This window comes from Tachypleus tridentatus, chromosome 2 (assembly GCF_004210375.1).
Source record: "Tachypleus tridentatus isolate NWPU-2018 chromosome 2, ASM421037v1, whole genome shotgun sequence".
Taxonomy (NCBI): domain Eukaryota; kingdom Metazoa; phylum Arthropoda; class Merostomata; order Xiphosura; family Limulidae; genus Tachypleus; species Tachypleus tridentatus.
Window position 1 is genome coordinate 25,636,021 of NC_134826.1, and position 144,179 is coordinate 25,780,199.

General features: G+C 34.3%; 1 protein-coding gene and 1 long non-coding RNA gene across 3 annotated transcripts; one reads left to right on the forward strand and one right to left on the reverse strand.

Annotated features, from left to right (window-relative positions):
- Positions 1-6,043: 6,043 nt before the first annotated feature.
- On the forward strand, positions 6,044-90,171 carry LOC143239733 (uncharacterized). 2 transcript variants are annotated; one of them, XM_076481159.1, is made up of 6 exons: positions 6,044-6,279; positions 20,533-20,646; positions 51,680-53,187; positions 81,205-81,361; positions 82,735-82,848; positions 86,898-90,171. In XM_076481159.1, exons 3-6 carry the CDS (start codon positions 51,747-51,749, stop codon positions 87,079-87,081), a joined length of 1,896 nt encoding a protein of 631 aa, XP_076337274.1. In that variant the 5' UTR covers positions 6,044-6,279; positions 20,533-20,646; positions 51,680-51,746; the 3' UTR covers positions 87,082-90,171. The 2 variants fall into 2 exon arrangements, with proteins under 2 accessions (XP_076337274.1, XP_076337275.1); XM_076481160.1 differs by lacking the exon at positions 20,533-20,646.
- Positions 90,172-94,738: 4,567 nt separating this feature from the next.
- LOC143235339 (uncharacterized) lies at positions 94,739-110,151 on the reverse strand. The gene is made up of 3 exons (XR_013019090.1): positions 110,052-110,151; positions 108,975-109,068; positions 94,739-94,869 (listed from the first exon to the last, which is right to left on the reverse strand). It is a non-coding gene; the product is annotated as an uncharacterized LOC143235339 (long non-coding RNA).
- Positions 110,152-144,179: the final 34,028 nt, after the last annotated feature.

The following is a 144,179-nucleotide window of genomic DNA, read 5'->3' on the forward strand; positions in this document are numbered from 1 at the left end:
TTTAGTTATTTGGTTTGAACGAGAGTCTCTAGCTTTGAATAAGTCTAAAGGTCAAATAGGTTTAAACTTAATTTTGGGCTTATTTCAGCTGAACACGAGTTTAGTTTTATTTTACCTCTTGTTAGAGGTTATTGTTTGTTCATGGTAGGAGGTTTTAGTTTAACTTAGAGGATGCACTAAACTTGAATAATCTCCATTTTTGTTTTACCACTTCCACATACATAACTGGACGTTTTTGTTATTGTGTGATGTTATTTGTATACTTGTGTTTCAGTTGGTGTTGGCCCGGCATGGCCAGGTGGTTAAGGACTGGTAATACGGGGGTCGAGCCTTCGAAATCCCAACACACCAGACATGTTCGCCCTTTCAGCCGTGAAGACGTTATAATGTGACAGTCAATCCCACTAGTCGTGGGTAAAGGAGTAGTCGAAGAATTGGCGGTAAGGTGGTGATGATTAGCTGTCTTCCCTCTAGTCTTACACTACTAAATTAGGTACGGCTAGCGCAGATAGCACTAGTATCTTTGCGCGAAATTCAAACCAAACCAAACCAGTTAGTGTTAAATATTTGTTCTTCGTGATCCTGGTTGTATACTGGAAAGATCAATACATTCCATAGTCTTGTATTCTCCAAATCTACAGTTAGCTGATCTAACAGACTGACTCCTCTCAGTGGGCTCAGCAGATAGCCAGAAGAGCCTTTGCTATAAGAAAACACACACACAATCTAACTGACTGCTCCGCGGGAACATCCGTTTCAACACTGGTAACATCAGTAGGGATATATTTTAATATAATTTTAGTTTTGATATATGTACTACACGGAATGAAAAAAACCTATCCATGACCATATCACATACAGGGACATGATAAAGAAACTTGGTTAAATGCAGATGGGCTCGGCATGGCCAAACGTGTTAAGGCGTGCGACTCGTCATCTGAGGGTCGCGGGTTCGCATCCCCGTCGCGCCAAACATGCTCGCCCTTTCAGCCGTGGGGGCGTCATAATGTGACGGTCAATCCCACTATTCGTTGGTAAAAGAGTAGTCCAAGAGTTGGCGGTGGGTCGTGATGACTAGCTGCCTTCCCTCTAGTCTTACACTGCTAAATGAGGGACGGCTAGCACAGATAGCCCTCGAGTAGCTTTGTGCGAAATTCAAAAACAAACAAACATAAATGCAGATGGCATATTTAAAGAAAGGCTTAACGAACTGTCATGATCTTTTATAATTATAACCTCAAACAATGGCAGTAACTCATAACTCAGTGACTGTTGTGTTTTGGGAACATTAATTCCTGACACTATAAGTAGTTTAATATAACAGTAATGTACATTTACATCCATGAAACTGCTCATATATTCTAAAAAAATGATTTGTTATAAGTTTTTTATGCTGCGATTAAAATAAATTTTAGTTAATGTTGTCATTTTCTTTTTATTATATTAATTTTATGAACATAAGGCACTGAAAGGGTAATTATCATTATATGATAATGCATTAACTATGATGAAGCAAATGAAAATATACTGCCTGAGCCGTTGAGAATGGCCAAACTTCGAAATTAATATTATAATATAGCACGATAAATGATACGGTAACAGATATTTGTCATCTTTGGACATAATTCCTCATATCAACACACTGTTGAGGTAATTGAGGTAAGGCTCTAAACGTCCACCTCACTTCGTTATTCAGAATGGATATTCGCTACTTGCTTTTCTTTTATACATGTTGAATAAAATAAACCACTATTAATTGGTTTTTCCTTGTATTAATAATAAATAAAAGATTATCGGTTCTCGAAGATCAACAGGATACGAAATACGTTTCGTTCTTTGTGGTAGCCTTAAGTGTTCGCTCAGGAATATAACATTTGTTAACCAGATATGTCTGGTAAGTGTTAATTCATGATACTTAAACTGAATTATATTTGAAATAGTTGTTTAACATGGATAATTGATTTATTATTTTTGAGATACATAGTTATTGTTAATTGTTAATATATTACCGGTAAATATTGATTTATAACTGATAACAATTTATATACATGACTGGTGATTGTTGGTGTATGACCAGTAAATGTTAACAAACTGGTTGGTTGTTAGGATACATTTGTCAGTTATTAGTATATTACCGGTACATTTTTGTTTATAACTGATAATAATTTATATATATGACTGGTGCTGACTGTTGGTGTATAACCAGTAAATGTTGAAAAGACTTCTGGGTGTTAGGATACGAGTGTTAATTGTTTGTAGCAACAACATAAACTATCTAGTTGAAACTTCCTATTGATAATTACCAAATAAAGGCATTTAATATAATCTCATAAGTTTAATATCATATTAATATCATATTATCTCCATTTTTATCTAATCTCATAAGCCCTTGTTGAATCTGTGAATTCTAGTAAGAAAAGCTGTTGTGTGTATCTTCTGAAGAAAATATCTGAGAAAATTCTGTATTTTTAATCATAACTTTATATTAGAAAATCGTCACCAGCAAATAACACAGTGTCTTTCAACCAGGCATTGAATTTTTGCAATTTCACAAGAATGGTTTTGTCCACCGAAACGTTTCGAAAGGCATGTTTCTAAGAGACTATAATGAAAACTAAACTACATGGTAGTAAAACATTCATGCCCTATTGATTAGGTACACTCTTTAGTTGTTGACTTACCATTGAACAAGTTACCCACACAAGAGAAAGACGTTTGTAAGAGGACAATCGAAGAAGCTTGCTTGGAGCGCAAACACCTCAAAGAACAATTTGCTTAGAATCACGTTTTAACCTTGTGATAAAAGCGTCAGAAGTAGTAATGAAGCATAAGCGTGGCCTCGATTTTTTTTTTTACAGATAAAAAAATATCGATGAGTTATAAATAAGAATATTCTGGCCCTATTTGTGAAAACGTTTAGTGTTTTGGCTGATAATTCATTAAATATTTTGATGAACCAAGATTGTAATATTCTTTTATATTCAGAGTAAAGCACTGATCTTTCATACATGCTGAACTATAAAGACGAGTGCGGAAAGACACAAGTCACGTATTCTTATTTATATTAATTCTATTTGTTGATCATTAGATACTTCGTAAAACATATGAGACATAAATAAAGATTAATTAAATGATCTAACTGACTACTTTAACTTCGCTTCAGTTATAGACTCTGACGTAAGAGTGTCATGTCCAAAGCACGCCCAACCTTCTTGACGCCTTCCATAGTCCTTATCTTGCACGAAGACGACGGTTTCCTTGCGTCCTTTTTAATTTAAAGCAAGAACACACAGATAATCGATCCCAGTATGTGTTCATATTTCACAAAGAATACTTGAATGGAGTCAAAGAGATTCTATTTAGCTATGAGCCAGAATATAAAGCACAAAAGCAGTTGTTATAATCAGTAAAGGAGGTAGGGAAAATATTACCATTTTTTTAAGTTGCTATTTAATTTTCAGTACTTTAATTCAGATCATGAATTAAATCTTCTGGTATAAATAAGATTAAACTTCTAAACAGTTGAATTGTGCTTAATTGAGGATACTTGAATAAAATCAGTAAAAATAACTTTATATGAGTGTATGATTATTTTGGGCGGAAAGAGCTGTTACTTACCCTTCTCAAACTTGACTTCTTTCAGTGGTGTTACACTGTCTATTAAATTAAATGTGATTTTAAATATCTAAATAATCCAATGCTGAAATGTTAAAAACGACCCTAAAATAGTATGTGCTCGATATTTACAAAATATATATCAATGAAACCAGAGAGATGACATTTGATTATGGGCCAGAATGTAAAACACAAAATAGTTGTCGCAATCAGTTAAAGAGATGAGGAAGAAAAAGTTGGGATCTTTTATGTTGTAATTCAATTTTCATGACTTTAGTACACATCTTGAATGTAACGCTGTGGTGAAAGTAACCAAGTCTAAGTATCTAAATAGTTAATGTTACGTTTAAGTTAGAAAAGAAATTCAGAAAAAATAATTTATGAACAAGTATAGATCCAGTCATCACACCTTAGATCTTGGAATCTCTAGGGTTAAGAATAATGATATATGTTGATCTGTCATTCTTACTGAAACAGAAAAAAGTGGAACATCGTAAATGTATCTATACTAATTGTCATGATTTTTAAGGAAATTATTATGAAATAGCGTTACTTTTTATAACACTGAAGATACATATTATGGTGAACTATGAGTACGATAGCATGTTTCTAGGAAGAATTAGGGCTGACGGTATCTTTTACAATAAAATTACATTTTCACATATTAACTTTCGATATAACATTTTGTTTTAGTTGCTGCGAGATATGTCATATTCGTGTTTGATAAACGTTTCCAACACAGAAACTCATGAAAACAATATAACATATTAAACTCATGAGAATTTTGAGTCCTTTTTAATCAAATAACTTAGTTTGCTATATACATCATAATTATATGTTTGTTCATTTTTTTTAATTTTGCGCGAAGCTACACGAGAGCTATATGCGATAGCCGTTCCTAATTTAGCAATGTAAGACTAGAGGGAATGCAGCTAGTTATCACCACCCACCGCCAACTCTTGGGCTACTCTTTTACCAACGAATAGCGGGATTGACCGTCACATTATAACGCTCCGCGACTGAAAGGGCGAACATGTTTGGTGCGAGCGGGATTCGAACCCATGATCTTCGGATTACGAGTCGAACGACTTAACACGCTTGCCCATGCCGAGCCTTTAGATTTTAGTATTGCAGTATCTATAGTTTTGTAGACAGTAAGAAATATTTAAGATATCATGAACCGTTTTATTTCACTCAAATCAATATATAGATATTTGATGAAATAGTAGATCGCAGCCAACTTTACAAATTTTTAATATTTTTATTTTACTTTGGTTGGATGTAGCTGAAAGGAACGCTTCAATTTCAAACTGTTAACGGACATGTCTATATTGGAATATTCATTCACTTGGAATTTCAACAAATTGACATCAAAGGAGAAGATCACTTTAACTATCGTTGTGGCTTTCTGATGATAACATGTTTTACTCGAATAGACGGTAGTAATGTTTTAAGTAATTCCTTTCTAACTGATACAAGTTTTCGTCATAATCAGTAGAAGAGGTGATTATTAATCAGACTGATGTACTTGTCAGAAACATTCGCTGAAATGTAGATGTTATAATACCAAATTTCTCCGTTCACCCATTAGTTCAAACTTTATCATGGGTCCGCAGACGCTTTAAGTCGGGAGAGAACTCGAAACGTCCACGAGTCAAGTCCGACGTTTCATAAAAAATATTTAAAAAGATATGATTTATAAGATTATTTTTGTAAAATTAATTTGACCATAACCTGAAAGATTTAATTTTGGAATACAGCTTTTCGTGTTTACGAAACCTTGTTTTCAAAACAAAGACATCAATGGGTTAAAGAGTTAACAAACTAATTTTAAAGTAAAATGAGCTTTCATATTATAAAAATATGAAACCTATTGTATTAATACTTTACTGACGAATATCAGAAACGCCAAATATGCTCGCCCTTTCATCTGCGGGGGCGTTATAATGTGACAGTCAATATCACTATTCGTTGGTAAAAGAGTAGCCCAAGAGTTGGCGGTGGATGGTGATGACTAGCTGCCTTCCCTTTTTTAATAACCCATTAACCCTTTTTTTAATTATGAAAGTAAATATTTAAATGCTAATATGAATATTTTGTTTCAGTTATTTCTCAATTTTATAAAACATTAAAATATAACTACTGAGGCACTAAGGGACTAAAGATATTATTTATTCTCCGTAAATTGTTAAAATTTCATGAGATTAGTCAGAAAAATTACGCTATTGATTTGGTTAACTTTCATATTACAGTTCGTTTTTCTTATTTAATATTATTATATATTAATATCTTTTCTAGTTGGCCGTAGACTTGCCCCACGAAATGTCTCTCGTGATGCACAGTTACCATGGCAACCTGAGGCTCGTATTTTCTTCATGATTGACAGGCAGATTACAGAGGGCGCCTCCATGCCAGCAGAACTGTTTCGTCACCTCCACAAACTCCGCATCTGTTATTTGTGTACTTAGACCGACTGACAATATCAGTGGCCGATAAGATGTTTGCTTGTATCTGTTTATGATCCTGTTTCTCTTGGAAGATTAAGTGAAAGACTGCCAAGTTGTTAAGTCTCATTTCATTTCCATCGCTACGCTTTTACCGGCTAAATCTCTTGGCAACAATTAAAGAAGACGGAACGAAAAATGAACGAGTGCGTTAAAATAGGTAAGCCTAAATACCAATTTCCGGTTCTAACACAACTTAGCAGTTCGCCACGTGGTGGGACGAAACTAGTGTATGTGTTTTCTTATAGCAAAACCACATTGGGATACCTGCTGATTCCACTGAGGGAAATCGAACCCCCCATTTGTAAATCAGAAGACTTACCGCTGTACCAGCGAGGGATGGATGAAACTCCATCCCTAACTTTAATGACAGTTGAGTACTGATGTAGGAGTATTAGTTTTAACGTATTTCCACGACAAAAGCATTACTGTAATTCTTTCAGTTCGAGAATTCCTCGCTTCAAAATTTACGTAGATCGAATGATATTTATTTATAGAAAAATTTTTCTAATAATTTACATGTTATATTAATTCTAAAACCTGATTTAAACTATAGTTTTTATGAAACGAAAACTTTAACTCTGCAATATGTGACTTGTTCGAACCCGAAAGGGATAAAAAACTGTGGATGTTTTCTAGGCTTAGACAGTTTTTAGATCGATAGATTAATGCGGTTAGAGATGTTGCCTTTTAAAGTTTAGAAGAGGTAATTCAGGAGAAATATTATAAACAGTAACGTGTACACTAACAATTAGAAATTGAATATTTAACCATGCAAGAGAAGAATAGGGAAATGGAAAATTAAAAATAGCAGTAAATAAGAGAAATAGTTAAAGATGAATTAATGGTAATTCTTAGGTTAGGATTAAACTGAATTCAAACCAACCATTTCTTTTGAGTATTACAAATGCTAAAACATTGTTCCTAGGCCCTTTAAAAATGGTTAGTAGCGAGATTAAAGTGAAAGCTCATTTATTAGCATTATTTGTTTCGGAAATGTGGTAATGGTATTTCCAATTTGAACTGAATTTCGTGCACATGGGTTAAATGGTTAGGCCAGAAATTAACGTTGGATGGTCAGTTAACAGTAGTACAGACAAAGATAGGTTTCAACTGAATCAAAATCAAATAACTGGATTGATTATCACGTTTATAACACGCCTACAGTTGAAAGCAGAAATTAAATATTGAGCAGAATCACGGCTTGTGGCTTGGATATTTTGATTTACGCTTTGGTTCACTGAGAAGTAGGCCAACACTCGGCCTCCTTGATGGTGAGGGATTTAAAAGCATAGTAGCACACATGTTTTACAGTGGATCCTGCTTAATTTACAGTATCTCGATATAATTATATTTTTCGTATCACTAGCAAATAAGCATCATTTGTTACTTCGAGAATATGTTACTTGGTTAACATGAAATCTGTAATGAAATAATTATACTTTTAACTACGAAGCTGAAAGTAATAGAAATGTGATTAGTAAAAACAAATATAAAGCTGATTTTTTTTGCTCTATCAGTTGGTAAATTACCGAGGTATTTTACTCAGTGTTAAAATCATTGTTCACCAACACGACGAGTTGACGAAATATAGGTAATTTTTAAAAATTTCAAAGGTAAGATTATAACCGATATATCTGGAAAAGATATGAATGTATGAGGAAATAACGTATTGTAAATCACGTGTTAACGAACTTATTTCATGGGGTTGAAACTGTGTTCAGTGAAGAGTGACGTCGAACCTTGAATGTTGTGTTAAATCTTTACTGTATGACAAAGAAATAGTTAAGATGTTGGTATAAGTTTGTGTCAAGATATTGGTATAAGTTTGTGTTAAGTTATTGGGATAAGTTTGTGTTAAGATGTTGGTATAAGTTTGTGTTAAGATATTGGTATAAGTTTGTGTTAAGTTATTGGTATAAGTTTGTGTTAAGATATTGGTATAAGTTTGTGTTAAGTTATTGGGATAAGTTTGTGTTAAGTTATTGGTATAAGTTTGTGTTAAGATATTGGGATAAGTTTGTGTTAAGTTATTGGTATAAGTTTGTGTTAAGTTATTGGTATAAGTTTGTGTTAAGTTATTGGGATAAGTTTGTGTTAAGTTATTGGTATAAGTTTGTGTTAAGTTATTGGGATAAGTTTGTGTTAAGATATTGGTATAAGTTTGTGTTAAGTTATTGGTATAAGTTTGTGTTAAGATATTGGTATAAGTTTATTTTTATGTAATGATAGTTTATTCCTAATTTATGTTATGGTATTGAAACTAACACGCAAGTGTTAAGTAGATCCTAAGATATAACACTAATATTCTTCAGTAATAAATTTTAGTCAATATTTTGATTAAACAGATGCGATAACTTGTAACCTTTTCTATTTATAAACTAGTATTAAACGTTGTTTACATGTAACTAATACGTTTTGTATCAATACGAAAACTTGATGTTTATTCTTGTTGAACGCGTAATTTCTTAGACTCACGTTCTCCCAGTGGTTAAGCAGTAAGTTTACAACACTAAAATCCGTAGTTCCATTCACTCCGGTTGACGTAACACTTATAATACATTGTGTAGCTTAGTGCTAAAATAAGGAAATAAGCAAACTTAGCTGTTGTTTAGTGATAACTTTGAGGGTTTAAATCCCTAGAAAGCAGATTTTGATACCTGCTTTGGGAACAGCGTAGGTTGCCTATTGTGAGTTTTCTGCTTACAAACAGTATCGACTATATATACTCTGCTAAGAAACTGATCATTTTGTCATGTAATCGAAAGTAATGAAATACAAAATTATATCTGATTTTATTAGGATCAACAGTTTCCACAATTATTTTCAGAGAACAAGACGTTAGCCATTAATGTCAAAAAACTCAACAAAGTAGTAAGAATCTTTGAAGAAAACAGAATAATTTTTTTCGAGTTTTGTTTACTTCAGTCTGAATAAACAGATAAAATATAAACTAACTGTTAACTTCAATCAGATAAGTTCAAAGATAATTAGTTAAATTCACGAAATTAAGAACAAAGCAAAATATGTTAGCTTTGGATCAATATTTATCCTGGAATGTTAAAATAAAGCAAAAATGGTTAGAATATTTATTAATGTACAGGGTGGCCCATAAGTCCCTACCCATCCATATGTTATTACAAACAACGTATTACAAACAAGTTATTACATAAATGCATATTTACACAGACATATATTTATGGAAATAAGTATTTCGTGTTCAGAACGATAACAGAAAGAAAAATGAAACGCATAAAAGAATTATATATGTCTCCTTTAATTTTAACTTTTTTCTAGTCAAAATCGCATCTTATATGTTATTCAATAGCTTGACGTTCAACATATATGACTGAAACATGAGCAGTGTAATGATATGATCAGTAAAGACTTAAATGACGCTCTATCTCAATGATGTTTGGGCCTCTTGAAAACGTGTTCCAGAACTTCTTGTGAAGTTAGGTTTAAGAAACGTCGGCTAGTTTTGAGAAACGTCTGTTGGTCAGTCTCTAAAATATCAACTTTAGGTCGTTTGGAAATAATTACAAGGAACGGAAACCTAACTTCTTCAGGGGATATGGAGACAACAAAACCTCTTATGATTGTGAAACGCTATATATCAAAACAGGCGTAGGAAAGACGAGACTTGTTCAGCATGGCTTTGGGAGTTATATAAAAAGGACAAAACAATCAAAGAAAGAGAGAAGACTGCGAGATCGGTGGTGTCAGAAGTGGGACTCATCAATTCGTTAGGATTTGAAACCAAACAAAGAAAGAAAAGTTTGAAATTAGAACCACGTCAGTAAAAATCGAAGACTGAAGACAACTGGAAAAAGCAGTGAGGTAGGAAGAGTGACTTCTTCTTTTGTTCTCACTTTTCCTCTTTTGACTGAGGATCAGGTAATTCTTACTGGTTATAAATTGTGTTGTTCATTGTTTAGCATGGATTAAAACTGGAAATTTCTGATAAACCACCAGTTAGCAATTAAGTGCAGAGAACTGGTTATAACGTGTTGTAGAAATTGATAAAAAAGTGATTCGTATGGCTTTGTTTGAGGCAGAAGACACAGTAGATGATTTTTCTAATTTTAAGCTTAGTGAAAATATGGGGAATGTGATGGGTATTAGTTCACAAAGGATTTTATAGCATTGATATAAAATGTACTGCAGTTAGAAGTGAAACACTTGGAAGAAGAAGTTGAGAAGAAAAGAACGCTAGAGGAGACGATAAACGTAAGCAAAAGGAATTCGAATTGACCTACAGCGGAAAAGACAGTAATTCTGGTGACAGGACAGACATACGTAAAAGATTTACTTACGTGCAGTCACCTAAATGTTACCAAAGTAAATTAAATGTATTTTGCATTGTTCTGTAACTTAAAAAAACAAACAAACAAGTGAGAGAAGAAGGACAACAACCACAGCATATTATGAGGAAAGGTGTTAGAAACATACACCTATATTGGGAGTGTAGACGAATTATAATACAGATAGTTCACCTCTTTTTTTCGAGTCGTAGCTTAATCCTTGAGACTTACTGTGGGAGGTTCAGAGTCCAAATATGTTGTTGTTGTTTTGAATTAAGCACAAAGCTACTCAATGGGCTATCTGTGCTCTGCTCACCACGGGCATCGAAACCCGGTTTTAGCGTCGTAATAAAAAATAATAAAATACAATAATAAAAGTTTATCAGTACTGCTCGAGTATGTTTGCAACTAAGGAGAGAAATTACAAATCTTCATCAACAGTTATTATATGTGACCAGAGCTGGTCGTATATGTATAAGTTCTATTGGGAGAGCAAAAAATCTGGAAAAAGAAGAGAGTACGAATTGTATTGTGTTGAAGACAAAGAAAAACTTAACTAAATGTTTAGAAGAAGTGAAGATGAGAGAGCAAACCATACAGACGTTAAGGAATACTGTTGGTTCAAAAACTGGTATGGAAAAGAGTTAGTGAGAGATAATCGACTTACAGATGATATGTAAACTTGTATTGGATTTGGCGACAGAACGGGATTGTTTTGATACACTGTACTACTAGTTAAAGTTACATTGAAACTTTGGGATTTTAAAGGTTTTACAGTAGTCTTAACGTTGGCAGATGGTATTCCGCATCTGGTTTTACTGGCCCAGTATAGCCAGGTGATTAAGGCATTTGACTCGTAATCTGAGAATCGCGGGTTCTAATCCCGTCACACCAAACATACTTGCCCTTTCAGTCCTGGGAGCGTTATAATGTGATGGTCAATCCCACTATTCGTTGGCAAAAGAGTAGCCCAAGAGTTACACTGCTAAATTAGGGACGGCTGGCGCAGATGTCCCTGATGTAGCTTTGCGCGAAATTCAAAAACAAACAAACAAACCTGTTTTTTCTTGATAATGTGATAGGTAGAAATTGTAATTATTGTTTGTTTTGTTTTTGAATTTCGCGCAAAGCTACTCGAGGGCTATCTGCGCTAGCCGTCCCTAATGTAGCTGTGTAAGACAAGAGGGAAAGCAGCTAGTCATCACCACCCACCGCCAACTCTTGGGCTACTCTTTTACCAACGAATAGTGGAATTGAACGTCACATTATAACGCCCACACGGCTCAAAGGGCTAGTATGTTTGGTGCGACCGGGATTCGAACCCACGATCCTCGTATTACGAGTCGAACGCCTTAACTCACCTGGCCATGCCGGGCCTCTAAATTGGACTATCTGCTGAGTCCACCGAGGAGAATCGAACCCTTGATTTTAGCGTTGTAAATCCGTAGACTTACCGCTGTAATAGCGAGGGACAATTGTAATTAAATGACAGTTAGAAGATTGCAAGACACACCAGTAGCAGTAGTTGAACATCGCCAAAGCAGTCCGATAACAGATGAAATAAGAAAAAATGCCATGAAATAGAGGTGAGGACAAATAATTAAGTGACAGTTAGAAGATAATTATTTGGATAAATCCTACAGTGAAACCATAGAAGTGGGACGAGAAGTAACTAATTTGGGTCAAGTTATTATTATTAGCGGGAAGATGTGTTAAGGTGTAAATGTAATGGGAATGGTTAAATATATAGTCGGGATCAAATATATTATTTCCAAGGAAATATAGACATAGAGTATCACAAATATGACATGGTGCAAAGTTGGCTGATCCTTTGGGCACAGTTTTTTATTCTTGTGTTTGTTTGTAATGAAGCACAAAGCTACACAATGGGCTATCTGTGCTCTGCCCACTAAGGGTATCGAAATCCGGTTTCTAGCGTTGTAATTTCGAAGAAATACTGCTGTGCCTCTGGAAGGCTTGGGCATAGCAAAAATGAAAGATAGGATCAGTAACTATTATTAGTGGCTGGGTTTGTTTGGAGATATAGAAACTTATGTAAAGTGATTTTCAGCATGTGAACTATCACGTGCATACCCCCCACAATTATTAACTTATCTGTTATTAACGAACTATTTAGTTCCTTTAATGGCAATAAGTCAACTTCTAGTTGTTGGTGTTTTTGAAGTAAGCCCAAAACTACTCAATGGGCATACTGTTCTCTGCCTACAACGGGTATGGAAACCCGGTTTTAGCGTTATAGATCCGCAGTTATACCGCTGAGCCACTGGGGTTGTACTTCTAGTAATATAGCGAAATGTATAAATCTGTTCTGAGAGTGGTTGATTCTCTCACTAGATGTGCAAGAAACAGAAGCATTAGCTTGCATGTAAGCAGCTAAAGTAACGCAACAAACGATAGCAATTATTCAGGATGTCTGATCCGTGAAAACATTACTATCATTAGATTCAGGTGACCATTTTCAATCGAAAATAATGCAAGTATTATGAAAGGTGACAGGAGTAAATGTGATGCACAGAAATGAATATAGACCCTAAACAAATAAGATGGGATGAGTGAGAGAGCAAATAGGACAATTAAGGACATGCTAAGAGTTGTGGGACAGAAAAATTCTGTTGGTTGCAATATGATGTTATCTTTTGTACTGTTTGTGTATGAGGAAAATTCCAAGCTACAACAGCCCTTTGTGTCACTATATAGTAAGTACATTACAGGTCAATTGGACTTATTAAAAACAAATAGGTTCAAAGACGACTAAAGCTACTCCGAACGATAAACAAAAATTTCACTTTGATGAGAATGCTAGAGAACTAAGTTTGATCTTTATGAGCGCACAAGGTAAGCTGCAATTCTCTGATGGATTAACCCTTAAGCAACAAGAAGGAGCACATATAAATGTGAGAAATTATATACCTAGGCAGACTTGTTTTTCTAAACACGAGATAACAGTAACCTCTGATGTTATGATGAAGGAACCTAAAAGGAGAGCGTCATAACATCTGAGGGAAGCTCTAAGAAAGGAGATAGAGAAATTGTTTAAAGGAGGATCAGTTAGGGTTATTACCAAGTTGAGTTGGAGGATAAAAATAAAAAAAGAAAGCAATATTTCTGCCCCTTAAGAATTATTTGAGTTTAACGTAATGGTCACAAGAGCAAATAATACGATGCATATCAGACCTTAAATAATGATGTCTTATGGGACTTATGGGAGTCATTCATAGCTTACATATATGATAATGAAACATAGAATAATAATAATAGTTATAATTTAGGTGAATGCTTAAGAGTGTTGAGGGAAATACTAGGCTATGTAAAACAGTCTTAACAGGAAAGCCAGCTAAATGCAAGCTCAAAGTATATTGTATAGAGACATGGTGGGTAAGAGATTGATTTCTCCTGTTGAGGTAAAAGTGAAAGCTATTAGAGACTGGGAAAAACCTGTATCAAATAAAGTAGTTAGATCTTTTCTTGGGAGGATATAGAATTACAAAGAGTTTATTCTCGAATTTGTGGAAATAACACCTCCATTTATAGGACTAAAACGTCTTGTGTGGAACAAGGCCATTAAGAGAGCTATTAGGAAATTAAAAGAGGTACTGATTAAAGTAAGTTTACATTCTTATAAGGAGACGTTAGCCACCAACGTATGAACTGGTGCATCCAATACATTGATGGAGTAGTGCTGAGTCAAATAGGTGAGGATGGCGTGGAAGTAAGTCAAAACCTATTAACTCGTGAGACCACACTTCAGACCTCACTGAAAAAGAGAACTGCTTCCCTTTCTCTTAGGTAAACAGAGAATAACCATTTAATACAAGTGCACAGAGTGAAGAATGAAAACATAAAACTGTTAGATGTAATCTGTAACTACAGGAGTTTACTTTGCAGTATGCTATTGACCAGAAACAGACACTCCATCTCGCAATGGAGTTAAGATCAGCCTGTGACTTTGATATGATTAAAACTAGTACATGTTACACACACATATATAAATATATATATAGATACGGTAGTGGAGATTCTTCTGCATAGGGTTAAAACTGATACTGTGTGAGTATGTCTGGTTATATAAATGAATGGACGAGTAAGAATTTGTAACTTACTTGTTCGAGTTTGAAAGAGTATATATGGAATGAAGGAGATAGAGAGCACTTCTGAGCTAATTGTGTATGTGTACACATACCCATATATATAAGATTAAGACTTTTAAGTTTTTGGAAGGTTATATGTAAAGTTATGTATAATACTGATAAGTTTATAAGCTATTTAGTGAAAGACTGTGAACTATAACTGAATGTATGTAAAGATGGTAAAATTATCAATTTCGTAAAATACTGTGAGTGGTTTAGTAACATGAGTGTGATAAGTCATAATTTGAGAAACTGAGATAACATCAGTGGCCCGGCATGGTCAGGTGGTTAAGGCACTCGACTCGTAATCCGAGGGTCGCGAGTTCGAATCCCCGTCACACCAAACATGCTCGCCCTTTCAGCCGTGGAGGCATTATAATGTGACGTTCAATTCCACTATTCTTTGGTAAAAGAGTAGTCCAAGAGTTGGTGGTGGGTAGTGATGACCAGCTGCTTTTCTTCTAGTCTTACACTACTTTGCGCGAATAAAAAACAAAGAAACAAACATCGTTGTCATGTAGAAATACAGCCTAGGCTAAATACTATCAAAACTGGTGGTCGGGGAATCCCTTGAGATGTGTGTTTTCTTATAGCAAAGCCACATTGGGCTATCTGCTGAGTCCATACAGGGGAATCGAACCCCTGATTTTAGCGTTGTAAGTCCGTAGACATATCGCTGTACCAACGGGGGACGAGGGAGGTTGAGATTAAGGACCATCATTTGTGGTTGAGAGAGGTCAGAAATAGGCCAAGTTTTCGTCATTCTTTAGATATTATATCATTAAGTTTTGGAAAATGATTAGAATGAGTGTCTGCCTTTCCTTTTCAATATTATGGAGACAAAAGGACCCCTTATAATTATGAAACATTGTAATAAAAATAGGTGTACAAGATCAAAAAGAGATAATTTTTTTTCTTGTGATCTTGAAAAATGATACCTAAAGACAAGGCGATCAACAAAGAGGAGATCAGTATACGTAAGAGAGACAAATCAAGCAAAAGAGAAACAAAAGAAGAAATACTGCCATTACAAGACAAAACTTTGTTGTAAATCTGTGTGTTTTTATTATAGCAGCAGATAGGAATGTGATATATATACATATATATTTTACTCTATTTCTGATATAAATAAGTACAAACTAAACAAAATTGAAGAGAAAGTTTATGTAAATTTCTTATGGTTGAAGCAAAGTGAACAACAGGACTGAAAATATTCAAGTTTTTGCTAAGGTTCTAAATAACATTCTTACTTCAATCACATTTTCACTCGCGGCTTCGACCCAAATCCACAATAATGTCCCTCTCGGGCTCTATCTCAAATCAACCAAGTGTTTGCTTACGATCAACCATTCAAGTTAACCAAGAGTCTTTCGTTCAAATACACAGGAGTTATGGTTCGATTTCGGAACAAAAGTTACCCGACTCAATAAAGAATTTTTATTTTGGGTCCCAAACAAACAAAGTATATGTTTTCAGGCTCCTAACCAAATATATCAATAGTTTATCAACATTCCTCACCCTTTGTGTGATAGGTAGAAACTATCAAATTTACGTAAACGTGTGAGTAACACTTAGTGTCATTTGCTTGAGAAACAGACACACCTTGACTCATTTAGACCCATTTAAAAAAAACGTCACATTGCACGTTTGATAAACATATTTAAATATATTTATAAAACAGTGTAATTAAGAAAATAAATATAAAGTAACATTTATTATCTTACTTTACTTTAGAATTCACAAAAGGAAATTTCAAGAACATTTTGAATAAGTAAGTGCAGCTTGAAACAGTTGAATGATTGTGTTTATTTTATAAACATTAGCGAATTTACTTTAAGATATTTGAAAAGAAATTGGTGGATATGTCAAAGATTTAACATTGATTAAAATTTTTGCAGGATATTTATATGGTGGTATATAAGTAAATTACGATTTAGCCATTAATATAACAAATATGTCTAAAAGAACCTGTTTTACTTATACACTTTCATATTTCAAATAAATGGCCAAAATAAACAAAAAATATAGCTCATTTGAACATGAAAACTTCCAACAAATTTTCAATAGAATCATCTAATAAGTTCGAAATTCGAACATTTATATTAACCGTCGCCTTCTGCAAACACTTGTAGAGTGTGATTAAAAATGTATATGAACTACGGATTCTCCAGTCTGAAAATGATTAAAGGCTGGGTTGTAATTGGAAAGGAAAAGACCATAAAAAAACGTTGATTTCATCCAAATCGGTTTTACCTTTACGTGTGATCCTGAACCTATCCAATGAGTTCAAAATTTAAAAAAAAAATACAAATTTTGTTTGGGATCCAGGATGGATTAGAAGTGCTTCTTCGCTGGAAGATGTAGCCTAACATGCTTTAGTTGGAAATGGACAGGTTTAGGAAGACAAGTGTGGGAAAACGTTAATGAGAAACAAAGACGTAATCTTGTATAAAGTATTTTAATACTTTTAGGTAAGCTACGTTTAACAAAATGCAATATGTGCGAAAATACCTAATATTGTCAAACATAAGGAATACTCAAATTTGAAATAAAAAGCGATATATAGAATAGACAAATCTGTATGGAACTTGCAGCTTAATCTCTATTTTCTTAATAATATATTTTGAAACGTTTATAGATAGATGTGTGTTTTTATATCAAAGCTACATTGGGCGATCTGCTGAGTCCATACAGGGGAATCAAACCCCTGATTTTAGCGTTGTAAATCCATAGACGTACCGCTGTATCAACGGGGGACGTTATACGTAGCTACCAAACAATGATGACATTAATGGTTTAAGCTTGTGGTAGTTGTGATATGTCATGTCATGCTTTGCCTTTTAAAATAATATTACTTTTTGTTTAATTTAAAAGGATTTTGCCTTGGGATAATTGCTGATATTTTAGTGTATATATTACCTTTCACATGTTTAGAGTTTACACACAAACTATACATGGAAAACACTCACACCAAATGTTGAGCTAATTTAATCTAGCAATGAGATTTGCATGGAAAAAACACCAAATGTTGATTTAATTTAATCTAGTAATGAGATTTGCATGGAAAAAACACCAAATCTAGAGCTAATTTAATCTTACAATGAGATTTGAATAGAAAACACTCACACCAAATCTTGAGCTAATTTAATCTAGTAATGAGAATTGCATGGAAAACACACCAAATCTAGAGCTAATTTAATCTTATAATTAGATTTAATCGTCACTCTTACAAAAGCGTCCACACCATCAGAATGTGCAGCACGTTTTTGAGACAAAATGACTTGAACTCTGAATTTTTAGATTCACAGTCCGGTACGGTAACCATCTTGTTGAAACTGAATGTAAGAACTATTATTATTATTATATCAGGTAGAGTTAGGATCTTTAGTATTTATTTAGTTAGTACGAACCATATTATAATGTTGAAAGGTCGTAATGATAAATGTGGTTAAAACAAACATACGAAGACGTGAATAATGATACGTTCGATCGGTTTGTTTTGTTTTGAATTTCACGCAAAGCTACACGAGGGCTATCTGCGCTAGCTGTCCCTAATTTAGCAGCGTAAGACTAGAGGGAAGGAAGCTAGTCTTTACCACCCTCCGTCAACTCTTGGGCTACTCTTCTACCAACGAATAGTGGGATTAACTGTCACATTATAACGGATGAAAGGGCGACCATGTAAGGTGTGTCGAACCCGCGACCCTCAGATTAAGAGTCGAGTGCTTTAACCACCTGATAGGTTCAAAACAGAGACAAATGTATCTGTTGATTTTTGCTATAAAAACATAAATATTGAATACCTGGACATTTTAATATAAGAGTATAAAGGTAACAAAAATCGAATACTAGCATCAAGTAATATAGTAAAGAGAAATATGTACGGCCTGGCATGGCCAGGTGGGTTAAGGCGTGCGACTCGTATTCTGAGGGTCGCGGGTTCGCATCTCCGTCACAACAAACATGCTCGCCTTTTCAGCCTTGAGGGCGTTATAATGTGACGGTCAATCCCACTATTCGTTGGTAAAAGAGTAGCCTAGGAATTGGCGGTGGGTGGTGATGACTAGCTGCTGATTGGTTTGATTATTGTAATTATTTTATACTTATTTTTGCTGTAGTGATGACTAGCTGCTGATTGGTTTGATTACTGTAATTATTTTATACTTATTTTTGCTGTAGTGATGACTAGCTGCTGATTGGTTTGATTATTGTAATTATTTTATACTTATTTTTGCTGTAGTGATGACGAGCTGCTGATTGGTTTGATTATTGTAATTATTTTATACTTATTTTTGCTGTAGTGATGACTAGCTGCTGATTGGTTTGATTATTGTAATTATTTTATACTTATTTTTGCTGTAGTGTGTTGAATTTTGAAAATGCTTTACGATAAATTTTGTATAGCTGTTATTTGTCATCCAGGTGAACTTTCTTCACTTGTCTTTTAAAACGATAAAGAATATTTGTTTTAATAGTAAATATGCCAAGGCTAGCTGCTGGAATCTCTAATTTGAAACTGCAAACAAAGGGGAAGGTAGACAGGTAGCATCCCCTTACCACTCACAATCCCATGCATAAACAGTTTAAATTATGGAGACTAATTTGTAGTATCGCATGTAATTGACCCCTGTTACCCACTCTTAAAATCAGAGCTATACCACAGAGCCAGTCCGCGCCCTCTGCCAAACAGAGAATTAATATTATTTCTGAAGTGTTGAGTTACGGTTCAAAAACAAGATTTATTACGAAAGTTGACATGCTTGAATCAGAAGTTTGTTTTTCTTCTAGCAAAGCCACATCAGACTATTTGCTGAGCCCACCGAGGGGAATCGAACCCGTGATTTTAGCGTTGTAAATTGGTAGACATACCTCTGTACTAGCGGGGGGGGGGAGAAGTTAAAGAAACTCTAAAACTACCTTCCAAAACTCATGACACAAATTAATTTGTGTCAACGGCAATTTGCGCATGCGTGGATTAACCTGTTTGAGGAACTTAAAGAATTAAAACGTTTGATTGCGCGTGATTCACTACTTCACTGTAGATGCCAACTGAGATAACAACACGAAAATGCAGACCGAGTTTTTCATCAGATGACGAGAAGTTGTTCCTCAGCAGAATATCCAGATCTTGGTCCTTGTGATGCCTTGAAACCCAAAATCTGAACCACAGCAAAGAGCAAATGCCAACAAAAGAGAAACAATTATTTAGACCAAGCAAAACTTAACAATAATTTACCTTCGACTTAAGAATTGTAAAATTTCAATTCAACAATGAAGATAGTTTGAAACTGAAACAAACTGTTTTTTTATTTTTTTATCACGGACTTTTACTTCATTATTACACTTTCGGACTTTTATGCCATAGAGAACTCGATTATACCAATTTCCAGTTTAAAAACAAGCGTGTGTAAATTTTCCTTACCACCAGATTTTTAAACTCTAGTAAAATGAAAATTTTCAGACTAGTCTGAGATTGGATTTATCACGTGGTATTAAATTAGATCCCTTATGATCTAATTTCCCATTAATAGTACCGGATTAGTACATTGCAAAGATTAATATCAGGTCTCGTGATAACGAGAATATATTAATATCAGGTCTGTATAGTATAGTAATGAGTTGTAATATGTGTCCAATGTTTGAGTTGCCATCCATATATTAATGTCAGGTCTGTATAGTATAGTAATGAGTTGTAATATGTGTCCAATGTTTGAGTTGCCATCCATATATTAATGTCAGGTCTGTATAGTATAGTAATGAGTTGTAATGTGTGTCCAATGTTTGAGTTGCCATCCATATATTAATGTCAGGTCTGTATAGTATAGTAACGAGTTGTAATATGTGTCCAATGTTTGAGTTGCCATCCAAAATATTGTCATATAAAAATTCAATGTAAATATGTCTTGTTCTCTAACTTTTCTTTATTAATATTATGTTAATACTTATTTATTAATGTTTTAGCGCAAAGCTGCATAGTGGACAGTAAGTGGTCTGTACATCGAGGAGAGTCGAGGCCCCAATTTTAGTGAAGATAGAACCACCATAAATTTAAACAAAAATATGGTAGAAATATAGGTAAGAATTTTAACCTTATGAATTCTGGTATCTTTGTAAACAGGGAAAATGCTCTGAGTATATAGCACATGCAAAGCACAGTAGAACATCGAGTATATATAATTAGTTTTTGCGAGGGACTGATTTATTTCGTTATCTAATAAAGCTGCTCAGTACCCGCAAATATATATGTAATTAAATTAATCGTTTTATTGTCTTACAAGAACGTGCCTGCAATTTAAAAAGGGCTATTTTGTCTCCAACCTTATTAACCAGTTTACATATGTTCATTGAATAAACCGGAAGAACTTTACACACAGGAATAGGAGAACTTTACACACGGGAATAGGAGATCTTTACACACGGGAATAGGAGATCTTTACACACGGGAATAGGAGAACTTTACACACAAGAATAGGAGAACTTTACACACAAGAATAGGAGAACTTTACACACAAGAATAGGAGAACTTTACACATAAGAATAGGAGGACATTACACACAGGAATAGGAGGACATTACACACAGGAATAGGAGGACATTACACACAGGAATAGGAGAACTTTACACACAGGAATAGGAGGACATTACACACAGGAATAGGAGAACTTTACACACAAAAATAGGAGAACTTTAGACACAAGAATAGGAGGACTTTAACCAGTTTACATATGTTCATTGAATAAACCGGAAGAACTTTACACATAAGAATAGGAGGACATTACACACAAGAATAGGAGGACATTACACACAGGAATAAGAGAACTTTACACACAAGAATAGGAGGACATTACACACAGGAATAGGAGAACTCTACACACTGGAATAGGAGAACTTTACACACAGGAATAGGAGGACATTACACACAGGAATAGGAGAACTTTACATACAGGAATAGGAGAACTTTACACATAAGAATAGGAGGACATTACACACAAGAATAGGAGGACATTACACACAAGAATAGGACAACTTTACACTCAGGAATAGGAGAACTTTACACACAGGAATAGGAGAACTTTTCACACAAGAATAGGAGAACTTTACACATAAGAATAGGAGGACATTACACACAAGAATAGGAAGACATTACACACAAGAATAGGAAGACATTACACACAAGAATAGGAAGACATTACACATAAGAATAGGAAGACATTACACATAAGAATAGGAGGACATTACACACAGGAATAGGAGAACTTTACACACAAAAATAGGAGGACTTTACACACAAGAATAGGAGGATATTACACACAGGAATAGGAGGATATTACACACAGGAATAGGAGGACATTACACACAGGAATAGGAGGACATTACACACAGGAATAGGAGGACATTACACACAGGAATAGGAGAACTTTACACACAAGAATAGGAGGACATTACACACAGGAATAGGAGAATTTTACACACAAGAATAGAACTTTACACTTAAGAATAGGAGGACATTACACATAGGAATAGGAGAACTTTAGACACAAGAATAAGAGGACTTTACACACAAGAATAGAAGAACTTTACATAAGAATAGGAAGACATTACACACAGGAATAGGAGAACTTTATACACAGGAATAGGAGAACATTACACACAGGAATAGCAAAACTTTACACACAGGAATAGGAGAACTTTACACACAGGAATAGGAGAACATTACACACAAGAATAGGAGGACATCACACACAGGAATAGGAGAACTTTACACACAAAAATAGGAGAACTTTACACACAAAAATAGGAGGACTTTACACACAAGAATAGGAGGACTTTACACACAAGAATAGGAGGACATTACACACAGGAATAGGAGAACTTTACACTCAGGAATAGGAGAACTTTACACTCAGGAATAGGAGAACTTTACACTCAGGAATAGGAGAACTTTACACACAGGAATAGGAGAACTTTACACACAGGAATATGAGGGTACATTGACTTTCTTTATAAACAACTGCAGGAAAGAAGTGCAGTTGCAGATAACTGTAAAACTAATCATGGACAAGTAACACCTGACCTGAAACCACCATGGACAAGTATCACCTGCCATGAAAGCACCATTGACGAGTAACACCTGATTTGAAACCACCATTTTCGTACAAAGCCACTAAGTACATTTATGGGAAATTTAAAGAAGCTGTTGTCATCGAATAACTAAGACCACAGACGAAGAGGGACACAAAATGGTGCCTGTAATTTCAATTATTTTAATTTTTTTATCTTATATTTTGTTACTTTAATATTTTTTCTTGAATTAAGCACAAAGCTACACAATGGGCTATCTGTGCCCTGCTTATCACGGGTATCACAACTCAATTTCTAGCAGACATCCCGCTGTGCCACTGAGGGGGATCAATCTCAATCTGTAACTTGAATATAACTTTTATTTATTATGTTAATTATTTCACAGTACCATTCTTTCAGCAGTAATATTTACTACGTTATATGTAAAACGCAAGCTGTAGAAATGCTCGCTATTGATTCGATTGGAATTTATGATGTAAATCAGTTGGAACATTGTACTGTGGTTTATTTTTTTAGTGAATGCGCTTGATGACGATGTAAGATGTCAAACTGAAGAAAAACAACAAATGTTGATGTTTAAAAATAATTAAATCATCTGTTAGTTTTCTATGTCGATTTAAAAATATTTGTACAGCGAATTTCTTCAGTCAACTGACATACAGATTGAAATCCTTGGTGAAATGACAAGAAAGCTGTAACGTAAGTATGCAATCATTAAATACTTGGTCCGATATGTAATCTGGAATAATGATTTAGGTATGAGCTCTAACATTATTCACATACCTAAATTATTTATTGGTAATTAATAAGGACGAAAAAAAACTCCATTAATATTGTGTGCAGATCACCTTTATAAGGGGTCTAACTGCATTTCTTCGATTTGCTATTACAAGCGGTGCTCATGTGCCTTTAACAGGCGAAACGAAAGTCCATAGCAGATCATTCGGCCAACCAAAGAAAACAATAGAACTCTACATCACAGATTGTCTTTTTAATTTTACCTTTTGTGAAATTGGAGAGAAATTTGTAAAATATATGTGTAGTTACTGAAGGTCGAATGGACAAAAAAGTGGCCCCCTGTTGAAAATTTTGATAATTTGTTATACATATTTGTTTTTTAACACTGGCTTTCATAAATACCTTAACTTTTGAAGATTTTAGTTACATTTTCTCATAAAAGGTGTTGCGCGCCTACTGTAGTTTTTTAGATCTTCAAATTCTAATTAGTTACGGAATGGTCAGACAAGTTACCAGATGCTCTTCTAAATATATAAAGTAATTAAACATATTCTTTTATAACGGTTTCACATTTAATGTGCTTCGATTGGGATATTCATTTACTTATTTCATGAGTTCTAGTTTACTATTAAAGTGTTTTTAGAGATATCGAAGAATAAACTTGTTATTTTTAAGTTATTATTATTTAATTAAATATCAGGTTTTTTCCAGTCTATTACATCGAAATTATCGACGCTGTGTGAGATAGCTCTTTGTGTTGCTTTGCGTAAAATACAATAAAATAATCCAATAAACAAAGATACTTGGAATTACAGTAAATTTGTATTAGACTTAAAAACTCACTTTTTAATCAACAACGGTTTATTGTACACAATTATAAAAATATAGCTTTCCCTGTCTCAAAAATACTATACAATACTTGTTTGTTTGTTTTTTAATTTCGCGCAAAGCTACTCGAGGGCTATCTGCGCTAGCCGTTCCTAATTTAGCAGTGTAAGACTAGAGAGAAGGCAGCTAGTAATCACCACCCACCGCCAACTCTTGGGCTACTTACTGTTTAACCAACGAATAGTGGGATTGACCGTTACGTTATAACGCCCCAATGATGCTGAAAGGGCGAGCATGTTTGGTGTGACGGGGATGCGAACCCGCGACCCTCAGATTAGGAGTCGCACGCCTTAACCTACCTGCCCATGCCGAGCCTATACAATACTAAGTAACTAATTTATTAAAAAAATGAGTTTTTAACAAGGAAAATTTGCACAAGCACCTAAGAATTTTAATTTTATTAAGTTATTTCTGTTCTTTTGTATCAAATAATCCCTTTCCATACGAACAGAGCAAAGTTCACGTTTATAATATTTTTTATCTGCGCTTCTTTATATGATTGTATAAAATAAATAACACAGTTTTATTTTCGTGTTTTAGAGACTTTAAAAGGGTTATCAAACAAACGTGTTTGAAACCAGATTCGTCAAGAGGAAAAACGAAATTTTGTAACAAATATTAAATACACGAGAATACCAAAGAACATTTTTAATTATGGACGTTTTGGGACTGCTTCAAATTCTATCATCATTGTTAAAACCTCAAAATATCAGTTACCATATTTTGATTAAAAACCCTCTTCCCCAAGGAAACAACAACAACTTTAGCTATTAAGCAAACATATTTTTATAGAATCAAAATTTTAGAAAGAACACATTTAAACACTAACAATATAATGATCAGTTGTATGACCATATAGACGTAGTGGTTATGGGATCACCTATAGGATTGTATGACCAGATAGACGTAGTGGTTATGGGATCACCTATAGGATCTACTGTTGGAATATTTTCTTTGTTATTATGTACGTTGGATAATGTCACCTTTGCTGCAAACACAGAAGTATTACATAGAGTTGTTTGGTTGATTTGTCTTGAATTTCATACAAAGCTATCCGAGGACCATCTGCACTAGTTGTTCTTAGTTTAACAGTAATAAAGGAGAGGGAAGGAAGCTAGTCAACACTACCCACCGCCAACTCCTCTACCACGAATAGTTGCTTTGATCGAAACGTTACAATGCCCTCACGGCTAAAAGAACGAAAATGTTGGGTTACGAGATGATAAAGAAGATATGTTTATGATGGTTTTTCTACATGTTCGTCTTGCCAAAAAGATATTCAGAATACTGAAACTCACAACATCCATGTATACATTTACCAAGTGATGGAAGAAGATAATAACTTAGTTTTGTTTCATGTGTTTAAGTAAACAAAATAAACATTACCACATCTGTAAAAAAACAAAGAAACATTTACTGGCTGGTACGTTCGTTTCGACAGCTTCACACCTTTGTCTGAATCTTATAAACAGAGCTTATAATATCTGTTCTGACTGTTTCTATCTTCACTAAGTTTTCAAATTTAAGTACATATTATAAAGTAATTGCTATACGTTTAACTTCTTACATTCTACAACACGAACATTTTTAACAAATAAAATAGAACCAACCAAGAAGTCACACCTTGTCTCCAAATACTCATTAGTTCTTATCACTCGTCTTAGGGGTAAACAAAGTTTTAAACCGAAACCATGAATTTAAAACATAACTATTACCTGAAAATTAATCTACGTTTAGGTTTTAATTCAACATTAAGAATTTAGAACTAAAGACAATAACCCAATACTATGCCTTAGTTGGTCGTTTATAAATGCACTTATGGTAGCCAATTTTTGGTAAAACGTGAACATCATTTATCAATACGCGCACACAATAACGTGGGAGTGCCAGCTAGAACTGGATATAAGTCTTGTACCCAGCTGTATTCTCGATACCAAAACCACAGATTATCAACTCGTTATTGCAGAAAACATTTCCTATTTCAATGATCACTCAACACTAAATAATGACATCAAATCCAACCTGCTGATTTTGGTTTAATAACTTGCAGATTCCTAGTGTTATAACCGTATTATCATTTTAAAGATGCAGCAATTATATCCAAGTCTTCTTTATAGTGAAATATATATGCAAAAACGGCTCGTTTGGGGTGAGGAAATATTTTACATGGAAGAGCGAACAACGTTTCGACCTTCTATGTAAAATATTTTCTCAACCCAAACGAGCTGTTTTTACATATATATTTCTCTACAAGTGGGTTTTCTCGACATCACTGATTATTATTTCTTCTTTATAGTGTTTTAACAATATTACTGCACATATGACACACGTTTTGTCGCACATCCCATTATGCTGTGTTCTCTTGAAAGGTTATTTGTAAATATTTGACTGCATAAATAAAATACTTAATAGTTTATATTGAATTTTGTATTTAGAATATTATAAACTAACTTTGTGTATTTCCATCTAGCAAAGCCGCATCAGGCTATATACTGTTTGAACCGCGAGGTATTGAACCCCTGATTTTAGCATTTTAAATCCGAATACTGACCGCTGTCCTACTGAGATAATTTTGTGATTTTAACAGAAAAAAGTTGAATTTATTTTAGATCAAAGTATCTTCCATGATTACACGAAATTAGTTTATATTTACATAATATAATAAATTTAGTTGCATACTTGGGGTCTGGTATGGCCAGGTGGGTTAAGGCGTGTGACTCGTAATCTGAGGGTCGTGGGTTTGCATCCCCGTCGCACCAAACATGCTCGCCTTTTCAGCCGTGGGGGCGTTATAATGTGACGGTCATCCCACTATTCGTTGGTAAAAGAGTAGCCCAAGAGTTGGCGGTGGATGGTGATGACTAGCTGCCTTCCCTCTAGTCTTACACTTCTAACTTAGGGACGGCTTGCGCAGACAGATAGATAATTTTGCGAAATTAAAAAACAAACAAACATACTTGGTGTTCGTAGTTTTGCTTGCTCGATGGACTTATATTTGACCAAACTGAGGTATCCGCTCGCCTGACATCTGGGGTCATAAGAATTGAACGTAGGGCTTGAACAAGTAAATTTAATCTAGGATTTTATTTATATGCATAATTTACTTAACCCTTAATTTAGTTTACAAGTAATTTATATACACTTACTTTATACTACCTTACGGAAATGTTGTTAGTTATTTTGTTTTACTTTAGTTAGTTATTTGTATTAATTCCTTTCTACAGACTGAATGTTTGTTGATTCTCTCAATGTTTTTTGACAGACTTTATTCAAAGATCTTCCTCCTTCCTGCGTCGAAACAGATAAGTTTCTTGGTGAGCCTACTCTTGAATAGCCAACATAGAACTGGTCATTTAAAAACAAAAAAAGAAGTTCTAAGATGTAGCTCTGTACGGTCCTGTGCTTCGGTTGCCATATTTCCTGGCAAAAACATGAATGTTCGACATTTTTTAATGAAAGACCTTAAATTTTTCAATAAAAACTGAAATTAGTTTCAATAAAAAACCTAAAGTAAACAAAATAGGAATAAAAATTGGTCCAAGAGTGTAGCGTCATTAGCTAAACAAACCTATTTTTGCTGTGGACGTAACCCGGGATATTTTGGGCCAGGTAATAACCACTTTATGCCATACCCCTTGGTCTATTGTGTCATCCTACCAAGTTTTGTTGAGATTGGTCGAAAGATTACGAAGTAGTTTACAAGCAAACACAATTTGTTTCACTTTTATATGCATGGATTAGGCACATACGTCTTCCATTTTGAATTAACTAAATCTTAAATTTCATTTATTCAGGTACAGGTGATTAATTACATAACTAATTTCGTTTATAAATGAATTAAATGAACTCCTATTTTTTCTTTATTTTTTAAAGTATTTTTTATAGTTTTCAAACTATTCTTTGCTTTGGGAAAATACAAATTAAATATATTTAATGATTTAAGCCTGGCATACAAAACTTGGTGGCTAGGATGTTCGATTGCAATCTTTGTGCTGCTGGTTCGAACATCATCACCCAAAGTGCTCGTTGTTTTAGCGATGGAAGCGTTATAACGCAACGGCCAGTCCGCCAACTTTCCTTTATTTCATCACTTCTAAATTAGGAACAGATAGAGCACAGATATATATATATCTTAACACACATGTTACTTGTGATACAATTGTTACATTTCGATGTAATCCTACAATTAGTTTAAAAAAGCTTTTGGAAAAACAGTTCTACTTTTTGATTTTGTTTGTTTGGTTTGTTTTGAATTTAGCGCAAAGACACAGGAGGGCTATCTGTGCTAGCCATCCCTAATTTAATAGTGTAAGACTAGAGGGAAGGCAGCCAGTCATCATGACCCACCGCTAACTCTAGGGTTACTCTTTTACCAACGAATAGTGGAATTGACGAAATAACGCTCCCACGGCTGAAAGGGCTAGCATGTTTGATGTAACGGGAATTCAATCACGCGACCCTCAGATTACGAGTAGAGTACCTTAACCACCTGGCCATGCAGGGCCTTTACTTTTTGTGGTGTGATAGTTTAAAAACATTTAGTTAACGTTCAATCACCTTAATGTTTAGCAGCATACTCAAATGATCAGAAAATACAAGTTGGGTTGGTTGGTTTTAAATTTCGCGCAAAGACACACGAGAGCTATCTGCGCTAGCCATCCCTAATTTAACAGTGTAAGACTAGAGGGAAGGCAGCTAGTCATCACTACTCACCGCCAACTCTTGGGCTACTCTTTTATCAAAGGATAATGGGATTGACCGTTACAGTATAACGCCCCCACAGCTGAAAGAGCGAGCATCTTTAGTGTGACGGGGATTCGAACTCGCGACCCTCAGATTACGAGTCGAGTGCCTTAACCACTTGGAAAATAGAAGTCTGAGTCCGAAGTTATTGTGCTGACATGTAAATAGTGAAGCACATTCTAAAAGTATAGATGAGAATTTCACAGCAGTTTTCAGAGAAATATATTTATTAATAACCAATTCTCATTACTTAATAACTAATTCTCATTCTTTCGCATGCAAGTTCATACAAGTTGAATTACAATGGTATTTCTCTTAATGCCGTCAAACTAGAGTTTGTTACCAAAATAATTAGTATTCTAGAAAGAGCAGTCCATGAACAAGCAGCGTTTGCAAGATCTCTGAACACAGTGAATGTTCACAGAAACCGCAAGTACACGCGTGCAGTATTAATGATTTATATGTTTGCTTGCTTAATGTTTTGTCGTATGTAAATATATGTAGAAAGGCTTACTCTGATGTGTTCGTATGGATTTCCTAATCTAAGGATGTGTAAGTATGTGTACTTAATAATTCTAAAGTTATAATTAAACACTTAATATCCATCGAACGTACTGATAAAGTATGGAAATCTAAGTAACATTTACGAGTCTGTTTCTCTCTTCCACTTGCTGTTTATCTAGACAAACCATGTGATTGGATGATCGCCTGCGATACGCACGCCCCTCGATAGTACAGCGGTATATCTTCGGATTTACAACGCAAAATCAGGGTTCGATTCCCCTCGGTGGGCTCAGCAGATAGAAGAAAACACACAAACACACACGCGATACGCACTTTATACAAAATAAGCATTTAAAATACTCTTCGTTAGTGATGTTTGCTTGTATTGTTTCTTTCATTCATTAGTTTTACTCTATTTATGTTTTATTTATTCTTTGTTCATATGAAACATTTTAAAATGAGTTTTTCTTTTAAATTTTGGTGTGACTAGAATGGCATTATATGTCTCTACTTTGAGATATATATTCTTCAAAGATAATAAAATATTGATCCCCGCTAGTACAGCGGTATGTCTCCGGATTTACAACGCGAAAATCAGGGGTTTGATTCCCCTCGGTTGGCTGAGCAGACAGCCCATTGTGGCTTTGCTATAAGAAAAAAACACACACAATAAAATATTCACTGGTAAGCTCAAAACAACTTGATAACCGTCTAGAAGTTTCTTAAGAAATATTTCCTTCAATTATGAACGAAAAAAAGTCTTCAGATACGAATTAAAACTCTTTGATTAACGGTGTAATATGTTTTGATATTAAGAAATAACAGAGTAGCTCTACGTTTTTTTTATGAGTAAAATAGTAGAGTGTTCAGTAGTTACTATCCTTTTGTGTAATGATTTACACTAGTTTTTTGTGGTTAATTTAGTTACAATAACCGAATTTCATTACAATTTACGTGAAGAATGAAACTTTTGTTCTTTTCTAACATTGTTATCTTCATGAATTAAGAGGTGATAAGAAAATTACGTCATGGAAAGAAGTGAATGATCATTAAAGCACAAATATTCATCTTAAAATAAGTTTGGAGGTGCTAAGATGACCTAAGAACTGATTTTATTGACCTTACTTCAAGTGGGTTTTCGTCGTCACGAATGACATATTGAATAACTGTATTTTTTATTTACTCTCATGTTTTACCATCTGACCATCTGGCCAGTATGCGTCACGTCACGCTTGATTTTCTCGAAATAGAAAGAGTCGTAAAAGCTGAAATGAATTGATCGAGATAGAACAGTTTAATTACTGTCTTCACATTACGATTTTGTTGACGAGGTTATAAGGGAGCCGTGAGGAAGGGCATGAAGCGTTATAAGTGTATTGAGTGTTGACAAAATAAGCCTAAAGCAAAGACGTAGTGTGGGATAACCTATCCCAAGAGCCAAGTGCATAAAATTTATCATGAAAGTAAAAATATCGATCAAATTTGAAACTTAAATTGTTTCTGAATTAAGTTATTTTATATTATATAACTAAAGTTTTTCATGAAAACAAACCTTTTTAATCAGCGGTAACTTTAAATTAAGAAATCAAATATATTTCCTGTTTTGTTGTCTATCCATTTCATTTTATACTTTCATTACATTGACTAACAGCAATATTTGATGACTTGCTGGAAGCTATGTAAGCTCATGATTAATAATAAGTTATTTTAAGACATGAAAGATTTTTATATGTAACTGTAAATACAGAAAAGCCCATAAAAACTGCAAAATACAAAATGTGAAACCGCAGTCATGCACATGGACCACAAAAAAAACCTTCATGTTACATTTGGTGAAGATTCATCAACTGGAGAAAAGTACTGGTATAAGAAACGTCCGTGAGAACCGCAAAATGCAAAATTCAAAACTTATAATTTGTACGCACCCTTTATAGATCTAATGAACTTCCTTAGCAATTTTGAGTAAGACCCATCTACATCCTACGATGTTACATGATTTAAAACAGACAATACTATTACATTTATAAAGGTACTTTGGTTGCTGAGCAACATGACATAAAAGCCATTGTTGGAAAGTCTGTACATGTGTAATTTTTATAGTAAAGCCATATCGGGGTATTTTTCGTGTCTACCAAGGGTTATCCAACACCTGATTATAGCATTATAGCATTTTTAGTTTGCCACTGTACCACCAGGAACGTTGGAACGTAGTGTTACCAAACGCACTAGTTTTTTCTGTAGATTAAAACATTGTTAATCTAACTGATTTTTACCAGTAATTAATCTGTAAGTTACGAATTCATTTCATGAATTATCTTAATTTTGATTGGCTCAGAAAAGAATCTAAAGATGTTTCACTGTTTCGACTGTAATTTTCACTTTTCTGCCTCTTTGTTTCTCAAGTTTGATTTCGCAAAATTTATTTATTTCAGTCATAAAATATAAGTTCAAGGTATACTACAGTGAGGATGTTATTTGCCCTGTCATTTCTGACGAGCTATACGCTAATTACAAATAAGTGTTAACTCTACCAAAATGGTTGTAATTACTTTTGAAATTGAGTTAGTAGAGTAAATGAAGAAAAATTAACTTTAATACAATAAAATTCAGTATAAAATAAAAATTTGCATACTAAACAGATAATACGTGCGTATCTTTCACAGTTTGAAGGTTAATCGTCTAAAAGAATGTCCAAAAACAATTATGCAAACTTTGTCATTTTTATAGATGGTCTTCAATATCTAACTAACCATGAAAAATTAGATTTGTTTTACTAACTTAACATAATGGTTTGTTTGTTTGTGAATTTCGTGCAAAGCTATACAATGGCTATCTGCGCTAGCTGTCCCTAATTTTGCAGTGTAAGACTAGAGGGAAGGAAGCTGGTCATCACCACCCACCGCTAATTCTTGGGCTACTCTTTTACCAATGAATAGGGGGATTCACTGAACCATTATAACGCCCTCACGGCTGAAAGGTTCAGTATGTTTGGTGTGACGGGGATTCGAACCCGCCGCGACCGTCAGATTACGAGTCGAGTGCCTTAACCCGCTGGCCATGCCGGGCCTGTAACATTATGGATTAGCATCTCTATTTTTGAATTACGAACACAAGGATCTTACCAGTAAATAAACATTATAATAAAATCGTGAATAGTTAAATGAATAAATTCGGTGTAGCTTGTTTGCTAAAAAGAACTACGTTAAGTGATAATCTTATTAGAGAGCCCCACCTCTCGCAGAAAACAAGGCTGGATTCAACATGACATACTTGAGAAGAAACCGAAAGTAGGCTTGTAGTCCATTCAAAGAATATGATGTTCACATTGTTTATTGATGCTGACAGAAAATAACAGTGGTGAAAGTCTAGTTTATTCGAATGTATTGAATAGGACTGATTGATGACTAAAGTAATAGTCCAGCTATTAAAATTAAATGTTAACACTCTGAGCGTGATGTACTGTATCATTAACTATTTACCCATCACTGATACGCAGCGCTCTGAGAGGGACAATATGTGGAATAATCCTCTGCAATCGGATTGTTCAAAGTTGATCCAAAAAGTGTAACAGTAAGGTTCATTCTTCTTATCAAGGAAGTATAATTATAGAATCTCAATCCAACTGTGAACCTTTGAAAAAAAAATGTGAAACTACGCAACGCTTCGACACAGTGAATGAAAATCCGTTAAGATGACATTCTGTGCAGAACGCCTAATCTGCAAAAAGCGTGTGAGATAAACAAACTGTAAATTTAACAATTTCTTTCAAGAACCTGAATCATGAATCATAAGTGACTTACATGAAAGTCCAGTAAGTCTTTGATAATCTATTACACAATAGATCATTAATGGTTTTTAATACTCAAAAATGAAAATCAGTTACTGCAACACTTCAATTGTAGACATCTTAACATCAGGTTCATCTAGGAACTCCAACAACTTTCTATATATGCTAGCATTAAGTCCTCTGTGAACATCAACAACGTTTTGTTTTATACTTATATGTTAACAATGATCCCCTACGAACACCAACAACGTTTTGTTTTATACTTATATGTTAACAATGATCCCCTACGAACACCAACAATGATTTGTTTTAACCTTTCTAGACATGTTAACATTAAGCTCCCTATGAACACCAACAATTCTGTGTTTTATTCTTTCTTAACACATACGGGTCGCACCATCAAGTGTGTTCTGATGTTTGTTGTTATTCCCACTTTGGTAGTTTTGTCCTACATCATTTGAAGTGCTCACCGTGCACTCCGTATTAGCAGATACCACAAACTTCAACAGCGATATTTATTCAAACTCCGATCATAACAACCTTACTGATTCTACCATCAATAAAACCGTTCAAAAACTAAACTTATCCAAGTCATTGAACAAGGACATCACAGAGCTACAAGTAAGACACAAGTCACCTTCAGTGTGTGTTCAGATCTTTATTGAATATTTAGAAATATTTCATCTTTAAAAATCGAATTCAGTTTTTTTTTTCCAAAGTCGTGTGTCACTTATGAATTGTTCGACTGTCATTAGACTGGGAGATCGTTAATTCCATGTTCAAGGAAGACGGTTCAAGCATTGTTCGATATGCATTAAGTGAATTTGATGTAGTCCTGTTCTCAAAATGTTCAAAATAATCGGTGAAACTGTTAAGAAGAACATGCTATGGATAAAAGAAACTCTTCCTTCAATAGAAGCCGAAATTAAAGAAACACCCAAACGCAACTCAATTTTTACTCGTGTCTGTGTGTTTTTTTATAGCAAAGTCGCATCGGGCTATCTTCTGTATCCACCGATGGGAATCGAAGCCCTGATTTTAGCGTTGTAAATCTATAAACTTACCACTGTCCCAGCGGGGGACATTTTTTTTTATTCGTAATTTAGAGAGCAAACTTATACTGCTTACTGTATTTTATAAATTACATTTGACACTCCAACTGTGGAATAAATTAATTATTTTTACAGCGCGGTGTTAAGAAGTTTAATTGATTTGCTTTTTTATGTATTCGACCCATGTGAACAATTTTGATATTCAGGGTTTTGTAAATTATCGCGTAATACCCTAGTAATTGATTTTAAAGGTACTAATCATGTTTGTAAAGTCTCTGTGGTTTAAGTATATGATATATAAGTTAAGGTTAACAGAATAACTGTTGCTTTTTGGTATTGATTAGAAGTTATAATAAAAAATATTTTGCCATTGTATAAACTCGTGTATTTATATTAAATATTTAACACCACTAATTTGTAATGACGAGTAATCCATTTGAAGTAAATATGTATCTCATGACAGTTGGTATGGGTAATAAAGTAGAGAACAATGTTTCAACCTCCTTAGGTCATCTTCAGGTTCACCTTGAGATACATATTCAATAGATCACTTTTTTAGTCATCAGATGTGTCACAATGCGATTTTCTTAAAGCACAAGCGTAAGAGATTTGCCAACAGCGTAAGTTAGCATTTATTATACGTATGTTTGGAAAAAAACCCATAAAAACAGAAATAATTGCAAATACAACAAATGTTTCTAGCAGAAAGACTTGCATGCCCAAAGGTTTCTAATTACGTAAAGTATAAATTTACTAGTTACTAAAACTAAGTAAAACACAATCTTCAATTCATTAAAATACGTATTTTAAAAACGAAAATATCATCAAATATCTGCTTTAAAGTTATCATATCACCTGTTTATGTAAAAATTAATGATTGTTATAATATCATAATTACAATAAAAATGAGAATTTTCCCGGTAAAATGTACAAGTTAACTCGTGCATCACCAAAATGGAATGCCCGTCATGGCCAGGTGGGTTATGGCGTTCGACTCGTGATCTGAGGGTCGCGGGTTTAAATCCCCATTACACCAAACATGCTCGCCATTTCAGTCGTAGGGGCGTTATAATGGACGGTAATCCCACTATTCTTTGGTAAAAGGGTAGTTGAAGATTTGGAGGTAGGTGGTGATGACTAGCTGCCTTTTCTCTGCTAAATTAAAGATGGCCACCGCAGATAGCCCTCGAGTAGCTTTGCGCGAAATTTAAAACAAACTATCGCACTTTATCTCTCCTAATAAACATATTGATATATTATAAAACTACACCTCTATTTACGAATAATTCTACACCAATTGGATCATCCATTTGTTTTCTGATTTTTCTTTCGACGAATTAAAATTTAAATAAGTTGATTTTGCATAGAGATATTTTAGGCATAACACTGATTAACTCACTTTAGATTATTTTGAAAATTTAGTTTACAAGAAACAAATATTAATTGGAACACGACGTTTGTAAATTAATAATTATTTTGTAAGTTTTAAACAGATATGCTTGATTTTTTTTCATATAGAATGTGTGACGTCACTTCCAGACTCCAGTTAAATAACTTCACTCTCACCCACTGGTATAGCGATAAGTCTATGAGTTTTCAACACTAAAATCAGGGGTTCGATTACCCTTGGTGGTCTTAGGAGATAGCCCGATGTAGCTCTTTGCTATAAGAAAACACAAACGCAATAACTTCACTTTAAAATGCCACGAGACACTACGAACGGACACGACAAGTATATCAACCAAACGTGAAAAATGTGTAACGTCTTTTGATAATTTGTCTTAAAATGTATAAAAAAAATATCTTGATTCTTAAACGTTTAAAGCAGATACAAGTACGTTTCAATACGCTGCTGTCCTGGGTAATACAAATATACATGTTTGTCTTCTAGTCTCTAGCTACTCAGCCGGAAACCTTCATGTTTGTCAGTAATCCGAACATACGTTCCTTGTTTGAGTAGATAACAATACAATGAGGAGGAAGTTCGTCCTTCTAACACCTCCAGATACATGAGAACAAAGATGCTAATTATCCACAACGGAGTTGAGATCGACCTTTTGATGCAATGTTTCTTGAGGGAAAATCTATTGATTTTTCAGAAGTTTTGTGAGACTTACATTTTAACCACACCAGAAGTAATTCTCGTGCGTGAACTGTGTCAGCAGAACGTTGCGTCAGAAGATCGAAACCAGCAGTTAATTATTAAAACAAAAGATTATGTTTAATTTTTCTGGTGGAGCTCAAAACACAAGAAATCTCTTTCTAAGCCGTAATATGTGTAAAAATATATATAAGGATGTAATATTACCATTCTAGCAGTAATTTACTGCTGTTATGATGTAATCCACTTTTCCATGCGTATATGTTCAGTTCTACTTTGATAAATGGTTATTTTTTAAAACTTTTACCTTGACTAAATCATTCTGATTGACTGTACTTCACTTCGTTGTATGTTTCTTTAGCATGACGCACTTATGGAATCATGTTGATATATTTCTTTCATTAAGTGTACAATTTACAGGAACATTACGTATTCCTAATATGTGTAGATAGAAACGGAAATATAAGATGAAATAAATCAAAATGACGTTGGAACTTTAGCATGTCGTTACAGTCCAAGCCGCCATATCCGATCACGCTTTATCTGACGACCGTGTAGTGTAATCTCTATTGTAAACGACCCCATCTTAGGCTGCCTTGTCTAAAGTACACCCCTCATCCCTACTGTTTATTTGTTTGTTTTTGAATTTTCCGTAAAGCTACACGAGGACTATCTGCGCCAGCCGTCCCTAATTTAGCAGTGTAAGGCTAGAGGGAAGGCAGCTAGTTATCATCACCCGCTGCTAACTCTTGGTCTACTCTTTTATCAACGAATAGTGAGATTGACTGTAACATTATAACGTTTCCACGGCTGAAAAGGGGAAAGTGTTTGGTGTCATGGGGATTCGAACCCGTAATCCTCAGTTGAGTGCCCTAACCACCTGGCCATGCTGGGCCTTCCTTCCTACTGCTTTTCATAAGTCAATTACCATATGAGAACGATTATTTTTCATCGACCGTTTTAACGGTGTTGTCTGACGTTATAACTGGGACAGCAATCATGTTCTTCACTTATGGTTAGTTACATAGAATGCTTCCTGTGTACAGTATCTCTAAATTATGAATATATATGCTTGCACACTAGAGGTCGCTAGCTAGGTTCATTAGCTCGTGTTCTGTAAAAGGTTTCGCTTGGTTTGAAAACATTAAATGCAGGATCTCAAATTAAATTAAACATGATTAACTATTAGCATGTATATTATTAATAAATGTTATTGAAAATACACTCACATTTCGAAAACAAAAACATGATTTTATAAAACATAGAAGAAGGTGTATAATATAATCTTATGAACATAATTAATAAACACTTTTAATATAAAGTCCCGATTACCTAAACGTATTTCAAGATGAGTTTATGGAAGAATTGCTATTTATTTTGTTTATTTTTGTAGTTTTAATAAGGTTTCATATCTGGAAATACTGTGCGATTCTCATGTTTCATAACTATTTCAGACATAACAAACCAAGCTGGGGTGCTATTTGTTATTAAGTTTTAAATTTTGTTAAAACACTTCGTGGAAGACAACGTGCTTTTACAAGTTAGTTAGTTTTTCAATGGGAAAAAAAATTAGTTGTGATATTAAAGTATTTGATGTTGTTTTTCGTAATTAGTATATTTGTGTGTTTACTGTAGATTTTTCCATGTGCATATAATTCTTTGTTTGTTTTTTAGCACAAAACTACCGAATGTAAGGCACATATACGTGAATAACATGTACTATATATTAATTATTAAATCATTTAGTAATAGTTAGGGGCTTTATAAACTCTAAATCGTCTTTCCGCACTCCTAAAAGCACATTTATTGTCGTCCAGAGATATTACTATAGCTTACATCAGATAATGGTATGGCAGTACTTTTTAAAGAAATACAGAAACTTCGCGAAAAACAAGCTACCTATTCTTAGGAAACCTCAAGAGGGGATTAAATTGGGAACAAACCCCTACTCAGCCATAGTTGTAATGAATGTCTGAACAACCGAGATGATCACCACCTTGAGATCCATATCTAATATAAAGTATGCACTTTATTTTGTAGGTTGTTAAGGCTTACAACAAAATAATAACGTCAAACGTTCTTGAAGTTTTATATATTTACTTGAACTTACTGAGAATAACAATGAGGCTTAAAACTATTATACACATCATAAATATACAGGAATGTAAGTGTTTTGAATGGATGACGCTAGGGACTAGAATGGCCAGGTTATTGATATTTATACACTTGATATGTATTTTCCCCAATTTTATAGAATTTTTTGCATGGATACAAAGCTCATAGTCTACTTCTTGTGAAATAACAATAATATGGAACAAATAATAATAACGAAATGTTCAGTGAAAATCTGGTTGTGGAAAAAAGTAATGCAAACGTATAAAAACATTTTACAACAAAATACTCTCACGAGTGTAATAATATTAAACGTTCTACAAACCGTAATAAACAAACTGAAGTCGGTCAGTTGGTGTTATTTATTAACTAATGGTTAAAGGAATATTTAGAAGGAGTAAATAAATAACTGATTAGAACACTAGCCCTACTTCTGATTGTTGTGAGACAATATTGACAACCACACATTGGTGGTACGTTAGTTTATGGTGTTCTGAAAACTATATTTAAATCTAACTAGTTTCGAAATAAAACATTTAGAGGTTACGTAAGGTAGATAACAAACATATATCATCTTAAACACCGAATTTTAAGTCATTTTACATGAAAAAACTTCCTTCTCTAAAAACCACTAATCTTTGCATTCCATAGAAATTCAGAGTTTAACCACGAGATGTTAAAGTTACGTAGAAGTGTATTTAGACCTGCAACAAACAAGAAGAGCAATAACTTTAAACAGGTTGTATGTGAATGCGTGATTTGTTTGTTGGTTTGCTTAAAATTAGGCACAAAGCTACACAATAGGCTATCTGTACTGTGCCCACCACGGGTATCGAAACCCGGTTTTTGGTGATGAAGTGTCTGCAGACATACCACTGTGCCACTGGCGGGCGTGACAGTGTGAGAGATCATACAATAATCTGTGTAGTACTCTATTATGGAAAAAGGGGTTTGCAAATGTCACTAATTCATTGTTGTAATGTCACAACATTATATTATTACACAGAAAATTTTGATTTACGCAAGCGATTCTAAAGTTGCAAAGATTAGAAACCTCTGATTTAGAGAACACTTTGCACGTGACTTGAAACCAATACATGTATATTTAAGTAATCTAATTATCTTGTATTTTCAATATAGACCATATAAGTTATGTATTATCATCCTAAGTTAAAAATAATTCGAGATAACGCCATTAACTTTTACGTGAACTACTCTTCGGGTTGCAGCAAAACACAAATTGTTATGAAGATTAATTCCCTGAAGAATACATGCACCTAAACCGTATTTATAAAGGACATACACTCAACTTATCATGGCTGGGAGTTTTTTTCCAGATGCTAGTTTTCTGATGCCTTTTGATTTCCATTAACCTCGGTATTACTTAGACTTAGAGATGTCCATTCCTTCGCAAACAACCAAGCATTGCTTTATCTTCAAAACTGGATAAGTTTTAGGTGAGGGCTTAAACTGGGAGTTGAAATGTGTAAAGAAGTATTTCATGTTGGTTAAGACCTGTACTACTCAGGTAAGGGTTGATGTACCCTTTCTCACAGGTGTTTCTTTTCCTCCAGTGTATTTTTTTTAATCTTAGACTATAACTGCACACCAGCTAAGTTATTGCTAGGGATCGGGTGAACCAGTTTTTTGTTAAATCGTGACCACGTACAACTGGTTTAACTGTTAGGTGAGTATGTTATCAGACTCTTAATATTTCCTGCCTTTTTTGGTAAACGTCACAGATAGATTCGAAATTGAATTTTGAATGGGTTTTTATTTTCATTTTAATGATTTTTAAAATTATTCACAGAAAATTTGTGACTAGGTCGTGTAAATAACTCATTTTCGGGTAAAACAATATTATAAACGTGAGAACAAATATTATAAACGTGAGAACAACTATTACAAGTTTATTTTTCTATATGGATCTGCCAGTTTAGAACTTTCTACTGAAGTCTTCTGAAAATTAAAGTCGTAACTAGCACTGAGTGATAAATCGCACTTTTCTGTCGTGTTAGAGGCATCAGCTTGACTTTTGTCCCCAGGGGACAAATAACATCTCTAACACACTTACAGAAAACTGTCAACTGTTCCATAGACGTTTAGTGTTTAGCTAGCCGAGTTGTATTGATTGTTAAAAGTGAAAGAGACTGTGAATCTCGTCGACTTGACAACAAATTCCCCTTGGAGAGTAACGTCAGTTTCAGAGACACGGCCTCGAAGTCTTGTTATGTTGCAGCCAATCAGAACGTGTTCTTGCTTTTGTCAATGTAAAAACGTTAGTTTTTGTTCAAACCTTATAAATGTTCAAAAATAAACTAAGTTAGGAGCTTCGAGCAATATGGTAATTTGATAATTTTACTAACACGTTCGTAAGTAACAGAAGTAAGGTATAAGTGAAAATACGTTGCTTAAAGCTAAAAAGAACATTATTTAAATATTCACCTTTTACTATTCACTATTTAGTTTATATAATTATTAATTAACAAATGAAACATTTGACGTTTTATTTTTTAAGGAAATTTCGGCAACATAGTGATGTATGGTAACAAAACATCAGGTGACAAATTGCATAGTGGGAAAAATATATCCTGTTTTGTTTTTAAGTGTCTGAAGTACGACCCACGCAGCAGTTGAAGTATACCAGACTTAACTCTGCCTCACAAACTAAAGAAACAAGAGTATTTGTGGATGTTGGAGAGTACATTACTTCTCAGTCATGTTGGAAACTGTTAAAGTGGAATTACCTCGATTGAAACGTGTAAATGTGTATATCCCTAAATGAAAGGTCTTTCACTTTAATGGTGATTTTAGTCATACGAATGCTTTATATCTAAATAATGATAATTGCATCGCTAATTTCTAATTTCTTGGACAATTCTTGTAATCAGAATATGGAAAAGTTAAAATATTTGTGTTTCCTTCAAGTTCTGATGGTTTCTCATCTGCACAATGGTAAAGATGCTAGTAGCAAGTACTGGATTACAGTACTATTTTAAAATGTAAGTAAAGTTATGTATCAGGTCATCCTATAAGTAATGTTTGAAAATTTAATAGAGAAAGTGCATCGTCATTTCTGTCTTTGCAGGAGGCTTTAATGATTAAAATATGTAGTAGAACGTGTAAAAAAATGTTCAGACAAATAAAAGAAACTAACCCAACTCCACTTTTTCAGATAATTAATCAAATAAACTCTCATGAAGATGGACGTGTCTAAGGAGCACATTAGGCATATAATGCTTTATGAGCCTAAAAAAGGCAATAGTGCAGCAGAAACTACACAAAACATTCAAGGTGTTCATGGAGCGGAGTCTCTCAATGACAGAAAATGTCAAGGTGGCTTCAGAAGTTCAGATCAGGTGACTACAGTTTTAGTGATGCGCTGCGTTAAATTTAATGATGACTTGCCGCTGGTTGCACTTGATGAAGATTTTGCTGTAACAGTTGAAGAACTAAAACAGAAACTTAATTCAACTCATTTAACAGTTTGCTGTCATCTGCAACAGGACTGAAAGGTGTCAAAACTTGGAGAATGGATCCCCATGATTTGACAGAAGCCAACCTTAGAGCAAGAGTGGACATTTGAAGTTCTTTGCACTCTCGTGAATGTAGCTCACCTTTTTCGGATAGGTTAATGACTGGAGATGAAAAATGGATATATTATAAAAATGTTAAGCGCTGCAGATAATTACTCAGTGCAGGTAAACAGGCTAAAGCACAGCCCAAAATGAACCTCCACCGTAGAAAAATCTTGTTAAGCGTTTGGTGGAATATTGTTGGTATAATCCACTTTGAGTTGTTGCCACTCAATATAATTTCTACATCAGACTTCTATTGACAACAGTTAGAGCGCTGCTGGCTACACTTCATGAATATTGTGCTGTAACAATTGAATAACTAAGACAGAAGCTAAATTGAACCCAGTTATAGTGCTTGGATGTTGCACTGAAAGAAAAGAGGCCTGCTTTGATCAATCGTAAAGGTGTTGTGTTACACCAGGATAATGTACGGCCCCATACAGCATGGATCACATCTGCAAGGATTGAAGAGCTAGACTGGGAAAACTTCCACATCCTCCTTATTCTACAGACCTCGCTTCATCTGATTATCATCTATTGTGAAGTTTACAGAACTGTCTTGATGGAAAAGAACCTGGAACACATGAAGATGTCAAAACTACCCTCTACATTCTTTCCCTCCTAACCATAGGAATTTTATGGAAGTGGCATTCAGAAGCTTGTTAATCGTTAGCAGGAAGTAATTAATAATAATGGACATACATTATTTATTAAATAACATTAAAAGCGTTCGAAATAATTTCTCTTTTTCTGAACCTAAAATCGGACATTACTTAAGGGATGACCTGATAAGTTAATGCTTGAAATAAGTTGTCTTTTGAAAACGCTGAATTCTGAGACATATGATGCAGTATGTGATGCCGAGACTTATGTTTCAGTACTTGACACCATAAGGTACTTAGGTGAGGAACAAAGTGATGTCTTGTAAATGATTGTTACTTAGTTGTGCCACTTAGATAATCTTGTGGAAAATCAAATGACATATTTAAGTAAAATCGAAACTTAAAAGAATAAAGCCATGAGAGTTTACATGTTTGTGATCTAAGAATATAACATTATATGGGAAGACTTTTCTGAGCATGCTTATTAATTAAGAAGAGAGTTTCATCAATAACTTCATATGAAGTTATTAACAATCCCATTACATGCCATACGAACCTCTGGAATGCCTGTTCTGTGATTGAGGCTGTACTATGGTAAATGATTTGAGGTTAGTACAAATCAATTAATGGAGCCAAAGAATCTGCCAGAGTAGTTATTGTGTCTGTTTCTGCCCTTGAGTATTATCAATAATTAGCAAAACCATTAAAGTAAAACGGTAAAGTTGAATAACAGGTATAATGCTTCAGTTGCTGCTAAATATAGCGATATATCCTTTAAAGTTTCCTGTATAAACAAGGTTATCCAGCATATAATGCAATAGCTCCACTACCTTAGCAGATGGAAACGGAGAATGTGCTCACATCTTGGCCAATACGACAGTAAAGGAAGGAATGTTGAGGGAAAGCTATAGCTATTACTGCTCTATGCACTTTCAACTAGCTGAACTTGAGTAGGGTTTGGCCAAAGTCAGGTCTTGTACCCAAAATATGGTGGCTTGTGCAGACAACAGTAGATGTGTGCCTGTAAGGATATATGGGTGTTAAATGACGTGTATTTGACATTGGAACAGCCAGTGGCTAACTCAGCCTTGCTATACATAGCACTGAAAGTGCTATTTTGACCAGTTACATGAGCTTTATTTTGGAAAATGGTATGACTAGAAAAACAACTATTAAGTAAAACAGATATCCCGTTTGAAACTATGTTACCTCAGTGACATTGGTTGTTACCATTGTTTTGGTTTTTGAGTTTTTCATTGAATTTAAAAGAAGAATAAATATTATTTCGATGAACAAAATGAGACATCCTTATATAGGTAGTGCTGTTACATGTCTGATTAACTTTGGTTTACACACGTTTTTGGTTTTTGCACGTTTACACTCACCAATTTTGTATTGAGTTTGTCATTCTGTAAATAGTTTTTCTTTAGGTGTTCTGAATGCTCAGAATGACCTGTGGTACACTGTAAGTTTTATTCTGTATTGTATATATTTATGTAGTTGACTGGTTTTAATTTTATACTGTATATCTTAGCAACATCTGATTACTTATCAATTTTATCTCGATAATTGTTATTAAATTAATCCTTTTCTATTTAAGTTAATTTGCATAAAACTGTCTTTAGTATAAACCACATAGGATTTCACATTCAGTAAACTTTTTGTTTCGTTACATTCATTCATTTCCAGGTGACATGTTTAATATGATAATACATACATTATTTTATAGAGCATAGTTTACGTTTATTTCAATTGTGAAATAAACTTTGTCTTTGCGTTAATTAATTCCCTTAGAATTTCCTATATTTTTAATACTAGGATCAATCTCATCGTTGATTTTATTTTAATACTTCAATTTTGGATTAATTTGAGGATCAAATAGTTAACTTCAGCTAATTTGCTTAGATTATATAATTTCCTACCAAGCTACTGCTACTAGGCTAAGCTCGGTGACTATTTCTATGTTACTATAGTTATGCCATTAGTTTTAATACGACGTAGTGAATGGTAGTTTTTAACTCAGACTTTCTTGTGGTAAAAAATACAATTTTGTGCTCTTTATATTATATGAAAAGAAATGTAAGAGGAGAAATAAATAAATGATTACAATTCTTTTATAGCAGTCTATCTTATGAACGATTGTAGATTGTAATGTAACATGTCTTTAGTTCAGGTAAAGGAAGAGTTACCTGACACGTAACTGTAGTTTGGTTTATTTGCTGTTAGCACACAGGTACACGATGCGTTCGTTCTCTGCCATCCACAGGTATTGAAACTCGACTTTTAGTGTCGTAAGCCTACAGAGTTACCACTGAAGAGGAGTTGTAGGTTGAGTACAAATTAATGTGGTTTAGTTTAAAGGATTTAGTTTGTGTTTCATTTTTGCGATATAAAATTCATATTTATTTAGGTATAGATGTATGTAAAATGTTATTATGTGTTATTAACGTGTTTTGTAGAACTACTACGTGAGCTCAATTCTAAATACAGCTGTAGAAAAGCACTTGATTAATTACAGATCTATGTTGGAGTTTGCTTAAGTTTATTTTTTTATACATGAACAAGTCATAATCTACCTTCAAGATTATACTTATGACATCATACTTTTAAGTGAGACTGATACGTTAACTCCTACAGTCTATAACATCATATCACATGATGACCTAGAGGTTGTACAGTCATTGCAAGTATGACACAACAACATTTGTCATGAATAGTATGACAGCTCTCAGAAACTGTAACCAAACCATCCAGATAGCTAAACTGACGTTACTTTCCTATATCAAATTATCACATGCTGAAGATTGGATGTTCCTATCAGACTTGTCCAACTATATTCCTTACTTTGAGTGGCATTTCCATCTGGAGTAGTGAACATAATATTATCAGTGATCGCCTCATGTAAGGTTTACATGAAGATATATTGGTATAAATAGTTAAGAAATCTATACAAGGATTCTTAACTTTCTGATAGTATCTTTACCTTCAAACATCTCTCCACCATCGAATGAAATCAAGATAACAATTTATGCAGTACTGATAGACAGTAGGAATGACACACAACTAGGTAAGATTAAAAAAGATACAAAACGCCTGCTTAAAACTGGTCAAGTGCACTTCAGCAACTTCTATCATGTCCTTTTTTTGCACCTCACAAGTTTAAGCAGCGTTGCAGAATATCAACACAGATTGGAAACATAATTATTCTCTAAATTATTGTATCGCAAAGTTCATGCATTCCATTACCGAATCTACAACGTTTTCGGTTGGAATAGTCCAAATTTATAACAACCCCATAGACATTAATCAAGCAGAGAATTGCCTAAACTACACCTCATGAAACAAGATGGGTGAAAAGAAACTGCAGCTATTATTTACATCATTTGTTACCACAAAATTATGGAAGTCCCATGTGAAATAAACATATGGTGCAAGACGGATCGTTAGAAATCACCATTTACAGAAGTAGTAGGAATATGGCAAATGACGAAGCACCTACTTGAGGAACCATGGTGGACAGTCATCTGTATTCATACTTACAGATGGGCCCTTCATCTTAGATAATATAATATGTGTTTTTACATTCATAATTTCTTGGAGAAACAACATTCTGCATAATAAAGGTGGAGCATTTAAGCTTCCCTTAAAGATGGAATTGTAAACAATAAAACATGGTCATCTCTAGATTGCTAAAAAGCAACGCTCTCTAATTGGTCAGTGTAATTAACATAATATTTGCAACTGGTTTACAAGTATTACAGTATAGAATTCTGAATAGTTAGTTCCCATATAAGCAGAAAGGAAGTCAACTGCAAGTTAAGATGGAAACCTGGCAGTGTATTCCAGACTATACAGGGATTAAGATTGCAAAGTCTCTAGAACCATTGAAAGAATATTGACCTCCTTGGCACTAGTAAGGCAGAAACGGCATCCGTGAAAAGTCGTCAGCGAACATCGTTTTAAACTTATGTTGAGTATCTCTATTACTGTCTACATTCATTTTATTCACTTACAAACAAGTCTTCCATTCTTCATTGTTATTTCGTTAGTTTGTACTTACCTCTCCAATGTTATCTATGAATGTTAAAAAAGTGATCATAAAATTGAAAATATATTTTATTCCTTATTTAAATTTCTTTAAAAAAGTGTGTCAGAAGATCACTCAGTATGAAAGTTGAATTGCATTAATATTCAATGTATACGAACAGTTAGTTGTATTATAATGCCTGTGCTACTGCAGTAGTGTATAACTGTATAATTCTGTTACAACGCTGGAGATGTTTAACATCCACATGTTTGTTTTATAGCAAGTTAATGACCGTGTGATAATCTAATGTCTCTAAGAGAGAATAATTGTTGGGATTATTATACAGAGAGTGTTGGGCATGATATGTTATTAGAGGAAGCCTTAGATGAGAATCCGTACATCTGAGTTCTCAGAACAGCTTATATCATACTTCCAGCCAGTCTGGAGATATTCCCTGCCCCATAAAGGGAAGGCTGTGGCTACATTATGAATGCCATTGTATTAAAGTTAGGTATATATCTTGGTATGGTAAACAGAATAACAAACAAGATTAATTAAGATTCGCAACCTCCTTTTTAACACTTCCAAATTATGGGCTAGTTTGTTGAGTTTTGGTTTGATTAAATACCAGATGACGATTTCCACGTACAGTGGGTGTTTTATGGAAGGTTGACTGACCTAGCTATTTTTTACAGAAGCTTATTACAGTAGAATTTGTAGTGTCTGACAACATAATAATTCCCATCAATCTGAGTGCCATAAAAATGAAGAAAGAATAATGAAGGATTTCAAACGTTGTCTTATAAAGTACAGTTAAGCCTCAGTATGCAAAACGTGTTTTAATATTTTCTTCAGATGCTTTAAAGCAAAATATCACGTGAGACGAATTCTTGTTACTGAAAAAGAATTCCTTAAACCACAAATTTTGTATGTTCCTTCGAGGATATAATTCGAGGAGCTCAAATGTTTGTCTTGTTATTCTTGATGAAGAGAAACGCACTTGGAGTAAAAATATATTTCAGGATGGCTGGTATGGGTATTAACACTTTTACCAAAATAAACCAGAGAAGAACGTTTCGTCCTACTTAGGTCACCTTCTTTATTTTGTAAAAGTGTTAACACCCATACCAGCAGTCCTGAGATACATTTTTATTTTGTCAGTTACTCACATGTTGTTTTCTGTACATACAAACCTGCAAACGTTTTTTTTTTACGTGCTGGAAAAGAAAATGAAAACTTGTTTTAACGTCAGTGAAAAAGTATGTGTTATATTGAGCACAGCTGAAAGGTAGAGGCAAAGTCAAAGCTTGTCCATCTCTACTGTCGTTTAAGGTAGGTATATAAGCAGAACTTATGATAGTTCCAAACTTGTTCAGGCGTGCGACTCGTAATCTGAGGGGCGCGGGTTCGCATCCCCGTCGCGCCAAACATGCTCGCCCTTTCTGCCGTGGGGGCGTTATAATGTTGTCAATTCCACTATCCGTTGGTAAAAGAGTAGCCCAAGAGTTGGCGGTGGGTGGTGATGACTAGCTGCCTTCCCTTTAGTCTTACACTGCTAAATTAGGGACGGCTAGCACAGATAGCCCTCGAGTAGCTTTGTGCGAAATTCAAAAACAAACAAACTTATAATAGTTTAATTGTTTCGATTGTTTTCTTTTGTACATCGGCTACGTTTTTAAACCAACACTCAATATATAAAGTCAAACATAATGTGGTTTTGTTTATTTAATTTCAGATCTTTGTTGTTTTTTCTACTTTTCCAAAATCAGTAAGCTCATTTCACATACAGACAGCTGAAATATGGAAAATAAGTGTTTGTACACGTTTTTACAGATATGCATAAAAAATAGGTTTACTAGCTAAGGGTGGATCCAGAATAGCGTGGGTGTACTATAGAAATACACCAAGTCTGACATCTAGGGATTTATCCAGAAAGGTAGCTGTAAGAATGGCACTTTAGAAAGATGCCAGACCTACCAAGATTGGGCGCATCTCTCAGGTCATCTCTTAAGTAATGTCCGATTTTAGGTTCAGAAAAAGAGAAAGGATTTCAAACGTTTTTAATATTATTTATTCAATAATGCATGTTCCATTATTATTAATTACTTCCTGCCAACGATTCACAAGTTTCTGAATGGCACTTATATAAAATGCTTGGGATTTGGAGGACAAAATGTAGAGATGGTAGTTTTGACATCTTCATGTGTTCCAAGCTCTTTTCCATCAAGATAGTTCTGAAAACTTCGGAATAGAAGATAATCAGATGAGACAAGGTCTGAAGAATAAGGAGGATGTGGAAGTTTTACTCAGTCTAGCTCTTCAATCTTTGCAGATATAATCCTTGCTGTGTGACGCTGCACATTATTCTGGTGTAACACAACACCCTTACGACTGATCAAAGCAGGCCTCTTTTCTTTCAGTGCAACATTCAAGCGCTCTAACTGTTGACAATAGAAGTCTGATGTAATCGTGAAATTGAGTGGCAGCAACTCAAAGTGGATCACACCAACAATATCTCACCAAATGCTTAACAAGACTTTCCTTGGGTTGAGATCCATTTTGGGCTGTGTTTTAGCCAGTTTATCTGCACTGATCCATTGTCTGCTGCACTTAACATTTTTATAAAATATTCATTTTTGATCTCCAGTCACTAACCTCTCCAAAAAAGGTGAGTTACATTCACGAAAGTACAGAGAAGTGCATATGTCCACTCTTGTTCTAAGGTTGGCTTGTGACAACTCATGAGGGGGGGCATTTTTCAAGTTTTGACACCTTTCCAAGCTTTTGCAGATGATAGTGACCTGTTGAATGGGTTAAATTAAGTTTCTGTTCTAGTTCTTCAACTATTACAGCACAATCTTCATCAAGTGGAGCCAGCAGCAAGTTAGCATTAAACTCAACAGAACGACCTCAACGTGGTGCATCACCTAAGGTGTAATCACCTGATCTGAACTTCTGAAACCACCTTCGGCATTTTCTTTCATTGAGAGAACTTGCACCGTAAACACCTTGAATGTTTCATGTAGTTTCTGCTGCACTGTTGCTTTTAAAACTCATAAAGCATTATATACCTAATGTGCTTCTCAGACACGTCCATCTTCGTAAAAGTTTATTTGATTAATGATCTGAAAAAGTGGAGTTGGGTTGGCTTCTTTTATTTTTCTGAACATTTTTTATTCACGTCCTACTACATATTTTAGTCATTAAAGCCTTCTACAAAGACAGAAATGATTATGCACTTTCTGTATTAAATTTTCGTACATTACTTATGGGATGACCTAGTAGAATGATGGTGGTGGTAGCGGTACTGGGATGATACTAAAGAAAGGCACCAGCTTTTCCAAGTTGGGACGGATCCAGAATGATAGTAGTAGGAGGGATACTTTAAAAAGACACCAGTTCTACCAAAGTGGGACGGATCCAGAATGATAGTAGTGGGGGTGGTAGTTTAGAGAGGCACCAGGTCTACCAAGGTGGGACGGATCCAGAATGATAGTAGTGGGGGTGGTAGTTTAGAAAGGCACCAGGTCTTCCAAGGTGGGACGTATTCAGAATGATAGTAGTGGGGGTGGTAGTTTAGAGAGGCACCAGGTCTACCAAGGTGGGACGGATCCAGAATGATAGTAGTGGGGGTGGTAGTTTAGAAAGGCACTAGGTCTACCAAGATGGGACAGATTCAGAATCATAGTTGTGGGGTTGGTACCTTAGAAAAGAGTCTCAACAGTCAACCGAAATGGTAAGCTTTATGGATGAATATCGCATGGAATTCAATAAATTCAGGTGAGCCCACTTCAACAGCAATGATTTGAAACATTGTATAGTATACCTGTAAAATCTTAAATAGTTTCATCTTTGATAAAAGTTAATATACAATGTTATTCCTATCCACACAGTAAATATACCTTAAACACAGTTTTGAGTGGAAAATCTAAAAAAAAAAAAGTTAAGCTCTTTATTTTTACACTTCTACACTTTTATACAGTTTTCTATTCATAAGTTTCTTTAATTTGAATTTCGCGCAAAGTTACTCGAGGGCTATCTGTGCTAACAGTCCCTAATTTAATAGTGTAAGACCAGAGGGAAGACAGCTAGCCATCACTACCCACCACCACCAACTTTTGAACTACTTTATTACCAACGAATAGTGGGATTCACCGTCACATTATAACGCCCCCACAGCAGAAAGGACGGGCATGTTTGGTGCGATGGAGATTCGAACCCGTGACCCTTAGATTACGAGTCGAACGCCTTAACCCATCTGGACATGCTGGGTGCTATTTATAAGTAGTTATTAACAAGGTGTAATGCATTTTAGGCCTCCATACTTCAGTATTAAATTAATCTTTTTTGTATTCTGAAATAGTTCTTTATCGTGACGTAAGTAGGTATAACTAAATTAGATTTTTTACTCCTTACTGCATCATTTATGTAACTCTTGAAACCAAGTGCTTATGTACAAAATTAACAATTAACAATGGTATTATGTGACGGGGATTCGAACCTACGACCCTCGGTTTACGAATCGAGTTAATTAACCACCTGGCCATGCCGGACCCCTACCACTATGTCATTGAAGGGGGCGATCTTAAGTGTAGCTTAGCCAAATGTATAGCGTCACCGTAACTTCGTTGTTTAAGTTTTATTTAGAATATAAGTCAAATAAATAAACATAAATATAAGAAATATCCAGTATAAATCTTGCAATGAATAATTGTTTTAATAAACCGTATGAAGGATAAGTCCGTCAACATTCCAAGAACCTAACAAAATAATATTTTCTTCATATGGTATGTGCAACCAGTTGATTTTCAACTCATTCACTCTCAACAAGACATTAAATTAAAAAGAAATAAATCCTACACTTAGATAACTGTAAAATGAATTTTTTTTTCCAGAATTTACCTGGAGTTGGATAGCTGTATTAATATTGAGGGACTGATATTAGAACTGCTTACAATATTCATGGCAAGACAACTTTATGAAACAGCTTTCGATAGCAAAGTTCGGCAAGAAGCGGAGGAGATTGATAAATTAGCCCAAAGCCCAGTATTATCAGAGATTAGTAGGAGAAGACACAGCTCTGGACCTAAGTCAGGCTCTGCCCCATCTTCCACCAGCGGGTCGTCTTCTAATACACCTACCCACCAGCCTTATGTTCTAATGAGAGAGGGACATTGTCAGGCACTTCCTCAGTTTCTTCACGCTGGTAAAAAAAAGGTAACTTTGATACGTCATAACTCTTCTTCTTCGCCTTCTGTTTCGTGTCACAGAAGAACAGGTTCGCCTAATTTATCTCTTTATATTAAAGGAGAAGACTTCGAATTGAAAAATCGAGGGACAAGATATGCTAGTGACTCTTCGTTTTTAGATAAGACAACGTGGACAAAATCGTATAATAATGAATGCTTACTTCCCGCTAACGTCATTAGCCAGAGGAAAGCAATAGAGAACAAATTAGGGTCTGGTCAGAAAAACAACGGTCTAAAACCACTTAATTTTCAAAAGGAAAAGTCAGTACTATTTCCTACATTTTCGGGTTCATTAGATCGTAGAATCCTTAAAACAGCTAAAAAGAACCAAACTTCCGCACTCTCGGTGGTTAATAATGCTTTGAATAATAACCATTCTTTAAATGAAGTTGTTACTCTTACATCCATGCGCTTCGACAATAAGAATACTGAAGATCAAAACAAAATGATTAAGAATTTTAGTGAGGATTTAGATTCTTCAAAGCTTCTTAATTTAAGTGAACAAATAAAAGTTTTTAGTTCAAATTTTGATAAGGATTCTTCCACAGTTAGTCCTAAAGAACCATTGAACAATACCAAGTTGTTTCCAACCTACAAACGAATTAATATGATGAATGGTCAGGAAGTGACGAAACAGTTGTCAAATCTGGCCTCAAAATCTTGTGGAAATAGTCATTTATTGACGGTCAGTCAAACGGTATCAGAAATATATTCACCAATAAGTGTCAACTGTCAAAACTCAAAGTCCTCACAAGACCAGCGATTACTGTGGAATGTATCAGAACTAAAATTAAAAAGTGAAGGTTCAGAACCTTTAAAAGAGAATACCGTTGTGGATGAAAATAACCAAATTAAGGTGGGTGAAAGTTATAAGCAATCACGGAAAGTTGAGAATCTGCTTAAAAATGATGCTAATTTTACCAATCTAAGAAGGAAAGAAGACATTGAGAAAAACTCCTTGGATAAAAGTACTGGATTTCAAGAAAAATCTATTACAAGGCCCAAACGACCAGGATCCCTTCCGATTCCTAGTTTAGCAACAGTATCTCCACCAGTAGCTGTAAAAGGTCAACAGAATCAAGCTCCCAAAGCCAGCTCTACACAGAATGATAAAGACAACATTTGTAGCAAACCACCCACATCAAAAGCTTCAGGTGTGCTTAGATATAAGTATTTAAGTAGAGTAAAAAAGTATTAAATATTAATAATTTTCTTATCAATTTTTTGAAATTTTAAAAGCACTAACAAGGACATTAATCTGATTATATATATTTAATTAGAAGGTGAAGCGGATAGAAAGAACACACGAGTACTCATACTTTGGTAGATATTTCACTCGTAATTTCTTTTACAGAATAAATCACAACTTATACCTTATATAAAATTATTGACGAAAGACGTGCACGTATTAATGTCATAATGTTTAGGAACGTATTAGGAAAGTATAATTAACATAATAATTCATTTAAAATCTTGATCTACTTTATAATATACAGATATTTGTTATGAAAAACTGTTTATTCAGATTAGTTATAAATATAATCATACTTTTTAATTCTTTAAATTGTTTTGAACATGATAATGATTGAAACTTTAAGTGGTTAAAACCTATGAGTCATCAACTCTTTGGTTGATGTGGATGTTAAATCCCTGTAATTTTTGTTGGATAATAAGATTAGCTGAGTTTCTATATCCTACTCGTGGATAATTTTAACGTTATTATGAAGCAGGTAAACATAAACAAATGATAGAACTGTTTGATGGACACTGGATATTAAAATAAAACAAAAACTTTTATATTAAGGTACATTTCACAAATAATGCGCCATATGCATTGTTAATTAGATTATTTATTGATTATGAGATACTAATGTTATTTTGTTCTCTTAATTTGTGTTCCTGTCTCTGAAGAAGGTTTGGTTGTAAAGGTTTAAAATTTTCGCGCAATGCCATACAAGGCTTATTTGTGTATAGCAGTCTCTAATTTTGGACTGATAGACTAGAAAGGCAAGCTAATCATCCACACCCACCATTGACTATTTTTAGCTGAATAGTTGTATTTGACCCTCACTGGTATAGCACCCTATAGCTCTAAAGTTCATAGCACATTTTTCAGAAGATGCGAAGCGAACCATGAACTCTTGGATTAAGAATCTGGACACACTACTTACTAGGCCATGCCTTATTCTTCAAACAAGGATACTAATCAGTCTGTAAGGTGTGAGTGTAGGATATAACAGAAAAATATATGTTGTAAGTAACATCCATTTTATTTCATGAATAGTTGTCGATTTTTTCAAACCAAACTGAGAAATACTACAACGTTTCTCTGTACTGATAGTGTGCTTTAAATACGGAGTGTTCACAAGACCATGATAGTATCTTACCAATACATTAGTAGCAGTAACATATCACCTGGGCTTTAATTGTTTGCAATATTAAGGCGAGTAAATCTAAGGAAAATTGGGGGAGGGTATCAAATCCAATACAACTAATAACTACAAGTTGAATTACCTACACACGTACTGGGCAGGTTGACAAACCCCAAACAGAGGACATTTCGAGAACAAGGTTTGAATGACATAAGAATTGAAAATGTTAAAAGCCAACTTGTTAAAGTGAGTATTGGAGTATCAATACTGTTTGACAATGGGTAACATTAATAAAATATAGAATATTCTTTTAGCATACTTTTTGCCAAATTCACGAAGGATCATCGTATCTTAATAGCCTTTTTCACCAAACACCATTTACAAGATTTCAGTGGAGACTGCAACTAAAACTATCAGATTAAATTATTGTCACGCGTATCACTAGGTGCTCGTCATTTGTTTGAAGATAGATCTTGAAAAAACATTGGTGAATTTGAAATTAATACATAAGAATGCTCTGAAATTTAGGGCATTAATTTTAAATCTGGAATTATGATATAAAATAGTCCAGCTTCTCATCCTGGCTGAAAAATGCTCAGAATACACGAGTAGAAGATTAGTTGTACTAAGTACCAAAAGATACATCATGAAGTATGGAAGTTAACAATAAGGCTCTATCGTCATCAGTTTTGATTTACCTCAATGGAAGTTAACAATCAGGCTCTGTCGTCATCAGTTTTGATTTACCTCAATGGAAGTTAACAATCAGGCTCTATTGTCATCAGTTTTGATTTACCTCAATGGAAGTTAACAATAAGGCTCTATCGTCATCAGTTGTGATTTACCTCAATGGAAGTTAACAATAAGGCTCTATCGTCATCAGTTGTGATTTACCTCAAGGATCATTACTAGTCCTCTTCATCATTTACACTTGCTTTGAAAGCCAAACCAGATGCTGTGAGTTAACAATCATTGTCATCATTGTTGTGTACAGCAGATGCACTTGTGAAACTAAAATCAAACGCATGATGCAACTAGCCCTGAGTAGATGAGCGTTCCTGGAGACTGGCTACTGAATTTATGTGCTCACGCGTGATTTACTCCTGATAAACAATGTTAAATCTAATGATCCTTTCTTATTTTTCAAACATTTACACTGAGAGGGGCTTACAAAAATATTTTAAGTTTATAAAACATTTCCTCCCTGAAATCAGGTTGAAACATGTATGTCTAATGGAGTAATTGCTTTTTAACGCACACAGATCTATTTATTACAGACTGTGAAAGTGTTTCAAGAAAGTCAAACCCCGCATCTGGTTTTTCTGAGTGATGTCTATTCACAAGCAATCTTCATTATTGGTTATGATCTAGCCATGTAGAGAAGATTCCCAAGGTGAAAGAGGGTGATATCCAACTTTGATGGAACATTAGATCTTTTGGTGCCCACATTTTATCTTCTTACTTCATGTCTGGAGGCAATTCTCTTGCTTTTTTATATCATCATTTCAAATAATTGTAGCTAGAACTAAAATCAGTTATTATATTGCATGATTTCAACCAACTGTCCATTGAGTTATAGCCTGGTTTCTGTAAATAATTCACTTTTTATCTTAACTGAGGCAGTTTCGTGATTTTTATCTTCGATGCATTGTGTCCTTAGTTTATTGTTTGTTTGTTTTTGAACTTCACACAAAGCTACTCGAGGGCTATCTGTGCTAGCCCTCCCTAATTTAGCAGTGTAAGACTAGAGGGAAGGCAGCTATTCATCACCACCCACCGCCAACTCTTGGGCTACTCTTTTACCAACGAATAGTGGGATTGACCGTCACATTATAACGCCCCCACGGCTGAAAGGGCGAGCATGTTTGGCGCGACCGGGATTCAAACCCGCGACTCTCGGATTACGAGTCGCACGCCTGAATACGCTTGGCCTTGCCGGGCCACGCATGGTTTATTGTTAATGGTTAAGTCTTCATAGTATCTAATAAGATGCTTATATTTTTTTCACACTTGCAGGAGATTGATTTCTCCTTAACATGTGGGAGAAGTTTCTGTTGTTTGGTATTATGTCTTTTAAAGTTGCAGTTGAAAGAATGCAACGTCCCCTACAATCTCGTACCCATTCACACTCTAGTGTCTAAGAAATATGCTCAGCAACTTTCAGTTGCAAATTCTCTTTGTTAACCTGAATATGAACTACGAAGGTTGAAACGTTGTTCTGTACTTTATTTTGATTAAAGTTTCGGTACCAATACCAGCCGTCTTTAGAATACATTTTTACTTTAAGTGGGTTTGTTATCATCATGAGTTGAAATACCTCTTGTCATATAGTTTATTTCATCTTCTTTGGATAAAACTTGCCTGATTAACTCTTTCCACACTGGAGGAATGCCATGAACTTCCGTTTAAGTATATTTTTCTCATAACAGAAATAATTCAATTACGTGAAGATAAGAAGAGTCTTAATAATGTAATTAGTGTTAGCTTAAAAAGGTATTCTAACTTGAGATAGCTTTTCTGTAATTTTTGATTTTATAAATTTTCAAAAAGTGTGATGGCGAAATACTGTTTTTTAAAAATAAAATGTAAGAATATTTTCTTTCATATTCGAACCTGATTGTATTAAATTTTTGTTCAGAAATTTTCATTTGTCAGGTGGTTAAGGCAGTCGACTCCTAATCTGAGAGTCGCGGGTTCGAATCCCCGTCACATAAAACATGCTTGCCTTTTCAGCTGTGTGGAGCGTTATAACGTGGTCATCAATTCTGGTCTTCGTTGGTAAAAAAAGTAGCCCAAGTGTTGACGGTGGATAGTGATAGCTAGCTAACTTCTCTCTAGTCTTTGCAAACTTTGGGACGGCTAGCGCAGACATCTCTCTTTGTAGCCTTGTGCAAAATTCAAACAACAAAGAAACAAATTTATGACATCCGTGATTTTTAACTGCTTTCCAGAGAGAGAGTAAACAGTCAGTAGCAACCGTTACTTGCATGGTTTATACCAACGTATTAGCGAAACTGAATATCACTCTTATGATGAACCCACTTCTTAAAGTTAGACACAAGAAGGTTGCGCCAACAAAGAAATATTAGTCGTAATTTCTTTGTATAAATGATCACAAACAACAAAAACTTACAATATTATCTAAGCGTGGCAACAAATATTTTCTCTGTTACCAAAAAATACAACTTTTTCTGAGTAGTTTAACATGCTGATTCTAAATTTTATGTTGAAAATTACTGACCGTATAGTTTTTGAGTTATGATAGATATATTTGAAATACTATCATATATCGTGAAAATAATTTGATTATGTTATTTATTCATTGAAAATTGAATTTAAGAAAGTATAATCTGCATACTTGGATAAGTTTTTTTCATGTTCCCCAATGAGCAACATGAATAGATGGCTTAGTGTTCCCCCTGTGCAAACGTATAGCTTTCAGCCTAACTTCAGCCTAAAAAGTTTCCATTCTTGAGAATGATGTCTAGTACCTAGTCCTTCCATTAGCGAATCAACATTTGTATAGAAACAGAAAGTATCTTGCATGTTGTTGTGAGAAACTAATAAAGTTCATTGCTGAAAATGAGAGTCAGTTAGTTCCCCATACTGCTTCAATAGAGACAAGTCACGAATAAGATCATTTTTGGTTCTTATTGTGTGATCAGGTGATGCAGTTTATGTTGAGGTACCATAGGAATAGCTTTACTGGATGAAGATGATTATTTCTTGTCTTCTATGCAGTACAACTTATATTTCCCAGTTTACTGGTGGATGTAGCCCTGGAAGACCATCCTCATGAGGTACTGATTCCATTGCAGATGAACTGTCTGTGTATTTAATGTATTGGTTATTTTGTCTGAATATCCAGAAACATTGGTCATACGAAGATAAGAATCAGTTAGATTATCTTTGGGCTCACGTCATATCATGGGAACTGTAAATGGCATGAGGGTCCTCTCCTTATTCAGTTACTGTGTCAAGCCAGATGTTTAAACTTTGCAACACACATGTGGAACCCAATGTCTTTCAATGTCAGTGGAGTTACATCTGAAATAATGGTAGTAAGCTACTTTTAACTTGTGTCTGTTGTTTTTCCTTTGTAAAACTGTAGTATATTCCACAAATGTAGCAGAAATTGTTTGGGTGAATTTCGCACATTGGAACTCGATTTGAATTTGAAGCAACCAGCACTTCAAATGGTTTTCTAAATAGTATTAAAAACTTATATGCAGAACTAAAGATTAGAAGGTTTAAGAAAGCAACAAAAGATGTGTAAAGTTTGATTCTTTCACCTGTACGATGCGAGAAAGAAGATTGGACTAAGTTTCAACAGTGCATCGCGGAAGGTAAAGTGATCGAAGGTGAGAGAGAGACACGTGAAGGAGAGGCATCTCACTCTGTTTCTTTTACACTCAATCGAGGAACTTTTAGAATATTCTAGTAAATTGAAAGCGTGAGAATTTCGTGTTTCTGTGGCAGAGCAGATGAGAGTGATAATGAAGAAAAAAATGATGCAATCATCAGTAGCATACAGTCAATATATTCAATCATCAGTAGCATACAGTCAATATATTCAATAATCAGTAGCATACAGTCAATATATTCAACCATCAGTAGCATACAGTCAATATATTCAATCATCAGTAGCATACAGTCAATATATTCAGAACTTTACACCAGTACAACACTGTTAGCGTCTGAAGTAATCAAGATATATTCCCTTTACCTATTAAACTGTACAGTATACTTCAATTTATACCACAAATATATTGTAGTAATCTGATTACATGGAATGTCAAATAGTGCTCGTAAAATACTGAGATATTGCAATGTCTCTAGTTCTAGAGAATGGGGTAATTTTGACTACATTGTTGAAATCAACAGAATTAAATTACCCCACATCATTTGAGGTTTCTTCAATAGTAATTTGTTTGTTGTCCAGTACTATCAAAGTGGCATCATATGAGATTTGTTAATAATGTAAGGTTTGGTAATCGTGTAAAGTTTGGTAATTATGTGAGGTTTGGTAACAGTTTTTTTTTGCTGAGAATATTCTTGTTTTACGTCAAGTTATATCTAAGACATGTAATTTATTTTTAAAAAATGTTGTTTTATTTATATATGTTGTTAGAATATGGTAAATGTTATAACATTCAATAAACAAGATATTTTGCCGACACTCGCTGAAACTAAATGAAAGTTACGTGATGTTTCCTCACAGAGGATTGGTTTAGTCTGTTTTGAATTTCGCGCAAAGCTACACAAGAGCTATCTGCGCTAACAGCTAGTTATCACCACCCACCGCCAACTCTTGGGCTACTCTTTTACCAACGAATAGTGGGATTGACCGTTACATTATGACGCCCCATGGCTGAAAGAGCGAGCATGTTTGGTGTGACGGGGATTCGAACCTGCGACTGTTGGATTAAGAGTCGAGTGCCTTATCCACCTGGCCATGCCGGGCTCTCACCGAGGAACATTTCTGTTGCTGTGAAACAAACATTTTAAGATGAAAACGTTTTCAAGAACGAGATAAACACATAAAGAAACTAAAAACATCCTAAATATATAATTGCTTCTTAAGCCTTCTAAATTTTCCATTAAATTCTGTTCTTTTTTAAGTTAAAGATACCTTTTTCAATGTAATCATAAGGTATTTCCCACAAACTTTAAGTCAGTCTACATTATGGTAAGCAGTAACTGTGGCGATTCTAAGACTGAAATTATTTACGTGCTGTGAGATCATAGAGGGCTGTGAATGAAAGTTAGTTGCTACAAAAGCACAGAAATAAAATAAAAATGTTTGGTAAAATAGAACATGAATAAACCTACTCATAAGGAATGATGCCTTAGTTTCCAGAAACCGTTCTTTCAGATGGGAAGAAAAATATTCCAAAAAATCGATAGTGCATTGTTTATTTGTCGAGCTTTATCGGAGCTGTGTGGAAATGAGAGTGAAAACGTTCTCGTTTTCATTTTTCTCTTGTTTGTTTGTTTTGAATTTCGCACAAAGATACTCGAGGGCTATCTGCGCTTGCTGTCCCTAATTTAGTAGTGTAAGACTAGAGGGAAGGCAGCTAGTTATCACCACCCACCGCCAACTCTTTTACCAACGAATAGTGGTATTGACCGCGACATTATAACGCCCCCACGGCTGAAAGAGCGAGCGTGTTTGCGCGCGACGGGGATGCAAACCTAACGACCCTCAGATTACGACTCGCACGCTTGGCCATGCCGGGCCATTCATTTTGCTTTTGCTGCAAAATTACGAAACTGTAAAATAATATTGAGTTAACTAATATTTCACTGTAGATATAATTACCATTTTGAGTTAAGTTTGATATCCAAATATGCATTTAATTCTTGAAATGCACACATATATCTAGAAAGATATTTGTGTGAAGGTCCTGGCGATGTGCTTTTTTATGTTACAGGTAAAACGTCCTTTATTGAACAGTTTACTTCTTTCTGAACAAACAGCTGTTAATTGTTTTAGTTATTTTGGATTTATTTTAGAGAGAGGGTTAACATTTTTATATTACTTTATCTGGTAATTTCGTAATTCCTCGATAATGCCTTTAGTTACTTATGTGCAATATTAAATGGTTCTATTTCCATCTTCAACTGAAAATCTTCATTTAATCACGTACACACGCTTTGTTTTACCTTAATTTGTATATCTTAGTTCACTACGGTATATATGAATAGGTGCTTTGCCAAAAAATCCATAACGTCTATTGAGCTCTGGATAAGATGATTATGTAAGCCTTTTTTACATTCGGCATGTTTGGCTAATGTCTCTACCTTACATCTTTATTCGTGAACTTAGCTTCAGAAATTATCTTCTGACATCGAGTCTCTGTTTGACTGATGCATGGTAGATGTTATGATTTCCTGTATGAAGGTTGCTTAACGTTGTTAAGACTAACCCCTCAGAATAACCTGTTCATTATTACATTCATCCACTTCAGAAATTAATTTTCAAGTGTGCTGGTATGTCTCTCTTGATGCCCTAAGTTCATATTTTGTTCATTTCTTCATTAGTTGATGCTATTTACACATCTTGTTAGTCATCACAATAACATGAATTAGAAGATGTTTATTAGCAGGTAAAGTGCTGACAAATTAGTCAAAACCGTGAATGTGGTGGGCATGTTAAGTCAGATTAAACTAGTAAGATAAAGACTTAGCCATTCTGTAGAGTTCCAACTTGACTGTTCACTGTTCTCAGCTTAAGAAAATTTATAGTGAAATGTACTGAGACAAACACTCGTTTCTCTGACTTAACTTCAAATAAACTAGGCAGTATGACACATTGACTCAATTACAACAGTCAAAATACAAGATGTATGCAGTCTTTATCACATAGTCGTCAGTAGTGTCCAGGGTGTGGGTTGCCATTTTTGGTCTTCAGTTTTCATTTTGAAAAGTTGCACAGTTGTACAACGTCATGTATATGGACTTACAATGCTTAAAACCGGATTTCGATACCCGTAGTGGGCAGACCACAGATAGTCCACTGTGGATCTTTATGCTTAACTTCAAATAACAAAACAAAAGTTTGAAAATAAAACTACTGCGAAAACAAAAAATAAACATTGCCACTATAAGTTGGGAAGTTTTTGTTTGTTTTATAAATAACGTTTCTTTTTTTATTACATGACGCTCCATTAAGTGAACCTAATATAATCAGACGATGTATATGTTAACTTAGTGAATTGTTGTTAAATGCAACAAACAACAACAACTATTAATCTGTTTACTTTATAAACCAGTAAAAATAATGTAAATAATAATAAAACGCTTTGATCTAAATAAAGAACCCCACCAGTCTCAAAGCTTAAGACGTTAAAATCCTGGTTTCGATGCCTGTGGTAAGCAAACATAGATATTTCATTGTGTAGCTTTACGTAAAGTAATAACGAAAAATATTTATAAACTGAGTTAAAATAAATAAGGAAATTATCACAAAGATAGATTTTTAATGAAATTAAATTCGTGAAACTTTACAAAATATCTATTGTAAATAAAATACAATAACTTGTTCTACTAACCTTATAAACTTATTGTTTCTTTTTTCATATGTTAATCAGTTATTTATAGTTATCATTAAGTAAGTTTATTAATCATTATTGATAATGCTACTACATCTTTCACAAATTGCAGAGAAATTTAATATATCGACCAGAGTTTTAAGCATGTAGAAAATCAATTAATCTGCAAGATTCATATGTTTTAATTGAGGCTAGATATACCTTCTATACACATGAAACACAAAAATCTGTGTGTTTGTCTGTCCGTTATCTAACTACTACTAGGTCTCTGAACCAATCTCAAACAAACTTTGTGAGATTGTAGTGTGGAATAAGGGCCATGTTACTGTAGTGTCACAACCCTTCCAACCCTGTTATTTAGCATCTCTTATATTTCACAAAGTTTAATGTTAACTACATTCATAGTAGCGTTACGTTCTTAGACTAAACAAAATCCTTATTATATTTTCTGTAACGCAGCATATATATAGTGTAGGGGAAGGCACAAAACATCTAGCTCAGAAAATACTCTAGCTCCCTCTGAGGAGGAATGCAGTGAAAAAGAATGTCCGCCACTATTGCAATAAAACATTTAATCAGTTAAAGTTTCTACTCCGACAGCTATCGTAAGGGTGATATGAAGAGGCGTTTTTGATTTGTATAGCCACTTCATAGTTTGATCCTTGACCTTACAACTACTCACCGTAAGACACTTTTGTTACCAATGGCCGTTAATTTATTAATAATGTGAAATACTGTGGAAGGACATTAACGACTGGTGTTGAAGGCAGGTAATAGAAAGCACCCCAATCGTCACCACTTTTGCCGCTACCTCTTCCTACAAAGTAATTATGTCCATCGCATGGTGTATTCATGTTTTAAATATATAGATAGTTTTTAAAATGCTATAGAAAGAAATGCTAGGTGAGGTAATAATCTGGACAAGGGACAGGTACCGTAGCTTGTGTGTGTATATATATACATAAACTAACTTACTAACACACACACACACACATGTGATAAAATACTTTAAAGGTCCAACATTGCAGAGTTAGCGTGCTTGGCTGCACGTCCGAAAGTTTGAGGATGCAAACGTTATATGAATTTTCAGTTGTAAGTGAGGAGGGTTACAACTGCGATAGTTAAGTCTACGTTTTGGTTAATGGTAACCATGGTGGTGGTGAATGTTACTAAGTGATTACCCTCATTCTGGTGAGTGGCTCGAAATTAAATACTCATTACACTCTGAAACAGAGGTTAATGCAACTGTCAATTAACTCAATTTTTGTTCACGTGCCTAACTTCTGCCCAAAGGAGGTCACCAGTGGGTAGATAGTTCCAAAGTGTGCCACTAGGGTTTATTGTTGGGACTAGTATTTTTATGGAGCAGATAGATTCAAATTGTAAAAACAGTGAGATCATTTATGCTAATCTATGTAAGAAAATATTCTATTGTGAAATTTGTTCCGAACCACAAGAAGGTGTTGTGGGTTTTGAATGTCAAGTTGCGTTTTGTTTCATAGAAATGCTGTAATTAGGATAAACTTGACACTTTCATTTACGTATAACCAACGTGTTTAACTAATTAATATTAAATGTTATGTATTACAGTTTGAATACTTCATTATCACCCATACGCTAGTTTGACTTACAATCTATATAGAGAGCTACTGTCCACGTTAGCCTAAAACGTTAACTCTCGACATATATATAGATATATCATATACAAGTATTAACTAGGGTTGTAAGTCCAAACTGAAACAGGCAGCATTACTATGTGTTCAATTTGTAGTACGAAGTGTATGGATAAGTAAAAATTAAAAGGATATTCAACGCGTTTAACTAATTGTATAGCATACTTCAAAGTTTATCTGTAAATTAGTTTAATTTTCAATCTATTCCTGAAAAAAACTGATTTTTGTATTAGAATAAAATATAAAAAAAGTCTGCGGAAATATCACGTATATTATATTAACTAACTATATTGCAGTATACTTTGAGTTTGTTATAAACACTAACATAAGAATATCAGTAACTAACTGTTAAACTTGTTTTTATGTAAAATATTCAAATTGTATTTGAATCATCTGAACTAAAAGTAGTTTTGAAATGGAACTATGTTTGTACTTACTTTAATATGAACTCTATAGTTTTGTTTCATTCATATGTCTACTTTTACCCCATTTTATTAAATTTTATATGGATATTTTGCTCCAAATATTGTGACGCTGATATAATGTTTTTTTCAGTTATTTTTTTTAAAGATCAGTCGAGTGACCTTTTGCGTTACAGCAGTCATAGTGTAAAGTCTATGACATGTTCCAGAAGTTATGAAAAAGTTGCTTCTCTATTATTGGCACGTGTGTAGTGTACGTCATGGTTTACACACGTCTTACTTTAACCTAACATTTATGTATAAGACCATGTTTCGTATCAACATAAAACATTCTAACTCAAGATCATGAGATGCATCACATTAACCAACTATAATACAGTACTGTAATTCCTGGCTATTCCTACTTAAGGTTCAAACACGATGTCTTGGGCCTCATGAACACGTAAATTTTATGTTCTTTGTAATTCATAAATAAATAGTACCCGGATGAGGACTAATAAGTTATAAAAACATTATAAATGGAATCTGAAACTGTGTTGTATTTTTCAATTTTAGGTCAAAACCTTAAACGTTTAGGTTCTCTATTGGAAATTGGATCATTAGTGAGATTGTTAATCTAGTTTTCTGTTGCACGGTGTGTTTAACGTAATTATTACAATCAATATTGTTCAGTACGCCAACTACATTTCCTTTTTAAGGAAGGCAGACGTTGGAGAGATGCCATTTCATAAGTGTTAAATAAAGCTGATTTGTGCGATGGTCGCATTTGTGAAAAGAGTCTGAATACTACAAATGTTATTAACGGTTAGACCACATTAAAACCAAATTAGTTTACCTTTAGTTCATGAAGAGTTTCATATGGAATAAAATATTGATTCAGTTGAGTTTTGGAGGTAGAATAAACCTTTTTTAGGACTTTCTTTTTTATTTTCACTTAAGTTAATCATACAATCAAACAGATTGTGATAATGTTCTAAGAAATATGTTTAAAATCTCCCTAATTAATTAGATTTGCAAAGAAAATGTAGTTTTGCGACATAAAATGTGTGTGTATATGTTTATTTATTTTTTGAATTTCGCGAAAAACTACACGAGGGCTATCTGCGCTGGCCGTCCCTAATTTAATAGTGCAAGACTAGAGGGTAGGCAGCTAGTCATCACCACCAACCGCCAACTCTTGGGCTATTATTTTACCAACGAATAGTGGGACTGACCGTCACATTATAACGCCTCTACAGCTGAAAGTGTGAACATGTTTGGTGTGACGGGTGTATGTATGATTTGATCGTCTGCAAAAGTACTTAGAATAATTAAACGAACTTGAAGATCAGTTTTAAGGAGGTTTACGTTTTTAAAATTTATATTAGACCTCAGTATTAGAAGAGGAGAATTTTTTTTTAAAATATTTATTTTGAAGCTTAATAATGCATAATTATTCTTACTTAAGTTTCAAACGTATGATTTATCATGGCACTTCATATTAAAATTAGTTCCGAGCGTCCTTACCGGGAGAGAAAAAAATATTGTGCTTGACCTAATTAATACAAGTTAAATGAATGTTAGCTGTAAAATCTATGAAACTGTGTTATTATAAATTAAATGTAATGAAAATTACGGAGTTACTTGAGATTCAGTTATGTAGTATGTTAAATGTATTACTATATTTTTAAAGTTTAAACTTAGAATGCAACATTCGAAGAAAGAATGGAATTATTTACTAATTAACGATTTATTTATCAGTTAACTTTTGAAACATTTCATTGAGATTTAGTGTTATCTTGTAATAGTTTTCGTGATTAATTGTTTTTAGTTTGTGTTTATTTTGTTACATATTACAAAATTTGACAGCGTTTTCTTTACGTGGTACTCTTCAAAGGAATTATAGAAGTAAGTGTGATTGAAAATACACGTACACAAAATAAAGTGTTAGGCAGATTAAAGCTTTTACTAATCGTAATTCGTGGATGAAATATTTAGCATAGATATATGGCTGGATCATATACATATTGCAACATTTCCGCAGAAGTACATTCGTGAAATAAAATATTGAACTGTGTAGAACCAAATTACAACGAATTTCAAAGAATAGAACCTACAACATTCTCCTTGGAATTGCATAATATCACCTTACCGTATTTTTGCAGCACCACTAGGATCGAAAGCCACTCCTAGAGCCAATTCCTCTCAACAGTAAGGAAATGATATAGGTACGAAATAGGATTTTCTGTGTTAAAACACCATTGGGATGAAAGTGTACATATCTTTTAGTGTCATTGAAAGATAATAATCTAATATTTAAAGCTGCTGAAGGCCTGAAAGCTAAAAATTAATACTTATAGATCGGGGGCTATTTTGATGAAAAACACGTTAAAACTAATTGAAATAACTGAAAATACATTAAGCCACATATTTGGCAATTTTTCCTGTAAGTTCCAATGGAATTTTATGCTGTTTCTTCCTAAAAGGATTCATTTGGAAGCCACATTCCTAATCTGTAATGAGTCTATTAAAGGTTTGTCAAGACGCTTGGTCAAATTTGAATTTGTACTCCTGCGCTAAAGATCTTAATAAATAAATGGACAACACAGGTCCTGGAACATACGCTTTATACTTGATTTAGTGATAAAACAGTACGTATTTAATACAATAAACAAAAACAACAGAAGGTATAAGGTGTTGTTAGAAACTATTGTTGGAATGATGCTACGTTTCTTTTAGTAAACAATTTTTCTTAAGTCTTTATGCTAATATTTCTTGATGTTAACACAAAATTGCATAAAACGTCACTTACAAAATGAATATATTTTTTAAAAGTTAAAGTTGCACGATTTATAAATTATTTCGAATTATTTGACGTCAGAGAGAAATCAATTTCTAAAATTGTCTTGATTCGTGTACATTTAGTACGCTGTTAGAATACAACTTATAGTCTAAAGACACTAGGTAAATAATACGAAGAAATTCGGCCACATGGTAATCATAATATTATAGGGATAATATACATAATGAGACAACGTTACGAGATATTCCTCTTTATCTGTTTTGGTGATGAATGTTTATATCACAGAATCCGTGAATACTTAGTTTGCAATAATCAGTAACACGAAGATTAACTTGAATGCGTTAAATTTAATCAGCTACGTGAAAACTTTATAATCTTGTGAATCACCAAGCTTCACGATACTTCTATTACTAGAATGTTTAACATGTTTAACTGTGTTAACAATGGTGATTATATGTTAATGTAGAATTGAGGAAACATCAGTTTATTTTTCACGGTATTATTTTTAAATTTTAGGTTATCATAGATATGGATGAGAATTATTATTTTAGCAATTAAAACTTGAGAAATGTTCATTGAGAAGTAGTTTCATTGCAACCTTTAGTTTGACGTAAATAATCGTATTGCGCTGAATATATCAAATGTTGTCTCATACTTTTTTTCATTTTCGCTAGACTTCTCTTACATAATGTTATGCGAAGTAAGAACTTGTGGTATTGATTTGGGTTCCTTCATTGTACGGATGACGTCAAGAATTTTTGTTTCGTAATTTCTGCAAACGATTTTAAGAACAAAAAGTATTAATTTTTAACTTTGTTTTCTAACATTACTAAATTACTTGCAGGATATTAAACTTAAAATACACCTAATGTTTTACTTCTTCTGGACTACAAAGGAAATAAATATAATGTTTTCATGTTATTTAATTTAATGTTTTCATGTTATTCCTTCTTTCCAATAAGTGTTACTGGTACTTTGTTTGTTTGGAATATTAATAAATGTTCACATAACGAGTGACAAGTTGCTTTCTCTGTTATACGACAGACCTGGGATAGCTTTTGTGGTTAGTGTACTCGACTCGCAATATTATGGTCACACGTTCGAAACCCTGTCACATCAAATATGCCCACCTTTACAAATGTGGTAGCGTTATAATGTGACGGTCTAGATGATATGTTGGCGGTTGGTGGTGTTGACTAGCTCCATCCCATTTATTCTGTTATTACTAACGCAGAGAGAACTCGATCAGCTTGGTGCTAAATTAAGAACACATTTTTTACCCAAAACGTGTAATTACATTATGCTAGGAAGCTGTAATGTAATCTGTGTGACTGTTGATTAATGCAAATGAAGGTGCTTCGAAGAGCTAATTAGAATTTTTTTTACACGATAAAATAAGGTATATTAGAATTCCATTCATATTTTATTAAGCTGCTTAAAAAATCTTGTCTTAGAAATATTGCAAAACTTAAGTACATAGTGTACTTAATGAATCTTTAAAGATATTTTTAAAGCTCTAAACTTCTGTAAGTAATTGCGTCTTATAGAGAAACTTTTACATATCGTAGTATTGTCATAAATCTGAAAAAGGCAAACTGCCTCGTCTTAACTATGAGAAATATTTATGATTATTTATCACAAACTACGATAGTGGTTCATAATAAGGCTTACTCACGTATTTTGCAAACATTCCAACAGAACATACTGCCAAAAACCATCTTAACAAGCAGAATTAATGAAGAATGAAGCTTCTCAGTGACTACAGCTGCTAAAATATTGATACTAGCATACAAAGTTGATTTTTTTATTATTAGCTAAAACCACAATTCATCTATTTGCTCTTCAGATTATTGCTATCACAAATTTATAGGAAAAACAATAATAGATATTTAAATTTAGGCAGATCTACTAAACAGACCCATTCAAAAGTTGTAGGGCTGTTTTTAAGTTCATTCTTAGAAGTAAAGATTTCTACCCTTTAAATTTGTCTAACTTCTTCTTCGCGACCAGGTCTGGCATGGCCAGATGGTTAAGGCTCTCAACTCGTAATCTGAGGGTCGCAGACTCGAATCCCCGTCGCACCAAACATGCTCACCCTTTCAGCTGTGGGGCGTTGTAATGTTACGGTCAATCCCACTGTTCGTTGGTTAAAGAATAATCTAAGAGTTGGCGGTGGGTCGTGATGACTAGCTACCTTTCCTCTAGTCTTACTCTGCTAAGTTAGGGACGGCTAGCGCATATGGCTCTCGTAATTCAGAAACAAACAAAATCTGCGCTATCAGCATAAGCTCTTCGAAGATATTCAAAGCTTAGAAGAAACGTAAAAGCCTTTGAAACGTCATTATACTAATCAGAAACGCTTCACTTTATTAGTATGTTTATGTCAGTGTCTTCAGCCGTATTACTGTTAACTATAGGCTTACAACCCCCTACAGAAAGAAAACGGTTACGTATATTTTATTGAAATCTGGACAGTTGTAATGAATGCAATGTTGAATATGTCAAGTTAATTCAAATGCCTTCGTTTTATTGCTCTGGAGGTTTTCTCTAAGTCTGCCAGTTCCGATATTGAAAGAAGAAATCGGGTGTTTTGCTTATGCGCATTAATTAGAAACTTCTATGTTGGGGATTCATCATTTCTCAACTTTACTGTTCTACTTGGTTTTTTGAGAAATTTCAGTGAGATTTGTAACAGTAGACTATTAACATAGTAGATTTCTCTGTCCTTGTGAGTATGATTTATTCTACTGATTTTCGTACTTTGCTGTAATTGTGATTGCGTATACTTAAGTTCATTATTATTATTATTGTGTTACAAGCCTAAAGCAAAACTGGCTGGATATTTTGCATCAAAACCTAGACAGATATACTATATGAAATGTCGCAAATGACCATCACCTATTTAAAAAGTTGATTAATTTTCATTGAAAGTTGATTCATGTGGCTATGAATATATAACGTATATGATGGTTTTGTGAGCAGCTTTCTTTGTACTCGACGCTTGTCAAACGCGTGTTTAAACGAACACGCAGGCGCAAAACAATCTGGCTCAGTAAGTAATGGAAGGACCTAGAAATTCATAACAATAGTAAACTGTTGAAAAACATGTAACATTCAATCAAATTTATATATACGCTTGTAACTTAATATTTATTCTTCATAAATGGTCGTATAAAAGCTTAAGAAACAAAATAATTACAAAATTTTGACTTAAAAAGGTAAATAGGGACAATAAAAAAAGGTATAGAAACGTGTTGAATAAAATTTGAAGCCTACAACTAAGAGCTTAAAAAATAAACAAACAAGGTGGAAATAGTGTTTATATTATTTACTCAAGTTACAAATCGCTATTTTGACTCCACGAAATTTGACAAGTACTGCGGGCATGGAGTCAAAATAGGGAGTTGTAGCGTGAGAAAATAACTAAAATTAATAAGTACTGTATGAGTGGAGTGATATGAAATGTAAAGTACAAACATTGTATTTATTATTTAAAAACAAAAATTATTTTTAAACATTAAACATTACTCAAGTGCCAAGGAATTTTAAAATTGTATTTATTGTTGAATTAATTTTAAATTTCACGTTTTATTCTAATATTCTTTGTAACGTAAAAATGTGTTTAATCCTATGCATAATCTACCTTAAAGCTAAGTTACGTATAATAAAACAGTTAGAGTTTGTTTGGTAATATTTGTTTCCTTATCTTTACTTTAAATAATATGAAATAGGATTTTATGCACTAGTAATACATATACAATAATGGCACACATTTATATTTGTATAAAAATGATTGAAGGATCACTAATAAATCAATACTTCTTTATTTTAGATCAGTGGTTCTTAACCTTGTTGGAGGTACTGAACCAGACAAGTGGTTCTTAACCTTGTTGGAGGTACTGAACCAGCACAGTGGTTCTTAACCTTGTTGGAGGTACTGAACCAGACCAGTGGTTCTTAACCTTGTTGGAGGTACTGAACCAGACCAGTGGTTCTTAATCTTGTTGGAGGTACTGAACCAGATCAGTGGTTCTTAACCTTGTTGGAGGTACTGAACCTTGTTGGAGACCAGATCAGTGGTTCTTAACCTTGTTGGAGGTACTGAACCAGACCAGTGGTTCTTAACCTTGTTGGAGGTACTGAACCAGATCAGTGGTTCTTAACCTTGTTGGAGGTACTGAACCAGACCAGTGGTTCTTAACCTTGTTGGAGGTACTGAACCAGATCAGTGGTTTTTAACCTTGTTGGAGGTACTGAACCAGACCAGTGGTTCTTAAGCTTGTTGGAGGTACTGAACCAGATAAGTGGTTTTTACCTTGTTGGAGGTACTGAACCAGACCAGTGGTTGTTAACCTTGTTGGAGGTACTGAACCAGATCAGTGGTTCTTAACCTTGTTGGAGGTACTGAACCAGACCAGTGGTTCTTAACCTTGTTGGAGAAACTGAACCAGATCAGTGGTTCTTAACCTTGTTGGAGGTACTGAACCCCGGTAGTTTCGTACTTGCATTCACAGAACCATTCGTAATTGGAAGAATAAAATATGATTTTTTTCAAATTCAAAACATAAGTAGATATTTTATTAGTGCACGAAATGAACCATGCATCAGTTGCACACAATATCACTGTCTTCAAAGAACAAAACCAACAAAACATGAATTTCATACAAAACATAACCCAATGAATATTTACTGCAGATCAATGTGACTTTTGTTGTTGCCTTTCAGAGACAAGTTCAGAAATGCGTGGTTTCACCTTAACAAGTGCCACTCTCATATTATTTTCGCAACAACGTCTGTTCATTTTCTTCGTTTTTATGTCTACAATCTTCGAAAAGGATTGCTCGCAAAGATATGTTGTAACAAACGGTATGAGTATCTCAAGGGCTTTCTTAACAATAAGAGAGTACGCTATGATTTGGTAACACCAAAACGTTGAGAGCGTTGTTGTTCTGAAAAGTTGCTGTTGAACCTGGCTCTGCTGAAGTTCAATGATTTCGTTGAGGTATTCATTATTGACATCTGCTGTCGCAACACTAAACGTGAACGGCTGTCTCACCCATGCTGGATATGACTCTCTGGTGGGGAAGTATCCGTCGAGAGACTTTGCGAGCTCATCTAAGTGCATGGCAATTACTTGTTTCAGTTCCCCGGGTACAGAAATGTCTCCGATTTCAGACATATCTTCGACCTTACTTACACAGTCGTCCAGCAGGGGAAAGTTTGCGAAGTTATCATTCTCTGTTCGTCGTTTTCATAACGATAGCTTTTTTTGAAAAGCCTTCAGGTTTTCTTCCGCTTCGATGATGTTGACTCCACTGCCCTGCATCTGTTGATTAAGATGATTGAGAGTATTGAAGATATCCGCCATGTACGCCAAAATGACAATGAACTCAGATTTTTCGAAACAATCTGCATGACAATGTTGGTGTTCTCGCAAAAACAGGGTTAATTCCACACACATGGCAAAAACATGATTTAGCATCTTTCCCCGGGATAACCACTGAAAGTTAGAATGGTGCAAAAGTACCTCGAATTTAGAGCCCATTTCATTACACAGCTCTTTGAAGATGCGGTGCTTCAAGGCACTATTTCGCACAAAGTTCACACATTCCACTACAAGTATTAATACTTCTGCCAGTTTTGAAGGCAAGGTTTTTGTTGCCAACGCATGCCTGTGCAGAACACAGTGTGTTACAATAATGTGTGGTGCATTGACTTTCACCAGCGCACCAAAACCAGAGTTTTATTCCAGCATGACTGTAGCGCCGTCCGAACAAATTGCAGAAACCATATCTCACGAATGATCGTTGTCTCTGAGGAAGTCATCCACAAGTTTCTTCACGTCGGTTACCTTAGTTGTTGTTGTAAGAGGCTTAGAAAATAAAAAAATCTTTTATCTCGTAGTTTTTCACATAGCGCACGAATACAACAAGTTGGCTTAAATTGGAAACGTAGGTGGTCTCGTCGAGTTGAAGGCTGAATTTTGCTGGGCTTGAAATCAGATCTGCAACTACTTGAGCCAAAATGTCATCGCCCATGTCATCTATTCTGCTGCTGATGGTGTCATTTGAAAGAGGAATTTGGGATAACTTATTTTCAGCAGCTTTTCCCAGCATGATATTCGCAATCTTCAACGCAGCTGGTTTTACGAGTGCTCCACCAATGGTGTGTGGTTTGCCCTGCTTTGCGATCAAGTACGCAACTTCGTACGATGCTGTGAGGATTGGTTTGTCGATGGGTACAAAGCCGAGAACAGGCAAAGTAGCCTTTTTATCGAACCTGACTCTCTTTACCTTGAATTCAGCAAGCGTTGTGTTCTTGTATTTCCCATCTTTATGCAGCTTTATGGAGTGTTCTCTCAGTTTTGCCAGTGCTAGACTAGAATTGTTCAACTTGGCATTGCAAATCATGCGTTGAGGATGCTGATTCTCATTATGTTCCGTTATACACGTGAAACCATATTGTACGAATTCGTGCGACCACTTTTTGTTTTTGCTCGACATAGTTAGTATGAAGGGATTGAAAGATTAGGAAACAAATCACAAATGACGCACGATTACTACAGTCACAAGTCGACTGCTAAGCGCACGAAATTCTCTGCAGCAAAGATATTAAGGCCAAGTGATGTGACGTGATCAGCCGCAGCCAATGATGGTCAAGTGGAGCATGACGTCACGAATCATACGAGTGGTATGAACGGAACCTCCGCCGTACTCCTGAGACTGACTCACCAAACCCCTGCTTTAGGTTAAATAACTCTTGACCATGCGATTTTTCGTGCCATTAAATAAAAATGTCTGGAAATCTCTAGGCAATATTGTGGTGGCATGTGGTCACATTTTAACATTGGTTTTGATAAAAGTTTGTAACAAATTATGTTACGTGTTTGACTGCTTTTATGGTCGTACAAAAATACTTATAGTTTATCAAGAAATGACTAACATGGAGAATCAGATCGTTCAATATCACATCTCACTGCTTCACCATGGTTAATCTTACCATGATACGCTTCACATGGTTACATCTCACTGCTTCACCATGGTTATACAATATCACATCTCACTGCTTCACCATGGTTATACAATATCACATCTCACTGCTTCATCATGGTTATACAATATGGATTTTGAGGTTCTTACTTTCAAGTTATGATATGATATACACAGGAGCCGATTGATCCATAATATTTTACTGGATAAAAGCTAGAAAGGTCTCACAAAAATAAGAAAGTGTGTTCTTCTCCTACAGAGCTTATTGTGATTTTTCTCAGTGTCTCGCTGAATTTATATTAACATTATTTGTTTTTGTGATTACCTTTCAGGTCTGAATGAAGGACCATAGTATTAGATTAAAATGAGGGACATCATCTGGTAGCTAGGGGGCTGAAAGTCTTGGGTTCGAATACCATCAACGAACATGCTTGCCCTTTCAAATATAGTGAGATGGTCAGTCGTATCAGTGGCGTTGTTGAATACTCTATGTCAACTCTAAATTAGGAAGTACAGATAGCCCTGGAGTACATTTGTACAAAATATAATAAAGCAAACAAAAATCCAGAATGCACTTTGTGACTCAGCAATAAAAGTCTGAGAGCCTAGAATGTGGTTTCAGTTCAGGTTGTTGGCAAAGCACGTTCAATTTGTTTGTTTGTTTACAATTAAGCACAAAGCTACTCAATGGGCTATCTGTGCTCTGCCCACCACGGGTATCGAAACCCGGTTTTTAGTGTGTAAGTCCGCAGACATACCACTGTGCCACTGGGGGGCAGCACGTTCGATATAGACAACTTGATAGCTTTGTGTTCAACGACAAAACAGGAAAAAAACGAAGACCTATTCTAGTTCATATGCCCTATAATATTTTAACTATATATGTGTGTAAATACATTTACCTTTGAATTGTATATTTTGTTAGTATTGTTTGTTTCAGTGTACCATGCTCTTATTTTACATCTTTACATTAGTTTAGGTATGCTGTAACGAAAACTTGAAATTTAATAAAAATTACAATATTAATTCAGTACACGAAACACTTCATGCGCATGGATAACTTGTAAAATAAGATACTCATGTTTATTATTTGAAAATCATTATCCAAATATAATAAGAAAATAGAAACAAAAAGCTCTAGCCTTTACTTTTCACTTTAAGGAAAATTGACACATTATAAAGTTATATTCTTAGAAGTAATGTTTTAATTAAATAAACAAATGAATGATAAACCTAAAATATATCTAATTTTCCCAAGATGTAGTTTGTGAAAAAACACATTAAAAGCACTAGGTAATAACATAACACCAAAAGTACCTTATTTGTTATTAAGATAAAAAAGAACAATAAACATGTCTAAGAGGAGGTTATTTTTATTCTATATTCACAGGATAACAAAATTACGTGTGCCACAGAATATCTATGGACAAGTCAAATAAATGTTGCACTTATTCTAGAATCGAAAGGAGGCTACTAAGGTGTATTTCATTATTGTATGTATTTTGTGAACAACGGGTGCAGTTCTTATGGTGCCAAAGTAATTTAAAATAAGTTAGCATTAAGAATAGTGCTGTGGACTAGAGTCTGTACATTTTACGCTTTACCTTTTAAAGCATTTGTTGTGTAGCGTCAATGCAGAAGGTTTTCTAATGCGATAGACTTTGTCCTCTCAGCGGGTAGGTTTTCACCAATGGCAAATTGAATTTCTACGGCTTGATATTTCACCATGAAAGAACCTGACAAAACGTATGGAATACTTCGCTAGACCTGAAGGCAAAGGATTTCAAGCTTGTCTTGTGCAATGTAGCGAAATTATAACTGTAAAGGGATTTATCAGTATTCTTGTGCGGAATCCAAAGGGCTTACTTTAGTATTTTACGCAATATAACTTTACTGGGGTTTTTAGGTTTGGGTTTATGGTTATTACAAGACTTGACATTTTAAGCCTAGATATAGCAGGCTGTATGTGTGACTGTAATCAGACGTTACGTGCACTAGTTTAAAATAATCTTAAGTTACTGAAAACATGTGGTTTAATTCATATTTTGCGTACTGGTTTACCTTATGCTTGAATATTTAACGTGTTTTGTAAACAATGCCTTTCCATATGAATAGAGAGAGAAACAACCGAAAACATACTAAGGTTGTTTCAGTTATTTTAACACTGAATTGTCTTTACGTTTTATTGGTGTATAATTCAGAAATCACGTTTCTTATGGATATCGAAGACGTAATACGCTTTCGATATAAATTTTCCAAGAAAAATACATTAATAAGGCCAATCAGAGAAATATTTTAAATAATTTCAATTTGTATGATAGCCACGAATGCCTGTGACATGTCTAACACTTGTAGGTTTTTCTGCAGTAGTACTGTTTTGAGTAAAAGGCTTGAGGATGAATTCTAAGAAACGTTCTGTAACTAATAAAAAATTCATGCTAGAATTTTCTTTAATGATTGTATGTATCTGGTACCTGATGAACATTTTATTACTTTTTATTTTACCTAATTTAACCTGAAACGTTTTTACTTTTTACATTTGAATTAGTTTTATTGTAATAAATTAAGAATACTCATGAAATGAATTGTGTATTTTCTGTCGGCTGTCGATGGCACTCAATCCTACTTTTATACTATTGGTACAACTGCACTGAATAAGTTTTCATTTAATCAAATGATCCACCAAATAACAAAGAATAATAACATGAAAAATGCAAACAATGTTCCATTATTATCACAACGATTCTGAATTTCTAATTACGAACTAAAAACCATTAAAAATTCACTTAGCTCGTCGACGTGTTTTCTGGGCCCAGCATGGCCCAGCGTGTTAAGGCGTTCGACTCGTAATCTGAGGGTCGCGGGTTCGCGCCCGAGTCGCGCCTAACATGCTCGCCCTCCCAGCCGTGGGGGCGTTATAATGTGGACGGTCAATCCCACGATTCGTTGGTAAAAGAGTAGCCCAAGAGTTGTAGCGCAGATAGCCCTCGAGTAGCTTTGCGCGAAATTCAAAAACAAAAACAAACAAACGTATTTTCTGTGAGGATAAAGTTTTAAATGAAAGCAAAAAAGACAAATCTCTGTCAAACAAAATAACGTAATATAGACAGTGTCGTTGGATAGATTAAACATTGACATCCTATTGGTTATACATAATAGAGTATTAAATGTAAGAGAGGACTATTGAGTATTTCTGAAAAAGAGAGTGAGACAGATGGGCGTTGCAGGAAGGATCTAATATTCTATTTTATGGTTCTGTAACGAAATAAGATTGAAGGCTATAAGAATTGTGTCTTGTCTCAGCGTTGACAATATCATAATGACTAACTTATGTTAGAGATGGTAAATAAATTAGAGACAAGGCGATGCCTAGAGAGTAAATGTAACAAGTTTTGTGGAAATATGTTTCTTAATGTTGATTTATAAAATTTAGGACTTAAAATTTAAACTTTTAAGTGCTGGATTATAAGCTACGTATTTATACCAACTTTATTCGTATATATGATAATAAGGTAGTTCAATTAAATTTCTAAAGTAAGTTAAAAAACCTCGTGACATGAGCAGAAAATGATGTCCATTGTGAATGTGATATTTGATGGCATGACTATTCGTTTCTAGATCTTATTTGTTAGTGACCATGCTATTTCAGTTCCTTCGCGTAGACTCGTCACACTAAAAATTTTCGCCCTTTCAGTCGAGGAGACGTTATAATTTTACAGCCAATCCCAGTATTCGTTGATAAAAGCCCGTTTGTAGCTTTGCGCGTATTTCAAAAACAAACAAACAAACAAACTTGATATACTTCGACGGGGTCCCCGAAATATTCTGTTTGTAGAATAAAACCAAAGTTAAGAGTAACAAATATTTTTATTGATTTTGAATTTCATATATAATTACGTGTTGTAGTCTACAAAATGCATCATTCTTCATGGGATTCTTGACATGCGCATCTTTTGCTAACATCACGAAACTACAAATTGTAACTTTAAGCGTTCGTTATGTGTTGTTATTTTAATATCTGCTGACTGACAGACAACGTACTAGTGGTGTGACTGACTATAACAGGTGACCCCTCCAGACGGTTTTCTAACTCCTTTCGGGGAACTAATATTGTATTCTAAAACTGTGTAAATGACAGATGTTTTTGTTGTTGTTGTTTTTTTCCTCTTTCGCCTTTTGTAATAACAACAGATAATTTATTTAGTGACATTAGGTAACGTTCTATATGAGAGGTTTCAATTACGTATATTCGATATCCGTATGGGACAACTAAGAAAAGTTTTATTTTAAGAGAAGCATTACACGTACAAAAAAAGTGCAAGTTGGAAGTTTACAGTTTATAAAGATAGCAGTTGTAGTCCCATACTATATAGAATGTCGACATTTTTTTTCACAAACTCTTATGGTTGACAACCTGTTGAGATTAAACCGAGTGTGTAAATATATATCTCCTGAGTTATACAGTCTTGGCCAAAATGTTTGCGTACTGTTCTATATTGATGTTATTATCTACGCGATTGGAGTAGTTACTGAGCAATTGCTTGAGTAGTGACAGAGAAGGCAGCGCGTGATAGAACACACATGCACGAGTTCATATTCTATTTTGAGAAATTGTTGGTCAAAATACACATACACACCTGTTTTGTGGAAAAGACTGTCCTTTTGGTGTGATATTTTCTCAAATAGATCAACACTTTATTCAGACAGTTCATCTGTATTTGGTGTAGAGTCATGCCTCGCGACGTACAATAAGTTATAATGCGTCAAATTGTTCAGTTATCCAGAATCTGTAAGAAGTGAACGGGTATTACCATAACAGTAGTGTACCATTAGCGTTCTGTATCTAGAATCCTAAAACGTCATAGGACTACAGTAAACGTTCTTTCAGGAACGTCCACAGGCAAACACCGAAAAACTACTGTCCGAGGTATTTCTGTCATATTTTAGGGCAAAGTTTGACAGTATCTTTGTGTTATAGAATGACAATACCACTGCCAACAGTGTGCATATTGTACAAAATTATGGCGATCAAAGGGGCGTTACAAAATTGCCATGGCTATTAAAAGTTCCAGTTTGAGATACCACTGAGCCGAAACATTGTTAACCATGGCTTTAAACCAGTTACTATAGCTAAGTTGCAGCACCTTCCAGTAACATGGTGGATTACATCAACAACCTCATCGACAGCATGACACATCGCCGTACGGAATGTTATTTAGCTAGGAGAAGGACTAACCAAGCACTTACGTTTAATATGAACTGATAAAAGGTTCGAGTCACCATTGATACAAATTCGACGTTATATTTTGTCATTATATGCATTTTAGTAAGGTTTTTCGTGAGTAATGAAATACTGAATTACACATATTTTTATAGGTGTCTCCTAAAATTGTTTGCAGTTCTAATAAGTCATTCATTACGCCCGTACAAACGCGTCTCATCGTACAAATTACATATGCAGGTGTTTAATATAAGATACGTTTCTCACTTTGACAGCACTAAGTGTATTTGTATTCCATTTTAATAATAATGACCTAATTTCTTACAAAACATGCAACCAGTTTGGCCAAGAATGATATTCTGAATGTCTTTAAAATTTAGCTTTGTAGTTATTTGTAACTAAGTACAAAGCTACACAAAGGGCTATTTGTGTTCTATCCACCACGGGAATCGAAACCCGATTTTCAGCATTGTAAGTCCGCAGGCATACCGCTGTGCCACTGGGGAGTTGATTTGCTTTACGATGTTGAGACGGTTGTAAAGAAAACTTAATTTGGTAATAATAATTTGAATGACAATGTTCTTGAGTAGGACATTACTGTTATTTTTAATTTGTAAACTTTAAGGTGTAATGCTACAATCGTTTAAACAAGAATTATGATTCTGCTTTTATTACTCCTAGTTAATACGACATCGTGTACTGTCCAGAAACATAAAGAGTGGCTATACGTTTAGTTATAAAGTAATGGTAGCGTTATCTCGACTGAAACAAAAAGAAGAAAGATGGGAACCTAGATCTAGCTGTGTGTGCGTTTATAACAGTACGTTTCATTATTTTTGAAAGCCTTATGATATTGGTTAGATATATATTAACAGAAAAACAAAACAAAACAAGAAATGTCGCGGGTGATAGAGATCAAAATCAAATAGGTTAACCTTTATACTAGTGTTCAGTTATATGTAGAAACTACTCTATATAAATTAGTTATAGACCGTCATGTGATGGATACATAGATAAAAGTATGCACACACGAGAAATAGATAAGTAATCTAAATCCCCGTCACACCAAACATGCTCGCTCATTCAGCCGTGGGGGCGTTATAATGTGACGGTCAATCCAACTATTCGTTGGTAAAAGAGTAGCCCAAGAGTTGGCGGTGGGTGGTGATGACTAGCTGCCTTCCCTCTATTCCCTCTAGTCTTACACTGTTAAATTAGGGTCGGCTAGCGCAGATAGCCCTGGAGTAGCTTTGCGCGAAATTCAAAAACAAACACACATCATTATGTAAACAACACTTTCAGCTAACTTTTACACGTTTATTCATAGACATTTATATTGATATTGATTTACCTGTTAATTTAAATATTTTGTGGTGTCTTATAAAGCTATTTATTGTATATTAATTGGTGTTTTTACTCAGTGATTTTTTATATTTAACATGATACATTTGTGGAAGAGAAGAGTGGAAGTCGTAAGTATTGTGATTTCTACAAGTGAAACTACTACATTTTCTATAAGTGAAAAATTTTGTAATTGCTAACTTATGTATATATATACATAAGTTAGAAATTATAACGTCTTTCACATTAAAACATATAGATATATTTGACTTGAATAATTGTTAAGTGTTATTTCCTACCGTTATAATGTTTTATAGGAGCACCTACAAGACCCACTCTGAATCTGAGTTTGAATCTTAACACTGCTAACGCCCCCAAACGTGCTCGTCAGCAACTATGTTTCAGTTTTGGTTGTCCAGTATTTAGTGCTGTTGGTGAAACGGTCGATCCGAATATTCCACTGGAAAGACAAGGGTGAGAGTGTTATTTATATTACAAATAATAAATAATTACCTGAAGGCGTTTGTTATTTTGTATTTACTAAAACATAATGGAAACAATGAATAAAATAAATGTAATTTTAAAATAATTTCAAGTGTAACAAAGAAAGCAGTAGTTCTAACTGAAAAAAAAATTCAAAATTCAAATATTATATTGAAACTAGGATATTTCGATAAAATAAGTATGTCTTAACAAGTGTTCACCGTTTCACATAAGTGCCACTGTGAGTATGTAAGTATATTTTATTTAAACATAAAATAATATATATTTATTTAAACCAAAGATTCGCCTTTGCAGCTTCTTTAGGGTTAATATACGTAATTGTTTGATATTAGAATATTCATTAAATTATAAAACTGCTTGTGACGCGTGTCTAACGATGTAACAAATGTTATTATTGAAGGTTCGCTTATTTGACCTCAAATCAATATATAGAATATCCCTAGAAAATTAGAAAGATGCTATTGTTCAATCGTTATATTATTATGTTAAGTAAATTAGAAAGATACTATTGTTCAATCTTTATATTATTATGTTAAGTAAATTAGAAATATGCTATTGTTCAATCTTTATATTATTATGTTAAGTAAATTAGAAATATGCTATTGTTCAATCTTTATATTATTATGTTAAGTAAATTAGAAAGATGCTATTGTTCAATCTTTATATTATTATGTTAAGTAAATTAGAAAGGTGCTATTGTTCAATCTTTATATTATTATGTTAAGTAAATTGGAAAGATGCTATTGTTCAATCGTTATATTATTATGTTAAGTAAATTGGAAAGATGCTATTGTTCAATCGTTATATTATTATGTTAAGTAAATTGGAAAGATGCTATTGTTCAATCGTTATATTATTATGTTAAGTAAATTGGAAAGATGCTATTGTTCAATCGTTATATTATTATGTTAAGTAAATTGGAAAGATGCAATTGTTCAATCGTTATATTATTATGTTAAGTAAATTGGAAAGATGCTATTGTTCAATCGTTATATTATTATGTTAAGTAATTTAGAAAGATACTATTGTTCAATCGTTATATTATTACGTTAAGTAAATTAGAAAGATGCTATTGATCAATCGTTATATTATTACGTTAAGTAAATTAAAAAGATGCTATTGATCAATCGTTATATTGTTATGTTAAGTACGGTTTTAAACATTGAAGCTATAGGTAATAAATTATGTAAAGTGGTATAAATGTAGTTGTCAAACTCATATCACTGTTTTGCTGAGTCAAGTCAAGTTAGCAAGAATAGTTAAAGTTCTTGAATGTGTTGTACACTTTCTAAAGCCAAATGTTTAATGGAGTGTTAATATAAATTTTAATCTAACCATTTCAGGTGGTATCATGGCTCCATAAACAGGACAGATGCTGAGAAACACTTGACGAGTTTGAAGGAAGGAAGCTACCTTGTCCGAAACAGTTCTAGAGGAAGATTTGCTCTATCTCTTAAGTTAGTGAATTTGACTTATCTTCCACATTAGCTAAATTCGTTATTCATCAACGATTCTAAGAATACTCGTAATGACTGCATATATAATATTATGTTTTTCTTCTCTTGTATGAAAAGTAATTTTAAAGTATATGGATAAATATACTGTAATTGCAGATACGTTAATTTTTATGAATCACCTATACAATAATATTGTATATCTTTAAATATGTATATATTACATATGCACACAATGCACTTCGTCTTGTTGAAGTTGAACATGCTAATTTATTTCATTTCATTACATAATTAAAATTCTGGTTACTTATGTTTAAGGCCCGACATGGCCAAGCGTGTTAAGGCGTGCGACTCGTAATCCTGAGGGATGCGGGTTCGCATCCCGGTCGCGCCAAACATGCTCTCCTTTTCAGCTGTGGGGGTGTTATAATGTCAATCCCACTATTCGTTGGTAAAAGAGTAGCCCAAGAGTTGGCGGTGGGTGGTGATGACTAGCTGCCAGTGTCTTACACTGCGAAATTAGGGACGGCTAGCACAGATAGTCCTCGAGTAGCTTTGTGCGAATTTCCAAAAACAAACAAACTTACGTTTAATGAGTATCGACTAAGTTAAAGTGAGGGAAGTGAAAACTGGTTGTTTTAACGTGGTTGGTTTATCACTTATTTCAGCTGAATTTCTTTTGGAAATATTGTAATAATATGTTGTTATGTATATATTATCATCTATCCACTTGATGTTTAACAGATATACCAACACGTTGCCGATACTCTGACGATACAAAGATTGAACACCTGTTGTAACATTACTTTCATATTTGTCAAAGAGCAGTGTGAACTCAGCAGTTTAAGCTCTACTGCGACGGTTGAAAATTGTGGAGATTGAGTCTGGTTTTTCAATGAAACTTCCAGACTTAGACACTTTTAGGGAACTGCGAACTTATATTTAACATTTTATAGCATGAAAATTACATCAAACCTCATTATAACTTGTTCTGTTTATAGAGCAATCAGTTTCAGAGAAGTATGATAGGGTACAGCACATATCCTTGTTTAGCACTCTTAATTTACGCTAATGAAGTTTAACCCGAACGTTTTAATCATTGGTGTAAACGTCTCAGACCCCGAACCTTCCTAAGGCCGGCCCTGCTAATTTTTTTATCTCAGGACTAACCTCATTCTTTTTTAGGTTACAACTGTTTATAACCTTTAAAACTTAGAACTAGCCACGTTTTCTGTTAATCTGTAGTTTTTCAGGTTGTAATAGGGACCTTATACTTAAATAGATTAGTTATATAAATCAAAAAAATCGTCCGACAGTTATTTCACACAAGATGGACATCACATTTAAGAACACACAAATAACGATTACATCAAAGAGTTTGCACATTATTCTACGAAATGTCATGATACGTCAACTCTCACAAAGTCAGTGCGATGGATGTTTCTGCATGCCATCTACGAGCTTAGAAATGCCCGGCTTCATGTTTGACGTTGAAAGACGCAAGAATGCTTCCAGATGATCATCAGTCAGCTGATTGCGAGTGTTATTTTTGTTCAGTTTCATATGCGAGAAAGCCTGTTCGCAGCAGTACGTGCCGCCAAACATGCTGGTGTGGATAAGTGCGTTCTCTTTCAGATTAGGAAATGTATCAGGCAACGTTTTGTAGAAGTCAAGCAAACTGTTTTCTCCGTAAATTGCACGCAGTTCATCAGATGCCTGTAGATCAGTAAGTTCGAGCTGATGTTTTGCTGACAAGTCATCCACTGACACACTGAACGGATCAGCAAAGATTTGCATCAACAATCTGCATTGGTCAAAGTCATGAAAAAGTGAGTTGAAGGATTGAATCAATGTATCGAGCTTTCCAACATAAACTTGTGTGTCAATGTCCTGATTTTTCTGTAGCTGTGACTGAAAAGTGGGAAAGTGCACGAAGTTGCCTGATGCTACTTGCTGCCGGAACAACTGCAACTTTATCCTGAAATCTGAGACGTGATTTGCAAGCTGACAGACAAGCTAATTTTTGCCTTGCAACTTCAACTTCAGATCATTCAAGTGTTGTGTCATGTTGACCAGAAAGGTCAAATCAGCTTGCCATGCTGGATCAGTCATGGAAATCACTTCTGTGTTTTTGTTCTTGCCTTTGAGGAATTCTATCACCTCACCAATCAACTCCCAGAATCTTCTGAGCATCTTCCGTCGACTTGGCCAGCTTACTTAACAGTGATACACAAGGTCACCATAGTCTGAATCAATTTCTTCAAGAAAACTTCGAAACTGACAGTGATCGAGTTCTCATGATTTGATGAAATTAATGGTTTTTGTCACTAATGCCATCAGTGCCTGAAAACCAAGTTCTTCACTGCACAGGCTCTGTTGGTGAATAATATAGTGCAGCTTCACCAACTGTCTGTTCTGCTTTCCTCGATGCTTCATCAACAGTGCTACCAGCCCGCTACTTTCTCCGGTCATGACTGGTGATCCACCAATTGTCACACTAACCAGTTTCGTGAAATCCAATGAAACACTACTACACAGTCGCACTGTCTCCTCGAATAGAGCAGACCCACTTGTCGGACCCTTCATGGAACCCCTGCCGATTAGTTCCTCTGTGATATCAAACGATGACGACACACCACGAACAAAAACAAGTAGCTGTGCTGTTGAACTGATGTCAGTCGACTCGTCTGCTGCCAAAGAGAAGTAGACAAAGTTGGCTGCTTTATTTGTGATCTCCCTTGTCACGTCTGCTGAGAGGTGTGAGATTCTTCGTATGATTCAAAGCTACCGTCTGTAGCTTGCGAACTGTTTCTGGACACAACTTTTCCGATGCAGTAATCATACATTGCTTGACAAAATCACCATCGCTGAACAGTCGGCCAGATTTCGCTATCATCAACGACATATCGTAACTGACCTCACATGGTGCATCTAAATCTGCTGACTGCTTTGAGAAAACGGCCTGCTGGTGATTCAGCGACCGCCGCAGAGATTCAATTCTAGCTGTTCGTTTATCACCGACAACATTGTGGAAATCTTTATACTGCGACTCATAATGACGTTTTATATTGGATACCTTCGCCACTGCTACTGTCGAATGACACAACAGACAAATCACGTTCTTCTGTTGTTGAACAAAACACTATTGCGCAGTCCAATCATCATGAAACTGTCGGTTTTCGTCGTCAACTTTTCTTTTACGATTAACTGCCATTTTTTGCGAAATAATATCAAAATAGGGCTCGTAAGTAAATCTCGAAGAACAATTGGAAAGCGTGAGATTTCGTAATTACGGAAATATTACGTCATTGCGCCAATGATTAAGTGCCTATACATTAACGAGATTTACTTATTAAATTGTTTTTTATTGCTCGACACAAATGTGGAACCATCCAGTATCTAATCTAATGCATATTTTTCTATAGCGCTTAATCTTTGCGCAGGTGCGAACTCTCTATGTTTGACTTTCCCGTTGGACATCGCGGGTCACTCGGCGACTCGTCGCGGGCCGGACTTTGTGCACCGCTGCTTTAAAGTGTCAGAAATTTTGTAAAATTCGTAAAGTTAATAACCAACTTTAAAATTAATTAAATTTCTGGATTAACATTTATTTAAAGAGTAGTAACATTGTATTATACCCAAGTTCGTCATAGCACACTTATAACTTTATAGTTAAATAAAATGACGGTTTAAAATAAAATGCTGAATTTTCAATGTGTTGATTTGTTTCCTATATGTCTCTTATTTAAACAAAAAATAACGTTTTATGTAGTGGATATACAAGATATTCGAATTTATTTTGGGTAAGCTTTAATCATTCTTAAAATCAACAATGTTTTTGTATTTGTAGGAATTCTCTAATAACTTTGTAATTTCTATTTTCATGCTTCTGAACAAGCAACAATACTTTCCAGCGATTAGCTACAAACTGGACAGTTTATCTTAGCTACTAATTCTGTTAGGTACACTTATTAGATAAGTTATACTTCAAACAGATTTATCAGATCTAATTAGAAATATATTATTTATCCATATTTCTTGTTTTCTGGTAGGAGTGCCAAAGGCTTCATACACATGAAGATTGTTTGCAACGACGAGAAGTTTATTTTAGGACAGTTCGGCAAGCCTTTCGATAGTGTGCCGGAAATGGTCCATTATTATTCTGTGAATAAGTTGCCGATCAGGGGAGCTGAACACTTGTCTCTTCTTCACCCAGTCATAGACCAGCTTTTGTAACCTACTAGTTGATGACAACGGAAATAATAGCTTGAAAACTACAAAAAATAACGGTGATGAGTGTCATTAGCACAGTCTACGTTTAGGTCTACGTTTAGGTCTACGTTTAGGTTTTAAGCAAGAATTAACATACATATTAGTGCGAAAATGGAAAGGCTTCCTGTTTGAAGATATACGTATAACGACTTCTCCGGCTTTTATTAAATTATCTGGGAAACATTTCAATAAAGATTGTTTGTATCAGATCGTTTCATAAACTTGGTCTTACAAACGTTTTCAAAACGACACAGTTATGTTAATAAAAATAGTGATGTTAATAATACTGAAGTTCATGTATTAACTCAGTATTTAAAGAAATGTGTACTTATATGCGTTTAAGTGAAATACATCTCTACAAATAGTACTTTATTTATTAATTACTGCACAAAGTGACTGTGTAATATTGCAGGATTTATCTTTCAAATATTAATTGGTGAAAACATACATGAAATATATATATAGTATTGGTAGTTTTATGATCAAATCTAGTTAATATTCGAACTAGCACTTAGTTGATTTGAGAGAAGGATAACCGATTTTATAATCTCGTCAGAACAATCTTCGTCTTCCTTCCTCTTGGCCCGGCATGACCAGGTGGTTAAGGCACTCGACTCGTAATCTGAGGGTCGTGAGTACGAATCTCCGTCACACCAAACATGCCCGCCCCTTTCAGCCATGGGGCGTTATAAATTAAAGTTCAATCCCACCATTGGTTGGTAAAAGAGTAGCCCAAGATTTGGCGGTGGGTGTTGGTGACCAGCTGCCTTCCCTCTAGTCTTATACTACTAAATCAGGGAGGGCTAGCGCAGATAGTCTTCATGTAGGTTTGCGCGAAATTCAAAACAAACCAAACCTTTCTTCCCACAACGTTTTTTTCTTCGTCCACGGATAGTAAGAAAACCTCCCCTGCTAACAGCTTCTCTCTTTTTTTAAATACAAACGAAACTTGATCACTTGTTTACTTACTAGAATTACATATTTGTTCTTTACATTTCTCTCCATACAAAGAAATAAAATTGCTATATCTTTCTCTTCAAGAAAATAAATATTCCGGACTTTTCTAGATTTTCTATAAATTAAAATTAACTATCTTATTAGTATTAAAGTGATTATTATCACTAAATGTCTTCCCTAAATATACAAACAGAGCTTAAGTCAGCTCACTAAACTGTTACATAAATTATATGTACCTCTGCTACTCTCACATACACTTAAACTAGTTACATAGCTTTGCAACGTACAGTAGGCTTCATAGGCACGTTTAGGCTTGTGAATACTAGGCACACCATAAGACTGTGGGGAAATGACTAATGTTTAGAAAGTGTTTGTCACATTTCGAAAGCTCTTAAATATTTTTTTCTGTACTCTGAGTTGGATACGAAGTAAATGTTTTGGTAAGTTGCGTTTATCTGTTGATCATAGTTATCTATGGTTTAAAGATAACATTCCACTTGTTGATAGGTAATACAACATTGGTTGAAATATTAATAAAGTAATGATAGTTGTTGCCCAGCACGGTACTAGAATGGAAAGCTTACATCTAAAGACGTATTGAACGTGGAGAACAGTTCCTTTAATATCTTTAAATATTAATTTACCTTCCCTATGGGTTTTTAAAAAGAGATTTTTATTTTTATCAGAAAATTTCTTACGCTGTTTCAGATTCCTCTGGTTAAAGCATTACAAAAAGACCAAGTGTTAAAGTTATAAAAATCAGAGTCTGAAAGTAGTCTGAACCATTGCTACCTACAAAAATAACTCGATATCTCTAGGAAGAACCCACACTTCCAGTTTATTGTATATTTAAAAACTGAGCGAATTAAGACTCGTATTTGGCAAAATAAAATCTAGGTCCAACAATTACCTCATACAGTTTCAGTGTATCTTTACACGTTGTAGTTTTGTTTATTTGTTTTGTTCATTCAAGTCAGGGAAACAAATATAAGTAAGGCAAGCCTAATCAAAACAGTAGTATTGAACATACACTTCCTACTAGCTCAGCTGACACTTTCTTCTACCACCTAAATAATACGTTCCTTAACAATACTCATGTACAGAAATTGAATACGTTATATGAAAACGGTACTGCAGTTTCACCACGCAAAGCCTTTGTCTCCACGTGCAATCGTGCTCTATCTAATAGCTGTACGTCTTCATAGTAGCCCTCTAGCGTACTAGTTTACATCGTAAAATATTACACAGTAAGGCTGTCATGTTCAAAGCAAATTATTCGTCCCTACAGGTTTCCATTATCATTTTATGTCGGAAGTCGACAGTTTCCAACATTTGTTTCAGCAGTCTGATTGAAAAAAAAAAAGTCTATAGGTTCTAGGTATGATTTCACTTTCCTTCTGCTTGAAGTATACGACAACTAAACTGATACGTTGTGAAAGAAACTTTTGTACATATGACATATGTCACTTTTCGCGACAAAGACTATTCTTAATTATATTTATTACTGTTGCCTGGGTTACGAGGACGTTTTACTCATTGATTTTTATGTTATAAAACGCCTCATTTTGCTTACCATGCTTAGAGGTTAGGGCATGTTGCAAGTCTTTCTCTGCATGGTCCTGATATCCGAAATTGGTCTGTTCTTTTGTTTTCCAATGCCGTTTAATGCAAGGAATGTCTCCTTCTTGGGAATTCAAAGCTACTAATCTGAACACATCTGTGCGGTATGAGTGAACGAATATTTTAAGTCAGAAAGAGCTGTGACATACTTTTCCCCAAAACGATCAATTTTTGTTGGCATCACCCAAGCTACGACTGTAATTTTATATCGGCCGTTGTTGTCACGCGAACAGCTGATTTACATGATCAAACTAGTTCTTATATAGCGTTATTAAGCCTTCTGTATTATAACATTTACTTACGTCATTTTCCTGGATGTTTATTCAAGTTTTTTTATACTGTTTTTGTGCTTTTTCCCTTTTTAGTCTCAACAATCTCAATATAAATCTTCATGGTTTCTATCTTCATCATTCATGTTGTTATTTATAATTATTCTTTTGTTTTTACTGTAGAAATTTGTTACAGAAACAGTGTGTATATTCCAAAACGATTAATAAATATACGTTATCAGTAATCACTACTATGATTGTGTTTTTATCATTAGACTTAGATTTTGCCTCATGAATGCGTTGGAGAATACTGACCTGCTGGTATGGATATGAACTCATTATTTATGAGAATACTGACCTGCTGGTATGGATATGAACTCATTATTTATGAGAATACTGACCTGCTGGTATGGATATGAACTCATTATTTATGAGAATACTGACCTGCTGGTATGGATATGAACTCATTATTTGACCTGCTGGTACGGAGAATGGTACTCATTATTTATGAGAATACTGACCTGCTGGTATGGATATGAACTCATTATTTATGAGAATACTGACCTGCTGGTATGGATATGAACTCATTATTTATGAGAATACTGACCTGCTGGTATGGATATGAACTCATTATTTATGAGAATACTGACCTGCTGGTATGGATATGAACTCATTATTTATGAGAATACTGACCTGCTGGTACGGATATGAACTCATTATTTATGAGAATACTGAGACTGACCTGCTGGTATATATGAACTCATTATTTATGAGAATACTGACCTGACTCATTATTTATGAGAATACTGCTGGTATGGACTCATTATTTATGAGAATACTGACCTGCTGGTACTCATTATTTATGAGAATACTGACCTGCTGGTATGGATATGAACTCATTATTTATGAGAATACTGACCTGCTGGTATGGATATGAACTATGAACTCATTATTTATGAGAATACTGACCTGCTGGTATGGATATGAACTCATTATTTATGAGAATACTGACCTGCTGGTATGGATATGAACTCATTATTTATGAGAATACTGACCTGCTGGTATGGATATGAACTCATTATTTATGAGAATACTGACCTGCTGGTATGGATATGAACTCATTATTTATGAGAATACTGACCTGCTGGTATGGATATGAACTCATTATTTATGAGAATACTGACCTGCTGGTATGGATATGAACTATGGATATGAACTCATTATTTATGAGAATACTGACCTGCTGGTATGGATATGAACTCATTATTTATGAGAATACTGACCTGCTGGTATGGATATGAACTCATTATTTATGAGAATACTGACCTGCTGCTGGTATGGATATGAACTCATTATTTATGAGAATACTGACCTGCTGGTATGGATATGAACTCATTATTTATGAGAATACTGACCTGCTGGTATGGATATGAACTCATTATTTATGAGAATACTGACCTGCTGGTATGGATATGAACTCATTATTTATGAGAATACTGACCTGCTGGTATGGATATGAACTCATTATTTATGAGAATACTGACCTGCTGGTAGGAATATGAACTCATTATTTATGAGAATACTGACCTGCTGGTATGGATATGAACTCATTATTTATGAGAATACTGACCTGCTGGTATGGATATGAACTCATTATTTATGAGAATACTGACCTGCTGGTATGGATATGAACTCATTATTTATGAGAATACTGACCTGCTGGTATGGATATGAACTCGTTATTTATGAGAATACTGACCTGCTGGTATGGATATGAACTCATTATTTATGAGAATACTGACCTGCTGGTATGAATATGAACTCGTTATTTATGAGAATACTGACCTGCTGGTATGGATATGAACTCATTATTTATGAGAATACTGACCTGCTGGTATGGATATGAACTCATTATTTATGAGAATACTGACCTGCTGGTATGAATATGAACTCGTTATTTATGAGAATACTGACCTGCTGGTATGGATATGAACTCATTATTTATGAGAATACTGACCTGCTGGTATGGATATGAACTCATTATTTATGAGAATACTGACCTGCTGGTATGGATATGAACTCATTATTTATGAGAATACTGACCTGCTGGTATGGATATGAACTCGTTATTTATGAGAATACTGACCTGCTGGTATGAATATGAACTCGTTATTTATGAGAATACTGACCTGCTGGTATGAATATGAACTCATTATTTATGAGAATACTGACCTGCTGGTATGAATATGAACTCGTTATTTATGAGAATACTGACCTGCTGGTATGAATATGAACTCGTTATTTATGAGAATACTGACCTGCTGGTATGAATATGAACTGGACCTGCTATGAATATGAACTCGTTATTTATGAGAATACTGATCTGCTGGTATGAATATGAACTCGTTATTTATGAGAATACTGACCTGCTGGTATGGATATGAACTCATTATTTATGAGAATACTGACCTGCTGGTATGAGAATACTGATATGAACTGACCTGCTGGTATGAATATTTTATTTATGAGAATACTGACCTGCTGGTATGAATATGAACTCGTTATTTATGAGAATACTGACCTGCTGGTATGGATATGAACTCGTTATTTATGAGAATACTGACCTGCTGGTATGGATATGAACTCATTATTTATGAGAATACTGACTTGCTGGTATGGATACTGAACTCTGCTGACCTGTATGGATATGAACTCATTATTTATGAGAATACTGACCTGCTGGTATGGATATGAACTCATTATTTATGAGAATACTGACCTGCTGGTACGGATATGAACTCATTATGTATGAGAATACTGACCTGCTGGTATGGATATGAACTCATTATTTATTAGGTGACATCAACCTAAATAAACTAATCAATATTTTGATTGTTCATTTATTATCATGCTTGCTAATTTGAAGATTGGTTTCACAGTTTTTGTATAATACAACTTAGGACAAACTCGAATACTTTAGATTATCTGTTCTTTGTCTACACCAGTAGAGAAATAGTGACATTAATAGTACATATACCCTTGAAATTAACCCTATCGATTGAACCTTAAAACTTAATCTAAACGTATGATATATTTGAAAACAACTTACATTAATTAATTAGTCCGGTTTCAAAGTAACAGTGACATTTTATGAAATCACCGATTGCTCATGTATCTCCAGAATGGTTTAATTATGTTAAAGTTGTTTCTTTTAATAATTACTATAAAATATGTTTCTTTCCTCAGAGACACCGTTATTAAAAATTAAATTAATTTATAAAGACAACAATTTATTTGATATCTGGTGAAATCCGTCAAGTATCTTTTCTTTATAAAGTTCGTTTATTATTCACAGAATAGGTAAGTAAAAGATGATTTTCTAATCAATTTATTTTAAATTAGAACTAATATACCAGTTTGACAAAAGACAGCGCCATCTGTATAGGCTTCTCTTCAGACCGCTTAGTACACCTGTTTATCCTCTTAATGTATTGAAATATATGTTTATCTCTGAAAATATACTGGTTTACATATACTTACGTTTCGATTTACTTAATAGAAGAAATGGAGAAGAAAAAATGAAGAACTATTTGCTTATCAATTTTATGTAAACATTTGTTTCAACCAATAATCAGGTGTAACTTGTAGAAATACGTTTTAAAGTTGATTCAGGTTTTGTACTGTAAGCAAGAAGAGCACTGTTTGAAGTCGACGGAACGTAAGTTCGTGTATTTTATGAACCTGAGAACTACGTTTTAAAAATTGCAATACAATGAACAATCTTCGTGTCAAGAAAGTTATTTAAACGATGTTCTTGCTAATTATATTTTGTACATGTTTTGATTTTTAGAAAACGAGAATAAAAAATTCTACAGAAAAGTAGATTTCATTTGATCATAAGTATCGGTACAAAAAACGAATTTAGAAGCTTCGAAGGTTTCCACATAATTAGACACAAGCAGAGATCAGGTTAAAAAAAGTCGTAATGTCGTTTAGTCCTAAAATAATGTCACAACTGCGTGATAACTAAAAAATAGAATAATGCTAATTATTGAAGCCAATTTAACAGAAACACTTACACGTAAGTTCGTGTATTTTATGAACCTGAGAAATGTGTTTTTAAAATTGCATTGCAATGAACAGTCTTCGTGTTAAGAAAGTTATTTAAACGATAAAGGAAAACACCTATGGTAAAACGTATCTATGTTAAAGTGTTTAAACAAGAGAAAATACATTACTATATATTTAGAGGGCGTATTATATTAATTCCTAATGAGAAGTGCCTCTTATATCTTTGATATATATGTGTATGTAAGTTTGACTACACGAGAACGTCGTCATGGTTCGACGAGACAGCCTATAATAGCGAAAGCCAGTGTTGATACTTAAAGCGTTCAACATACTTGATGGTCCATTTGACAAAAATATCTTTTAGTTTGGATAGGTTATCTTGACAAATGACATTATAAGCATAGGTTATTTACCTTATTATATGACATATCTATTTTCATATCATGTATATTTTATTTACTGTAATTGATGGATTAGTTATTACAAGCCAACAAAATGCTCTTATTTCCACTATGAAAGTACACTTTTTAATTACACCTATCAACATAAGGTTTACAAAATACTGAGCAGGTTTTGTATAGGTACTAAATAAACGAATTTTACATTAACTTTGCGTGATTCACGTTTTCCTCGTATTGATTATTGGTGGTAACCATTAAAGTTTGAACTGTTACCAACTTGTTTCATGCCACATTACACCACAGTGTGAGATAATGTGGTTCATGGTTGTCTTCTAGCGTGTTAGAGATTAGCACGATCCAATATGGCGTGTGAAGTTCCTGACAATAAATAGTGGCCCTTCCGTGAGTGAAGTGCCAATCTGAACATGGTGATCCTACAAATCAGATATAATGTGAGTCGATACCAACATTTAATGATGATTTGTGTAGCTTAAGTAATAAAACAGAAATATGCATTATTATGATTATCATGTTAGCTTCTTACATGTAACTAAGATACAAAATCTAACATGGTCACTTTATTTTTACTCGTAAGTGAAAGCTGTGTATCATACGAAACTATATGTTATCTCATATTTTTAGTAAGTTTCTCTCTTTTCTTGTAGGGTTTGTTTATTTTGAATTTCGCGCAAAGCTACTCGAGGGCTATCTGCGCTAGCCGTCCCTAATTTAGCAGTGTAAGACTAGAGGGAAGGCAGTTAGTCATCACTACCCATCGCCAACTCTTAGGCTACTTTTTTACCAATGAATAATGGGATTGACTGTCACATTATAACGCCTCCACTGCTCAAGGTCGAGCATGTTTGGTGCGACGGGGATTGGAACCCGCGACCCCCAGATTACGAGTCGAATGCCTTAAACCACCTGGCCATGCCGGGCTTCTTGTAGGGGGAGCTTTTGGTTTGCACAAAGTTACACAATGACACAATGAGTTATCTGTTTCCACCATAGGCATAGAAACCTAAACTTTAGCCTTTTACGTCTACTGACTTGCCACTAAGGGGTTTCTTTTAGGGAATAGAGTTGTTTGTATTTAACATGTTTCTCGATCGAAGAAATCTAACAGGGATTGGAAGAAAACAATATTGAAATGCATTTGAACAACTCTAAAAATTTTGAAATATCAAAATACTTAAGTATATGATTTTTATTGACTGTGAATTCCTCGAGACTTCTACGAGGCTAAAGTTTAATAACAATTATATGATGTAATAACAGAAGCGGGCAAGCAATCTTCTTGGTATCACATTTAAAACTTATGCATAGGAAATTCGTATTTCTGAATATTTCATAACTGAACGACAAAACATATAAATTTTCGAAGCACACAGCCTAAAATCTAATATATAATTGTACTCTATTAACGACTGCTTTAAATTTTGCCTCAGTATGACAATACTAAAAAAACTACATTAGGACTATCTGTGCTAGTCATTCCTATTTTAGCAGTGTAAGACCAGCGGTAAGGAAGCTAGTCATCACCACCCACCCCAAATTCTGGGGCTACTCTTTTACTGACGAATAGTGAGATTGACCGCCACATTATAACGATACCACAGTTGAAAGAGTGATCATGTTTGGAGAGATGAAAATACGAACTCGTGACCCTTAGATTACGAGTCGAATGCCCTAACTACCTGTCTATGCCGGGCTAGTTGTTTTTTATTAGGTTTCTTGTGCAGAATGGGGTAAGAATTGGGGGTAAGGAATTTGGGTCTTATCCTTCTGTCTTTATCACAGATCGTAAATACCTACCTTAAAAATGCATGAAATAGTGATTAGAATATGAATATTTTAGGAAAATATAAGACAGAGTATAAGGAGTTTCTGAAATGTTTGAACCCTTTATATAGAAAATCTGCACAAGCTAGGTATATCTATAGAATAAATTACTGGGAACAATCATGTTAAAATAATACAGAATGTAGTTCCAGTGTTATGGCAACCATTGCACTAAAATGTTTTTTGTTCTTTATTTCTGTATCTTACCGATGTGGTAATTTAATGAAAAATAAAATGATCAATGACTTAGGACTAAAAAGGGGATTTTTTCTATGTATATGTAAGATTTATAACTTTTGTCATGTGTGGTTTCGTATTAAATCTCAATTAAAATGTGGGTGTAAGAACTTAAGCGCAGAAATTGCAATTGCTTTTTATGTAGCAGAACGTTAATCAAATATATGTTCCTTTACAGTTTCGTTATAGTCTGTGTAACAATACGATCAATACTAAGTGTTTGTCCTGAAAGAAACATAAGTTGCTGTTGGAATGAAAATGTAGCAGACTGGAACAGAATAGTAATAAACCTACGAAACCCTGTCGGATTTCACTTTGTAAAGTACAAGTCTTCAGAGTTATTACAATAACCCGAAAATAACCATTTAGTAATGTGCACGTTGTAATAATATAAAATTTAAATGTAGCGTTTATTCTGCTCTTTAATATAAACATTAACCTAATTGTTTGGTTAACATTCGTTTAAAGTTTATAATAACGTTTTTTTGTATTGTTGTTAGTGTTGGACATTTTGTTTTGTTTCATAATGTGTCTAGAATTAAACTGTTCTAGATAGTTTTTCTCAGCTTGAGTGAGCAAGGACTTTGGTTGACGAGACCAGTATAAAAGAGAATAGAATGACTCATTAAAAATAAGAAAAGTCTTCAAAAACTTGTGTAATTTGTATTATCCTTAGAAAACAGTGCATTTTCTCAAAATAAATTATATACAGCTTATTTATGTAATGTACCGTCAATCTAAGCTACTTTGAACAATTTAAGTGCAAATATTTAGACCACTATTTATGGCACTGAAATATTAGAATGAAAGTTATTTATCTGATTTTGTATTTCGCGCAAAGCTACACGAGGGCTATCTACGTTAGTCGTCCCTAATTTAGCAGCGAGAACTAGAGGGAAGGCAGCTAGTCATCAACACCCACCGCCAACTCTTGTGCTATTCTTTTACTAACGAAGAAGAGGATTGACTGCCACACTAGAACACCTCCACGGCTGAAAGAGCAAGCATGTTTGGTCTGACGTGGATTCGAAACCGCGATCCTCAGATTATGAGTCGAGCAGCCTAACTACCTAGCCAACATTACTTTTATCGGATATGTCAAAAATATTGATTCTCTGTGTTGATTTCATCTAAGCTTATCACTTAATGAGAATTAATGTTTATTAAAACTCACCAGGGGGCAGATAGTCGATGTAGTAATTAATTGTTTTCTGTCGAATTTTTCTTTTAACAGTTTAAGAGTAATTTCCTAAGACACATTCAGGTCATGCATTTCATTCCAACTGTAATTAAAGTCCATTGCCGATAAGTGCACACAGAAAACCGTTAAAATGTTCTGGATATTAATGAGTCAGAACCCATAACTTTAACGTGCCAGATACAGTTGATTACTTACTTTATTTAATCATATTTCGAACATTCTTACCTCAGCTTAGATAATACTTCTTTTTTGTTGCTTTTACGAACCTTAACTAGTTTTCACTCCTCGTATATTTTATGGGACTAAACTCATACAAAGATATTCACGTTAAACAAGTAACAACACAAATCGTTTGGAGATTTAAAAGTAGCCAGACTCTTTCAATGAACTTATAATTTTTGATACTTACTCATAAGTTAAGCAAAAACAAGATTCGTAAAAAGAAAGTTGCATACAATATATCGCAGGTTATATTTAACACATGACTTTTAAATATTTGTGCTAATCTCTCTTAGAATTAAAGAAGAATCATTTGCACGTGTAAATTCCACAAAGAAGTGGATTCAGTAATAATTGACATTGCTTGGTTCCTTGTTCAAATGTAACTTTGTAAACCAGTTTTGTGTTGGTTTTTTTCATACTAGGCATAATAAATAAATCCATAAATTATCTCAAAATTGATATTTTTAAAACAAACGATATTTTTATGTATCCTCAAATGAAAACGTTAAACTATATTGAATATTTTTTTTCTTCACTCATATACCATCTAGATCTTCCCAAGTTCAAAGAACTTTCGTATATATACTTGTGTTGTACTCAACACAAAGCTCCAGAATGAGCGAGTTAAAATAATCTTCATGTATATACTTGTGTTGTACTCAACAGAAAGCTTCAGAATGGGCTAGTTAAAATAATCTTCATTCGTATACTTGTGTTGTACTCAACAGAAAGCTTTAGAATGGGCTAGTTAAAATAACCTTCATGTGTATACTTGTGTTGTACTTAACACAAAGCTTTAGAATGGGCTAGTTAAAATAACCTTCATGTGTATACTTGTGTTGTACTCAACAGAAAGCTTCAGAATGGGCTAGTTAAAATAATCTTCATGTGTATATTTGTGTTGTACTCAACACAAAGCTTCAGAATGGGCTAGTTAAAATAACTTTCATTTGTTTTCTTGTGTTGTACTTAACACAGAGCTTCAGAATGGGCTAGTTAAAATAATCTTCATTCGTATACTTGTGTTGTACTCAACAGAAAGCTTCAGAATGGGCTAGTTAAAATAACCTTCATGTGTATATTTGTGTTGTACTCAACACAAAGCTTTAGAATGGGCTAGTTAAAATAACTTTCATGTGTATACTTGTGTTGTACTTAACACAAAGCTACAGAATGGGCTAGTTAAAATAACCTTCATATGTATACTTATGTTGTACTCAACACAAAGCTTCAGAATGGGCTAGTTAAAATAACCTTCATATGTATACTTGTGTTGTACTCAACACAAAGCTTCAGAATGGGCTAGTTAAAATAACCTTCATGTGTATACTTGTGTTGTACTTAACACAAAGCTTCAGAATGGGCTAGTTAAAATAACCTTCATGTGTATACTTGTGTTGTACTTAACACAAAGCTTCAGAATGGGCTAGTTAAAATAACCTTCATATGTATACTTATGTTGTACTCAACACAAAGCTTCAGAATGGGCTAGTTAAAATAACCTTCATGTGTATACTTGTGTTGTACTCAACACAAAGCTTCAGAATGGGCGACTTATTATTTGCCAACAGTAAGCTTCGAAACCCGATTTTTGACATAATAATACTTCAGGCTTACCCAGATTATCAAAGGCATATACATATTTAAATAGGATAATCGAGAAATTCTAATCATTTCGCGAAGATATGTTATACCGAAATTTCTATAATCAGAGATATTAATAAAAAAACAATAAATATTCAGGTAAATTTGTGCTAATCTTTTCACCCTCTCAGAAATGAAGTAACGGCTTACATTAAATAATATAACAGACACTGATGTGGGAAAAAAAGGAATGCATGCAACAGGTTGAGTGTGGAACACTTTGTCTTCTAGAAGCATCTAGACAAATCACGAAAGCTCAACTCTATCGCCTTATAAAACCGAATTAAAAAAGTGGAAAAAATATGGGTTTTGCTGCAAATAATATAAAGAAAAATGCATACATTAACTAAATATAATTCAGTTGAAAAATGTGAATATAAATGATAAGAGATTCAACCATCTCGGGCAAGGAATGAACAGTTTTTGAAATATACAACTACTGTATATTAGTTTAGGGAAATGTATACGTGTTTCAATATAACTATGAAAAATATTAAACTAAAATAAACAAAACATTCCATATTTATTTTTGTTAATACAGCGTCGGTTAAAAAGATTTAATTATGAGTTACATCTGAAGATATCTGAACATCGTGAACTTGCTAAAAGTCGTCATGCAACTGCAGTAAAAGTGATTCTAAAACATTCGAAAAGGTACTTGAAGATGTTCGAATTTTGATGGTCGTCTCAAGAAAAGGTATACAAGCAGAAAAAAATAATCTTCCTAGAGAAAGACATTTTAAAAACATTGCAGTTTTCATCACGTTTTAAACAACGTGTTTTCTTAAAGTTTGTTTTTGAATTTCGCGCAAAGCTACTTGAAGGCTATCTGCGCTAGCCGTTCCATAATTTAGCAGTGTAAGACTAGAGGGAAGGCAGCTAGTCATCACCACCCTCCGCCAACTCTTGGGCTACTGTTTTACCAACGAATAGTGGGATTGATCGTAACATTATAACGCCCTCACGGCTGATAAAGCGAGCATGTTTGGTGCAACAGGGATGCGAACCAGCGACCCTCAGATTACGAGTCGCACGCCTTAACCCACCTAGCCATACCGGGCCGTTTTCTTAAAGATGTGTAAGTAGTTTGTGTAATAAAGTATTTGAAGTATCTTTTTTTTTTGTTATTACTTCAAAATTACTTTGTAACTCACAGGTTAAGAATTTTTGTCTTCACGAATAGACGATTTAATTTGGTATGAATTTCGGGCAAAGCTACACGAGAGCTATTCACCAGCTGCTTCTAATTTAGTTATGAAAGACCAAAAGGAAACACAGCTAGTCACCAACACCAAACGCTAACTCTTAGGCTATTCTTTTACCAAAGAATAATGGGATTGGCCGTATCATTATAACGGTACCAAAGGATTGCGTGTCAAACGACCCAACCACCTGTCTATGCCAGGCCATGAATAGACGAATAAGGTTGTACGACATAAGTAAATTATTTCTGTAATTATAGACACCTTTTTCATATTTATCATAACTACTATACTCAGATTGCTTATGAAAGTCTTATACGGTTGTGAGCAAGAAATGTTTCAACTGTCTTTTGTTACAAATACGAGGTAAATTCATAATATTCACTATGTTGTGAAATAATAGAAGGAAATATAATCATGTTCTTAAACAAATTGAAAGTACACTTTACATACTTTATTGGTCATTAATATATTGCTCAACGTTTTAATTAAACTAGTTCTCTTCAGATTAAATCTACGCCATTTTATGTTTTATCTTGCATAAACCTGGGTATTGAGTTACTAATGTCGCTCATTTACTAGAGCGGTAAACAGTACCACATTTTGCTGTCAATATTTTGGTTAGATAATTTTATAATGATAAATATATTATATACTTGTGCATTTGATGTACGTTGCTCTAACGTTATGTCTACTATTGTTATGTTCACCTAATTAATTAATCCTCATAGTAAGGTTTGTTTTTAGTTTCGTACAAAGTACACGAGGGCGATTTGCGCTAGCCGTTCCTAATTTAGCAGTGTAAGACTAGTGGTTATTCTTTTGCCAACATTATAATGGCTACACCGCTAAAAGGGCGAGCATGATTTATGTGACTGGGATTCGAACTTGTGACACTCAGATTACGAATCAAGCGCCTTAACCTCCTGGCTATGCCGCACTCTTTATCGGATAAATAATGCTTGGACGAAATACAATATAATTTGTGTTGTTTGTTTTGCTCGCCCTCCCAGCCGTGGGGCGTTATAATGTGATGGTAAATCCCACTTTTCGTTGGTAAAAGAGTAGCCCAAGAGTTGACGGTGGGTGTTGATGACTAGCTGCTTTTCTCTACACTTACACTGCTAAATTAGGGACGGCTAGCACAGATAGCTTTCGTGTAGATTTGTGCGAAATTACAAAAACAACAAACAGCGTTGTTTGTTTTGAATTTCGTGCAAAGCTACACCAGAGCTACCTTCGCTAGTCGTCCCTAATTTAGCAGTTTAAGTGTAGACGGAAGGTAACGAGTCATTACCACCCACCGCCAACTCTTGGGCTACTCTTTTACCAACTATACAACGCTCCCACGGCTGAAAGGACAAGTATGTATGGTGAGACAGCGATTCGAACCCGCGACCTTCAGATGATGAGTCGAACGTCTTAACCCACCTGACCATGCCGGGCAATACGATATAAACCCAATATTGTCATTTTCTTGAATAAAGCCGTTAAAATGCGCACACGTGGTGATTACAGCTTAGAGTTATTCACTCCAGAGAAATATTAAAAACACTTAATCACATGTGACCAATAAATGACACGTTCATAATTTATGTTCAAATCAATGTTCAATATTTAATATTATAAATGAACTGATTTCCTTAATAAATAAAGTGGGTTAAATGAAATTATAATGGAACATAGACGCGTGAGTATAAACATTCGAATGTAATGACGTTTCTTGCAGAACGACGAATAATGTAATTTGAGTTTAATTGACATTAACGAAGAAATGATTTTCTATATTCCTTGAAACGATGTTCAGATAAATGGAATAATAACCTGTTCCAAAGTAACACTTGATGCGAAGTTCCGGGTTATTCCTGTAATATTGATTTAGACTGCTTTTAAAATGAGTTTAGCGAACACTTACTCAAACAACTGACTTTAATGGATGATTGATTATGCATGACATGATGTAAGAAATAACGAATTAAACTGTAAGAACTCATGATTAATTAGATGAAATAAGATAATTTAATGAAATTGATTCTCTGATATAAATAATGAAATCACTGCAACAAAAAGGTATTTTTATCTTATTGTTTAAATCAATATCGAAACAAATGTGCGCGCTTATATTTATGTTGTAGTAAAAAAAACAAAAAACATTTACTAACCGATAGGAACTTTACATGGGAACAGTTGAACATCATTTGTTCTTTAGATTAGAACAAATATGTTTAAACTGTCAGCAGTCTCTTTAATTATAAACAATGTATGTTTACAAATCACTCACAATGTGTTTTAACGGTTTGACTTGTTTTGAATTTAGCGTCAAGCTACACGAGGGCTATCTGCGTTAGTCGTCCCGAATTTAGCAGCGTAAGACTAGAGGAAGGCAATTGGTTATCACCACTCACTGCCAACTTTTGGGCTATTCTTTTACAACTGAATAATGAGATTGACCGTCACATTATAACGCACCCACGGCTGAAAGGGCGAGCATGTTAAGTGTGACAGGGATTCGAACCCGCGACTCTCAGATTACGAATCGAGACCCTTAACCACCTGGCCATGCCGGGCTGTTTTTTCAACGGTTACAACATTTAAAGCATTTTAATAAAGTATGTTAATTTCCATGATTTTGCTGATCGATCACAACCGTTACTGATTGATTGAGTTATAATTTGTTCAACAAAACATTACATAAAATGTTGTTAATAAAATATTTCACAGAATACAGTTTTTTGTTTATTCATATATCAGATTAGGCCTGGCATGGCCTAGCGTGTTAAGGCGTGCGACTCGTAATCTGAGGGTCGCGGGTTCGCATCCCCGTCGCGCCAAACATGCTCGTCCTTTCAGTCGTGGGGCTTTAAAATGTGACGGTCAATCCCACTATTCGTTGGTAAAAGAGTAGCCCAATAGTTGGCGGTGGGTGGTGATGACTAGCTGCCTTCCCTCTAGTCTTACACTGCTAAATTGGGGACAGATAGCTCTCAAGTAGCTTTGTGCGAATTTCAAAAACAAACAAACAATATTTCAGATTTCTCCAGTGTTAGTCATTTTCTTCAGATATATAATCAAAAGAGAAACAAGTATGAAAATAGAAATACGTATGAAATGTTTTATTACGTTGAAAACCCTGAACAAAATAATAATTCGTCGACAGCTAACCGTAATTTAATTACAATAGAGTAGCAACTTTTATTGAAAAGACTGAAATAAGAATTATGTGATTTCTGTTATTCAATTTAAAAAAAAAAAACTTAAAATCTTGACCCAGCACTGCCAAGTGGTTAAGGCACTCGACTCGTAATCTATGGGTTGCGGGTTCGAAATCTATTCGCACCTAACATGCTCGCTCTTTCAGCCGTAGGGGCGTTATAAGCTGACAGTTAATCGCACTATTCGTTGATAAAAGAGTAGCCCATGAGTTGGCAGTGGGTGGTGATAACTAGCTGCCTTCTTTCTTGTCTTACACTGTTAAATTAAGGACAGCTAGAGCAGATAGCCCTCGTGTAGCTTTGCGCGAAATTTAAAAACAAACAAACAAACAATACTTAAAATCCTCAAGTACGAAATTTCGTTAAACAAATTCAGTATTTTTATAAATACAAGTTAGTTTTTACTATATGATCTGGCTCAATAAGATGACTTAAATAATTTTACTGAAAGGTTCTTTGATATATTTACTTTATTGTTATGACTTGAGAAATGCTTGAAGCAAGATACATGAAAAGCAAATATACTGGGAATGTGCTTATTTCGGCCTTCTTGGAGCAACGTTAAGGGATTCGAGAACGAGGGTATTGCATCGCGTTCGTACGTAGGTATGTCTGTCTGTATTTCTGCGCACGTGTCTCGAACAGTAGTAGATCAATGTACACTAAAACTTCACACAAGGTGGAAAGTAAGTGTGGAACAGTCCTCTCCCCACATGGTCCTGAACCAATCCAGATCAGGATTCTGAATGACTTTGAAACAGGTTTTTTTTTTTTTTTTTATAATAAGGAGACAGGGAATTTTCGTGGTTTTCGTTTAATAACCTGTCCCCCGGTAGGAGAGCGGTAAGTCTACAGATTTATAACGCTAAAATCAGGTGTTTGATTCCCCTCGGTGGACACAGCAGTCAGCTTGCTTTACTTTAAGAAGACCCACACTAATGACTTTGCAGAGTGTGATTACATCTGTACTAAATTTCATGAGCAAATTAAGGTTGAGACATCTCATTACACCAGGTTCCTAACACCATTTTGGATCAGAGAAGGATCTTATTTTTCGAGTGTAAAATTTAAGGTTATCCAAAATAAACTCATACAATAAGAACAGGCGAGGCAAGTGTATGCAATCTCTCAGATTGTTTATTTGCAATTATATTTATTAATGTTTTACATTGAATAGGTTTATGTAACATATACAACAGTTTGTACAATATACTAATTTCGCAAAATTTCTGGATTGCAATTGCGTAAATATCTCAATAAATAGATAATTCTAAATTGTTTGTTTGTTTTGAATTTCGCGCAAAGCTAACAAGGGATATTTGAACTAGCCATCCCAAATTTAGCAATGTAAGGACTAGTGGTAAGGCAGTTAGTCATCACCACCCACCACCAATTCTTGGGCTATACTTTTACCAACGAATAATGGGATTGACCGTACCATTATAATGCCCCAACGGCTGAAAGGGCGAGTATGTTTGGTGTGACGGGGATTCGAAGCCGCGACCCTCGAATTACGAGTCGATTCTGAATTGTCTGCGATCAAACAGTTCTCACTGATACTTCACGTAAAAATGTTTAATTGAGAAAAATATAGTTTGTAAAAACATGCTGTTTTTATAAAAAATATTTCTAAATGAAATATATAATGCTGAATATGATGGATACGTCATAAAATAAACAGTTCATTAAAATAATATGTTTTCTTTTAGTTGTATAAAATATATATTTAACCACTTTTTACTGAAATCTATGCAGGAAAATACTTTAAAGATAAACAAGGATTCAACTAGTTTGGAATAATTCATGACATTCTTGGTATATGTAATACTCTGGCTAAACAACTATATGGTAAATACAACGTACGTTAAAACTAGGTTTAGCTTTAGAATTTCTAATGGTATCCAAGTTTGTTTGTTTTTGCATTTCGCGCCAAGCTACAAGAGGGCTATATGCGCTAGCCGTCTCAAAGTTAGCAGTGTAAAACTACAGGGAAAGGAGCTAGTCATCACCACCCACCGCCAACTCTTAGGTTACTCTTTTACCAACAAATAGTGGACCTTACGGTCAGTAAGGTTATAACGTACTTACGGCTGAAATGGCGAGCATGTTTGGTGCGACGGGGATTCGAACCTGCGACCCTAGGACTGAGAGTCAAGCGTCTTAACCACCTGACCATGCTGATCCGGAATTCAACTATTCATTGGACGTTTAAACACATGCTTATAAAGGAATTATGGAGCAACACTTTTGAGTCTATGATTTTGTTGACAACAGAATTTTGAATAACGTATAACTGACAAAATAAATATAAGCAAACATATTGTGAATATTACAATTTATGTAACTAATTAAAGCTACAGTTTCCAATACATTTAGTATAGAATATGAGAGGTTTTACCCAAATATTTGGGTCAGCTGTTTACTATGACAGACAAACACATAAATTAATCAATATTATGCAACAAGTGAGCCTCACCAGTAGTAATAGCAAACACGTAGCTAATTTTAGGGTTAAACTAACGAAAAAAAGCCTAAAGTAATTAATTTCTCAGTAATTAACAACAGCAAAATTATCGCATATCCGTAGCCACTTCATTAAAATAGAGCTAAATACGTTGTAATACAATATGCTGACATTATATTTTTTAACCTCAACTATTCCTAATTAATCAACCTAACTATCCTTTTTTGCTCATGAGAAATATTGAAATGATGAACGTAATAATAACATTGACAAATAATATTGTGGAAAATGATGGGACGACTTTGATGTATATCTTTCTGATATATCACTGAAATTAAATAAATATTAAGTATGTAAAACCAGTATGTTTTTTTTCTTGCGCAGTGTGAATAACTCATACTTGACTACGTCCCTCGCTAGTACAGCGGTAAGTCTGCGGATTTACAACGCTAAAATTAGGGGTTCGATTCCCCTCGGTGAGCTTAGCAGATAGCCCGATGTGGCTTTTCTATAAGAAAAACATACATACATACAAACATATTTGACCAAAAAGAAATGCAGAGAGATTAAACTTTGTTGCAGTTCAAATCAAAACTTTATGTACGTAACAAACTGATTTGTGGCTTCTAGCAAAATCTATTCAAATCTCCAGTTTCTTTTCGTCCAGAGAAACTTGTTGAAACTTAAACACGTTCTGAAGCATCACAGCAGGTCTAAAGGTAACAATAGTAACGTTTGTAACTATTTGCCAGCTTTTCTAGCTAAAGCTCTAATAAAACTTGTTAAACTCAGGTTAAGTAGTTAGCACACAGAATCACCCACAAAACGAGACCCAAAACTCGAGCGGTTTTAAATAGTTGACTATTCTTCTGTAGGAGAATACAGGGTTATGTTTAATGAGTGTGATGAAACATGTTGGTTCGGATATCGATGTCATGTAAATCAGAGTTGTTTGTGTCAGGTTTAGTTTTGTGTTAAAGGTGTGTGTAAAATTCATAGCAGTTATAAGAATTGTTAAATAATTTATATAAAGATAAAATTAAAATTAAATAACAGCAAAAGATGGTGGGAAATAGAGAAAATAATAATGTAATTCAATACATAGAAAATCAAACCAGTTTATATACACAGATTTTTAAGGAAAGGGAACACTGACAATGTAAAGTAAGTTTAATTACGAATTTAGTTTTGGAAACCTTTTCAGAGACTTGCGAAGCTCAAGAACCCCAGGATCAGGTTGATGACATTTGGTGTTACAGTATTAAACAGTGCTATCCAATAAGCTTCTTTAATTTCTCTGCTCCTGTTAGATATAAAACTTGTCTATACCCGTAAGTTTAATGTTTTCAAGAGAGTTTCCAGGATTATTAAGTTCTTTGTTTTTACTCTTGATTTCTGGTTGGTAAAATGTTCCCATGTAGTTGTTTTGGTTTGACTTATATATTGAAAATTGAATTTCGACATTGGATTAAGTAAATAACATTTTTCGTAGAGCAGTTTATGGAATTAGTGATTTTGAACTGATTTTGGTTGTCTTTATCGAAAAGTTTGTCAATTTCCTGTATGAACTTACAGGTTTGACATCGCTTGCTATTGCACGAATAGTGGGATTGACTGAAACATTATCACGCCCAAAGGCTGAAAAATCATCGTCATTATAGTGACTATGGAAAAAGCACATTATTTCTACCGAAGAAGGTGTAATATTTACGCATATTGAATACTAGAATTTGAACAGCTGACGCCATCAGTGAATAGGGTTATATATTTGAAATACTAAGCCTACTAAACCTAAATACAATGCAACTATCTATCAAACAGACACATTTCTATGTAAGAAGTAATGTCAAAGTGGTGGAGACAAAGCAGCAACAATGTTCAGAGTAGTTTGACTAGTTATCTCTAGAGTTCTTTGCGCCAATTTTAATATAACAGTTACGAAAATGTACTTCTATATGTGATTTTTCCATTGATTATAAACATCCAGCTCAACCAAGTATAACTGACTGAAAAATCACAATTTAGTGGTAGAAAGCTGTCACGGTATCTGTCAAGATTTCAGAGAAATGTATTTATCCTTCCTCCCAACATGCTATATGCAACTTGAAAGTAAACTATGTAACTAAGCCTAAACTATTTTTATGTATAGAAAGAAAGTATGAATCGAGAACTGTTTAAGTTACAAAGACACAAGTTTAAAATTTTGTAAACTTGCAGATCACGAGAGATTTAAACAAAATATGACGATTTTTCTTTGAAGTTTCTCTTGAAATAAAGGAGTCCAAGCTCAGTTAATATAAACCTTTGATAAAAATTCTGTCTATAATGTAAATGTGAACGCTGATTTCCGTGAAAATATTAATCATAAAATAGTTTAATTAAATTTTCAATGTAAGTAAATAAAATCTTGTGACGTACACGGAAAAGAGTCGCCATAGAAACAGAGTTAAAGAACTGTTATTAGAAGTATATACTGAGCATGCTATACAAAACCTAAGAAAGAAAATTTTCTTACGTTTGCGAAGACGATGAACCTAGTCAAACTGCTCATTCAAGCGAGATGTTGGATCATGGTGAAGATATATGGTTATATCTTAGACCTGCTTTGACTGAAGAGGATAAAAAAAAACTTTATATTTCATGTAATTCATGACAGAGCTAACAAAACAAAAGTACATTATTATGAGAAGTTAAATCCCATTAACTTTTTGAAAATGATTAAATTTGTTTTGTTTGTTTGTTTTGAATTTCGCGCAAAGCTACTCGAGGGCTATCTGCGCTAGCCGTCCCTAATTTAGCAGTGTAAGACTAGAGGGAAGGCAGCTAGTCATCACCACCCTCCGCGAACTCTTGGGCTACTCTTTTACCAACGAATAGTGGGGTGACCGTCACATTATAACGTTACACGGCTGAAAAGACGAGCATGTGTGGTGTGATGGGGATTCGAACCGGCGCCCCTCGCATTAAGAGTCGAGTGCCTTAACCACTTGGCCATGTCGGGCCTAATAACATAGTTATCAAGAGAAAGACATCTGTACATCTTATCTTAAAAACTGGAGATGTACTCTTTCTCTTGACACTACTGGTGCCAGTCCGGACATTTCTCTCTTACGAGTGTTGCCAGGTTGTAAAGGCTTAGCATTGCCAGGTGGTTAAGGCACTCGACTGGTAATCTGAGGGTCGCGGGTTCAAATCCCCATCGTTCCAGACATGCTCATCCTTTCACCCGTAGGGGTGTATAAGTGACGGTCAATCTCACTATTCGTTGGTAAAAGAGTAGCCCAAGAATTGGCGGTGGGTGATGATGACTAACTGCCTTCCCTTTAGTCTTAGTCTGCTAAATTAGGGACGGGTAGCGCAGACAGCCCTCGAGTAGCTTTGCGTAAAATTTAAAACAAAGAAACAAGCCAAACCAAGTTATAAGTGTCAATATTCCTAATTCATGACCATTATTCTTCTGTCATTAATAATAATGTTGGGTTCTTATCTCTTGTTGGATAAGATAGTTTACAATGAAATGCTTATAAAATCATTTCAATGTTATAAGTTATTTCTGTGTAGTTCTTATGATCCTCGTGAAATAAGAACTCACAAAAACTTATTGGATGCATGGTATCCTTTGAGTTCTTTCACTATCAAAACCATAGACCACACAGTCATTCACTTCAGCAGTTCTCAACCCTTAACAAAACAATTGTTTTGGGCCAATCCTTAATGTACATTGTTTGAAGGACGCAAGGTCTGTGTAAAGGGTAAGATAAATTGTTTACATCTTGCATAACATCTAACGCAACATCTGTGAAATCCAGGACAATGATTTGTCCCGTCGATGATAACGAAACATAACTGACATTGAAAAACTTTGCCACATGATGGCGCTCTCTGTTTTCCATTTTTAGTTTTGTGTCTGTTATAACAGTGTATTGATTTACAATCTGAGCAACCGAGGAGTTTATCTCCTATTTTAAAACCAAGCCTATAATCGCTATCCATTATTGCATTACGTCATTACATAGTTAATTCCATATGTTGCCTCGTCCATATACGGTGATGCGTCACATCTTGGGAAATTATTATTTCATACTATAATTATAAATGTTATTTTTCAAAACTGAGTCATGGTGTTCATGATATAATCCTATTGTATTGCCTTGTAATGCAACCCCTAGTATACCAGTACGAATGAAACAAATGTTATATCATTTCGTTTAAACAATTCTGTCGGAACTGGGTCAAGGTCACCTTTGTTTTTTTACTTGCTAGTATCATTTTATTATTTTTATACACATGATAGATGATTATTTACGTAAGCCTAATAAATATAAGTAATATAATTTGGCATGAATAAAACCTGACTATTTATTTCGATTTTTGTGTTAACACACTAATATTTTTATACATTCATTAATTTTGATTCGTAACACTTTTATTGTTAACACACTAATAATTAATTTTGATTCGTAACACTTTTATTGTTAACACACTAATAATTATTTGTTATAGATTCATTAATTTTGATTCGTAACACTTTTATTGTTGGAAGCTGCTGATATTTTGTGCTTCTCAGTTACTCAGGTTGTTTCTAATAGTCTGTAGGTTGGTGAAACCAGGAAAACATACATATTAAAGAACTGATGTCTACCAATTTATTTAGACAATTCAAGACTATTTCTTTAAAACTAAAGCTATCTACTAGTTCATATTAAACACATTCTATGAACAAAACTCATTAACTTCTAAAATTCCCAGAAACTTCCGTAAGATTTTCTTTTAACATAACAAAATTTTCGCTCCTCAACTGGACACTTTAGCGAGGAGACAATATATAAAGCTTCTTCCTTGAGTAGGTAGGATAAGGGGCCTGCGTTGCCAAGTGTTTTAAGGCGTTCAACTTCTAATCCGAAGGTCGCGGGTTCGCATCCCGGTGGCATTAAACACGCTCTCCCTTTCAGCCGTGGGGGCGTTATAAAGTCACCGTCAATCCCGCTTATTCTTTGGTAAAAGAGTAGCCCAGGAGTCGGCGGTGGGTGGTGATGACTAGCTGCCTTCCCTCAAAACAAACAATAAGCAGGATAATGTGTTAAAAGTGACACGAACGTTAACACCTGTGTAGTTTTTTAACCAAACGTTTTAGCTGTATTAACAAATCACATTGCATTTGGACGAATTATGGAAAATCTATTGATACAGCAAATAAACATATTAGAAACTAGTACACCTAATTTTTTCGGACTGTTCATCAAGTTACATGAACGTCAACACCTGTGTAGTTTTTTAACCAAAAGTTTTAGCTTTTAAACTTTTAGTTTAAAGATTAAACTAAAATCCTAACAAACAAAGTCTATGGCTACAAATACTATTTTTCACGGAACTTGTTTCAGTCATTTTGACATCTGTTTTAACTACATTAATTACGCTGATAAATGCACATTATGAAATTTTACTTGAAGAATTACTATATCTTAATTGCAAATGTAATATGGTTATTATCACATATTATTGATAACTCTTTATGTTCTTGTGTAATTTTCATGTAAACAGTTTGTTTATCAAAATTAAGGACGAATATAAGTCATGACATCACACGAGAACAGGCCCCGCACGGCCAGGTGTTTAAGGCACTCGACTCATAAGCCGAGAGTCGCGGGTTTGAATACCCGTTATATCAAATATGCTGTGGGGTTTTATATGTGAGGGTCAATCCCACTATTCATTGGCAAAAGAGTAGCCCAAGAGTTGACGGTGGGTGCCTTCCCTCTAGTCTTACACTACTAAATTAGGGACAGCTAGTGCAGATAGCCCTCGTGTAACTTTGCTCGAAATTAAAACAAAACAAAACAAAACAAACACACGAGAATGTACGTTATGAATGGAAAATATGTAGAATAAATCAATCTTATTTATATGTATGGAACTGTAAAACATTCAACTAGGTAGAAAATTCAATTTTCCTTAAACACACAGGTGAGAATTTTACGTTATAAAATTGAATAATATGAAAAATGCTTGCATGAAGAAGTCAGTTAATTTACCCACACACACACACACGTATAGTCATGAATGCTCACTGACTCGTATTAAGCTACTCACAAAATTATTATACATTTCTGTTTTCACCAACACTAGTATGTTAATAAATAATTTAGATAATAAAAATTAAGGACAAAAACATCTTTATTTATGATATATCAATAAAATACTTGAAATATTTGGTTAATTTCGCATAGTTGAATTAAAAATTAATAACGTAATATTAGCAGTTCAGATGTTCTTCGGGAGACGAGGGGTTAACAAACATGACCATGACCCGAATCTTACAAAGTTGGATAGATGTAATGACGTGCTGAGTTCGTTGACGTAATTTGTATCTCATTCATACACCGAGGTCATCATCAGGGGTAGATGGTTGCTATGTTACTTTGATATGCTGTATGATAGAGTTACGTCATCAGCACCATACGGCGCGTTAATATGGGAGCAATGTTAGATAACATAATATTCTTAAGTTATTATCACCAGAGGGCGTTTTTTCATTTATCTTTTCTACATTATTTCATTGTATTTATAGTTTGTTTTTTAGTAATTAATTATCAATGAAACTTTTTGGGATAATGTAGATAAGACGACTTTATCAGAGCAATGTACACGTATCCTACCTTTGAAGATTTCAAGAACAAACAAAAATCTGTAAAGTAACTGTGATAAGGACCCGGCATGGACGGGTGGTTAAAGCACGCGACTCGTAATCTGAGCGTCGTGTGTTTGAATCCCCGTCATACCAAACGTGCTCGCCCTTTCAGCAGCGGGGGAGTTATAATATGACGATCAATCCCACTATTCGTTCCCTTTAGTTTTACACTGCTAAATTAAGGACGGCTAGCGAAGATATACCAGGAGTAGAATTGCGCGAAATTCAAAACAAACCACTGTGATAAGAATGAAACAGTTATTAGCAAAATATTTCAAAATATGTTTATTATCACAATAGACAAGAAAACAAATGTATTTTTATTTAACATTTTATAAAATGTTTCCTGTTTATCATTATGCAGTGTACAATTAAGCAATTAAACGTGCTCTAAAAATCCTTGAAAATATCCTTAAATCATATGATGTGCTGCCTGAACATTCACCATCCCCTGTATAAGGTAGCATTACCAAGTATCTATATAATTATAGTATATGATGACAGACAGTTAACAATATTTGGACTTTTACAATAATTTTAAATATTTCTATCTTTTCTAAAACATATTTTGAAAAATTCTTATCTTTTAAATTGCACTTGTACATGTCTTCCAAGTTGAAAATAAAAACAATGTTCTAAATGTATGTGTGAGAATTGAAGATTTTATTTGAAAAAAAGTTGCTTTCCTGTTTCCTAACAATTGAGAGACAGAACATACTGTGAACAACTAACCTATTTCACTAGAAAAAATAGTTTGAAATTTCTGATCAACCTATTGCCTGTGTGAGACAGAGTGGTCATTGAAGATAGCAGGTATCCTGTCGTTTTTTTTAACTCTATAATTTGATATGAGGGTTTTATACAATTACACCTATAATTATTGTCAAAATTAGTTTTAACTTATATTTTTGGTCAGAATAAAACTTAATCCCAAACAAAAACTATCATGTCCTGCTTTTACTTAGTAGTGGTTCTTATTGTACAGACTCTGAATAAAAATGTTGCCACACAAACTGTCTAATGGAGTATTATGATCTAAGATAGACTGCTGCCACACAAACTGTCTAATGGAGTATTATGATCTAAGATAGACTGTTGCCACACAAACTGTATAATGGAGTATTATGATCTAAGATAGACTGTTGCCACACAAACTGTATAATGGAGTATTATGATCTAAAATAGACTGTTGCCACACAAACTGTATAATGGAGTATTATGATCTAAGATAGACTGTTGCCACACAAACTGTCTAATGGAGTATTATGATCTAAGATAGGCTGCTGCCACACAAACTGTCTAATGGAGTATTATGATCTAAGATAGACTGTTGCCACACAAACTGTCTAATGGAGTATTATGATCTAAGATAAACTGTTGCCACACAAACTGTCTAATGGAGTATTATGATCTAAGATAGACTGCTGCCACACAAACTGTCTAATGGAGTATTATGATCTAAGATAGACTGTTGCCACACAAACTGTCTGGATGGAGTATTATGATCTAAGATAGACTGCTGCCACACAAAACTGTCTAATGGAGTATTATGATCTAAGATAGACTGTTGCCACACAAACTGTCTAATGGAGTATTATGATCTAAGATAGACTGTTGCCACACAAACTGTATAATGGAGTATTATGATATAAGATAGACTGTTGCCACACAAACTGTATAATGGAGTATTATGATCTCAGATAGACTGTTGCCACACAAACTGTCTAATGGAGTATTATGATCTAAGATAGACTGTTTAGATTTATAGCTAAGGATTCTTCTCAAATTTTCAAGGAAGATCGTAAAATAAACTAATGTTGATATTCATTTTTAATATTATAAGTGAGAAGCCGTTTCATAGAATGATATGTGCGATGACAGATTTCCCTTTCTCACAATCTGACGGTTCTGAAAAGTCATTTTCTTCAAATTAATATCCATAATCTGGACAAGTCCTCACTTAGTAAACGCAAATAAGCCGGATACACATTATATCTTGTGACAAATGTAATATCTACAGTATATCCAAGAGTTCCAGCATGTAAGTAATCGCACATAATAAACACTGTGAAAAAACTACAAGAGCGTTCACCAAAGTGATTCACCTAATATGATCATAAAGTATTTCTCTCCATTTCAAAACTCTACGCAACATACCATCCACTTGAATTCCATAAATGACTTCAGTATCCACTTCACAGTGAATATTTTATATAGTAGAACTTTTGACTATTTTGCTTATAATCTACCACTACATCATGTTATTGTTTGTTTGTTTGTTTTGAATTTCGCGCAAAGCTACACGAGGGCTATCTGCACTGGCCGTCCCTAATTTAACAGTGTGATACCAGAGGGAAGGCAACTAGTCATCACCACCCACTGTCAACAATTGGGTTACTCTTTTACCAATGAATAGTGGGATTGACCGTTTTATAATAATGCTCTCACGGCTGAAAGAACGAGCATGTTTGGTGTGAGGGGAATTCGAATCCGCGAACCTCAGATTACGAGTCGAATGCCTTAACCACATGGCAATGCCGGGCCACATCATGCTTTTAAAAAGAATGTTTTTACTAATTTCTAATCCTTTTCATAAAGTGTCGTGAAAACAAGTCAGAAACATATAGTGCTTCTCTTATTTCATTGACTATTTTTCCGTATTTATAGGATAACAATATAAAAGGTTCTTCACAAAAACAATTGATGTCTTAATATTATTTATTTAGACTCATCATGTACGATTTCAATTTTGAATTCAAAAAACTATTTTATCGACTATTTTGCGTTTGAGAAGCATTTTTTCATTACATAAATATTTTAAGAATAAAACAAAGTGAAACATTTATGGCTCGTCATAATTAAATTAACTTTCGTACATGCTCAATACATATATCAGTTAGGGTTATGTTATTTCATAATTTAGTCACAATTAAACGCATAAACTAAATATTTATAAAGGTTATTAATTAGAAATTTCTTATTTTTTAGACTCAAATACAGCTTAGTTACAAACCTTAATCAATTATAATTAGAATTCTAGATGTGTGTGTAAAAAACTGAAAGTAATTATCATGTTTCATGCCCTTCACATGTAAAGTTTGATAAGGTCTAGTTTACCAACCTATGACAAGCAGAAAACGACTATAAAGTTTGTTTGTTTGTTTTGAATTTCGCGCAAAGTTACTCGAGGACTATCTGTGCTAGCCGTCCCTAATTTAGCAGTGTAAGACTAGAGGAAAGGCAGCTAGTCATCACCACCCACCGTCAACTCTGGGGCTACTCTTTTACCAACGAATAGTGGGATTGACCGCCACTTATAACGCCCCCACGGCTGAAAGGGCGAGCATGTTTGGTGCGAGGGAGATGCGAACCCTTAACACGGTTGTCCATGCCGGGCCCGATAAAGTTTGTAACTTGAATAAATAACGCTTTGCTCTACTTCTTTTATAAACTGTTAAATACAGGGCTGATGAGAGATCAAGTTGCAAATAATTTAAATTGTGTTAAGAACATTTCTAATTATATCAGTAGGTTGGAGTATTATAACTAGCAAAGGAATTTTTGCATCAAAACTCAAATAATTCTCTATGTCATCACCAGGAGTTTCTTACCAAGAAGTATCTTCTTTAGTTTGTTTGTTTGTTTTGGAATTTCGCACAAAGCCACTCGAAAATTATCTGTGCTAGCCGTCCCTAACTTAGCAGTGTAAGACTAGAGGGAAGGCAGCTAGTCATCACCACCCACCGCCAACTCTTGGGCTACTCTTTTACCAACGAATAGTGGGATTGACCGTCACATTATATCGCCCCTAGGGCTGGAAGGACGAGCATGTCTGGTGCGACCGGGATTCGAACCCACAATCTTTGGATTACGAGTTGCACGCCTTAACACACTTGGTTATGCCGGGCCTTGGGAGAGAGAGATATTGTCGCAAATATCACCTCTACTGATGAAAAGGTCTCTTATTGCTATTCATCCTTTGAAAGAAATGTTTTGCATGAGGTTTGTATAAGTATTTACGCTGTCTGTTGTTGGATGTTTTAAATCTGTAGGTCAGATAAATAAAGCCTAAAGAAATAAACGTGACTCAGGAGTCTGGACTACTAAAACATTTCTTTTTACCCACAGAAATACCACTCTAGTGTCAATATTTTCAGCATTGTAGATTTGTTTACTATAAAAATATTGTATTTATCATTGATCATAAAACTACTTTAAAAGTGGATAATATTCTTTCTTCTTTGCTCTATATCTTTTATTATTGAACATAACAAGTTAGGTAATTGTGATTTAAAAAGATCCATGTGATGATGTTTTACGACTTTAATTTATCTTTGTCCCTACAGTTAGTATTACTAAATTTGTGTACTTCTTATAACAAGGGGCCGGCATGGCCAAGCGTATCAAGGCGTTCGACTCGTAATCTGAGGATCGCGGGTTCGAATCCTGGTCACGCCAAACATGCTCTCCCTTTCAGCTGTGGGGACGTTATAATGTGACGCTCAATCCCACTATTCGTTGATAAAAGAGTAGCCCAAGAGTTGGCGGTGGGTGGTGATGACTAGCTGCCTTCCCTCTAGTCTTACACTGCTAAATTAGGGACAGATAGCCCTCGAGTATCTTTGTGCGAAATTCTAAAACAAACAAACAAATCTTATAACAATTTCATTGATACTTAAGATGTAAAACATTAAATTGTATTATTCTTCACAGCTACGCTTTGAAGAAGTTAAACTATGTATAAATATTGGTGAGTTCTATTTGTAAACGATGGAAGTTTTAAATGACAAATATCTGAGTTCCAGATAAAAACGAAAGTTGTGACATGGGAACAGAAAATAATTTTCTAGTGTACTATCAGACACTGAGAATTTCATGTACGTACATTTAGCTTTCTGTATCGTCATGCAATGTGCAAGGCTCTAGAAATAAATCTAATCATGTTGGTAATGTCTGACTCTTTTTGCATGAATTTGTAGGAATACTCTTATAAACTGATTTTATGTAAAGGACAGATATATCTTTTCTTGTAAACCACATCATTCGTCGTGACATCCTAAACTTAGAGTATATCAGTAAATTGCCACTTTCATATTCATGCTACTTACTTTTACCAATAATAGGGTAATGTAACTGTGCAAAGTACACGAATAGATAAATTTGTTTTACTGGCTGTTAAGCTTAGTGGTGACATACAAAATCCGTTCTTCATTGTTAAAGTGTAGTGAAAATACAGCTTATTGTAAAGTATATCTTGTAATAATAAACACTAAAAGTGGACTCAGAAAATGTGAAGGAAAAGACTTTATTGTGTTCAATTTTCAACAAGAATATATTGCATTATTACGTCAAGACTTTCGTGTCATGTCAGGAGAGTTTCAAACGAATTTATAGTAGATTTAGTGACCTAAACGTATACTGTATAAAATATATGGTATTTTCATTGAGGTCACACTTACTAATGTGACCAAGTCCTATAACACTGAACAACAATTTAAAAAAAAAAAGTTTTGCTTTTAATACGATATTAAGTTCAACATAATTAAAAGTGTTTTGTTCCTGATTTTCGTTTGTATTCAATATCCGGTGCATCACGTTGCAGTGTCTAACAGTAGTCAGCAAGCATTGACGGATTCCAGTTGTCCTGATATAGCTTTTCCATTGTAGCAAAACTGAAGATTTCGATGAAATGGTACGTGATGGGCAAATTTGGATGTGATTTTCGTGATCAGCAGCCAAAAATCTATAAGGAACATCCAACAGTGTTCAAGAAGCAAAAACTTTGTTGTGCATTGTTATTACCATCAATTGTTTTACTGTACTTCTTTACAGATGTTTTTTTGCAACTCTATAACAGGAAGTGACGTGTGCTACTTTACTCTATCGTACTTTTATGTGCTACAATTATGCATGCTTGATTCATTCTATCTTGTTGAAATTTGTCATGACCCTAGGTGGTGCCTGTTTAGACGTCACTGTGTGATGTAAGAAGATTTTCAAGAGTTTTTATAGCATCTTGAATTGCATCAAGGTGTGCTGCTATGTGCAACACGCCTCTGATATTGAAGACATATCCACATTGCTCTCGGCACCTCATTACACTTATAAGGGCTCATAGAAACTGGATCAAAGTCACGTTTGTTTAATCCTGTCTCCAGATGGCCATATCAACTACTAATATTAATATTATTTCTCGTGATCTTAATACACGCATAATAATAATTTATTAAAAGACATAACAAGCTTTATGCTAACTTGTACTACTTTCAATTCTATTTATTATTTAAGCAAAGTATAGAAAACTACGTTGCTTATAAATTCACTGATTATTTTAAGAATCCCAACGTTGTGTTTGATAAACAATATGAATTTGTGAAAAGCAAAAATGCCATTTCATTGATAGGGATTTTGTCACTAAAATAAATTGTTTTTTTAAATAAGAGGCAAATCAGACACAGATTATTTTTATCTCACCTAAAGCTTTCTATGCATTAGGCTAAACTTCTATTGATAAATTTTACACATTGATAGAAGATGTAATACTATACAGTTAAGTTCTTGGATTTATTACTACGAATATTTTTGAGCATTTTAATAATTGTAAGCATACACCTTCTAGTATAGTTTTGATCAATTCTAGGCTTAACTAATCCAACGTGTAAACAAACATATAGTTAAATATTCAAAACGACCTTAATAAAATCAGCAGATGGCTGCATAACAGGAATATTTTTAAAATACTAATAAATCTAAATTAATTTATTTTCACTTAATAATAAACGTTTTGCTGAAATACCTATTTGATGCCCATAATATGATATGTTTCTCTAAAAATGCTATGTCTAATCCTTGCAGTTGTTTTGTTTACCAGTTTAAGTATTCGAGAATGATTTTAAAAACCAGCCGTTAGATGGACTTCTTGTAATAATATATTGTGCAATATACGACATACAAGTTGTATTACGATAATCCTTTCTATATATTTAAAATGGTTTCAAAATCTCTGAGAAAGTCATTGAAGACGTGAAGTGTTAATACATGGCTCAGTTTATGGCATACATTTAGAAAAAGTTTCAAGTTACATAATAATCATTATTAAAATTCTATAGTGTTAACTCAATTAATAATTATATAAATAATAATGCCAGATTTAAATATTTGGATATATGGAGTATTTCTGATGTAAACAAATAAATCACCGTGTTGCAAAAATAATATTTTCCTCATAAACACAAAGTTTTGATTAATAGTATTATACATATACATATATATATATATATATTCTAATAAATAAAAAGCAAGTACAGATAAAAAAGCTGCAAAAATCAGAAGGATCCTCAGAATACAGGCTATGATGTCTCAGGATACAGACTACGATGCCTCAGGATACAGGTTATGATGCCTCAGGATACAGGCTATGATGCCTCAGGATACAAGCTATGATGCCTCAGGATACAGGCTATGATGCCTCAGGATACAAGTTTTGATGTCTCAGGATACAGACTATGATGCCTCAGGATACAGGCTATGATGCCTCAGGGTACATGCTATAATGTCTCCGGATACAAACTATGATGCCTCAGGATACAGGCTATGATGCCTCAGGATACAAGCTATGATGCCTCAGGATACAGGTTATGATGCCTCAGGATACAGGCTATGGCGTGGTACATAAAATTTATTCTAGGCTTTGGAGGTGACTGCGAAGTAGGACCCACATTAGGGTAGGGATACACCATTTATCAGTTTTAACCTCCGTTTATCAGTCTCACCTAACGAAATTCATAAAAACCAATGATGATAAGAGTAAAATAATCAGAATTATATAATAATAATGAAATATTAAAAAGAAATATAACTTAGGAGAGCAGGCGCTAAAACCAACAACGTCTCACATCTGTATCACCCTCACTGCCTGCAGACAGTTGTGAGTGGGTCACTGTTCTCGTTAAAGAATAAGAAGAGATTATGAAAAAATAAAAAAACACAAAATAAGATACTAACACATGTGGTGTAAGTAATATAAACTTACCTCTAAGATTTGATATTCCAGCCTCAATTATAGTGGTAAAGCACTAATTAGCAGCAGAGCACACGCATTATACCTATAGACAGAGTCCCAATCGATTATCTGAACTAACTAATACAAGTACCAACCATCACCAATTATTACCACTGTAGTGATAAAATTTCACACTCTAAATAAGTCTTTATAAGATTAGACTTGAAATTAAAAGTCTTTGATGAATGAGCTGGCTGTTGTTACATATTTATTACATATACGTTATATATATATATATATAATTTTCTCAATCTAAACCAGCCGTTTTTACATATATATGTTTGATTGTTTCCTTTTTGAATTTCGTGCAAAGCTACACGAGGTCTATCTGCACTAGCCGTTCCTAATTTAGCAGTTTAAGACCAGAGGGAAGGTAGCTAGTCATCACCACCCACCGGTAAATTTTGGGATACTCTTTTACCAACGAATAGTGGGATTAACCGTCACATTATAACGTCTCCAGGGCTGAAAGGGCGAGCATGTTTAGTGCGAGGGAGATTCGAACCTGCGACCCTCAGATTACGAGTGCGATCGCCTTAACCCACATGGCAACGCTGTGTCTATGTCTTTAGAACTACATTTCTAAATTAAGTTAACTCAAGAAATACATCTTTAGTTATATCATTTATAACACAACAGATTTCAATAACAAAATTAACGCGTAAGTAAGATTTATGAGCGATTCACATGAGGATATTATTCAATATTTTGTATAATAAATGTGTAAGTTCAAACAATACGGCCCGGCATGGCCAGGTGGGTTAAGGCGTGCGACTCGTAATCTGAGGGTCGCGGGTTCGTATCCCCGTCGCGCCAAACATGCTCGTCCTATCAGCCGTGGGGGTGTTATAATATGACGGTCAATCACACTATTCGTTGGTAAAAGAGTAGCCCAAGAGTTGGCAGTGGGTGGTGATGACTAGCTTCCTTCCTTCTAGTCTTACACTGCTAAATTAGGGACGGCTCGCACAGATAGCCCTCGAGTAGCTTTGTGCGAAATTCAAAAACAAACAAACAATGGGATATTAGTGTATTTAATGGGATATTAGTGTATTTAGTGTATTATGTTTCACTGTCAAAATTGGTTCAAAGAAAATCAGAACTATATTTTTCTAAGAGTTAGTTAGTTTCAAGTGCTTTCATAACATTCATCGAAATTGTTTTTGGTTTACGATTATACATAGCTATGTTACATACAATAAGTGTATGCGGACAGCTAGCTTTATGAATTTTACATACGTCACAAAGTATTCCACATTGTGAACCAATGGGTGTTGTGATAAACTACGTCAGATATGACTCAACTGTTCCTGTGTTTTAACAGATACTAATGTAATTTACCTTCTTTTTTTCAGAGTGAGATCAAAGTTAAGTTCTTTAAATCTTGTGACGCTTACATATTTGGATTATATTCAGTCAAAATATGTTAGATATTACAATTTTGAAAATAATTGAGTGCATTTTCAATAACGAGTCCTAAACTGAATTTGATGAGCATATATAGTGGTAGTATGGGTCGAAACGTGGATTTTTTGTTCTTTTAATAACAATTGTACGAAATTTATTTAACACGTTATTTAGCATGAAACAATATCAGCAGAAAATGTTGTTATTAGTGGCACCATCTATCGGACACATTGAAAGGTTTTATCTTTGCAAATTTTTACTTTCGAACATTAAATCAGGGTATTTATCCACTAACCTGACGAAGTATAATATTAAAAATATTTGTATAATTGACAGAAAGATTATTGAGCGTAAGCACAAAAAATGTTTTGCTATTCCGCAGACTTACTGCTGTGTCGAGTTACAAAATTAGAAGAGAATAAATTATATAATAGAGAAAATGAATAAGTTATACATTATTTTGAAGTTTATATGATTATTTATAAATGAGTTTCTTTTTTGTCTTTACTCACTCCAAATATGTTGTTTCAATTTACTTAGGTATCATAATATTTTAGACGAGTTTTTCTTTTTTCCATATGAACAAAAAATTTAATAAAACTAATGTTTTAAGTCCTAGAATTTGGGGAATTTACGAAGCAAAAGTTACCTTCTTGTTTCATGACCTTTCACCACGTTAAAATAGCATCATAAGGTAATTAGATGGAATAATTCCAACAGAAACAAATTTATGCTGGAGAAAAGAGTGACCTTAAATATTGGTGTTTGTTTTTACGTCTCTGATCTCGAGGTTTCCGAGTGAAACAGTGGCAGGTCTGTGGACTTACAACGCTAAAAACCGGATTTTGAATACGGTAGTGGTTAGAGAACACATAACCCATTGTGAAACTTTGTGTTTAACTTCAAACGAACAGATCTTCAAAGATAATAGCCAAATTAAAAGCAACACAGTGAAAAAATCTGTGGTTCACATTATTATTTTCACAAAGCTTAGGCCTATTGGTAATTATTAACTCTGGTTTTCATTTTCTAGCGTTTAACCTGTTGAATGTCCAGTATTTCAGCTGCTACAATACAACTCTAATGCTTCTTCATTTTGTAACCTTTTTCGTGACGCCATTTTGGATCGAAAGTGAAATAATTTGTAATTAGGTCAAATGCGTGTATGGTGCTGACATCTAGCGTTGAAGTTAAGTATTATTTAGAACGAATTAACTCATCCGTGGCACTGTGTTACCGATCGGCTGGTACGAGTTATCTCGTCTACAGCACTAAACAGGTTAAACTGTTATTCTTAAAAGTATTACACTAAATGTATTAATGAAGTTTCCGATAATATTTTGTATCTTATTGTCCAAACCAATCGTACAGTTTTGGTGTTCAATGAAAGGCCTCTTTATAAGTGACTTCCGAGAAACGAGAAATAGATCTGAAATGACTTTATGTACTTCAGATTTTGAATCTGAAAACACAAATTAAGAGAAAAGTGGGAACAACAAATATCTTCAGTTAATATGATTTCTAACTCAGATTATTATAACAACAAAATTAAACAGAATGTGTATTTTAGATAAACAATGCACTTTAGGATATTATTAAACGAGTATGAATAAATAACTTTGATAATATGTAATTAAATCAAGGCACTCATCATTTAATAATCAGTTATACAGAATCTAAGAATCCCGTATTGGTTAACTATTTGTAGAAATATGTGCTAAGAAGTATCGAACAAAATAATTTAACAATAATAATCTAGCGCCTCTATACTGATTTGGGTAATGCTTTGTTTTTTTTCTTAATCGAGGTTACTTTATTTCATGTTGGTGTATATTGTCATCTCTGTTTAGAATTTTGACCAAGAAGAAGCCAAGGGAATTACTGGGCTTTGATATGTATTTGAGTAATTAACAAGCTTAACCTGTAACCAAAATATGTCAGCGACTGAGAGCATAAGAAAAAAGGAGGATCAAAAGGTGTTCCCCAATTGGCTGTAACCGTTGAAGTATGGGAGGTCATGTGATGTTATAGTTCCAAAGAATGTCGCTAGATGGAGAATAGTTCTAACGTGCACCACTAGGAGTGAGTGATGAGGACATCTGCGTGAAGCTTGCAGATGTTCATTCTTTGGTTTATGAGCGATTCACATGAGGATATTATTCAATATTTTGTGTAATAAATGTGTAAGTTCAAACAAGACGGCCCGGCATGGCCAGGTGGGTTAAGGCGTGCGACTCGTAATCTGAGGGTCGCGGTTGAAATCACCGTCACACCAAACATGCTCGCCTTTTCATCCGTGGGAGCGTTAGAATGTGGCGATTAATCCTACTATTCGTTGGTAAAAGAGTAGCCCAAGAGTTGGCGGTGAGTGGTGATGACTAGCTGCTTTCCCTCTAGTCTTACACTGCTAAATTAGAGACGGATAGTTCAGATAATCCTCGAGTAGCTTTGCTCGAAATTCAAATAAGAAACAATCAAACATATATATGTAAAAGGCCTGGCATGGCCAAGCGCGTAAGGTGTGCGACTCGTAATTCGAGGGTCGCGGGTTCGCGCCCGCGTCGCGCTAAACATGCTCGCCCTCCCAGCCGTGGGGGCGTCATAATGTGACGGTCAATCCCACTATTCGTTGGTAAAAGAGTAGTCCAAGAGTTGGCGGTGGGTCGTGATGACTAGCTGCCTTCCCTCTAGTCTTACACTGCTAAATTAGGGACGGCTAGCACAGATAGCCCTCGAGTAGCTTTGTGCGAAATTCCAAAACAAACAAACAAAACAAATATATGTAAAAAACGGCGGGTTTAGGTTGAGAAAATTTTTCATGTAACGTATATGTAACATCAGCCAGATCATTCATCAAAGACTCTTTTAATTTCAAGTCTAATTTTAATCAACTTAATCATAAAGCCTTAATGGCCAGTTTCGATGTTATATCCTTCTTTACAGAACTCCCCACCGCTGAAGCCTGCAAGATAGCCTTGGAACTCTATATCCGAGACCCTAACCCATCAATAGACATTCCCAGCAATCAATTCACCAATTCACCACGATGAAGACAAATTTCATTCAGTTAAGTTTCATTGTGTGTGGTTTCATCATGGCCAACTGCTTACTATGCTGAAAATCGTATTTAAATTCCCGTGGTGGGTACATGAAATATAGCTCATTGTTTAACTTTGTGTTTATATCGACAAACAAACAAATCATATATACATACATCAATGTAGTTCAGATTCTAAGTTAACAAATTAAATACTAATGTGTACATTTGGACAATGAGTCAAAGAAAAGGTATAGCATTTTCTTTAGGTTACTAATCTACTGTTTAAATGTGTTTTTTTTTTTCATCAAAAGGTTTGTAGGAACTTCCAAAACATCTTAATATAACTTTTTCCGACACTGAATAAATATATTTTTTGTAGTAATAAGACATTAACTCGTTTCTTCATTCATTTTTGAAGGGAGATATAGTTTGATATTTTAGTGTTTTTCTATTTAAATGGAGATGTGAGTCTTACTGGTATTACACACAGGAGTATTTGTGATCCGTCCATCATGGGAAACTGAACTCTGAATTTTAGAAATGTAATTAATCAAGTAACTGCTGAATCACAAGAGGGCGTGGGAGAATAACCCTACTGTGTGTGTGTTTTTTTATAGCAAAACTGCAGCGGACTATCTGCGGTGTCCGCTGAGGAGAGTCGAACTATTGATTTTAGCGTTGTAAATCCGTAGGCTTACGGCAGACACAACGGGGGACATAACGCTATTTCGAAACTTAGCTTAAAAATACGATTTCAAGACTGACCAAAGCACAGACTTTTCTTGTCCAGTTGTACATTCTCATCAGGCAGACAACACTTTTTTACTTTCTAACTTATTATTGTAGATCTTTATGTATAAATATTTAACATAATTAATTTTATTTTCAACAGCAGATACCCGTTGTATATAAGATGATTGTAGTATTATTTTTGCTATTATTTTACGCTTGAAGAATTTTTATCGGCCTTGTCAATAATCATTACAAGGTAACCCCGGGTTATTATATCACACTCAACTTGATTTTAGTAGAATCTGTTTCACACACTTGTACAAGCTTTACTTCCATACTTCGTCCTCTTTTGTCCACTCTTCCAGGTGACATGTTTGACCTCCGTTCTTTCTCCTTCGGGTATCTCAGTCTACATATTATTTCATTGACAAAATCACTGTGGTATACAGTCTAGGTAAACAATCTACATATTATTTCATTGACAACATCACTGTGGTATACAGTCTAGGTGTACAATCTACATATTATTTCATTGACAACAACACTGTGGTATACAGTTTAGGTGAACAATCTACATATTATTTCATTGACATCATCACTGTGGTATACAGTCTAGGTGAACAATCTACATATTATTTCATTGACATCATCACTGTGGTATACAGTCTAGGTAAACAATCTACATATTATTTCATTGACAACATCACTGTGGTATACAGTTTAGGTGAACAATCTACATATTATTTCATTGACATCATCACTGTGGTATACAGTTTAGGTGAACAATCTACATATTATTTCATTGACATCATCACTGTGGTATACAGTTTAGGTGAACAACCTACATATTATTTCATTGACATCATCACTGTGGTATACAGTCTAGGTGAACAATCTACATATTATTTCATTGACAACATCACTGTGGTATACAGTCTAGGTAAACAATCTACATATTATTTCATTGACATCATCACTGTGGTATACAGTCTAGGTGAACAATCTACATATTATTTCATTGACAACATCACTGTGGTATACAGTTTAGGTGAACAATCTACATATTATTTCATTGACAACATCACTGTGGTATACAGTCTAGGTAAACAATCTACATATTATTTCATTGACATCATCACTGTGGTATACAGTCTAGGTGAACAATCTACATATTATTTCATTGACAACATCACTGTGGTATACAGTTTAGGTGAACAATCTACATATTATTTCATTGACATCATCACTGTGGTATACAGTCTAGGTGAACAATCTACATATTATTTCATTGACATCATCACTGTGGTATACAGTCTAGGTGAACAATCTACATATTATTTCATTGACAACATCACTGTGGTATACAGTTTAGGTGAACAATCTACATATTATTTCATTGACAACATCACTGTGGTATACAGTCTAGGTGTACAATCTACATATTATTTCACTGACATCATCACTGCGGTATACAGTTTAGGTGAACAATCTACATATTATTTCTTGACAACATCACTGTGGTATACAGTTTAGGTGAACAATCTACATACTATTTCATTGATAGCATGACTATGGCATACAATATAGGTGAACAATCTACATATTATTTCATTGACAAGATCACTTTGACATAGAAACTACGTGATCCACTTTCTTATTGAAAGATAAACACTGTGGCCTGTAATTTAGCTTGGTACCTGTTACAATTGATTTCGGACGAGTTTCCGATTTATTATGCTACGTACGTTAAGTATTACAATTTCAAACAGCTGAAAATTTTTATTTTCGGTTTATAAATTATTTAAATATGGATACGTATCAAATTTATGATATTTGCTAACAAAAGTGATAGAAATTTCCTTTCTTAAGACAAATTTATTTTAATGTACAAACAACAACACAACTTATAACAACGATTGTTGCTGATAGTTATTACAAATGGTGGTTTACAAACAATATTCTTAGAACCTTATAAACAATACTGAGTTTCAATACTGAGTTTTATATGTGGTCTAGAACTGAATCTTTTATCGACATTCACGGAGGGTAAATCAATTATTTATTGATACACCTTGACGACAAGCTCGCTTGAAACACCCGTAAGTTTTCACTAACGACAGTAACTGATGTGTTTGTAGAAATATTAACATCCGACATTAAGCTACTGAAGTGGAACGGTTTGTAATGTTCGAAACATATGAACGTTCCTGAACAAATTCTGTATTTTTTTTGACTAATTAGCGTTAACCACAATATATTATAATATATTATATTATACTGACTGTAGCTGACAAATAATATAGAATTGTCTATTGGCTTTCGTGATGAGTAAAAAACCCACTTGTAGAAAAAATTATGTATTTAAAGACGGCTGATATGGGTAGAAAGCACTAATAGAGGGGCGAACAACGTTCTTTGCTCCTCAACTAGTGCTTTCTCTTCCATACCACCGTTTTAAATATATAATAATATTGTCTATTGGCTTCTTGTGATGGATTGCTTTAATATATTCACACGGGATTATCGAACGTTAAACAATGTTCAAAAACATGTAAACCTCATATTGTTATATATTCACGCGGGATTATCGAACGTTAAACAATGTTCAAAAACATCTAAATCACATATTGTTATATATTCACGCGGGATTATCGAACGTTAAACAATGTTCAAAACATGTAAACCACATACTGTTATATATTCACGCGGGATTATCGAACGTTAAACAATGTTCAAAAACATCTAAACCACATATTGTTATATATTCACGCGGGATTATCGAACGTTAAACAATGTTCAAAAACATATAAACTACATATTGTTGATTCTTGCTCTGGAGAATCTTCTACAAATTTAAAGAACAGGTATTATTCGTTGGAAAAAGAGTAACCCAAGAGTTGGCTGTGAGTGGTGATGACTAGCTACCTTCCCTCTCGTTTTACACTGCTCAATTAGGGACGGCTAGCGCAGATAGCCCTCGAGTAGCTTTATACGAAATTCAAAAACAAACAAACAAATCGAGGGTTATATATTTTACTACGGACTGTATAATATAAACTAAAATTAATATAATGAAGTCAGCTAACTTAGTAAAAGAAAAATGCATTTATAATATTGTCGTCTTCTAATAGAAGATGTTTCCGGTAATGTTTGTAATCTCTATACAACCACACATGATTCCCATATTTCATAAGCCGGAAGGAGACTTACCAGACTATAATTTACAATATTTCAACGCAGTTCACTCATTTTATACAACAGAAATAAGAGAAAGCAGATGGTAACTAGATTATATATTGAAAGATTTAATTTAACAACTTATACAATAGGCTGTTTGTTTTTGAATTTCGAGCAAAGCCTCATTCGTGCACAGTCTAAACAAAGTCTGATCTTCTATCTCACGTGTCACTTGGGAAATTCTACAAAACTTTGATGTTTTTCTCTTTTAAATTCTAGTTCTGTAAACAAAAATTATTTTATATTTTTGAGGAAATCATTTTTAATGCTAGCTACTTCTTGTTCAGGTAAAATCTGAAAGTACAAATACCATTAAAACAGTTTACACTACATTTGTGAAAAATGATTAGTTTCATGAAGGACAAAAATCATAGAAAAGATAAAGGTAGATACCTATCATTATTTAGGTGTATTAAACCTATCGACCAAGAAAACACTTGGCGTCATATATATGTGTTGTACGATCTGAATATATGGCCTGGTTTAGTAAGAAGAGAACAAGTAGGCTATTTGCAGTCCCCATTGCATCATATTATTTTTCCATGACTATTGTTTCTGGATATTTAGGCAAAACAAAACAATAAATCAAATATTCAGACACTGCATCAGCAGTGAAACTGATACCTAATGGAGATGACTCTTCTTTGCCACAGCCAAATTGGGAAACAGAAACGCTACTTTGTAAAAAAATACAATAAATCGTCTTCATCTAATAATTTTGTTCTTTTAGCACCTCAACATAAACTGCCTCATCTAATCACAAAATAAAAACTAAGTGATCTTCATTGTGACTTGTCTCTATCAAAACAGAACAAGGATCTTATTGGTTCTCGTTTACAACAATGGAAGTTGTTAGTTCCAAAAACAAGAGTTTCGGTTTAAAAATAAATTGCTATCAAAATCTTGCTTCTCACTACCTCATGCAAGATACTTTGTGTTCCCGTATAAATGCTGGTCCACTGATGGAAGCACTAGGTACCGGACATCATCCTCAAGAATGAAGACTTTTTGTCAATTCATCTAAAGTTTGTCTGAAAGTTATACTGAGCACACTTGGAACAGTTGCATAAATCTATCTTAAGTCAAATACTAGAGGTGATCGGTAATTTTTAGTATGGTTTTTAGAACCAGTATCGTTAACAAACCCAGAAATAATTGTGTTTTATCTATTAGCAGAGACAATATTTTCCCAGCGTAATACAAATATATAAAGATACGACATTACATAAAGTACAAAGGTAATTACTTTCAAATACTACAATAAATACATAAGCATACTTTATTAGTAACTCGCAACGATCATGAGCAGAAAATGAATGAGATTAATATAAGTTGTACGTTTCGTGAGTAACTTAAGTAAGATAATTGATATCCTGTAGGTTACAGTAAAAATATATTGCGTTTCGACAGTGTGTTCACGTGTTGATTGACTAGATAACATGGGAGCTCTCGTATCATGTATCAACAGCGTTCACGTGTTGATTGACCAGATAACACGGGAGCTCTAGTATCATGTATCAACAGTGTTCACGTGTTGATTGACTAGATAACATGGGAGCTCTAGTATCATGTATCAACAGTGTTCACGTGTTGATTGACTAGATAACATGGGAGCTCTAGTATCATGTATCAACAGTGTTCACGTGTTGATTGACTAGATAACATGGGAGCTCTAGTATCATGTATCAACAGTGTTCACGTGTTGATTGACCAGATAACATGGGAGCTCTAGTATCGTGTATCAACAGTGTTCACGTGTTGATTGACTAGATAACATGGGAACTCTAGTATCATGTATCAACAGTGTTCACGTGTTGATTGACCAGATAACACGGGAGCTCTAGTATCATGTATCAACAGTGTTCACGTGTTGATTGACTAGATAACATGGGAGCTCTAGTATCATGTATCAACAGTGTTCACGTGTTGATTGACTAGATAACATGGGAGCTCTAGTATCATGCGAAAGGCCTCGTGAACAGCGATGTAAAGCACATAAGCTCCAATGTTGAGAGGTTCTATGGTTTTCTTACTTAAAATCAGTTTAAGTTTAGTAAAGATGAAGTTACATCACAGCATTTCACATGCTTGTCATTATGGTAATTTATTGTACAAAGTTACCAATACTGATTCTTATGAGATTTCCAATTCTACAAGTGTGTGAGAACAAAAAAGGTACCTTACTCCAATCCCTCACTTGTAATATGGGTTCCTTCTCCTAATCAGACCGATCTTTTATAAGTCTTCAGTATATGACATTCTCTGTGGAAAATATTCAGAGAATTTTCATTTAGATTGCAAGAAGATTGAAATGTTTGAAAGAAACTTATGACGAATTACAAGTAAAAATATCATAAAACTGGAAATTCATCCTGATTTATTGGACGACTTCAATCTTAAGTGAATACATCGTTACTAAATAGATCAGGTAAATGATATAGAAGCATTTTGACTGTAGCAGTATTACGTGTGGATCATGTAACATGAAGTTTAAACTTCATTATTTTAAACAGTTCTTAAAATATCTGTAAGAGTATATGTTTTTTTATTACATCTTTAACATATAAGTTATAGCTTCGTAACTTTTCAAAAGAGCTTCTGAGAAACTGATGACAACCCAGAAGGTAAAATAATTATAATATTCAAATGTTTCAAGTTTAATAAGACATGATAACGCTTTAATTAAAAAAATAGCATATCCTAAAATATGTTAGTTTGTTTGTTTTTGAATTTCGCACAAAGCTACTCGAGGGCTATCTGTGCTAGCCGTCCCTAAGTTAGCAGTGTAAGACTAGAGGGAAGGCAGCTAGTCATCACCACCCACCGCCAACTTTTGGGCTACTCTTTTTACCAACGAATAGTGGGATTGACCGCCACATTATAACGCCCCCACGGCTGAAAGGGCGAGCATGTTTGGCGCGACGGGGATGCGAATCCGCGACCCTCAGATTACGAGTCGCACGCCTTAACACGCTTGGCCATGCCGGTCCAAATCTGTTAGAAGACATAGAATGTTTTTTGCTTTTCGTGTTGCTTAGATCAATCGATCCTATAAAAAACTACTAGCAGAACTTGTGTGGAAGATAGATAACGTGTTTTGTAGAACATCGTGTTAAAAGAGAAGGCATACTTTTGTGAATTAGGTTTCAAAACAATATATATAAATCTTGACTTTTGATCTGTTTATAACGTACATATTTTCATAAGTTTAGTTTATGGAACGGGCATATTCTTTGTGTTAAGAAGCCACTGTCACAATTCCTAATTCTTTTTTATATTCAGATTGAAACACAAACATCTCAAAATACTGCCGATAACTTTGAGTATCTTTTAGTGACCTCAGTATAGAAGACGTGTTATTAATCTGAAGTCGTAAACATGAATTACTGAAAATAGCTAACAGTGAACGTGACCAGAGCCTCAAGTTAGGTTGAATCGATTTTAAATAGTGAAGGATTATTTTATAAACAATTTCTTTGCACGAGCAAAGTATACTGAAATTTCACGGTGAACGACAAGTAAAAATATTATATAACAAAAAATTCTTCCATGATTTATCAGACTAAGACGACCTCAAATGAATCCATCAATGTAGCGTTACTAAATAATTAGGTGAGTGAAACAGAACTATTTTTACTGTTTTTTTAAGTTGTTTACAAAGTTTAAATTACAAGACAGCTGTGGTAGTATTACATATGGAACAGATAATATAGGAAAATTACGAATCGTCTTAATAGTTTCTAAATATGTTCTACTGGATCTAATTCCTAATTCTATTTCTGGTAGCTTTCATTTGAGTTAATTTGACTGTCAAGTTACTTTTCTGACACGAGTGTTATATTCTGTAAGCCTGTACTTTCGGTGGGCCTTAACATGGTCCTTTTATGGTTATATATATCAGTATGGGCTTGTATTTACTGCTGATTAAAGGCAATATCTTCTCTTTCAACCAAAGGATTGCTCAAGGGTAACACTAGTGAGGACTATGTGTGAGTCAGTGGATTGCACAAAGGGTAACACTAGTGAGGACTATGTGTGAGTCAGTGGATTGCACAAAGGGTAACACTAGTGAGGACTATGTGTGAGTCAGTGGATTGCACAAAGGGTAACACTAGTGAGGACTATGTGTGAGTCAGTGGATTGCACAAAGGGTAACACTAGTGAGGACTATGTGTGAGTCAGTGGATTGCACAAAGGGTAACACTAGTGAGGACTATGTGTGAGTCAGTGGATTGCACAAAGGGTAACGCTAGTGAGGACTATGTGTGAGTCAGTGGATTGCACAAAGGGTAACACTAGTGAGGACTATGTGTGAGTCAGTGGATTGCACAAAGGGTAACACTAGTGAGGACTATGTCTGAGTCTGTGTATTCCTCGCTGTTAGTCTTATATGGATATTTGTAGTCGTTTGAAGACACTTGACGTTTATGAAATGCCTCATTCAATATTCAGTGATATTCCACTTACCTTTGGGCTAGTGTTGAATCAGGTAGGGTATTAAAATCGTCCCTAGTGATGACTCGTGTTCTCATACTTACAAGAACGTTCAGTAGACTACTCTCTTTATTACTCTGTCATAATGTTTCTGGAGATATACAAGCTCAGAAGTGTATATTTCATTCTAGAAATCTTTATAATACATGCATCTGGCAGCGTTCACACAAGAATGAGAGGTCCCAGACGCTTCAAAAATTCGTTTGGTGTTTCTAACATGATGGTTTCTACCTTTTCTTTGTTTCGTGTTCCATTAGGATATCGTTTTCACCAGAATAGACTTAAATAGTTGCTGTTCTAACCTTCTGTTTGTAAGGATTCACAAATGTTGTTTGTACACACTTTCCCTATTTATCATCTTCATTGCACTTTTCTTCTTTTCTTTACTTCTTCCACAATTGTTTTTTGAGGCACGTTTGTCATTGCACAATCCAAGTTACTTGATCTCGTAGTTTAATGATATTATTGCTGCTGATAGCCGTATTAAAAACTAGGAGTCAGTGTTACCTCCCATTAGGTTCATTAACTCTCCCGCTGTTGTTACATGTTGCTAAACCCCACTATGTACAAACTTGTTGGAGTTGCTCTCTTATTCCTTCCTCCAGATCCAAGGCTTACCACACCGTAGCTGGTTACTTACTTCTACTTTATGTATATAATTATGTAAGCCAGTTATCCAATTAATTAATTATTTATTAATATTGTTACAAAGTTCTTGGCCAAACTGGAGCTGGCAGAGAGAATAATAAGATATTATGGACTATTAGAAAACAGATATATCATAGGAGACTTGAAGAGGTGAAAAGAAGGAATGATGAACAATACAACATCAGGAGAGTTGATTACTGACTGAACCACATTAAAGAAACACTTCCTTAGGAAATCAATCAAACAAGGTGATAATAGTACCTAAGTGGCCATGATTTATTCTATAATAAATGTTGTTGGTGTGTTTTCCAAATACTTTCTAATCAGTTCAACTCTCTCCAAGTTCGTTTTGGGTTTCCATGAAACTAAACCAGCTATACAAGAGAGTAACTGGTAAATACAAACTTCCTATGAAAGATTAAAGTAGAAAACTAGGGGATAAAGTCGTGCTTATAAAACTAGGGGATAAAGTCGTGTTTCATGTATGACACATTTACTAAAATTATTTAATTATTAAAACACTGTTTGGGGAAAAAATTAAAAATGGATATTGGCTGTATTGAGTAATCAACTCTTGCACATGAACCGTTTGCTGTACCATGTGAACCAAAGCCCCAAAATGTTTTTAACGTTGCAGCATTATTAAGTGGAATACCATGACTATGAGAAGGATATACGTTTTGAACAAATGATTCCTTTAGATAACGTTGTTATGTTATGTAGTTGGATATAGATAAAGTAAAAAGCTAATAATGTACCTCACGACGGCTGGTATGGTATTAACACTTTTACTAATACAGCAGAGAGCAAGTAAAAGTGTTAATACTCATATCAGCCGTCTAGGGATACATTTTATCTTCAAGTGGGTTTCTCGTCATCACGTTAAACCTGCTAAGCAGAATATGTATCCATATGCAAAGTGAGAAAGTGTTAAAAGGTGGAATGATTATAAACTATACAGGGCATGCTTGTATAAATATTTTGTTTTTGTGGATAATGGCCATCTTTGACAAAATATTTAAGATATTGTTCTTGATCAAAGACAAGAAAAGCAATGTTATAAAATAGCGATTTTTTTAAAAATATATGTTGTAAAAAAAATCAAACCAACTGTTCTTTTTGATCTTTCAATTATTTTTCTTTTCCTACTAGAATGGTATCAACACTTTTATACTATCCCCAAAACATTAGCAAAGCAGTGCCACCATTAACAGAAATGATGCACTCATTTGTTTTCCCGGCGTATAAAGCATGTTTAAACTTTAGGCTTAATTTTCAATTTTTTTGGACAACTGTTTGAACCTGTATTGGGATGTGGTGATATTGTGGTAGTCATAATTTGTTTTTGAATTTTGCGCAAGGCTACACGAGGGCCATGTGCGTTAGCCGTCCATAATTTAGTATAGAAATACTAGAGGGAAGACTAATAGTCATCACCACCCACCACCAACACGTGGGTCTTTTACCAGTGGGATTGATCATTACAATTATAACAATTTCACGGCTGAAGGGACGCAGATGTTTGATGTCATGGAGATTCGATTCCGCGACCCTCAAACCACCTGACCATAGCGGTTCCCGTTACTTATAAGCCACAGAAATACAAATAATTAACTTAATTTGTTTCTCTGTGTGTTTGTTTATGTTACTACAGTATTAGTCTTTACAGTTAATGTCATAAACTGATTTTGGGAGTAAACTTTATTTATTACATGAGCTGGTACACTTATCTGACCACAGAAATATAGTTTGAGTCTCGAGTAATTTCTAATATGGAAACTAATTTAATTTATTCTACCTCACAAAAGTTTGACTCTCCCATCGTAAATGTTGTGAGCTTCGTATTATTCTATTTTATTTTGTAAAATAATCTAATAAAATATTAAAAGCTTCAACAAAAATAACATTTTGATGCGTTTTCCAGGATTTCGACTTCCATAACGACATCAGTATATTGTTACATATTGTATATATGATACTAGACAAATCAAACGAAAATTTGTAAAAATGGTCAAATATATTTTTGAGAAAATAACAGAAACCTAGAATCACTAAGAGTTAACATACAATCTTTTTTTTTCCACGTGAAGAAGAAAACCCCGCCTTTCGAAAGCGCTCGGGTTATAGAGTTTTTATTTCATTTCAGTTGATATATAAAACCAACAAGTTTCGAATAATAAGGTTAAGATGTGTTCCTTTGGTAGACGTGTATTAAAGATACGTTTACTCTGAAGAGAATTAAAATGAAACATATAAACTTGGTGAACATATAAACTTGGCGGTAAGAAGTACCTTAACATATTAAATACGTAATTTCGGAAATGTTGTAAATTTTACTGTTTAGACGTTTAGCTAGCAGTCATTGTTGTTCACGTCCTAGAGATCTGTAAATGTCAGTCATTTATTCTTAATATCAGAATCGCTTTATGTTTAGATTAGCTGAGATGTAATCCATGTATTCTGAGTTGAAAGAAGACAGAGGCACCGCTAACTCGTCCTTGGTATATTTTATAGTTCTATAAAAAGCTTCGTTATTATTTCTGATTTCGAAATAACAATAAAACTTTCCAAGAATTAAACATTTTATTTTGCTTATGTTATAAAAAGAAAAATACAGTTTTCCAATCAGTATATACTACCAACATGCGTCAGTAATAAGCACTTCTAAGTGAACATAATAATCAAACTATGTAACTTGAAGTGACAAAACTAGATTAGTTGTAACTGTATGAATGCATTCCTTCGTCAGTTGGATACTCTCAATGTTTACAATATTTTCGTAAAGTGACCACAACAAGTATCGGCAAGCCCAGAAGAGTTTTCTTTGGAGTTGGAGTTCGGGGTCGTTTAGATAACATAAGGTTTATGGACAACAAGGGAACTGTCGGTCCATTTCGGCCGTCCTGTCCTTTAACTCAAACTGAAGCTATTAAATTAAAAAAAAAGTAAAGCCAGCCCTTATCAGTCATACACCCATCAAGCTTTCTATTAAATTCAATCAGCCTGTTTCATAGGTCATCCACCCTGTTTGAAAAATAAAACTGTCTTAGCTGAAGACGACTTCTATCTTACTTAAATCTATATCTATGCCCCTTAGTTCTATAACTCTCGCCGTTAAGGATGAAAGTGTTGATAAATCAACATTATCAATTTCTTTTACAATTTTAAACACACTAATCAGATCTCTCCAACTGTGCTTGCTTTCAAGAGAAAATAATTTTAAGGCTGCCAATCTTTTCTCGTATGACAGCCTCATGTTCCACATTTGTGACTCTTTTCAAAGCTATTTCCAACAGTTATGACTTTCTTAAGGCACAAAGCTCAAGACTGGACATGATACTCCACATGTGATACTTCACACGTAATACTCCACATGTGGCCTAACTCGTGACATATACAATGAAATAATAAGTTATTTATATTTGTAATCAATACTTCTATAGGTAAAACCTAAACTCTTATTTGTCCTCCACTAGGAACAGCACACTGTTGGATGGCGTAAGAGACTTTTGACCACTTTAGACACTTCAGAAACAAATTTTACCTGGAGGAGCTCATCTCTGTTCCGCGTTCCTAATTTAGCAGAGAAAGCCTAAAAGGAAGGCAGCTAGTGAACACCACTCACCGCCAACACTTAAGCTACAACGATTGAACATAACATTATAACACTAAATACCCCCCATGGTTGAAAGGGAAGGAATGTTCAAAAAAGAGAATTCGAACCTGCAATCCACAGGCTGTAAGTCTTATGTTTTAACCACCAGGAATTTTAGATTATCACGAAGCCATAAAGTAAGCTAGTGATGCAGAATAACTGTTATAAATAAGTAATAAACGTAATATCAAATTTGAAATAATAATAAAGAATAACCTAATTATATTAACTATTCTAACCAATATAACGTATCGTACCTACACTGTGGCAAAAATGTCAATGATTTATGTTTATGTATCACAGTAATAGTCCTAAATTCATAAAGTAACCTAACAATATAAAATAATTTTAATAATGGTAATAATTATTAATAACATTAAAAATTAAAATTACTTATAAAACATAATTACAAATACTGTTAACGAGAGTATTCTAGAGGACATTATAAAGTAAGGTATAGCTAAGTTACTGTTGTAGCTGAAAAATAAGTAATACTCACTGAAAAAGCTACGAACTATTGAGAACAGCGTCTTCACTACCTATGTACATACGAATCTCCAGTTATTGTTGGTTATTCCATTATAACGTTAATAGAGGGAGGTTTTCAGGTGTGTTACATTTAAATACACTAATATGGAATAATCCCGGCAGAACAGTTATAAAAAGAAAGGCTGGCCAGATTACATATGTTAAAGTTATACACGCACGAGGAACTGAGCACATGTAGAAATTTGTAAAACACTCCAATCAGTTTCAAGAGTTTGCTATATTCTTTGTTTATTTTTAGTGTAAAGCCACTTTTGGCTATCTTCTGTGTCTACCGAGGAAAACTGAACCCTAGATTTTAGCGCTGTAATGTTACCACTGTTTCATCGGGGAACATTCACTACATTTGTTAACAGTAGATATAAACTTTCATATGAGATATATAAGATTCATAAAAGTTTCCACTAATAATGTGATAACATAAGGTTAAAACAGAAAGCAACAAGATGGAGAATACGACAAAACAATTAGTTGACACAAGTATATATAAACTGAAGATATAATGTAATATTATAAATATATTATAAACATTACAATAAGAACTTAAATTAACAGGCGTTAAAACTAATGGTGGTGATAGTGGTAAAGTACTTCATTACTACCTTCAGTAACTAGTTTAACAATTAACATTTACATTTGATAGTTTTTGAGAGTCATGATTTTAAATAAAACTACAAGGTGTTCGGAAAGTCACTGTGCAGTTTTGTAATCATATGTCTATTCAGTCTATTTCAAGCCAGCAACTGATAGCGGTGTTTAGAAACAAAATAAGAAGGATCCAAGCCTGTATTGATGCCAACGGGGGTCACTTTCAACATTGTTTATAATTGTCATTCATATTTACCTCCTGTATTCTATACTGAAACATGTCTGTTAATAAATATATAAGTGCACAGTGACTTTCCGAACACCCTGTATTAAGTCCATAATTAGTAGTAAGACAATCTTTGCATTTTCCACAAAATTGGTGAGAAAATACTAGGTTGTGAAAAATCAGGGGGAACCTATTAGTTGTGTTTACAAAATGTTGAATAAACTATAATGTTTGTAATAAACTGTAAAAAGCAGATATTGGAACATAATTTTTATGAAATATTTATTTTAGGAAATGAGAAGTTTATAACTTCAAAATTTAAAGTGCCTTCTTTATTAAAAGTTTTCAGTTTAGGTATTTAGTTAACGATACTGATAGCCATATCCAAGAGTTATGCTGTGTTACTAGTGTACTGATAGCCATATCCAAGAGTTATGCTGTGTTACTAGTATACTGATAGCCATATCCAAGTGTTATGTTGTGTTATTAGTGTATCGACACTTATACACAGGTATTATTAATGTATTGATAGCCATATCCAAGAGTTATGCTGTGTTACTAGTGTACTGATAGCCATATCCAATAATTATGCTTGTTACCAGTGTATCGGCACTTATACACAGGTATTATTAGTGTATTGATAGTCATATCCAAGTGTTATGCTGTGTTATTAGTGTACTGATAGTTATATCCAAGTAGTTTCTGTGTTATTAGTGTATTGATAGCCATATCCAAGTGTTATGCTGTGTTATTAGTGTACTGATAGTTATATCCAAGTAGTTTCTGTGTTATTAGTGTACTGATAGTTATATCCAAATAGTTTCTGTGTTATTAGTGTACTGATAGTCATATCCAAGTGTTATGCTGTGTTATTAGTGTACTGATAGTTATATCCAAGTAGTTTCTGTGTTATTAGTGTACTGATAGTTATTAGTAAAAGAGCTCTTTCACGTAGGTAGTTCTGGAGAATAGACTGGTATTGTCAAAAAACCCTTAATAATTAGGTAAAGCCAAAAGGAGCTATCTGCTATATTCACCGCGTAAAATCGGGCCTTGAATTTTAGTGCTGTAAGTCCTTAGACGTGTACCGTTGTTCCACAAGGGGAATTTCTTTGTGAAGAAAACAACAACAAAAGTTATTTTAAAGCACAAAGTCATTATCACAAGATTTCAATAGATAACAGTAGCGACATGAGTCTAATGTTTATCAGTCACTGTTTCTCTTTTGTTTCCATATTTAACCGTAAAACAAAAATGTTGAAAGTAGACGCGCAGTAGAGTTTCAATTTAGTTATTATTTATGATATGGTGTCAGTAGATGGCGCTAGCTCTTTGATTAAATATTGTAAAAAAAATCGAAACTACATGACTGTAAGAGTTTTTATACCTCCACGCCTTCTTCAATTACTTCTGGCGATGGAGTATTTTGTACTTAGGTGAGATCTTAGAATGGAGTGAATAACGTGCAACGACCATTTGTCTGATGACGACAACTCTCGCGTGTCGACGAAGATTGAATAGCTCATGTACAACTTTAGAATTTCTAGTTTTTTCTTTCTTTTAAATTCTATAGGAAAATGTCACAATAAACTTACAAAGAATTACAGAAAAGCTAGAGTACAGTCATCTCAGTCCACGAGTGACAACTATACTATTGCCAATTTAATACGGCTGACAAAACTAAATGAAAGAAGGCAGCTGTTCCAATCTTTATCTCTCTTTCACTCTATTTTTTTTTTATTTTACAGAAAATGCACACAGATACAATAATAGTTCTTTTTCTATGGACGTTCAAAAAAAGAGACAGACAGAAGAAAGCACAAAAAGTTTTGTTTTTTTTAAAGAACTTGTCATCATGTGTTCCAATGTGAAAAAAAAAGAGAGTTTTATTTGCTGTAAGTTTCCTTCAAGTACAATGTAGCTCATATCATCTTGGCTGACATTTCAGATTTACGCGGAGAATCGTAAGTAACTTTAAAAGAATATATTACTCTAGTGCAAAAGTAAAATATAGCAAAATGAAAATGGGTAGTTTACCTTTACGATGGAGGTATGAATTAAGAATTCCGATATACTTCACATTATATGATGTTATATACAAGTAAAATATGCTTTGAATGAGTTATTTTTATAGTTAGTGTATTGTTTGTTTTTGGACTTCGCGCAACGCTATTCAAGGACTATCTGAACTAGCCATCCCTAATTTAGCAATGTAAGACTAGAGGGAAGGCAGCTAGTCATCACCACCCACCGCCAACTCTTGGGCTACTCTGTTACCAACGAATAGTGGGATTGACCGTCACATTATAACGCCCCCACAGTTGAAAGGGCGAGCATGTTTGGTGCGCTTGGGATTGGAACCCGCAACCCGTAGATTACAGGCGCATGCCTTAACACGCTTGGCCATGCCGGGCCTAGTTAGTGTATAAAGAATGAATGAGATTAGATATATTACAATAATGTAGTTTGAGTTGTTAAATTATATTTTGTAAAATACATTACCAACATACATGTGTAATAAATACCTTTGCACAGAATTCACACCGGCACTGTTAGAGAAAACTTTTGGTTTTAATTTGTCGTTTGAAATGTTTATATAAATCATGTTTTATTTATAGACGGAACAGCTCATAGGGAGTTTAATTTACTATTTGTATCACTTATATCAGCTAACAAATAGTTTCATTATGAAGATATTACAGCTTTAATAACAACATACTTGTGCTTGAACTGAAAAACAATGAATTTCATAAGTTACTGAAATGTTATGAAATGTTTTGCTTTCGATTTGTAAACAAAACGTGTAGAGAGAATAATTCCAACTACCTTTGTACAGAAGGAATAATTGAGTAATTGGTGTAAATTACTCACGTAATGGCTTGGCGTGTAATGTTTATTGACCATTTCCAAAATGGTAAAATACTATTATTCACCTATAATTATAAAGCACGTTTTTACGTGCTTGACAAATAACTGCTATACAGGATTAGTCATTATTTTATCATGAAACAATGGTTGTTGTTTTTTATTAGCACAAAGCTAAACAACTGGATATCTGTGTTCTGCTACCACAGATATCGAAACCAGGATTATAGCATTATAAGTCCGCAGACACACCACTGTGCCACTAAGGGTTTGAGGAAGCAGTCTTCCGTAAAATACGATAACACTTAATTTATCTGTTGTAAAAATTCAATACATAAGGACTAATATTCTGATTCTGTGTTTTTATTACTTATGAACGACAATTCATGTTTTGCTAAAGGTAAAAACCAAGTTGTTCCACGACAGTACGTGGTCGTGAAACTGAACGAAAACTAACTTGTTTTAAAACTTATATTTCTCTGTTTTCCGTAACTTCTGTTACAGAAACACGATTAATTACAAAATAAAGCTAAGTTTTAAATAAATATTCAGCCTTTTATTTTTTAATTAAATGTAATGAAAACAGGTTTTTGTAAATAAATAATTTTAAAATCTGATTTTTCATCTAGAATGATTTCAAACTAAAATGTCTACTGGACAAACCGATTCTACAGTTTTTTTTTTATTATATCACGTTTAGACAGCTGCTGACAACACATACACCGCCCTTCACGTGAAACTTGTTTTTTTCAACATATTATTATTAATAGTTCAAAATATGTGTTACGGATATGAAATCGTTATGAAATTTCTAACGACTTCATAAGTTGCTAATTTAATCCAGTTATTTGGGGAAGGTCATCACTCTGAACAACAATTTTCTTTGAAACGTTTTGATTCCAACAAAAGTTTTTGCTGACTGTGACGGGTACCTGGTGGGTATGCACAAATTTAGTTTTGGTTTTGCTTCATCACGTAGAAACTCTAAGAAATAGACAGTTAACTGTTTACCGGCAATAACGTATTTAATTGCGTTTATGTTTCTAATACGCTATTAAGTTCAACATAATTAAAAGTGTTTTGCTCCTGCTTTTCGTTTGTAGTCAGCAAGCATTGACGAATTCCAGTTGTCCTGATATCGTTTTTCCATTGTAGCAAAACTGAAGATTTCGATGAAACGGTACGTGATGGGAAAATTTGGATGTGATTTTCGTGATCAGCAGCCAAAAGTCTATAAGGAACACTTAACATTGTTCAATAATCAAATACTTTGTTTTGCAGTGTAATTGATTATTTTAACTTATTAAGTACTTGTATTTTTAATTCAGAGTCAGGTGTGTATATAAAATGTGAAATGTGTCTCTTTTCAGAGTACTTCGGACAACAGTAAAAACAAAATAATTCCTGTATACCTGTCGGGCATTTTCCATTTACCCTCCAAAAGTGACAGTAATGTATCAAGCTAATTCTGGGCGATGCAAGTCAAAAGTGTAGAACAAAGTAGAAATGTTCCCTATATGTGGAAATGTTCC

Excerpts from the sequence above, each read along its gene's own strand:
- LOC143239733 (XM_076481159.1), top strand. The coding sequence starts at position 51,747 with ATGGCAAGACAACTTTATGAAACAGCTTTCGATAGCAAAGTTCGGCAA. Across the intron at positions 53,188-81,204 it reads ACCCACATCAAAAGCTTCAG|GAGCACCTACAAGACCCACT; the intron begins GTGTGCTTAGAT and ends AATGTTTTATAG. Across the intron at positions 81,362-82,734 it reads ATTCCACTGGAAAGACAAGG|GTGGTATCATGGCTCCATAA; the intron begins GTGAGAGTGTTA and ends TAACCATTTCAG.